We start from the raw sequence: 137,037 nt of genomic DNA, 5'->3' as shown, positions 1-137,037 counted from the left end.
TATAGCAAAGACGGGACTCAGAGACAGGAACAGCAGATGACAAATAAGAATTCTTTGACTTGTGTCTGTCACATATCCACTTATCTTGTAGTGTGTTTGATGCTTTGCTAAGCACATAATTCAAGAAATTAATGACCTCACCTTCCTTCCAAAGATGATACACCGTCTTTTTTTTCCCCTTAATTCATCCAGAAGCTCATTGCCCATCCAGGCTGGCCGTCTGCCCCAGTGTCTCATCTTCCAGCATGTTGACAGCCTGTTCCTGCGCCTTCGAGAGTTCTTCCTTGAAGCAGGTCCAGTCCTCCTGGACTCCTTTGTTTTTAAGGGCTGTTTCCCAAGATACCTTCTGAGTTAGTTCCTTGAGTAACCTGAAGTCTGCCCTCTGGAAGTCCAGAGTAGAGGTTTTGCTGCTGCCCCTCTTAGCTTGACTGCATATTGAAAACTCAATTATTTCATGGTTTCTGGACCTCAGACAGTGTGACCAGTTGAGGCTGTCCCCTTAAGAAAGGGAATATGGTGGACGGATGTTGGTAAACGAAAGAAGGATCTAAACTAATTTCATTGGTAGATTGGGAGGAAGCACCTTCTGAACTGGGAGTGCAGGAGGGTATCCTGGGCATTCTGGCACTTTTATCTTCAGTCTTCCTTCCACTCATCCTTAGGGCAGCAGCTTTCTGTTCTGGGCTTTCAGCCAAGGCTTGACCTTGAAGAACTGATAAACTGCAAGGCCTGTATTAACTGCTTTCCAATTAACACATAACTCCTTCTAACTTTTTCTCTCTTCTCTCTCTTTCTAACCCGCTCTGGGGAAAGGGGGAGAGAGGGGGAGAGCAGAGGTGGGGAACCCCCTCAGCAGAGGGGGGAACTCTCATTTCTGCGCTACTTTATTGTATATCTTTGTATATATTGTAAATATTGTAAATTTGCATATATTTCCCTGTGTTACCCTGCTTTGTAAATATACAGCACCTATTGCTTTGATAATTCAGCTGTGAGTTTTTTTCCCTTTCCCTTCAATTTTTCCTTCCCTTTACTTTACAGGGGGGAGGGAGGAGTCTTTTTGGCCTTACCCTTCCAACCCTACAACAGACAACCTCCAACCACCACATCTCCCACCAGCCCTTCTCTGTTTATAAAAAGAAGGTCAAGCACAGCCTTACCCCTCCTAGGCTTACACAGCAGCTGTGATAGGAAGCTATCCTACATACACTTCTAGACTGCCTCCTCTCTGCTGTGTTAAGTTCCCAGCAGATATTAGGCAGGTTAAAATCGCCCATAAGAACAAGGTCTGGTGATCTGGAGACAGCCTCTAGCTGCCTATAGAATACTTCATCAACTTCTTCATCCTGGTTGGGTGGTCTATAACAGACTCCAGCCAGGATGTCTGCCTTGTTGGCCTTCCTCTTGCCTGTCTCTCCTGAAGAGCCTGTATCCATCAATTATAGTGCTCCAGTCATGTGAGTCATCCCACCATGTTTCTGTGATGGCAACTACACCATAACTTTCCTTCTGTAACAAGTCTTCCAGCTCCTCTTTGTTACCCATGCTGCATGCATTAGTGTACATGCACTTGTACAGTGGGCTGCTGATATCACCCCTGACTCCAGCTTATCACCCCCAGACTCCAGTCTGGGGGGACTGGTTTCAGCCCCTTCCCCCTTTGAATCTAGTTTAAAGCCCTGTCAATGAGACCTGCCAACTCCCTTCCTAGAACCTTTTTCTCTTTGGGATAGGCCATTCTCATGCTCTAAGATCTTTCTCCCCCCCTGGGACAGATGTACTCCATCTGTTGCTAGCTGACCTGGTGCCACAGAAAGTTCCCCAAGATTGAAAAACCCAAAATTCTTTTGGTGACACCAGGCTACTTGTTAATTACGCCTGCTGACCTGTTCCTTTCAGTATTCCTTCTTGCAACTAAGGGTATTGATGAAAAAATTACCTGTGCCCCTGACCCCTCAACCAGTTCTCCCAGAGCCTTGAAGTCCTTTTTTGATTGCTTTGGGACCTCTGGTTTCAAGATCATCACTCCCTAACTGCATAACTATCAAGGGATAGTAATCAGAGGGCTATACCAGACTCGGCAGCTTTCTGGTAACATCCCTGACCCCAGGGAGGCAGCAGACTTCCCTGTGGGAAGGATCCGGACGACATGTGGGGCCCTCTGTGCTCCTCAGGAGGGAATCACCAATAACAATTACCCTCCTCTTTTTTTTTGAAGGAACAAGTCCTGATGTGGGGGGCAGGCTTATTTGCCTTAGGCAACTTTGAATCCCTATGGTATGTTAGTGAAATGCATGTTCACTGAGGTGATTGCAACATGTACAGTGTTACTAGAGGGAGTCATCAATGGCTTTTTATTCCATGTGATAAAGTCCAAAATGCCTCTAAACCCTCCTTTTTACACTGCATGCTTATTAACTTCCCTTGAAATTTAGGTATTTTTAGCCACATTACAAGAATGACAACTAATCTGCATATTATGCAACAGGTTTAAATTTAGCATGGCATGTTGTGAGGCATAAATTTTCCACAGACCCATGCAGCTCTGTACCTGCCAAACTGACACTAATAGCTGCCAATTAATGCATGAAGAGATGTTACTTGATTAAAAAATAATAAATTGTTGTAAAAAGTTAGGGTGAGATCCCAGACCCACTGACAGCGGTGGGAGTTTTGCTGCTGAGCAAACCTGCTGCTACCCTTCTATCAATTTTGAACATAATTAAACAGATACGATATTTATCTACCAAGATTTAATGTCAAATGCTTGGAGTTGTGCTTTTTCAGTAGATTAAGTATTTTCTACTTTTAACTGGCTTACTTGAAAAAACACAGCAAAATCTGTTTTATATTAAACGTGTTCACTTTTCATAACTTAGAAAGGAGAGAACAAAGAGAGAAAAATCAATATAAGGCCATGGAAGCTCAAAAGCTTATAAAAATGACACCGCCTCAGATGAATTGCTCCCTTATCTCCAAGAGTGTTTTTGCCCATTTTAAAAATAGATTTTATTTGATTTTTTTCATACTGTGGATAAAATCATAGAATGGTTTGGGTTGGAAGGGACCTCCAAATGTCATCTAGTCCAACCTCCCCACCCTCTCCTCCCCCCCACCTCCCCACCCCTGCAGTCAGCATGGACATCCTTCACTAGATCAGGTTTCTCAGAGCCTTGTAAAGCCTCACCTTGAGTACCTCCAGGGATGGGACCTCAACTACCTCCCTGGGCAACCTGTTCCAGTGCTCAAATACCCTCATGGTAAAGACCTTGTTCCTAACATCTAATCTAAATGTGCTCTGCTCTAGTTTGAAGCCAATGCCCCTCATCCTGTCACTGCAGCCCTGTGCATACAGTTTTTCTCCATCCTTGCCCATTCAGGTACTGGAAGGCTGCTGTTAGGTCTCCCTGGAGCATACTCTTCTCCAAGCTGAACAGCCCCAGCTCCCTCAGCCTCACAGCAGAGGTGTTCCAACCACCTGATCATCTTTGTGGCCCTCCTCTGAACCTGCTCCATTAGGTCCATGTCCTTCCTGTGTTGAGGGCTCCAGAGCTGGATGCAGTACTCGAGGTGAGGTCTCACCAGAGTAAAATTGCAGAATCACCTCTCTGGATCTAATGGCAATGCATCTTTTGCTGCAGCCCAGAAGGCAAGTCACATCCAGGGCTGCCTGATCATGTAAAACATCTCCAAGTCCTTGTCTTCAGGGCTTCTCTCAGCTTCATCATCACCCAGCCTGTATTGATATGTAGGATTACCCTGACCTAGATGCAGGACCTTATAGTTTGTTGTATTGAACCTCATGAAGTTTACCTGGGCCACCTCTCCAGCTCCAGGTCCTTCTGGATGACAGCTCTTCCCTCTAACATATCAACTGCACCACTCAGCTGAGTGTCATCTGCAAACTCCCTGAGGGTGCACTCAACCTTGCTCTCAATATCATTGATGATCAATACCATTGATGGTCCCAGTACCAACCCCTGAGGGATACCATCTGGATGCCACTGACTGCTACCCTTTGGATGACATTATGTGACCAATTCCTTATCCACTCTACAGTCCATCCATCAAATCTGTGTTTTTCAAATGTGTGAATAGATGGCAGCTGTTGGTCTTCCCTTGTCCGCTGATACAGTTGCAACATTGTAGAAAGCCACTAGGTTGGTCAGTGTACTGGAGATAATTCTCCCCAGAGCATCTTCTGTAGTGCTGTGTTTTGCAGTGCTGTAGCTGAGTGTTGATAACACAGCAGTGTTTTGGCTTCTGCTGATCCTAGCACTAAGGCTGTGCTTTTCCATCATCTCTCCCCCAAGAGTAGCCTGAGGGATGTGCAAGATATTGGGAGGGAATAAAGCTGGGCCAGCTGACCCAAACTGACCAAGGGGTATTCCATGCCATATGACATCAGCTCAGATACAAAAGCTAAGTGAAAGGAGGAATTATGGGGACATTCGCTGATGGCATCTGTCTTCTGGAGCAACCACTGTGTGTATTGGAACCCTGCTTACTGGGAGTGACTGGGCACCCTCTGCTGCTGGGAAGTAGAAAATAACATCTTCCTTTGCTCTTGCTTCCTTGCACAGCTGTTTCTTTGTTTTTTCAGCCTATTAAATTGTTTCTATCTTGACTTGCAGACCCTTGGTTATCTTTTCCTTCTCCCCATCCATCTAAGAAGGGGAGTGATAGTCCAGCTTTGGTGGGCATCTGGCCCCCAGCCAGGCCCAAACCACCACAACCAAGCAGGGCATACTCTTGGTGAAGCCATGCTGGCTGTCTCAAATCATCGCCTTGTCCTCCATGTGTTCCAGTATAGCTTCCAGGAAGAGGATCTGTTCCATGGTCTTGCCAGGCACAGAGGTGAGGTTGACAGGTTGGCAGTTCCCAGGGTCCTCCTTTCCGCCCTTGTTAACACTGGCTGGGATGTTTCCTTTCTTCCAGTCCCCAGAGACTTCACTTGACTGCCAGGACTGTTCAGATATCACAGAGTGGCCATGCAATTACATCAGCCTATTCCTTCACAGCTTTGGGATGTATCTTGTTGGGTCCCATAGGTTTATGTGTGTTGAGGTTGCTCAGATGGTCCTGAATATGATCATGCTGGTAAAACTGATAAAATTCTCAGTGCATTCCAACCTGCTGGCATTATCATACCATTATTTGTAATATTGCACTTGCTGTATTATGCACTAACTGGAACCACTGGTTTAATTAAACCCAGTAAGCATATATTGATATAGGTGAAAGACTACAAATTTGAAGGTCTGGCATTTGGTTTCTACAAAATGAAAATATTCTTGAATAGGAAAATGTTGATAGGCTGAAACAGAATTTTTTCACTGCCAGTCTGTCTGCCTGAAGTGCAGCAGTAGTACACTCTGTAAAGGCATGTGCCTCCTCTTTTCTCTAGCCTGGCGTCTCTCTTGGTACAAAAACAAGGCAGCATTTTTGTGGGGGAGAGCCCCCCAACCCTTCTTTGCTTGCCCCCTTCCCCTTACAGGTTTGATGGGGAAAAGCAGAATGGCACAAAAGGAGCCAAAAGGTTGGGGTCTGGCGGCTGCACACGTAGCTTACCCCTATGCCATGGGATTTCCCGCACTGTGAATCCCACACTGGGATCTTCCATGTTGATTCCCACTCAGTATTTATGCCAATGGACACATTTGCCTAGAGGTATTAAATCAGAGCGATGAGAGAGTGGGAATGCACTGCTCCACAATTGCTTCTACCTGGACCCTGTCTCCTCTGTGCCAGAGAAGTGGCCACAGTGCCAGCTGTTGCTGTTGGCCGGGAGTGGAGCTGTGCTGCAAACCTGCAGCGCCCTTAGGGTCAGAGGGCTGGGGCACTCGCAGAAAGCCATTTCCCTTGGTTCAGTGCCATGGCACTTGGCAGATTATTTTGCAGTTTCTGGAAGCTGTTTCCCAGACCACAAAACCCATGAGAACTCTCCCCTGTAACAGCACTGGTTTCATGAGTAGATTCAGCTCTTTTGCCTTCACTTCCAGGACTCCTGATTAAGTAATCACACTTTACACCTCTGCTTAAGGCTAAGAATATTTCTGAATGGGCTACTGGATGTGTTTGGTAAAAACTGGTGTGGGGTATATGTAACATCTGATTTGAAAATATGCCAGCTGTCCAGGCAGTTGGGTGCCAGGTGTATTAATGACATAAAAATCTCTGGTTTATAAATGCCATGCTGAGTACTGAATCCTCTCTGAGCAGGTTCCTAGGCTCTTCAGTAGCCTGCAGATAGGGATTGGAGGCTGACTTGCAAAACCCGTTTAGGCAACTAGCCTGTAGGGCCGCCATTATTCAACCTATCCCTGCCACAGGAGCAGTGTGGCCTTCTTAGATCAAGAAATGCTCCCAGGTTCAATCTCTCAGCCTGGGTTACTTGCATCTCATCTATGAATGCATTATGGGGATAAAATAGGGAGAAGAGTATCCTTAATAAGGTAATTCATTCTCATCTTGAGTAAACATTCATAAACAGTCTTGAAGCACTGACAGCAATCTGGAATGAAAATAATCTTCTCTGAGTTTTGTGCTTTCTCATAGTTGTGGAGCCTAAAGCAAGGTTTATTTGAGCTCTTTCACCAATAGCTCTCTGGCATGATTTTTGAATACTTAACTGTTGACTCATTTGCATCTCTAAGGTACTTCTTCAGAGAAAAAAAAATAATAAAAATTACCCAGTACATAATATGGCCTCTATCTGACTTGGTGTTCCTGGTACCACCATGATTCATGGCTAATTCATACAAATGAAATTGGGTTATATATTACTATTAGGAGATTAACATTTCATGAATTTAATAACACTTGCCTGACTACTTTGAAATCTAATACTGTAGCCTAAAATGTCACCAATGTCTGCTTGTTTTAGGTAAACCAATTTATTCCAGTTTAGTAGTGCTGGAGGAATATGTTGGCTGAGATTCATTTTGAGCGGAGTCACTGCCCTTTTCTTTCACCCTCTGTCCCCTCCTTTCCACAAATCTGAAATGCTGTAATGTCAGAATGATGCAGGAAAAAAGCCTGTTGCCTGACCTCATGCAAGAGAGCCTGACAGCAGTTTGCATCATTAGGGTTGGAAATGTCAATGAGATATAAATGAAAAGTTAATTTAAGGTATTATGTATAGCCATTGCTCATATACTAATAACTTAAGCATATGATCACTGTGCTGCTCTCCATGCCATAACATGATTTTCATACAGGCCCTCAGCACTCTTCACTGCAGAGTTAGAATGGCTTAGAGTTAGAGGCTTTATTCCATTGTGTTAAATAGAAATATATAATATGATTTTCTCTCTGATTCCAAGGTGCTCATTTTACAGATAAGACAATGATGTCTTCCTGTATTTGTGTATAAAGCTGTTTTGTCTTATTTTTAATCCTCCCCCACCCCCATCAACATCAAAAGGATTCTGCAACCTGTGCTCAATCTGAACTAAGATCCACTCTGTGCCCTGACTCCACAGCCTACCCCTAAAAAAATTTAGTAGTCATGGTAAAAGCACCCCTGTGGATCATCTTCTTCTTCGTCTGTCTCTGGAACAGTTAATTTACTTATTATTTCCCTTTCTCCCCAGCCCCTCCACTCTTCCCAGACTCCAAGCAGAAAGGAGCAGTAGGAATAAGGAGGAGGGAGAGGGCTGATTCTCAAAGGCCTGTACTTTGGTGCCTGGAGCACTCATGGAGGGTCCAGTTGACTGAATCTTGTTCAGACCACGGAGATGGATGAGTCTTGGCTGGAACTGAACTTAGATCAGAAATCTAGTTTATTAACTGTTACTTAAAAGAAAAATAGAGTAAATAATGGAATTTTAATTAAAAAACTAAAAAGAAAGAGAGAAAGAAAAAAGAAGAGGGAAATCCTTATTTATTGAAATACCAAATGTCAGGAAAGAGCCAGCTGAGCTCAGAAAGAAATTCAAAGCCCTGAGGAGAATCTGCTGTATATAAACTGCTCATAATGGTGAAACCTAAAAGCCTGGTCAAGTGTTGGCCTTGTAAAAATGCTTTAAAACTGTTAGCTCTGGGTGATGGAGCCAAGTCACAGTCCAGCTCTTTCACTTTGCTATGCATCTCAGACCTTTTCACCATTCACCAGCTCTAGCACCAGAAGTTGTTCCTTTGTGTTTTGCTCCTCTAGTTCCTGCTTCCCCAGCAGTACAAGAAAGCTGGGAGAAGCAGCCAGATTGATCCATAGAACAGCCTGACCCTGACCAGGAGATCATAAATCTGCAAACATTGCTTTCTGGTCTGCATTTACAAAGATGACTTTCTTCAGTTATTACAAAAAGAGGGAGCATCATAATTTTCCTGGTGTACCAAAGCTTCCAGTTCCTCTTGTTTGTTGCCCATACTCCATGCATTGGTGTACCTGCACTTCAGCTGGGCTGGTGATTTCACCACTGACTCTAGTTTGCCTATCCCTCCTCTCTGCAGAGTCTGGTTTCATCACCCTCCCCCTTCGAACCCAGTTTAAAGCCCTCTCAATGAGCCCTGCCAACTCTTGTGCCAGAGTCCCTTTGCCCTTTCTAGCTAGATTCAGCCCGTGTAGGTCCAGCAGTTCAGGTGCAATGAGAGTTACCCCTTGCTCGTAGAACCCAAAATTCCATTACTGGCACCAGCCCTTGAGCCATTCATTACTAACATGGTTCTCCTGTTCCTTTCAGTGTACACCCCTGCCACTGGGGGAACTGAACAGAACGCCACTTGAGCTCCTGCCCCATCGATCGATTGACCCAGAGCCTCGAATTCCTGAATGATGCCTGACTTCTTCTAGAAAATACTCACATTTTCTTTGTAATCCATTCCTAGTTCTTGCTTGAATGAAGTTAGATACTTCTGTGTTTTTTGGAGAGAATATCCACTCTTCTAAAGCAGGCTTGAATGTTATTGAATATTTAAAGGTATGTTTAATCTTTCAGCTGGCAAGGGATTTTGTCCTGTTGACCAAAAATCTTGAAATCTGCAGAAAGTCTGCTGCAAAAGCTGGGAAGGAGAAATCAAAACCATCTTTAAAACCCCTGTTAATTGTTTTTCTGCAGCATATTTCAGCCTATAGCTTGTTCTGTCTCAGAGATTTAACAGCATGGGAAGCCTTTTCATTAAGTAGCCCTAGGAGACTCTGAATTCTCTCCAAAACTCAGAACCATGGAAGAAACATTTGTCTGTATCCTTGACTGACCTGCAGTGCTGTTCAGTTATTATATACCTCTGTTAAATGTGCACAGTTCAAGGCAAGGTTACTCCCTGCTAAGAAAGAAATGCAGGCTCTCTGTGGGTATATGAATATTTATGTCTGCAATTTCTTTACACATGCTGCTTAAGATTGACTGTGGTGCAAAAAACCCATGACTTCCTCAATATCTGGGTTTTGCTAGGGGACATATTTATCAATGTGCTAATTTCTACCTCCTCAGCATGTTCTAGCTTTTGCCACTGCCCTTTGGCAGCTTCTTACTCTCCTTTCTTAAAAAAACAGCTGTGTTAATGTTTTATTGTCTGTTTTCTGTACTGAAAGCAACACTGGCAACATTACCCATGCTAGCATCTTTCATTTGGCATTTGAGCTGCTGTTTCTGAGTGACTGCAAGTCTCTTAACTTCTTTCCTTACAGCCAAACTAACATCTCAGTTCTCATTGGTTTGAAGTGGGTCAGATGATGGTTGTTATGGATAACCTTGGACTTCTGGAAGAGTGTCTGGCTCATCTGCTGTTCTGCCACCTCATATCTATTTTTTATTAAAATTATACAATGTTTTGGCTACTGATTGCATCTTTCTCCAACAAAGTTCACAAGATGTATTAGATATAATAATGTTGGGGGATTTTCTGCATGGCCATTATACACTCAGGTTGTGAACTGTATCTGGCAGTTTCCCTGTATTGCCTGGGCACAGAAGCATCCTGTTTCATAGGGTGCTTCTTGCTGTCCAGGTCCTGTGAACCTCACCTCGCTCTACTGCTGGCAGCTCCTGCCCATTTCCAGTCCCTCCAGTTCTGGGATCATCCTTACTGTGCCTTGCTCAGGTTTGGGTACTCAGCAGGGACTCCAACCTGGGTGATGTGCTGGGTCAGAGATGTGAGGTGCTATACCTGAGACCAAAGGCCTCACCAGACAGGAGCCCAGATACCCCAAGTCCAGCACTGTGACTCTTCTTTGTAAGCACTGGATCAAGACCTTAGACACTATCTCCTTAGACTTCTCTCAGCAATTATCATCCCTAATGTGTCCATCATAATGTGTCAAATTAGTTAATTAACTTACCCCCGAGCATGAACTCAGAGTTCTGCATTAGACATTCTTTACATGCAATGCATGTTTAAATGCTGCCTCTGATTATGTCTATTAGCTTATTATCTATCTGCTCATCAGTCATATTCTCAAACTCTCCATTACTGCTGTTGCACAACTAGTAGAATTAAATGCAACATTTTTTTCAGGTCTGCAGCACATGGCTAAGAAAAAAGGCTTAATCTTAAAGACATTCCCCCCCCCTAGATTTCTCTTGTAAGAGTCCTTGCATAGTCATTGACTCAGTTAATTAACTAAGTTTAATATTTAATCTATTTTCAGTGAAGATGCAATATTATGAGCATTTTTTTTTTAGAACTGAGAACATTTTACATCTGTGGAACAACTCCAAAGAAATCTGTACTCTTGACTTTTCTGTTACGGTGAGATGAAAAGCCTGGAAGAAAAGTAGTTTAGTTGCTCTTATATGTAAAGTCCCAAAAAACTGAAACCAAAACCAACCATACCCTGTGGTGGTTTAGGCTGGGTGCCAGCCCCTGGTGCCACTGCACAGGCCACACCTGGGATGTGCCAAAGGGGGCCCAGCTCAGTGGGTGATCACAGGAAGCCAGGTATTTTATCCCCTAATGCCCTGCTCCCCTATAAAACATCAGCGGGGGGTCCTCACTTCCTCTTTCTTCCCTTGCCGCTGACTAGAGAATGGGGTGAGCCATCTCCCTTGCGCCTGATTAGGCCCAAAGCTGGCTTGGGGTGGGGGAGAAAGAGCCCTGGGGGGGGGTTGGGTGTACCCCCAGGTGAGGGTGGGACATTCTTGGGTATGCTCTGGGATCTCTCTCTCTTTGTCACAGTGCCTGTGGCTCTCTGTAAAACGTTCATTGTGGTTTTTTTTCCATTTAAACTTACCACCATTTTTGCAATCCATTTTGTCTTGAGTCTTTCTTTTGCCTGTGGTGGGAGAATTGGTCTCTCAACCTATTACATACCCAAAGCATCCAATTTAAAAGAAAAAGCTAAACAGAAACATGAGATTTTTAGTTCTTTTTTAAGTCATGTACATATATCTATAAATACGTGCCTTGGCTATATATACACATGTCACAGAATCACAGGAACATTCAGGTTGGAAAAGACCTTCAGGATCACCAAGTCCAACCCAGAACTCTACTCTACAAGGGTCACCCCTAAACCATATCCCCAAGCACCACATCCAAACTACCTTTAAACACATCCAGGTGGCTCAACCAGCTCCCTGGGCAGCTCATTCCACTGCCTGACCACTCTTTCTGTGAAAAATGTTTCTTACTGTCCAGACTAAACCTACCCAGTCACAGCTTGAGGCCACTCCCTCTTGTTCTATCACCTGTAAGATGAGACCAGCACCAGCCTCTCCACAATGTTCTTTCAGAGAGTTGTAGAAAGCAATGAGGTCTTCCCTCAGTCTCCTCTTTCAAACTAACCATCCCCAGCTCCTTCAGTTGCTCTTCATAAGATTTATTTTCCAGGCCCTTCCCCAGCTTCATTGCCCTCCTCTGCACTGGCTCCAGCACCTTTCTTGTATTGAGATGCCCAAAACTGGACACAATACTCAAGGTGTGGCCTCACCAGAGCCTCCAATACAGTCAGTTCTTGAGATCTTCCCCTATTCAAATTTTAATCTGATACACAGGTACTAGGACCAGAGAATGTGGCAATGCCAGCGACGAGCAGTGTGAGCAATCTGGCAGTGCAGGCCTAGAGCCTGACATGATGGCAGGCCATGCTCAGCATAAGGGCAGAGCCAGCTAGCAGTGTGGCAAAACAGTGCTGTGCCTGCAGCATGTAACTAAAACAGGGCACTGGTAGCTATAAACATGGACAGTTATCTTGGGACAACAGGACATGCACCTGCATCAACAACCTCGTTGTGTCCTTAGTAGTTGGACCAATAATCTGTAATAGTGCAATGTGTGGTCACTCAGAGGGAACCAATGGAGCTATGCCAACAAGGCACTCCGAGTTTATACAAGTTGTAGCAGTTGCCTTGCTGCGCACTTCTGCCTTTCCTGTCTCCTGTTTCTTCTACGCTTTACTGTGCTATACTTGCACTACAGGCCTGCTCCATAGGCCTGCACCTCAGGCCTGCACCATCAGCCTGCAACACTGGAACAATAAAGGAACAATACTCGATCATATTGGTCAGCTGTATTGATTCCAATCTCCGTCGCCCCGTTAAAAGAACCTCTCATGGTAGACCAGTGCAGCTCTCCTGCTGGAAGAATGCTCTCTTCTTTACTTTTCTTTGTAACTCATGCACTTGTGCATGTAGATCAAAGAGTTTCCATCTTGTACTCATAGTCTCCATATTCACACAGGAGAGCCCACAGGGTTCATTGTGGCGTGGACTTTTCCTGTTTAGCTATAGGAGAGTTCAGCTCTGCTAGCTAAACCCATTGGCTCATCTTCAGCCCAGGAGGGTCCTGGCTTCACACAGCCTGCTCTCAGAAGCAAGTCTCCTCCCCCACTACAGATGGACAGGAAAACAGCCCCCAGAAAAACCCTCCAGGTTGAGATCAAGAGTTTACTGAGATGATAGCTATACAATTACCTTAGCAGAAGGTGTGGTTTGGGATTTTTTGTGTTTATTGAGCTTAATATTGGCCTATCAAAATCACATCTGGGTTTGTCAATAAATTATGTAACATTAAAGAGGAGTGGAATATCCTGAAAGTAGCCATATTAAGCATCTAGCAATCACTAAAAGTCAATAAGTCATATTTGAATATTATTTTAATATCTATTATTTCTCAATAACACTGATTTCACAGTCTGCCCCTTTTCCATCCCACCTGCCCCATTTTCCCCCTTTTGCCCCTCAAATCCCAGAGCACCTGCAACAACCTTTGCAGAGATATCATTGGGTTGTGCTTCCACAAGGAATGAAAAATAGTCCTACAATTTATCAGTGGTATGTAGCAAAAATTCTCAGTCCTGTTTGAGAGACATTTCCTGATGTTCTGATATATCATTACATGGATGACATCCTAGTGGCAGCACAAAGCCCCGAGCTCATGGAGAAAGCTGTAGCCCTTGCTGTATCCACTGTGACTCAAGTGGTTTTTTGTATAGCATCTGAGAAAATTCAGAATGTTGGAAATATTTAGAGTGGAGAATTCGGACCCAAACAATTGTTCCACAGCCTTTACAGATCAATGTACATGTGAAAACACTTCATGATGTTCAGAAATTGCTGGGAGCCATAAACTGGGTTCGTCCTTTTTTTGGAATTTCCAATGCAGATTTAAGTCCATTATTTGAACTCCTAAAGGGTGACACTAATCTGAGTTCTCCTCAAGTTTTGAATTCTGAAGCACTTCAGTCTTCACAGAGTGTGACCATGGCTATTGCTTTGAGGCAGACTCATCGATGTGCACCTGAACTACCTTTTTTATTAATGCTGTTGAATCCTTCTTGACAGCCAAATGCCCTGATTTTTCAGTGGGATACAGGTAAAACAGACCCATTGCTTTTAATTGAGTGGGTTTTTCTTCCTAACCAGCCTGTTAAGACAATTTCTGTACAGCATGAAATGTTTGCCTTTTTTATTATTAAGGCTAGACAGAGACTATTAACTTTAGCAGCAAGAGATTTTGATTGTATCTATGTTCCTGTTAAAGAGATTTACTTGCAGTGGCTTTTTCAGCAATCAGATGTTTTTGTTATGTCTTTAACAGCCTATGCAGGTTGACTCTCTATGCACCTGCCTTCACATCAATGGTTTCATCTTGACATTTCTTTATCCCCTTTACCTCGTAGGAGCAAACAACCACTGTCTGCCCGTACTGTTTTCACAGATGGATCAGGGAAGACTCACAAGTCTGTCATTGTTTAGTGGAATGATCAGTCCTTAACATGGGAGTCAGATATTGCTGTAGTCTCTGCTTCGCCTCAGATAGTAGAATTAGCTGCAGAAGTACGAGCTTTTCAGAAATGGTCAGAGCCTTTTAATCTAGTTACAGACTCTGCTTATGTAGCAGGTATTGTTCAGAGAGCTGAGGCTGCAGTATTGAAGGAGGTGAATAATTCTCAATTGTTTGACCTGTCACAGAAGCTGGTCTTTTTTCTAGATTCAAGGAAACATCCTTATTTTGTCATGCATGTTAGATCTCATACTACTTTACCAGGATTTATTGCAGAAGGAAATCATCAAGCAGGTTTTATGACATTAGCGGTGCAGGTATTGCCAGATCGCATTGCACAAGCTAGGCTTAGTCATTCCTTTATCCATCAGAACGCAGGAGGACTGAAATGGCAGTTTGGTCTGTCCTCACTGCAAGCTGCTAACATCATAGCTGTATGTCCTGACTGCCAGAAACACTCTTCTCCTTCTGTTGCCAGTGGAGTTAACCGAAGAGGATTGCAGAGTGTGACCAGTTGACACTGTCCCCTTAAGAAAGGGAATATGGTGGACGGAAGTTGGTATACGAAAAGAACGATCTAAACTAATTTCATTGGTAAAGTGGGAGGAAGCACCTTCTGAACTGGGAGTGCAGGAGGGTATCCTGGGCATTCCGGCACTTTATCTTCAGTCTTGCTTCTGCTCCTCCACAGGGCAGCAGCTCTCTGTGCTGGGCTTTCGGCCAAGGCTTTGGCCTTCAAACTGATAAACCTGATAAGGCCTGTATTAACTGCTTTCCAATTAACACAAAACTGCTTCTAACTTTTGTTTCCCTCTTTCTCTCTCTTTCTAACCCGCTCTGGGGAAAAGGGGGAGAGAGGGGGAGAGCGGAGGTGGGGAACCCCCTCAGCAGAGGGGGGAACTCTCATTTCTGCGCTACTTTATTGTATATCTTTGTATATATTGTAAATATTGTAAATTTGCATATATTCCCCTGCATATCCTACATTGCTTTGTAAATATACAGCTCCACTGCTTTGCTAATTCAGCTGTGAGGTTTTTTTTCCCTTTCCCTTCAATTTTCTTTCCCTTCACTTTACAGGGGGGAGGGAGGAGGCTTCTTGGCCTTATCCTTCCAACCCTCGGCACAGAGTTTACAATTGTGGCAAACAGATGTTACCCACTTTTCTGAATCTGGTAATCTTAAACATACTCACTCTTGTATTGACACCTTTTCTGGAGCCTTGTATGCTTCTTGTCATACAGGGGAAAAGTCACAAGATGCTCGCAGACATTTTGTGCGAGGCTTTGCCACATTAGGTATTCCTGTTCAGATAAAAACAGATAATGGACCAGTATACGTCTCTGCAATGCTTAAAGTGAAGAAGCATGTGGTAGATAGCAGCATAGCATTCATGTTTCGGCCTTCCAGCACATCCTTCTGACACAGGGAAAATCTGATGTAGAGCTGAGGGAGCAACCCTGGACTGCTTTACTTTGTGTTTATCAAAATGCCAATCAACAAAAGTCTCCAGTCTCTGTTGAAAATGAAATTACATTTGAAGGAGTAATATGGGCTACCTCCTTGGGCATGGCAAATTTCTTATATTCAGATTGTCCAGCTTTGCAAGAAGAGTTTATTGGATTATCTATTTTCACAGAATGTGTCCCATTTAATTTCATTACAAATAATTAAAGAGCAGGTACCTGAAGTCCTGGTGCCAAGGAATGGGAGTTTAAATTTGTTCATCTGGCTATGATGCACACTGAACAGTTCTATATATTGCAGTAGTAACACTTCAGTCAGCATTAAAACCAGGAGAGGCAAGTGGCAGGCATTTAAAATTAAGGATTAACTTGTGGTTGAGACAGAGGAGTAGGACTCTGGAGACCTGATTTCTGTTCTTTGATCAGTCATACAAACCCTGCATGACACTGGGCAAGCCAAAAAATAGCTGTCTCTGTTCTTCAGCAAAAAATGAGGGGGGTTTTGTTTCACTTTTCCCCTTTTTCCATGGCCAACTCTGCTAATTGTTTTGTATTGATTGGTACAGTGCTTCTCAGTGTTTCCAAAGTACAAAAGAAAAAATGCTTTTACATTTTCAGGATCTGTTTTTACAGGAATACTGGCCAAGTTATCTTCTATTTAAATTTCACCTAGGGATTTCATCACTGTTTTTCATTATTAGAATTTGCTCATACTTACCTGGCAGTGGTTGTAAGCCTCAGAAAACAGCTGAGAAAACAGCAGTGCTCAGTCTGGGAATTCTGAAACACCTACCCTGTCCTACCCTTTTCCTGCTCCACAAAATTGTCAGCATCTGTGCTGAAATACCAGTGAGTGGGCAGATGCCAGCCTCCTTCAAACACTGCATCTGTGTGCATAACATTAATATATGAATGGCTATTATAGTGGCCAGAAGAAGAGTTTGTTCTTATCTCCCATGCCAACACCATAGCTGACAGCTCAGTACTTGAGTTAGAGTGATGGACTGTGACTGTACCACAGTTTCCTTTCAAACTTGCTTGTAGCAGCTGCTGATTATTTGGACAGCTCAGAAGCAGAGAGGAATAATTTACTGCTGTGCTCACTATACTTCAAAGTAACTGCCTACAGGAGAGAATGATTGTTGAAGTTGCAGGACACCAACTTGTACTTGGGCTGTATCAATAGTTGAATAGAACCACAGAGTTGTTAGGGTTGGAAGGGACCTCAAGGATCATCCAGTTCCAACCCCCCTGCCATGGGCAGGGACACTTCACACTACATCAGGTTCCTCAGAGCCACATCCAACCTCCAGGGATGAGGCTTCCACCATCTCCCTGGGCAACCTCTTCCAGTGTCTCACCACCCTCATGGTGAAGAATTTCTTCCTAACATCCAATCTGAATCTCCCCATTTCTATTTTTTTTTCCATTCCCCCAAGTCCTTATCATTACCTGACACCCAGGCATAACAACACAAGAGGCATAAGAAGTTCTATTTTTCAGTCTTAGGAAAAATCCTTAATACAGAAGGACATCAAACAACAACATTCACTTGTTCCTCATTTGCTTGAGATGGAAATAACCCAACTATAGATTTCTATCTGCAGTCATGAAGTTGCTCAGATTATTTTATCTGCACACCTGGCCTCTGTTAGGATGAGACATCACAGCCCATTTGATGTTCTTTCCAAAAGTGTTTCAGAGACACAAGCCATCTACAGAGTGTTTTTTCTAATGCAAAAGAAACCAAGACATTACTAATTGGAGTGAACTTGTGGCTACTCTTCATGGTTAGACTTCAGCTTAATTTGACAATGACCTTTTGCCTGATTCTTTCTCTCCTAACTTTATTTCTTCTTCATGTTTTGATGTAACCACAAAAATTCTGATTTTTGAAACAGAAAGACTCCACGGTCTGCAAAATTCCTTCATGGTTATGAAGTCTTCATAACTATTGATGATACCAAGCTTGGCTGAAACACCTGAAGGCTGTGCAGCCATTCAGAGACTTGGACAGACTGAGAGCTGGGCAGAGAGGAACCTGATGAGGTTCTGTAGTGGTTTGAGCCTTAGCTGAGAGTTAAAAGCTCAAATGGGAAAAGGCTGAGAATCTCTTCCCCACTCCCCCCCACCTCCTCCCTCCAAACAGGGAGAGGAGGAAAAAAAAGGGGTAAGGAGCAAATCCACTAAACAACAATCTGGAGTCAGCTTGGAAGTAGAGAGGCAAATAATTTTTTTTTCTTCAAATTATATATATATATAACAATAACAGGGAAAAACAAGGTTCACAAGGGCAAGGAACAAGAATGGATGGGAGTGGGACAGAAAAAAAATAATACAAAACCAGTCTTTCTCTGAGGAGGTGCAGAGGCAGCAGGGAAAAGGATCAGGTCCGGCCACGTGGCTGAGGAGCAGGAGGGCAGCTGCAGTAGCTCTCATCCAGCAGAGGCAGGAGCCAAAAAGGAGACCCAACAGCTATGATGTCCTGCTTTTTATACCCTAGCTGGGCAGGGAGGGGGAAGTGGAACAGACTCAGCTTTCCCAGGGGGAAAACGCCCTTCAGGGAGTGTAAGGTACCCGCAAGCCCTCCACCCTGCTTTCTTCTTTTGTTTTCAGAAGGAGGCGTTAACCCACCACAGGTTCAACAAGGGTAAGTGCAGAGTCCTGCACCTGGGAAGGAACAATAACCTACACCAGAAGAGGTTGGGAGGGGATCTGCTGCAGAGCAGCCCTGGGGAGAAGGACCTGGGAGTGCTGGTGGGCAGCAAGTTCTGCATGGGCAAGCAATATACCCTGGGGGCCAAGAAGGCCAATGGGACCCTGGGGTGCATCAAGAGTGTGTCCAGCAGATCCAGGCAGGTTCTCCTCCCCCTCTACTCTGCCCTAGAGAGACCTCACCTGGAATATTGCATCCAGCTGTGGGTTCCCCAGTCCAGAGGGACAGGGATCTGCTGGAGAGAGCCCAAGGGAGGGCTACAAGGATAATGAAGGGACTGGAGCACTGCCTGATGACGAGAGGCTGAGAGACCTTGGGCTGCTTAGTCTGGAGAAGACTGAGAGGGGATTTAATAATTTGTTTCTAAATATCTGAGGGCTGTGTGTCAGCTCTGTTCAGTTGCACCTTGTGATAGGACAAGGGGCAATGGATATAAACTACAGCACAGGAGGTTCCACCTCAAAGTGAGGAGGAACTTCTTCACTGTGAGGGCCCCAGAGCACTGGAGCAGGCTGCCCAGAGAGGTTGCAGAGTCTTCTCTGGAGACTTTCCAGCCCCACCTGGATGTATTCCTGTGTGACCTGCACTGGGTTCTATGGTCCTGCTCTGGCAGGGGATTGGACTTGATGCTATTTAGAGGTCAACTCCAACACCTAACGTCCTGCCATCCTGTGTTTCCTGAGAAGCCCCTGTTGTATTGTCACTGACAAAATTCAGAAAGAGTAGTCTGTAAAAAGATTACTAAATGAAGACATCATGTGCAGAACAAATGGCATTGTGTGGCTCCGTAGCCCATGCTGTCAGCCAGGACTGAACTGTCACAAGCAGTGCTGGGCATGCACAAGATCTTTAGCCACCAGAAAGGTCCAAGATGATCTTCACCACTAGATTTCGTGGCACTATCGCTGAAACAGAGAGTGTGGGGTGTATTGCTCATTAAGGATTCATTTGTGTGCACTCTTTAATGCACTGCAATCTAGCCTGATGCTCAAGCAAATGCATTTCACAAGAGTGCTTCATAAGCAATCTGTACACACACTACATGGGGAAAATGCAATGGTTTTGATACTGGGGCACTTTCATACTACGTTATCATTGTCAGATATGCTTTAAATTTGACAATGCCAAAAGTAGAGAGTTCTCTCATTTACGTTCTTCATGTGGGAAAAATGAGTTATTGGAGATTGTCTTTTAAGTAAGATCAGCTTTTGTCTATTTTCTAGACTATGGAGTAGTTTTTTTGTACTACCCCTAAGAGCTGTGTTGCTCCTCAGAAAAGCAGCAAGAGATCTGAATTTGCTGGGAATTTTATTAGACCAGTTATGTTGGTGCTACCCTGAAATGTTTCAGTTGCCCAACTAGTTTTCTCACTCTAACTACTTCTAAAGTTTAAAAAAAAAAAAAAAAAAAAAGATAAAATGGCAAAGCTGATTGATGTAGGCACCAGCTTATTTAACAAATATTTTGTTATTTCAGAATCCTGGTTCCCTACAGCAATTGAACAAGTACCTCAAACATTGTGAGTGAAGGGAGCTAACTGGAGCACACTGCAAGAAAGAAAATAATAAAGCTTGAACAGTAACCTTGAGCTGTACTCCTCCAATCTGCTCCAGTTCTCATCCCAAATGCATTTGCAAACATCTCATATCTATATGGCAATTTTATTGAATATTTTCAATAATGAAATTCTTAAATATTTATAGGAAAGCAGCAGATCTAGAGAGTATTGCAATCTTCCAGTTTTCCAGTAATCTGGATATTGTCTTGAAATTTAGAAAATTACGTTAGATTAAAGGTGGCTAAAGATCTGCAAACTGGGCATGGAAATAGAGCTTTGTCCTTCAAGAACTGTGTTACATGACAAAGGTAAGTTAGTATTGAAACGTCCACCATAAAAACATTCAGGTGTCAACTGTGGAAGCATTTTGAGTGTCTTAACTATGCTTACTGCAGCAAGTAATAATGATGCCAAGCTTGGAGCAAAATTTCAGCAATTGTTGCTGGCACCTATGGTTCTGGGCCTTGCCTACACTACTGCTATGGCCCATTATTGATTTTGTGGGTTTTGGGTTCTCCATGGAAGGTCTTAACTTTATTGTACAGTTCTGGAGGGCGTTTTGTGACTTCTGTTGCCTTCAGAGGCACTGTAGAGTGTGTGTTTATTACATGGTCATTAGTGAAGGAAGAAACTGGAGCTGCTAACACAGCATATATTGCCAGCCCTATTTCTAGATACCCTAGGCAATGACAGTGTTTGTAAATCCTTCCCACAGATATTATGAACAGAAGAAAACTCACTTAAATCCCTTTTACTGACCATCAGGTACTTTCAGAGTTAGTGTTGCCAGTACAACAAACATTCATTATGTACAATAGAGTATAGACATATGAATGCTCTTGTACAAGAAAAGCAATATCAAGAAAAATTCATGAACATAGACAGTTACATGTGGTAATCTCAACCTCTCAGGTTAGCTGCATCTTAAATGGCTTAACAATTTTTTTGGGGGTGTGTACATGGGGTTTCTAGTTAAATAGCACAACACCATTTTGTGTTTGTTAGCTATGATTTCTTTATTTGTATTTGATTTCAAGTATTACAGCAGTCACAAGACAGACAAAATAAGAAGGTATTTCTGTAACTGATCAATGCCCTATACGCCATCTACCCCATTACCTTATGTGATGGGGAAAGGCACAAGAAATCCTGATTACTGAACAACTGAAGTTCTCTCAGTTTCAAGACAAGACAATAAAAGCATTTCTAGGCTGAACTGACTATCAGGTGCAAGCACGTGACAAACACAGCAACCAAAACAGGTCAAGATGAAGAGCTAAAAAAAAGAAAAAAAGACATGAGTTCAAAGGGGGAAATGGGTGAAATTGACATCAAGAGTCATCAAAACAGGAATCAGAACAACAGGGTAGGAAATGAGTGGATAGAGCAAAAGCAGAATACTGGGAGTAAAGACTCTGGATGCATTGCCACTTAATTGGTGACTGACAGTGAGATCCACACCAGCACAGGGTGTGCCTTCCCAGGGAAGATTTTTTTGGGGTACAGTGCTTTATGGTGCAACCTCCCCAAGAAGCCCAGTGACTTATTGAAATAGAAAACTTGAGAAGCTTTTGTAAGGTGCATCCTCCTGGGGAATATTTTTGGGGTACAAGCAGTGATTTTTATAGTGTGACCTCCCCATGATGCCCGGTGCCCTACTGAAAAAGGAAAAAAGGTTGGCAACTGAGATGCTTTTGGAAAGAAAGAAAATTGCTCTGACTGAGCAGCAAACAACTTTGCAAAACTCTGGTCTCTCTCTGTACCATCTGCTTACCAGTACTGTGCATTTCTGGGCTTGTGATTCTTGTTTAAACTCTACTGCTGAAGATTCTGGTCACCAAGGCCAAGGTTCCTTGATGAGTTGTCAGAAGGGGATTTGTCTTATAACAATATAAAAGACCTCCGAAGTTTCAAAGGCTGACACTCCTTGGAAGAAATTTCCTTACAGCATTATCACATCCATGAAATCACAAAAGATAAATTTCAAGGACCGCCCTCCCTTTGTATCATTGAGCTCAGTAGAAATCAGATCCACAAGGAAGCTTTTCCTAAGTTTCAGTGAACTCACTTCAGTTCTAACTGAAGGATTGGGTGGACAGACCTAGAAGGGTTGGGACATGGACTTGGTCTGCAGGCTTCTAGGAAGACCATGGGTGAAATGAATTTTGTTCTATTTGTTATGTGGTTTGGCATCGGTACTCTTTTTGCCTTGTATAATTCCCAGTTTTAGAGAGTTGATTCAACATGCAGTGTCTAACATGCACTTTGTATCCACTGCTTTACCTGATGGTGAAAAGCAGATTCATGCCATTAGATGACTACTGTAAAAGTTGCATAAAACTCCCTTATCTTTCTGCAAATCTTTTTCGTTTTTTCCTCTCTTTCTCTCTCTCTTTTATTTGTTAAAGCCATTGGGTGGTGTGAGAATACTCTCCTGAACATGAAAATCACCTTGTGAATGTAATGATTATATTAAGAACATGATAAGTGTCTCCACAAAGATAAGATTGTGGTGAACAACCTCCTGATGTGCCAGCTCTGCCCACCGAGATAGCAATTGTCGGGAGCGGGGGAGGGGGGGGTGGGGGGTGTTGGGCTGGTCACTCATCATTGACCACTGTAAGCCCACTGGGAGGCACCTGGAAATCACATTTGCACTGTAATGTGACAAGGGCGTGGGCCAGGTGGAGCTATGAGAATGAACCAGGAACAGTATAAAAACCCTTTGTTATGCCAGTTTAGGGGAAGAATATTTTAGTCTGAAGGCAATAGCCCAGGAACATCTTCCCCCTTGCCACTGAAGAAGGACCCCGGGGTAGTAACTATCTCTTCTGCTCTCCCTCCCTCTCTTTCCCTCTCTCTTTCCCCCTCTCTCTCCCCCTCCCTCTCCCCCTCCCTCTCCCCCTCCCTCTCCTCCTCTCCCCCTCCATTTCCTTCTTTTTCTGTTTTTCTGTAAGCAATAAATAGTCTCATTTTGATATATGACCTCATTTGTGTCTTCACTTAACTCATGAGAATGTTCCAAAGGACTGCATCTCCTTCCTGACTTCTGAAATGAGACACTAAGATATCCTCATCAGGCCACATTTTGCTGTACAGTATCCCTGGAGAAATTTCACTGAGTCTAGTGGCATTATTAATTTTCTTCAGAAGACTTCTCCATTCTTTATACCCGAGAGTCCTGTCAGAGCCGTATTTGGCAGGGACATAGATGCCACAGGAGAGTCACATGCTGTACCATCCTGTTCCATCATAGGACATAGATCATAAAGTGCTTATGTTAACTGCAGCACTCTTCCCCCATTTTCCTTGCCTTTTTGCCATCTTTCTGCACCTTCTTCCTGGTTTTATACACCCTGATCTTTATTATGATTTTTTTTTCTACAGTAAATCTTGTTCCAGATGATGCCTGTCGAGGGAAATAGACTGAATACTGAGAAGCTACAAACATTTTTGGGTAAGCTCACAGACTTGTCTCCCCTTCCTCCCACTTGTTCAGTGGGATGTTTAGATTACTGCTATTTATTTCAATTAAGATTATCTTACTAAAGACTAGAGCATTTGAGTCTGCTGAAAAGTGTCACAGGTAAGCACAGGTAGAGCTCTACAGAAAATATCCAGAAGCTTTTCTTAAACATCCCACAGCTTTGTCCTTCCCTGTCATGGCCCACTGTGGAAAACACCTGTGTTTATGAGCCATTCACTCAAATATTTTCCCTTTCTGCATTCATGGCAGAGAGGATTCTGGGGACAGTGAATGTTCCTGCAGCTACTGTGCAAATAGCAACTAATATACAAGTCTGCCAGGATTGGGGTATATTGCAGCTTTGAAGTTTCTTGATGGGTTAGTTTGTATATTTACATTTTTAGATGCACATTTATTGCCTAGAAGCCTGCATAGACACTTCACTGGAAAATAATCTCAAGATGTCCTTGTGGCAACCCTTATATGAGATGAGTTCAGAGTTTGTAGATTAGTTGTTCCTCTGATGAAACACCAGATATGGCAGGCAGGACTTTGACCCAGCTAAAAGGCTCTCCTCTTCATGGACGTCAGTCATAGTCATGACCTAGGTAATGCTAAGAAGGTAGCAGCTGTTCAAGGATGGTTTGATTTCCAGCCTGAAGCTGTTCTAATTTTCACTCTGATCCAGTAGCTCCTCTGAACTTACAGCAGCACAGGGCTGACAAGACTCCTGGCCTGGTTTATCTCCTATGGAGAGTCTGTGGCTGTAAGCACTATATATGACTCTTTAAGCTCCTGCTTTCATTAGTATTTCTGGAGATTATTTTGAACTAACACCTGCAATGAAGTAGAATGGCTGGGGAGTGGAGGGAAGTGCTGCTTCCTATTACTGATGATGACTGTACTTTCAGGAGTTGAATTAATGAAATTACTAAAATCCATTATTAATGAAGGTACACTTCTCTTTTTGTGCCCAAAATCTTCTGCCAGTGGATCAGAAATGATGACCCATAATGACTGTTGAATACAGAGATTTCTTGCCAGCATTGTACAAGTGGATGTCTTGTGTTACATGACCTAGCTTTAAAAAAGGATAGCAAGAAAGCACAGGGTGCCAAAGAAATTATTCATTACAACTGTACCTTCTTAGTCTCCTGTTCTCCTTGCTGTTGAATCAGCTGTAGCCAGCAGCAGTACCTGTGGTGAAGCATTTTGAAACACAAAAATGTGGGCACCTCATGCTGTGTTTCCACAGGTCTTAAAGAAATTGTCCTTATTCTCGGGAGATGAACACAGGACAGCAGCACTGAATAGTTGAAATGGGGACACGTGCAAGATGGATTTCATTGTTAGGGTTGTTTGATCTGATTTGAACTGGCATTTCTGTCAAAGAAGTTTCTTAAAGCACTGTTTACACTACTTGGAGTCTTCTTGTCAGGTACTTTAAAAAATTAGGTTAAAAATACATAAATAACAGAAAGACCAAGGAATACTTTAACATACATAAGAAATCTGGTCCAGTGAAACAGAATTCACATGAAAACATCACAATAGTCTATAAGACTAAGAATAAGACCACCTTGTTTTTCCTAAGACATCTTACTAAAGCTGGCCACCAACCTGAATTATGTATTGCTGCTGGAGCTAAACATGTGAGTGGAAAGAAAGACCCACAGGATAACCTGCTATGCACTGTATTTGCTAAAATGTCTATCTCATAGCATCCAAGCAAACTGAATCCCAAAATATCCATGTTTTGTGGACCTGCATCGCAAATCTCTGGTCATAACTTTGACTCAAAGTGGTAAGATGAGGCTTTGCAACGAAAGGTACAAATACAAGGGTTAAAACACCTCCTCCCAGAAATACAGATCTAAAACATTTTGTATGGTTCAGGTGGGGTTTCTGGAGTAGTTGTTGATCATTCATTTACATGGGTCAAGTCAGATACCAGCGGCACTGTGATTAAGACCTTTTGTGTTGTTTCAGGCCTGGGGATACTGAATACGCAGCTGGGGCATAGCACAGTGGACTGTCATGTACTGCTGGCTCTTTATGGGGCACTGTGGTTTCCTCCTGGAAGTGTATATTGGAGTTTCTGGAGAAGTCTTGCAATGCAAGTTTTAAAGCTTTACTTGATCCAGGTGACAATGGTTAGCAGCTTAAAAGATGGCTCAAAGCAGCAATTTTATTTCTCTGGACTTCAGGGGAAAATTTAATAGTTCGTGGCTTGCAGTGAAAAAGGAGCTTGTGCTGTAAATATATTTCAAATGCCAAGATAAATCAGATGTGTTCTTATAAACAGTCTTATACAGGTAGGTAGTCTATTCTCCATTATATATGAGGCTTCCTTGGCCCCACAACTCAGGAGATATGGTTAGTAGTTTCAAATGTGAACATCCAGAACTGACATAGCAGATATTTATAGGTTGCACACCTATTATTTTAAAAATTATTTTACACTTTCATTTATTTTTTTCTGTCAATATAAAACTACAACTTGCTCTCTCTTCTTTCTTATTTTAAGAGCTAGATTTTAAAGACCAGACAGAAGGCCAACAGCTAAAACTCTGAAGACCACCTAAGGTTGCACAGAAGTGCCAAATAGAGATTCCCAAACTACCCTAACTATTTGATGTCTAATGCCCATTACTTCTCAAAGGGAATTAGCCCCAGATCCTGCACTGGCTTTTTTTTTTGGTAAATGCTATTCAATGCCTGTTTGCATCCTTAACTATCCAAATACCTTTGCAAATCTGGATTCAAACTCTTAAATTCTATCTCAGCACTTAGTAAAAATATTAAGGAGAGTTTTGCCTAAGAAAGTATTTCACTATTCAGCTTTGGAAATAATCAGACATGAACTGGGAAAGGTTAGGTACTAGATAAACTTTACAAAAATTAGTGTCTAAACATGCTCTAACACAAAAGCATCTTTCCAACATCTCAGTTGTTTCCTATTTAAATAAAGGGCAACAGATCAATGGAAGGCTAAGCCAGCCAAAAATCTAATGTCAAAATTTGTTTAATTGGCCTGAAGTTTCTGGCAAGATCTCCATGTAAACATGCTTACATGAGAAACACTTCTATGACTTCTTGCTGATTTTTACAGAAACAAATAAAGCCCAGAATTTTCTTTTGATTTGTCAGGTATGGAAGAAGTGCCAGACAGGTAGCCTGTATATAATATCAACATGCCTAATGACAGAGATATCTAAAATTAGCCATCATGTCAGGAACTTCAGTCCAATTAAATTTCCCTTCAGAACTTCACATACTTTCATCCTGTGTCACATGCTCTAATGTGTAGTCTAGCCTGCTAATAAATCACAACAGCCTGTGAAGAGAAACAGATCTAATCATTGTGGTAGTGGTGATAATCTCTAAGTAAAATGGATTAATAATCCCTTTTTACCAAACCACAAGAAACCAGGAACAAAATTAAGTATCATGCAAGAAGGCAGGACCCTAGCTGTGCCCAGTTGAATTTGCGTGGTTACAGTGAGCAACAGATAGCTGTGTGAATTATTTTTTCATAGCAAACTAAAGTGGATTTAACTTTTTACTATTACTCCAGCTAAAGAATATTTTGATAGCACACTTAGAGTTTTGAGTCTGTGCAACTGAAATGTCATGTAACTAGATGGTTGCATTAATTAAGTTCACTTACAGACCAAGTCTTCTTACAGATTTAAATCTATGTATTTTAACTCAAGCCCAAATACCATTGACAGTCACTCAAGATCATCTAATCATATATGCCTACAAATTGGCTCTTTGCATGAAGGTCTCTCCCCAGTGCACTCTGGGAAGAACAACAGACCTTTCATAAGAGAATGCAAAGCATCACCACAAAATGACATTTAATAGGAAATAAAAAAATTCAGCAGCTTAAATAAAAAAACTTTTTACTGGCCAGAAGCCAGATCAATTTGCAGTGCATAGGATTAAATCAGAGAAGTCTGGACGCTAGTCTCTGAGAAACTTGAGGAAGAAATTAAAAATCCAAGTTGATCAGCAGCTGCCTGTTGTAACAAAAACAGAATTTTGACCATTGTGGCATGAATTCAATCAAAACTAGAGAAGTACTTACATGTACTTATAATGTGAAAGTGTCTGTTTCTTAACTAGTAGTCTACTAGACCCATGAAGGATAGTTTCCCCCCCATGCCCAACGCACCCCCTGCTGCCTGTTGTAGGCACACAACCTTTTTGGTTTGTTTTCTCTTTTCCTCTTCAGACTCTCAAAAGACCTAATGTTCAATATTTAAATATAAAAATCTTGCTTGTTTCAGTCAGCGTTAACAATCTCATTTTTTATCTTGTCTGCTAATGGACTAGAACTTCTAGCGTGTGCCACAATAGAGATAATCTTTCTTCTTTGTGAAATGAGCAACATTAATTTGATCATTTTCTGAATTAGCAAAGGTTTTCACCGGGGCATGATTTTTAAGTGCCATTACCAGAATTACTCAGGAGAGCTTAGCTTAAATTAGTGATGTTTAAATTAATTAAAGAGAATGGCCTGTGAATTTTCCTGTCTGAGTTAAGATTCAAGATCTTATTTGCAGAGATTGTTTGTTTCCAGCAACAGCAAATTTGAAGAAAATCTGATTTCAGTGTTGTCTGCTGCATAGGAAATTACATTAACATTTCAATTAAAAATTACATGCAGACAATTGCTCATTTGTCCTGAGGTGCCATATACCTTAGTTTTGGGTAACTCAATACAGACCAGCTGCAATCAGTGACATTGCAATAACTTGTATGGGCAAGATCCTAGCCCTGATATATTTGGTAGTGAGGAAAAGGCCATGGGAAGCTAGGAAATGTGCCTTCTTTTTTTGGGTACTGCCCTCAATGTGCTGTGCATCTGTGGAATAGAGCAGTAGGAGATGCACTTCATGGAAAAAATGCATGAGTGATGAGTCATTTGAAAGTGCATGAGCTAATTTAGCTTCCACTGGCTTCAGCTGGATGGATTAAATGTAAGAATGTAAAGTACTGCATCTATTTCAAACCGTTAATTCATTTATCTAAAGCTGTCTGCTGTGTCTGGGTACAACAGAGATCACCATTGTTTCATTCTCTGGCTGGTGAAGGACTTCTAGTGGGGTAGTGGGCAAAAGCTTAGAGTCCTCACTGCAGTGTTGTTGCTGGGTAACAAAGACTTCCTCCTGTTCTTTTTGCTATGTTAAGAAAAAAATCTGATTCCAACAAGAATAGCTATGTAGACTCCACAGAGCCCAGGATTTGAGAGTGAGCATAATCCTACTGAGCCCTGTTACTCCTGTTCAGCAGGATGGGCACTAAGGCACACATAGGTTCTTCTCCAAAGAGCTTTGGAGTTTGGGCTGAGCTATGTTAGCAGGAGTTTAAGCTGTGGATGCTGCACAAGGGAAGTTTGCAGCTCAGACAGAGACTCCTTATCCAAATCCCTGCTTAGAGACCATGGCAGACTACTACTAAACTGCTAGAAAAACAAAGCATAAAATATACCTGAGATAAATTGTCTTTCAAAAGCAATAACTCATCAAGAGTTTAGAATAAGACCCATGCCACACCCTTTCATAGTAGCATTTACGTTGCTGGACAGGCACAAGATCAAATGGACTTTCAGTCAGGAGCAGTGTATTGGGTTTGGCTGAGCTGCAGTTAATTACCCCCCGAGCATCTTCCGTAGTGTTGTGTTTTGCAGTGCTGTAGCTGAGTCTTGATAACTCAGCAGTGTTTTGGCTACTGCTGAGCCAAGCACCAAGGCTGTGCTTTTCCAACATTACCCTGCCCCAAGAGTACAGTGAGGTGTGGGCTAGATCTGGGGGGAGAGGGGACAGCCAAGCCAAGTGACCCAAACTGACCAAGGGGTATTCCATGCCATATGACATCAGCTCAAATATAAAAGCTAAGTGAAAGAAGGAAGTGTAGGGATATTCACTGATGGCATCTGTCCTCCGGAGCAACCACTACGCGTATTGGAGCCCTGCGTCCTGGGAGTGAACCTACACTGTCTGCTTGATGGGAAAGAATAACATCTTTCTTTGCTTTTGCTTCAGCACACAGCCTTTTCTTTGGTTTTGCATTTTAGTAAATTTCTTCTATCTTGACTACTGTGCTTTTGTTATATTTTCCCTCTCTCCAGTCCATCTAAGAAGGGGAGTGATATAGCAGCTTTGGTGGGCATCTGGCATCTAGCCAGGGTTAAACCACCACACACAGCTAAAGAGGGACATGACTACAGGTGAACTATGAGTTGTGAGGGATAGCGTGAAAGTTTTTGAGGAAGTATTTGCAGACGTGAGCTCATGAATTTAGGTTCTGAAATTTGCAAAGTGGCTTTCTGAGAAGAATCATGTCTGTGGTATAAGCCAAGTCATCTGGAGCTGACATTTATTTAAATATCATGAGTAGCTGTATCTTTTCTCTCTCTTTTTCTTAATAATCAAGTCCCTTGAAAAGCAACAGCGGGATTAAAAATGTACATTAGGGAAACTTGGATTGACAGAGCCTACACACTAAAATTAATTTAACAGAGGTCCCCAAAGCTTTCCTGACTGAAAATAATGACAAGCTCTTCCTGAGGAAAGGTGTGGGACTCCTGTCATGGATGTACAGATAGTAAACATTTCCATTCATAAGAAACCATTCCTCTTGAAGACATTGGGTTTTTTTTTGCTTTCTGACTGACATAATGATCTTTATTAATATAGGTGGTGCAAACACCTAGAAACTAATAGAGGAATGTTGAACATGTTTGGATAGGATGATAAACTAGAAATGAAGTGATTCTGTTTTATCCAATCACACTGATCCTTTGCAAGGCAATTAGATTTCTGACTGCAACTGTTTTAATAGTAAGATGCTGTCAGTTTTCAACCTCAGGATTTTGTGTCCTCTTATATAAGAAAACCAGAGTGAAGAGGGCATACTATCTGTAGAAGTGAAAAAAAAAACCCACCCTCCAACCATTATAGGTAGGCTTATTCCTTTGACATTTCTTTCAGGAGCTTGGCACCTATGATAAATAAGAAAGGCAAATTAAACATCTATCTCCACTTTTAACTCTTCAGTGCATCCAATTTAGCATTGTCAGAATCTGGAGGAATGTGCATGCAAGATGAAGTTAGAGCATTTGTTTCGTGACAGCTCAGGTGTGGTGGCAGCAACATAAGGCTCAGAAAAAAGGAGAAGGCACTGTAGTTCCTCCTCACTGATCTGAAGCCTGCAAACAGGTATCATTTCAGACATAAATACTCCAAGCAGCATGGTTTCCTGGGAGGCTGTTGCAAGAGTGAAGCATACTGATGCCTTCTCTGAAGGTTTGTGCTTCATGTCCCCATTTTGATTGCTGTTTGTTTCTAACAGTCACTCTCAGCAAAGATTCTCACTCAGAGAACCTATTTATATTATGAATGGGAGGTTTGGGGAGGGATTAAAACCTAAATTTATCTCCTTATTCTTACAGATTGGAAAAAAAGAGAAAAGTTTGATGCCTGAACTGCTACTGAGTTATTACATTTTACATGTATAAGCAAGATAAACCCCATTTGATATGCACTTTTTTTTTCCCTTTCAGGTTATTAAGATATTTTGCTTCACCTCTGTAAGTATTTTTACTCTATCTGAAAATATACCAAATGTTTTACAAAATTAGCACAGGCTTAGCATCAGCACATGAATTCTGACAGTTCTGACAGGATGACTTTTGGGGGCTTTTCCTTGTCAATTATTATTTCTAAGATAGATGTAAGGAAAAAGTACCTGATAGCCCTGAAAAAAACAAGTCCTCACAGTCCTGCACAAGTAAGATAGAACACTGGATTTTAATTCTGTGCTTTAAGTACATATTACAAAATTTATTCTATATTTGAGAGTATATTATAAAATATGCTGTCTATATTCTTTAAACAATTACTCATCCTCATCATGCCTCTTTTAAAAGAAAATGTTTTGTGCAATAATTTACTGGACATAGAGAATGAAGCTGACAGCCACCAATATTAGGGATTAATATACCTCCTAAAATACTATCAGGCAACTTGCCTTATATTGGTGTTTAAAAATTCACAATCATGTCACCAGTAGGAAGTAGTGATCTTGAAAGCTCAGTATTAGAAGCCCCCAAAATGTCTTCCTTCACCCCCTCCTCTCCGCAGTCCCCTTTTTATTGTGATAGAAATGCAAGGTCAGTATCGCAAATATGCAAGCTGTGTTTATGCTTTTTAATGTCACTATTTATAACAGGACACTGATGCAGCAAAAAGTAGAAAGTTGTCTTTGTCATGAGTACATGGTTTAATGGACTAAGGTTGTTGCTAGTTGGTTTGGATTTAGGGAATGAATCTGTTTCTTCAACTCCTGGGCCAAGGCTAGCTCATAGATGCAGTTAGTAGGCAGGAGACAACAATTGCTGGATACCAGGCACCTTGCCATGCAGCTGCCTATGTGCTAGCACATCTCTCCACACCATAGGTTTCCTGCCAGATGATTCAGTTTGGACCACTGCAGATAGAGACAGAGAGTCTACTAAATAGCAGCTGGGTTTCTTTTCCCATTATGCAGTCCTCATTCTTTCTCCTAATCATGTAGGATTATTATTTGGATTCAGAATTTCAAAACACATTCCTACAAGTTCAGATTCAGAAACAGGTCAAAACACCTATCCCAACATCAGTAATAAAAAGCAGGGTAAGCACAGAAGAAAGCCACACATAAATGGACATCCTGCACCCTGCCTTGCCTTAACCACAAGGGGTAAAGTGGGCACAGAGCAGTACGCTTCAAACATTAACAAAGCTCACAGTTGAGAACAAGATATAAACCCACTACAGAGGATTTCAGCCTGCACCGCCTTTGTGAAGAGTACACTGAGTCTCTGCTGGTCTCCCCAGGGCTACTAGGACATGGAACTGAAGGGTAATTCTCAAATCCCAGACTGTTTAGGGCATACTATGATGAAGCTGAACCCATGAAACTCATCAGGAAGCTACTGGAAACCAACACTGATTCTGGAGCATTGGTATAATGTATTTTCAATTTCTGCTTCATGTAAGAAAAGGGCTAAGTGTTGCTTCTGCTACACTGGCAGTCTCTGGACTTGGGGTTGATGGGTGGCACTGGTGACTAATAATAAATGGCTATTCTGTTTGCTATGAGATTAAGCAAAAGAATCTTTTTGAGCAACAATTCTATACCCTAGTCTGCTTCTTAATACCAATGATAATAGTAATATTATCACTGGAAAATTATTAGCTACTATTCCCAGGTGTTATATTGAACACTCATTTACTCCTAGACTGGTTTAACATAATCGTAATAAAAACAGATTTATTGGTTTGTTTCTCCTTCTAGACCTTTAAGTAAAAATCAGTATTTTATAGGATATTGAGGACACTGAAGCAGATGCCGAATAATAATGGCTAATCTCTGTTCATTGTGGTATATCCCAGAACAGCTGCAAATAATGCCCAAGCTGTTATTGTTCTGGATAGCGTGAAAATTAAGGATTTCTTCCAAGAACCTCCTCTGCATTACAGACCTATTTTGATTTCCTAGTTAGTTCTCTTCTCTCATATGAACAAAATGCTATGAATTTCCACAGATGCAGGACAGCTATTCCTCACCCTATGCTCAACTAAGAGGAAAAGACTGTCTGAACTATTCCAGCATAGCTTATATCAGGGCCAAAACAGACTAAGGTTGCCACAGATAACTTTGAGTGTTCCTTCACTTGTGCTGATACTGAAATGTAGGTTTTGAAGATATGATACATACAAAACCAATATTAATGATCAGCCTACTTTTGGGAATATCTATGAAACCATGTTTATAATTATGAAGAAGTCTGTGGTGATTTGAGCCTTAACTGGGAGTTAAGAGCTCAGATGGGGGCAAGGCTGAGAATCTCTCCCCCACTCCCCCCCTCCTGCCTCCCAACAGAGAGGAAAAAAAAAAGGAATGGGAAGGAGCAAATCCACCAAGCAATAATTTGGAGTCAGCCTGGAAGTAGAGAGGTAAAGAGTTTTCTTTAAACAATATATATATAACAATAACAGGTAAGGTTCACAAGGGCAACGAACAAGGATGGATGGGAGGGGGAAAAAAGAAAGAAGAGAGAAGAGAAGAGAAGAGAAGAGAAGAGAAGAGAAGAGAAGAGAAGAGAAGAGAAGAGAAGAGAAGAGAAGAGAAGAGAAGAGAAGAGAAGAGAAGAGAAGAGAAGAGAAGAGAAGAGAAGAGAAGAGAAGAGAAGAGAAGAGAAGAGAAGAGAAGAGAAGAGAAGAGAAGAGAAGAGAAGAGAAGAGAAGAGAAGAGAAAGAGAAGAGAGAAGAGAAGAGAGAAGAGAGAAGAGAAAAGGAAAGAAAAAAGAAAAGGAAAAGAAAGAAAAGAAAAGAAAAGAAAAGAAAAGAAAAGAAAAGAAAAGAAAAGAAAAGAAAAGAAAAGAAAAGAAAAGAAAAGAAAAGAAAAGAAAAGAAAAGAAAAGAAAAGAAAAGAAAAGAAAAGAAAAGAAAAGAAAAGAAAAGAAAAGAAAAGGAAAAGGGAAAAAAAAAACCAACAAAAAAACCCCACGTGGCAGAGGAGCAGGAAAGCAGCTGCAGTAGCTCTTGTCCAGGAGAGGCAGGAGCCAAAAAAGCCAGGCCTAATGACTGCAATGTCCTACTTTTTATACCCTAGCTGGTCAGGGAGTGGGGAGTGGAACAGACTCAGTTTCCCAGGGGGAAAATACCCTGCCCTCCACCCTGTTTTGTTTTGTTTTTTCAGAATGGGCATTAAGCCACCACAAAGTCCACAGGAAGCACAACACTTTGCGTGCCCATTACAGGGAGTCTCCAACCCTGTAAGAGAAATAGCCAAATGTGGTGCCATGTCACACTCCTTCAGCAGGCCTTTTGGGCTTCATGTCATAGAAGACATTACAGCACTAGCTATTGCTTCCCAGGTCGTACACTTGTGCAGAGAAGTGTACCACAGAGCACACATTTCTCAAATTTTCCACCTGCTGCCCAACAGTGTCTTTTTCTTGTTCTACCATTCCCAAGAAACTGAAATAAGCATAGCTTAAGAGGCTACATTTTATGGGAATCAGTACATGGGAAAGTCTCAAAGATGACAACACCCATCTCACATGCAGTAAAGAAGTAAGCCATGGCAACTCAAGCATTGTTTTTCAAGGAAGTAACACACTAGTCCTGCTTTTTTCCATTCCTTGCTGCTTTTTGAAATGTGTTAAACAACTCTAAAAATAGGTACAAATATAATTTCCAGAGCCTGTTTGTGAATGACAAAGAGATTTGAAGGTAGATATATTTTGAAAAAGTTGAGCTGGATTAGTTCCTTTTCCTTCACCCCAAGTTTTTTGGGGAATGTGAGAAAAGAGCACATGTCCATGCATGGTGCAGTACAGCCCTGCCAGCAATCTGCAGCAAAAGGGACTACAATGTATGGAACCAGCAGAAATTGTGCTGTTTCATGAAACATATGCCACTTTGTTTCAACACAGAATTTCCTTCTAAAACACAAATGCAGAGTTTTTGTGCAAAAGTGAAAAAGCTCACCACTGTTTCTACTTTTCCCCTGTATACTCTCAGCGTTTCCTGAGTAAGTGGAATGTGTCCAGCTCTTTAAGCTTCCCATCTTGACTTGTGCTTGACTTACAAAATACCTGGATCTTCTCCAATATTTTCTCACCTTTAATGTGCAGGCACCAGAACTGTGCTTGATAGTCTGGAAATAAGCAAGACTTTGCTGAGTGCTTTCCACAGCACTGCCCTGATGTTAGGGTTGATTATTTAGGGTGCCCGTTTTTTATCATTCCCAAGTCTCTGCTTTCTGAGACAGTATCCATTCCTATAAGCTTGTGGTTTCCTGAGGTATTCATTTGCATTTGACTGTACTAAAATGAATGTAGCATGCTGCTTGTTGGATCATTTAGCCAAATCAAATCACTGCAGAAGTAATATCTCTTCTTTATGTATTGTGCTGAAATACATTGTGTCATATGGACCCCTGTAAAGAAATGGTTATATCTCATGGTATTAGGTGAAGTCTGTTTCTGATTCTGTTGGGAAAGCTTCCCACATTGAATGAAACTTCCTGACTGTCTCAGTCCGGAAGTTGTGAAAGAGACTCTGTGTGTGAAATTAAGGCACAAACGAGGTCAAATATCAAAGTGAAGCTATTTATTAAAGGATATAGTAAACGAAACAGAGGAAGGGAGAAAAGGGAGAGAGAAAGGGAAAATGGAGAAAGAGAGAGAGCAGGAGAGAAATTATATTACCACCCCAAGGTGCTTTTCTGCCTATGGCCGGAGGAGGGGAGGGAGAGAGGGAGACGTCCCAGTGTCCATGTCCTTTTCGGCTTGTGCTGTCTTCGGCTGGAAGAGAGGAGGAGAGGTCCGAGCAAGTTCCCTGGTGTTCTTCCCTCCTCTAAGCAGGCTCCGGCGTTTTCAGTGGAGCAGGTGTAGCCTGGGGCTTTTATAGAGTTTATTTATCACATCTCCTCCTGGCCCCTCACCCTAGTCACATTATAATGCATATGTGACTTTTGGGTCTTACCCCGGAGGGGCTTTTCTGGGTGCTTGCAGGTGTTGGTGCCAGAGAGGCCTCCATCCCTCTTTGCCTCCCACCTGTTCACCCAGACTCCCCTGGGCTTATCAGGCCAGTTTGTGCTTGTCTTTGTGGCACATTCCAGGGGGTCTTTCCACCCCCACCCCCAGGCAGCTGCTGTCTCGGGGGAGAAGGGGGAAGCAGGGGAGGGAGCAGAGATGCCACATCTTATCTTTGTTGAGACATTCTTCAGTTCTTGATGTAATCACCACCATCACAAGGTGATTTACATTCAGGAGACAATTCCTACACAGTTCTTAATCCATGTAATGGGTGACCTGTTAATTCCATGTAATGCAAAACTTGAAATCAAAATGTCATGTGATATTAAGCTAACTGCCTTGCAGAAATCCAAGCACCTTTACAGCTCCTTTCTCAGGCAGATCTGTAACCTTATAAATAAATCTTCTACGTAGACAAATATTCCACAGTGTTAGTGGCCACTAACCTGTTTTGACAAGCACTAAATACATTTATTTTCCAGTTACTTTTTCTCACATTTATGTATTCCAGAAATGCATGCTATTTTGTAAGCAGCCCCAAACACCAATTTCATGTAATGGATGGCACACAGTAGAATAATATACCTCCCTAGTTATGTTTTTCTCTGAATCAGAGCTAGGTGGAGTACAAGCTGAACTAGCTGAGCTTTTTTGCAACAGGAGTTTGTCTTTCAGAGCTAATGAATTATTGAGAATCTAAGGACTTTCTGTTATTTAAAACTGATTCTCTCTTCTATAATACAGTGCAACACTTTGCTATGCAAAACCAGTAAGATCTTTTGAAATGACAGAACATGCCAAATACAGGAAAACAGCAGCTACAAGCTACAGTTATTTCTTTAAAGAGAGTGTTTCAGGCCCAGTCCTCAAACCCTTGTGAGAGTAGCAGTACTTAGAAATCGAGATGCACATTGATGACACAGGAACTAAGCGATACAAGGGAGTTGTACTGGCCCTCAGCAAAGATGGCTTTTCTCCATTATTAGTCTTCTTGAAGCAAAATGGAACACTGGAACAGGCTCCCCAGAGAGGCTGTGGAGTCTCCTCTGGAGACTTTCAAGACCCATCTAGATGCATTCATGTGTGACCTGCAATGGCAGGGGGGTTGGACTCGATGATCTCTGGAGGTCCCTTCCAACCTCTAACATCCCGTGAGCCTGTGATCCTATGAAAACCTCATCAACTCTACATGCAGAGGCAGTATCTACTTGCTGAGAGGAACATGACTGTTGGCAGCATCTAGCCTAGAGAGACATCAGAAGCACATATACAAGTTAGGAATATGGCTATAGTGTAAACACTGTAGTTTGTGTTGCTTTTGGTATTCACAGGGTGCAAAATCACATGTTTTTTGCTGCTCTTGTGGCTCAAAAGGTCTACTGCTCTGGGCCCTGCATGTGTCTTCCCTTTGAGCATGGAGTAAGCCCAAGGAGAATGTGCTGCTGACCCATCTTTGCACTGTCATAGTATCATAGTATCAGTCAGGGTTGGAAGGGAGCACAAGGATCATCTAGTTCCAAGCCCCCTGCCATGGGCAGGGACACCCCACACTAGATCAGGCTGGACAGAGCCTCAGCCAGCCTGCTCTTAAACACCCCCAGGGACGGGGCCTCGACCACCTCCCTGGACAACCCATTCCAGGGTTTCACCACTCTCATGGTGAAGAACTTCCTCCTCACATCCAGCCTGAATCTCCCCACCTCCAGCTTCATTCCATTCCCTCTAGTCCTATCACTACCTGATATCCTGAGAAGTCCTTCCCCAGCCTTCCTGTAGGCCCCCTTCAGATACTGGAAGGCCACAATTAGGTCTCCTCGGAGCCTTCTCTTCTGCAGACTGTACAGCCCCAACTCCTTCAGTCTGTCCTCACAGGAGAGGTGCTCCAGCCCTCTGATCATCCTTGTGGCCCTTCTCTGGACACCTTCCAGCACCTCCACATCCCTCTTGTAATAGGGGCTCCAGAACTGGACACAGTACTCCAGGTGGGGTCTCACCAGGGCTGAGTAGAGGGGGAGGATCACCTCCCTCGACCTGCTGGCCACACTTCTCCTGATGCAGCCCAGGATCTGATTGGCTTTGCGGGCTGCAAGTGCACACTGAGAGCTCATGTTGAGCTTTTCGTCCACCAGCACCCCCAAGTCTCTCTCCTCAGGGCTGCTTTCCAGCCAGTCACTGCCCAGCCTGTATTTGTGCCTGGGATTGCCTCGACCCAGATGCAGGACCCTGCACTTGCTCTTATTGAACTTCATGAGGTTGGCTTGTGCCCACCTCTCCAGCCTGTCAAGGTCCCTCTGGATGGCCTCCCTTCCCTCCAGCCTGTCTGCTGCACCACACAGCTTGGTGTCACCAGCAAACTTGCTGAGGGTGCACTCAATGCCACTGTCCATGGCACCCACAAAGATGTTGAACAAGACAGGTCCCAGGACTGATCCCTGAGGGACTCCGCTTGTCACTGGCCTCCACTGGGACATGGAGCCATTGACAGCCACTCTTTGGGTGCGGCCATCAAGCCACTTCCTTATCCATCTAGTGGTCCACCCATCAAACCCATGTGTCACCAGTTTGGAGACCAGGATGTGGTGCGGGACAGTGTCGAAGGCTTTGCTCAGGTCCAGGTAAATGACATCAGTTGCTTGCCCCTCATCTATTAATTTTGTCACCTGCTCATAGAAGGCCACCAGGTTGGTCAGGCAGGATTTGCCCTTGGTGAAGCCATGCTGACTGTTCCAAATCACCTCTTCACTATTCTTCTGAGCCAGTAGTGACTCCAGGAGGATCTGTTCCATGATCTTTCCAGGCACAGAGGTGAGACTGACTGGCCTGTAGTTCCCTGGTTCCTCCTTCTTACCCTTTTTGAAAATGGGGGTGATGTTTCCCCTTTTCCAGTCTGTGGGGACTGCCCCAGACTGCCATGACATTTGAAATATAATAGAGAGGGGTTTAGCAACCTCATCTGCCAGTTCTCTCAGTACCCATGGGTGTAACCCGTCGGGTCCCATGGACTTGAACACTTTCAGGTTCTTCAGGTGATCACGAACCTGATCTGCACTTACAATGGGCAGTTCTTCCTCCCCGTCCCTGGCATTGTCTTCCATAACATCAGGAGTGTGGCTAGAGGCCCTTGCAGTGAAGACTGAGTTAAAGAAGTTATTGAGTACCTCAGCCTTTTCCTCATCACTTGTGACCACGTCACCATTTTCCTTTCTGAGGGGGCCTTTCTGAGGGGGTCTTCTTCTTCCCATTAATATACCTGTAGAAGTTCTTCGTGTTCCCTTTAACCTTCCTGGCTACAGAGTATCTTCCACATGCTTTCTATCCATTAGCACTCAGTTCAAAGTATCTGCGTCTAGCAGAGCAAGCGCTGACGCATAGAAAGATTATAATATTGCTGTATACAGCCAGAAGCCGCCCGCGTCCTGCCGAGTCGCCATCTAGTGGCCAAGCGGTGGATCTGCACCCTTCGTTACATATATATAGAAATCGTCTGTAGATAGTTAAGTTCTAAACGTAACACTAAGCCACTTATGGAATGTATTTCACGAACGTGCACTAGAACGTGTATATAAGTTAGTGATTAATCGGTTATTAATAATGTGATAATTAAAATAATATTTTAATAATTCACATTTCATATTCATAAAATGAATAACCTTTTCACAACACCCTATCCCTGGAGATATTCAAGGTGAGGCTGGACAGGACTCCGGGCAACCTCATCTAGTGGAGGATGTTCCTGCTGACTGCATGGAAGTTGGACTGGATGACCTTTAGAGGTCCCTTCCAACTTAGGTGATTCTATGACATTTGCTAGTGGGGTTGTTCATGGAACTAAGGTTCTTCCACCTATAATAATATTACATACTTTCTACTGCAGAGACATCCAGCTGAGGGGGCACATGACATGAGCCATATTTCAGCTCTTAAAAATCTGTCACAATTTTAACAGCAAGTAGCTGTGCATCCCTTCACAGTCATTTTCCCCAGAAAAATACTTTCTTCTCCTTTTCAAATATATACTAAACCCCATCCGACTGAGGATATAGATGCTTAGCTTGCCCAGGTGAAAGTCTTTGAATACAACCCTGCAAACCAGTTACTCATGTGCAGCTAGTCAAAAAACATTTCATAATTTGCAATTTCAACAAAACTCCAAGTACTGCTATGTTTTCTGAAGTTCTTTTTTCCTTAACACAAGCAATCACACTTAAATCAATAGGATGATAACATCATAGATAATGCAGTTAAATTATGCAAGCTGAGATCAGTCTTCCCTTATATTATGATATTTAACTATGAAAATGGTTCATTCCACAAAGTAGAGAGTTTGGTTTTAAAGGGAAACTACTACATGGAAGACATCTAACCAAACTACTTATTTTATCACTGTTGAGACAAATGAAAAGCAGATCTGCTAATGTTTTTCATTTAAAAGTATTTAATGGAAATAAGTCACTTCAAGGAGATTTGCAATGCCTCAGGAGTATTAGCATTGTTGGTATGACCAACCAAGCACGTCCATCCCAGGTCTACATACCTAGTTGTCAGATGCCTATAAACTGAACAGCAAACATATAAACACAAGCCAAATTTGAAGAAATGATACATCAGATTTTAGGTTCTTAGCAATTATTAATATTCATCCATTGCCTTAAAATGAATATGAGTAATTTTGAGTTAAAGGAATGAGGCTTACATAACCTGAATATAAGTCTGGCAGTCCTATCACAGCTTCTTCTGGTCAGTGACTTGACACAGTCCAACACATTTGTAAACAGAAATGCATGCTCATGTGCTAAGTTGCTGGGCTGAATATGAGGAATGTGTAGGGAACAGATAACACCGATTTTCATTAAGTTTTTTCATATTTTGTATTTCTTCTTATAAGTATGTAAAATGATAGGCCTACATTGGAGTATTCATGAGCCAATTTCCAAATATTTTTAGGAGCAAACCAGCAGGTTTTCCTCTAATACAACAGCCTCACCCGACATTACCTTGCTAATATGATTCAGACCGGTTACATGGGGAAGTAAGTACATACTTGGGTATAGACTGAAGTTTAATGATGGAAAATGAGATCTAGCCCTGTACTGCATGTTTTTCCTTCGTTCCCTCTGGAAAAGACCACTTCTCTGTGTTCATACCAGAAGTCCTTCTGACCCAGCAGTTTCTTTTTAACAATTATCTATATGGAGATAAAACAGGTTTGTGCAGTTAAGAGGCAAAAACAGCACAGAGGAAACCCAAGCAAATTAATTTTCTGTTCCATGTAGCATCTTAGGCAACTTTCAATTTAAAGCAAACCAGCTACCAGATGAATCTTCCTAAAACCCTTTTACCTAGGTGGTCTCAACTGAGACAGACAACAGAGTCCTTTGTTTTAGTGCATGAGGTCAACAAAAAGTGAGCAGAGTTCAGCCTGGGATCAAGGGAATCTTTGGGCATGTCTACTCAGAATCATTTTGATAGTGGTGGAAGATAGGGAGGTTAGAGTAGCTGCAGAAATGCAGCTCTCTAGGATCAAGCAGAGACCATCCATTCTACCCTCTACTGGGTAAGTTTTCATATGGGATTCTTGAGGAAGGCAATTGAATTCAGTGTCCAGGTTTGGAGCTCTCAACACAGGCAGGACCTGGACCTGATGGAGCAGGTCCAGAGGAGGGCCACGAAAAATGATCAGGGGGTTGGAGCACCTCTGCAACAAGGACAGGCTTGAGGGAGCTGGGGGTGTTCAGCCTGGAGAAGACTCCAGGGAGACCTAACAGCAGCCTTCCAGTACCTGAAGGGGGCTACAACAAGGATGAACAGAGGCTATATTTACAAAGGCCTGCAGAGATAGGATGAGGGCTAGCTAGAGAAGGGGAGATTTAGATTGAATGTTAGAAACAAGTTCTGCACCATGAGGGTGGTGGAACACTGGAACAGGTTGCCCAGGGAGGTGGTTGAGGCCCCAGCCCTGGAGATATTCAAGCTGAGGCTCAACAGGGATCTGGGCAACCTGATCTGGTTGAGGATGCTCCTGCTGAATGCAGAGGGAGTTGGCCTGGATGACCTGGCACTTGGTGCCATGGTCTAGTCATGGGGTCTGTGCTGATAGGTTGGACTCGATGATCCTCGAGGTCTCTTCCAACCTTAGTTATACTGTGACACTGTGATACTTTGCAGAACCAGAGTAGGAAAGTTCACAACAGAAAATGCATGTTGAGGGAAAGAGGAAACCAACTGGTGGTGGTCTTTCATGCCTGTTTTTGACAGTCCATCTAACTGCTGCACGCTTGTCACAGAACTACCTCTTAGAGAAGAAAGTCACCCTGGCAAGAACCACGGTAAACCCAAGACAGGGTCCAACTAGTTCTACACATGGCCAGTTAGGTCGGGTGCACAGCATTGTCGCAAAAACTGTCCAGCAGCAAATTTGCAAAGGCAAGTGTGCTACTCTCACAATAACAGCCTTTCATTTAGACGGACAAAACGATTAACCTTATTCATGATTTGCTGGAGAGTCTGCAAGGCAACGGGGGCAGTAGAATCACTCGACGCCGTGGCGCTGCCTGCCCACCATGGCTCCAACGAGGCCCCGCCGCGGCGGCTGCGCACCCCGCGAGAGAGCCGCGCCCCGCGCACCAGTTCCCGACTCAGTCCCTAGACCCCGAGAGTGAGAGCCAATCAGCCCCAGCGGGGCAGCTCGCCGTTCGGCTTTGCGAGCGACAGGGGAGTCTCCTCCTTTCGTCCTTTCCTCCCCGCTTTCCTCTTCCTGCCTGCCTGCCTGCCTGCCTGCCTCCACCCGCTGCGCAAGGGGTAGGAGGTAACGGCGGAGCGGCAAACACAGCCGCCCAGTAAGCGTCCAACGGAGGCGGCGGGCGGCCAGACGGGTGGTGGCCGCGGCCAGGCCTGGCCGCGCCGCCGGCAGGCTCCGCCCGTCTCTTCCATGGCGGCTCCGTGCCAGGTGAGTCTGCGCTGCCTGTTGCGCCGCTGGTGCGCTGACCGAGCCGAGCCGTGCCGGGCCGAGCCGAGCCGAACTGAGGTGCTGAGGGCGGCACGCCGCGAAGTTTGCGGGAAGGCGGCGCTCTGTGATGTGAGTTGAAGGGCCTCGGGGTTGCGCTCGGGGGAGAAAGGGAGGGGAACAGTAGAGGCGGGAGGAAACTCAACGGGGAGAGAGGGAGGTGGGCAGCGCTGCTGCTTCCCAGAGGCTACTGCCGCGCCGCCTTCCTTAGAACAGATCAGTGAGGACCCGCGGAGATACTCCTTCCCACGGCCCATGCTGGAAAGACCTCGGCTCCCGTGAGTGCAGGGGGGGGCGACGGGGTCGAGGCTCTGCCGAGGCAGTAATAGGGTGGGAAGGGAATCAAGAGGCGTAGGCTGCAGGGAGGGGGCTGTCACCCTCTGCTTGGGAGAAAGAGCAAAGAGGAGGATTTGAGAATCCCGGCCCCCAATCCTGTACCAGAGAAACAGCAGAAAAGGAGGAGGGGGAAAAGGAGGAAAAAAACCCACAACCAACCAACCAACCAAAAAAGGCGCACCTGGCCGCTGCACTCCCAGGCTGTATGCGGGGCGGGCTGTCGGAGGTCGCTCTGATCAGCATGCAAGCGGCGGCCGGGGCGCGGAACGGGGCGCGGGGCTGGAGGGTAAGGGGGAGGCGGGGAGTGGTGGGAAGACGCCATGTGTGTTGCCGTGGGATTTTTCCACTTTGAAACCTACCACGACCGGTTGCTACGGAGCTGGCAGTACTGGCAGTGATGAGAGGGCAGCTCCCTCTGAACGCGAGCAACAAATGGCAATGAGCGGCAGCCGGACTGCAGGGGCAGTGGTGGTGCCGGTGTCTGCTGCCACCAGGTGAGCTGCCCCGTCTTAGGCCGCCCCCGTTGCCCGATAAGGCACCGGGCGGGACCGTAGCGGGGGGCGCTGGGGTTCCCTGGGTGGCAGGTGCAGCCTTCCAGAGGCGAGCTGGGCGGGCGCAGCCGTGGCGGGGGTTCCGCAGCGACGCCGAGACCTTAGAGCCCGCGCAGAAATGCCACGATCGCTTGCAGTGATCGTGTACTGGGTATTCTTCTGTGTGTGTGATTTTTGAGCTCTGGAAGCTGCAGGCTTTTCTCTCGCCGTCCTGGCGATATACGCGTCCAGAATTTCCTCTCAAAAAATGTGGAAAATGTCTCGGATATGCCAGTGGGAATTCTTCTTTCTTTCTTTGATCGTGTCTTTAAAGATTAGAAAATTTTAGAGTATTGATTAGAAAATTGTGAAGTGCTTCAGGCTGCAATTTACCGCTTAGTCTTTCTGAATGTCTCTAGACAGAAGTGATGTGATGACAGAATGAAACTAGCCAAGTAACTTGAAAAGCCTGAATAAACCAATTACTCAAAGAGAATGACAACAAAGCAAACAATATTTAGTGCTCCTTTCAAAGAAGTAAGCCAGAGATATTTGCATATATATGAAAATGGAAAAATAAGCCAATACTTTTGTAATGGTTCTTAACTATTAAAAAAACCCAACACAGTAACTGTGAGAGAATGTTACAGGTTTTGCATGGAAAGGTAAAGGAATATTCTCTGAGCTGAGAACTCTGACTGGGATAGCCTTTTGTGAATGTTGAAAAATAACTGGTGGCAATTTACTTTTGTAGCAATTTAACTTGTACATTTAAATTGCAAGGTATGTGTTGCGCTCTGCTGAAGGTGGTGGCTTGAAGGCTTTGATACAGAGCATTATAATGTTTGTATGGCTTACCTCCTGGCGTTGTTCTTAGTAATTTAATTTAAAAGGATAGGTATACAATGGGCTTCTATTTTGATTTAGACGAAAAATATTTAAGCAGTAGACTGAATTAATTTGCATAACCTTTGCTCTGTTCAGAAACTTTCTAGTTTAGTTTCTGCAGAGTTGCATATGTTCCTGTGGGATTGCTCCCACTCAGGATAGCAGGATTTGGCCTGTTGTCCGATGTTTCCAGCATAGAGCACTATGTGGGGATGTGCCCATAGGTGCATTTGTTTAGCTATTGCTGGTTGGGTCACTGAGGCCTGACCTTGCTTTTTCTGAGGTCTGTTGTAAAATCTATGCCAACTTCAGCCCAACTAAGATGAGCTCCTATGGGTAGTTGCAGTTTTCCATTGCCTTAGGGCAAGATACTGAAGTTGCTCAGTATCTTGGAGGTCAGGGCCTGAGTGAATGAGAGGGAGGACTGTATCTGCAACTGTCAAGAATCAATGCGTTTTGCCTCAAATGAGAGAGTAATCAAACAAGAAGTATCATGTAGTAAGCATATAGATTCATGCTCTGGATCCAGTCCTGTGCTAATGAAGTCCATGAGAGTTTTGCCAAAGATTATCAGAACATCAAGATTTCATTTAAGGATGCTTTTCTGATTTGTGTCTTCAGTATGCATTATGGTGTCCTTATTTCAAATCATTTGGAAGACAGAAAACTCTTACTGCTCATGCTGAAGCTAAGAGTGACTTCAGAACAAATGCATGATACATCAGCTCGAGAAATAAACTCCAAGCAGTAGAACTGAAATTTATAACATTCAGCTTACTCAAAAGTGCTGCCTTGGCCATCGAAGTACAGAGAAAATTAATTTCTTTATTACAAAATCACCTTTAGATGTTCAGTGAAATAGTGAGGTACTTCTGAATCTTGATTCTTAATCCTTATTTCCTGTCACTTCGTTGGAATATAGATGAAAATAACACAAGGGTTATGTGGCTCACTGTTGGGAAGATTTTTAAGCTTTTAAATGAAATGAATAATTTAAGCAAGCAGGAATGTGTGTAAAAATACTTGTAGTTACCATTTCAGTTAATCAGAAGATAGATTAAGGAAGGCGCTTTTCCTCAGAGTAGAATATTGCTTTTACAAAGACTTAGAAGATTTGCATGTAACTACTGTCCTTGTTGTCATTTGTATGCATGGTCTTTGAATCAGCCCTTACTTGAGAATGCAGATTAAATCAGTGTTTTATGGCTAGTAAGAATAGTTTCTTTATAATTTTGCTTCATCTCCGAAAATTTGCTTGCAAATTTAGAGAACATTCTGGTGGAGCTATGAAATTAAAAAACAATGCTAAATGAAACCTTACTTTATTGTGATGATATTTTGAGCCAAGAATAAATTATTCAAGTTCATAGAATATGTAGCATTTACCTTGGCTTGCTAGGACAAGCGTTTTTAAATGTTACTTTATTTACTGTAAACCAAATTTCAATATGTCAGCAGACACTGCAAGCAGTAAGGATACAGGAATTTCTCAGCATGTTCAATAAGTATTTTTTAATTTAGGATTACAGTCTGTAAGTGAACAATGTGTGCCTTCTACTCTTAAATCTGATGTATTGTGGGTGACATAGTATCAAATTTAGAGGTTTTTCTTTCCTGATGAATTTGTCTCTGATAGTTTTAATCCATCTCTTTTCATAAAATGATTTCTGTGCTGCTTCATCCACATGCGTTCTGTTAGTCTCAATGCACAATGGACACGTGGGTACAGTAAGCTGTGGTGTTGGTTTTTCTTCCTGCCAAACCCACTGCAGAACAGGATCTCATTATTTCACAACGATTAAAGATGTATGCTCCTGGTTCATAAAGATTTCTCTGGGTGATTGGTGTCTGTGTCCATACTTGCCTTTGATGACTTGCATTGTTTACCCTTGTAGATTAAGCAGCATTTGTAGCTGATCTGGCTACATGGTGACTGAAGAACAAACACAATACTTACTGCTACTAAACAAGAAAGTAACTTTTATTCCTCTTCCTCTGGATATTTAGATGCTTTATTGAGTACCTTCAGCAAGCAGATTTTTTTTTTTTAATTAGCTTCTTTCTGCACTGACTTCCAACACTGGACATAGGAAAAGGCTTTTACTGTAAGGATCAGCAGAGTTGTGCTTTCCATCAGCAAGGAAAATCTAGTAGTGGCTGAATTAAAATGAGGTTGGTTTCTCTGGAAGGAACAAATTTTTAGAAGAATGATTAAAAAAAGGTAAATGGAAACAAAGGGCAAAAGTAAAAGAAAGTAAGTAGTGGCTGAACTGGGTACTTTGCCTTTGTGAAGGATGGGGAAGGCAGTGGGTTTGCACCAATGTATTTTGGTTGATTTCACTGGAACTAGAAGCCTTGCAGTGGGGTTGAACTTGGGTTTTGATGTCTCAGCTTCACAGACAGAAAGAAGAAAAAATGCCTCTCATGTAAATGAGGGTGGTAAAAGGCCTTTTCAGAGATAGCTTGAGCTGAATAATTGCAATTTTTACTTACAGATGAAAATTAGTAGCGGAGATTAAGATTTGCTTCTGCTTTTCAAGGTCAGTTCAACTAGTGTGTGTGTCTTAATTTTGTCCTCCATAAATAACAGTTTCATAGAGCTGCTAACAGGCTTTGAGAAGAAGAAAAAGGTTGATCTGTGCCTGCCAAATAGTACTATAAAGGTATGACAACATAATAACGTGAAAGGTGATAGAAACAAGTGATACCACATTAAAGGTTGCTACTCTGGCTTGGAAGCAGGAAAGCAAATGGAGACAATGTAATTATTTAAGGAACAATAAAAGTGTGATTATAAAGTGACATTAAAAGGAGAGATGGAATTTAAAGTAACTTGGGAAGGGGAAACAATGCATAAAGGGAATAGAAGGTGGACAGGGGGGATTAAAGGGGCAAGTAAGGGATTTAAAATTTCCATGAAGTTTTCCGTTGGAAAGTGTTGTCTGTATTAAATCCATCTATTGCACTGCTTACATAACAACCTGTATTTTACTCAAATCATGGAAGTCTGATATGGAGTGTTCCTCTGGGGGGTCACTTCATGTTCCTGTTTCATCCTTTGGATGTAAAGCCTCAGTTAATAGGGCATATGTTTTTAAAGGTGACATGCCTTAGTGACAGACTTTCTTAAGAGGTGTATTTTGAGAATGCTGTTAGATTTAGTGACATTACAATGCTCTTCTCTATCAAAGTTGCAGTAAAAGTTACTTCTTTCTCCAACAAATAATAGCATTGATTTTAAAGAGTGGTTTTTTTCAGTTTATCAAAACTCTGTTACATTATTTTGCAGCTGTATTAACTAAAGGTATTTTGTATGTAAAGATCATGGGTATTCAGCATTTTGTTAGGTTGGCTGAGCAACTGAGTATTTAATATACTTGTACTGGCAGTTACTGGGACATGTGAAAAGTATGTAGATTATAGATGTGTATCACTGGCAGAATTTGCCTCAAGCAGATTATTTTTGTACTTTTAGTTTTTATGTATGTTTTTATGTGCATGTGAATAATTTGCAGCAAAAGGATAAAGTCTTCTGACATTTAGACAAATCTATATAGTTTGCAATTGTAAAAGTGTTAAAAACCAAAAGTGTTGGGTGTACAATGTTCAGTTAATGCAAGTACATCTTCTTTAAGAACAGAGGCAAGTACTTCTTTCTCTTAGAACTACATAGAAATTTTAGATGAAATTGCTTGCTAGTTCCTATGTGGTTAGTCGAGCAGTGGTGGTTATATATCTCATTTGAGGAAACTTCAGCTTGTGAGCATCAAAAGCAGTATAAGTTCAAGCTATCAGTGTTTTAATTTTGAGTTTTTAACCCATTTTTATTTTGTTGTGGGTAATGAAAATTTCCACAGTCAATTTAGATATCCATTTCCAAACCAACACTTGCATTCTTTTCATGCACTTCTAAAAACAGATTCTGTGATGCTTTTTTGAAGTCTGAAGTTTTATTTTGAAATAGCGGTGTTCTGTTATACTTTCCTTCATTTGGCAAAATTATTTTTACCAAGAACAAAAGTCTTGAATCAATATGTGCAAATGTAGGAGCTTCAGAAGAGGGAAAATACTCAAAGACAGGAGACGGTTCACAAGATTGAGAGTCGTACATCCAGTATGTACGTCAGTCTTTGTAGCAAGCCTGGCTAGGACTCAGTGGGTTTTTCTCCTAGGTATACTGCAAATGGTCTCTTAAGATTTATCTTTATTATTCTGTATTATTAAATGCAATTTGTTGCTATTAATTTTGAAAGTGAGAATGTGCCTTAGTTTTTTTTTTTTCTCCTGAAATTAAGTTAACAGAGTACAACTGCCATCACAACCTTCAAATAGTGTTTCCTTTTCACCTTTGTTTTCAACTTTGTTGATACCTAGTCATTTAGATGAGAATTGGCAGTTTTTGAACGATCTATTTTTAACAAAGTTTGTAACAGAGTATTGCTGTTCATGCATACATGCTAGTCCTGGTCTGCACAAGTGCTAGAAGGGAAGGCATGATCAGAGGAGACTTGGTTGAGGTACTCATCATATTCAGATATTGCTGGATTTGAATGTATGTTGTCCTGTTCTGTAGATCGATCTTCACCCTGCTGCTGCAAGGTTATCTCCTCTTTTTTAAAGCTTAGAGATTCCAAACTGAAAATGGTTTACATACATTACAAAATGGGATATGAATGGGAAATTGTTATTTTCTGGCATCTTCAAACTTAGAGTGAAGCAATTCAAAAAATATCAGATCACAGTATTTTTCAGACCTTCAGTTGTCATTTGTCACACACTGCAAATAACTGAAGCACGCAATAGAATAAGAACATCTCAGCCTCGACCTAAAAGAAGCATGTGGATGATAGCATGCAGAAAATAGGCAATCCTTTCCCTTTAAGTATATATTAAGGCTGCAAAGCTGTGATGCTATGTCCTTATAGATTAGATTTCTGATCCCATTGTTGGTTTTAAGTAGGTATTATCATGTAAGAGTTACTAATTTCTGTTAAGAAAATGTTTTGGTCATTCTCTGTCTCCAGAATTGTTCATAGTTTTCACCCTTAGAAGATGTATATGTATTCTTCTCATTTTCATCAGCTACATGGTGTGCTTATTGGCAGTTCTCATGTAAATACTTTTTTTGCTAGAGTACGGGACTACAGGATGGGTAAGAAACTGAAGTCCTTGGCTCGGAAAAAAATCTCGATGGATACAATTGTATTTCAATAACTTTTGATCCAAAAACTTTCCTTGCAAAGCGACATGACTGTTGTTCTTGCCAGTCACAGCAGGTGCTCCGTCTGTACAAATACTGCCTCATTTGAACCAGTCAAGCTTAAAGTTTTGGGATTTTTTTTCCCCCCCTCACTATCTGCCACATTTTCAACAAATTTTCTAAGTTCTTTCAACAAGTGTGAGACAGCAGTGTGGAACAAAATGGACAGAGGCCAAGCAATTTTTTAATTATAGCAGATATTTTTTTAGCACATTGAACAACAACAGTAAACTGCAGTGTCAGTAGGACTGCAACTTCCCTTGGTTGTGAGCAAAGAAAACAGATTTGCATGCATCTGTGAAAAATTGAGTGCATGCTTTTTTATTGTCTAATATCATCTCAGCCCTTCTCATTGTCATGCTGTGTGAACAACTATGAATGTATCAGCTGTGTGCAGTTCTTTTGATCTGGTTTGTGCAGCAGTAATTGATGTATCCTCTTGTATTCAGTCTTTGTTGTCTGAGAAGAGCTCCTCCTCACAAGCTTGACATAGGGGTATTTGCTGTTACACCATTGCCCCTGATTTTGGCTCACAAATTCTATATTTTACATACAAAAAGCTGTAGTGCTGGGAATCTTTCTTGAGATGAAATCAGACTGCAGGTAAGATCCAATAAAATATAATTTGCATTAATTTCAGAATTAGTTTCTATAACAGTACGATTCCAGTTTGGATTTCTTGTGTGGCTCTATCACCACATCACAAACATACTTCCACAGACTGTCATTTCTCCCAAGCAAAAGCCTGAGAGAAACTCTCTCCATGTTGTGTCAGCTCAGTGCCCTGTCATCTTAGTATTTTTTTCACTGTGGCGTGCATGAGTAGGCAAACAATGCTTTCATGATAAGTAAATTGCTTTAAAAAGTTTATGGATGTTTGAATTAGCTGAGTAATCATCTCCATCATGTTTTTCTAATGAAGACACTACAGGTTGTACAGGTCCTTTATTTTCCTCTTGCTGTGGAGTTGCAGAGCACATAATCTCTGGCTTTCTGTGGGCTCACCAAAATGAGTGGAATTACTGATTCTTGTTTGCTGTCTTACTGACGGTATTTTAATCATGTGAGCTAAAATTGCTAGTTTTAAATTCTAGTTCCAGGAACTGGAATGCAGTTTTGAATCCTGAGTAATCACTTGGGCTTCAGGCTTGCAGAGTAGTGATTCATTAAAGCAAAGTGGTGGGAAAGCAGTGGCTGATTCTGTGCCCACAGGTGTTCTTCTGTTCACTCGGTTGCTCCAAGTAGGCTTTTCAATTTCCTAGTCATCCACAGTTTCCTCAAATTATTACTACTTTTCTTTAAAAAATACTTAAGAAGTTAAAAAGTTAAAACGACTGTTGAATTTAATAAATACCTGTGTTGTTGCAGGAGGACATTTTTGTGACTGCAGATGTGTGTATGCAGGAGGTAATAGGGCTTTGAAAGCATTACCAAATGCTCAGCCCCTCTGGTTTGTTTTTTTTTCCATTTTTGATCAGTCAGTTACAGGTAAAGGACACTGACAAGGTAACCTTTTCATAACGTAAATACCACAGCTGACAGAGAAACATCTGATTTCTAAGGATCAGCTGTCAGAAAAGTACATTTCACTATTGCAATCCAGGGGGGAAAAAAAAGGCATGTTTGTTTTTAATTTCAGTTGCTGAGCTTCGTTTAGTCGGTTGATCTGAGTAGAGGTAGGCTGGCTGTAGAGATGGAAAGTTTGTGGTAGTGAAAATTTGAGATTTATGAGAGGTGGACTTGCTGTTTTCACCTGTGTATCTTGATGGTTCTTGGCATTACCTAGCAGCATCCTGGATAGAAGGGTTGGTCCTGGAAACAATGACCTTTTGGTCTGAGAACTTAACTATAAACTTCTCCAATACAACTAGACAATTTTATTTGATAATTTAAAAATTGTACCTAAGCTGCCCCTGAAAATAGTTTGCATTTGAATTTTATTAGTCTTGAATACATTACTTCTTCAAAAGAATCTTTATAGTTCCTACTAAATAAAGAATAAACCTGGAAAGATAAACAATTAAAAGTGAGTGCTTTATGTCTTCACTTCAAAAACAAATTCAGTATAAAAAAAAACCCTGTAATTATACTATCTTTTCTAATTTTCACACCAGAATAGAGGGGAAAAGCACTCATCTGTGTAAACCTTGAGACCTGCTTCCTGTGCCATAGCGTATACTTTTTCAGGTTGAGAGGAACATGCATTCCTCACATGCATTAAGGAGAATATTACTATTCAATGACTGATAACAAGCAAACACTGAGCTGAATGTTGGGTGCCCTGCTGCCACAGGGCAGCAGCAGTGCTGGCATCTTGATGTCAGTGTTGTAACTGAAATCGGGTGTTTGCAGGCTCCTTGTGAGCCTCCTCACAGTGAAGGCAGAGTGCACATGTAATCTCATCATACTATAGCTTTGAGGCACACATCTGTGTAAGGCACTCTGTGGGATGTTGTGAAGTTCACCTTGCAATCATCAGACTGTGTGGCAGTTCTGTTGATGAAAGCATGAAAGCCTTTGATTTTTCACTAAGCATTTGACCCTGGATATATTTGAAAGGAACCTTGTTTTCCATGCCCTTCCAGAAAAAAAAAAATCACCACTACCACTATGAAAACCCCAAACAAAAGTAGCTGGCCTCTGTCAGCAATAGTTCTTTAGATGGGATGGGGTTGGTATTCCTCAGTTTTGGCTTGCATATATTAAGTTTGGGACAGCATGAGAGGGAAGTGACCTCTATAAGGAGTTGACAGGGATGTACCAGATAAAGTACCTGCATCATAAGACTCATCTGAAAAGATGAAAAGCAGAAAGATCAGGACTCGCTGAAATATTTTGTGTAAGATTTGTGTCTTCAGTGAGAGGTAAAACATTCCTCTAATGCTAAGCATATTCTCACTAACCCCATAATTATTTCCTGATGTGCAAATGCAGGAACTTCAGCCCTGATGGAGGTGTTTTCCTGGGCCCATGGAAATGGGCATTTTGAGTGTGAAAAGGGCATGGGGATTTATAAGGGCTGAGGCACAAACGCTGGTACAGAGGGCAAGTCATGGAGCTCCTAATCCAACCAGGGAAGCATGTCAGACAGGAGCTCATCTCTGGGCAACTGTGTGAAGGGCTAACAGCTACCAGCAGTAATGGGGTTTGTTCAGAAACTGTCATCTTAAAAGTCTGTTCAAGGACTGAGCTTTTCTGCAAAATGTTGGTGGGTTTTGGTTTTGTTTTTTTTTAATAGGAGGAGTGGCTGGTCCAGGGTGTAAGAAGAATAATAAGTTTTTAGTACCTACTTCTACCAAACTACTAATGTTTGCTGTACTCTAAAATGCTGCCATTTGAGTTTTTAACATTGTCAGTGTGTGTCACAGATGTTTTTTATTGCCAAGGTTTATATAAGGCCTTCAAGGTTGTGATTCAGGATTTCAGGAGGTCTCCTCCAGAACCTTACTGAGAAAAAGTGCTCAATTATTTTCCCTTAGTCAGTGGCATGCTTTAGGTGGGTGGAGGCATGGTTTAGTGGCATAGGTAAGTGAGATTTCAATTCTCAGAAGTGGAAGAGTCCTATGTGGCGTTTTGCAGTGTGAATTTGAAGTCTCTAACTCACCAAACAACCATTTCCTTTTGTTGTTTTTGTTTTTTAATTTCCTTTCCTCAGAACATTTAAAACATTGTTCTATTTTTTTCTATGAGCCAAAGTGATGTTTAAAAAATAAAGTACAGTAGAAATGTTGGCACAACAAAGGAAAAGAGTTTAGAAGATGCAAGTTAGCTTAGGAGGTCTAAAATGGCAGGTGGATAGGACTTTCATTTCTTAGGATAAAATGCTCATTCTGAACAAGGTGGTGAGGTGTTCACCAAGAGCATAAAAGTCTGCAAATGACTTAAACAAGTACAGCATGTCTGCATTTCCCAGCCAAGAATGGGGAAATGTTTTATTCTAGCCTAGCAGTTTAGCAAGATAATAAAAAGTAGATTTTGTTTAATTTTCCTTGCAAATATTTGGGTACTAATGAGAATGTTTACAGTCCTTACATTTTTTGCTGTTTACTTTGTACCTTTCTGTCTCTATTTCCTTTTCATATGACAGTGTTTTTCCCCTCTCTTAGAGCGGTTAGCTGCAGAGGACTCTTTCTATGTACTGATAGTATGCAGTGGGTTACACTGATCAAGGTAGCAAAAGACTTTAAAATGCAACTGCCTGGAGCTGGTCCTCCTGTACTCTTGGAGCTGCTGGATGGATCAGCTGGGGATTGATCTGGGCTCTTTCAAGAAGAGGGTGCCAAGAGAATGTGTGTATGTACATATATAAGACCAGGGTTGTACAGGCATGTTTCCATTGGTGATTAGGTTGCTATCTGTCTTGGAAACATCAGTGTTATGGGGAGTGTTTTTCTGTGAAAATCACTCACATTTAAAGTCTTGAGGTAAACATGCATCAATCTAAGCTTGCTGAAGTTGCTTTGATTAAGGTGGATGTAAGCCAGACTAGATTTACATCCATAATGCACATTCTGTCTCCATTTGTTATAGACCTGTGCAGTACCATAATTCATACTGAATTATACAGAACCGTTATTAATACTGATTTGAACACAGCATGGGTCCAAATGGGAAGTAGGGAATTAGATTTGATTTTAAAAATACTTGAGACAACTATTTATGTGACTTAAGTATTATCTATTGAATTCATATCTACCCTTGTTATCTGACAGACTACTAAAACAAGATTCTGCTCAAAATGATAGAATTGACAGTCGTACAATGCATTTAATGTTTTCATTCCTGCTGAGCCCTGTTATATAGTCAGGGAGATTGCATTCTTGCTTCAGTCATTCAAGGAAAGGAAAGCATTTGCAGAATTTATGCCCATAAATCAAAGCATTTGCAGAATTTATGCCCATAAATCACCTGCAAGTGTGGTACAATTTCCTTTGCCATCCTACTGATCTGTGTTGGAGGAACAACATTTCTGACTTATTGCTTGTTTCCTCTTTTGCAAACTCCAGTGGTTGCATTGTGCTTGCTACGAATTCCTCCTCCACTGCCGCAGGCTATGCTTTCCCTCCCTCTGCCTCTGTGCCCTGTCAGTATTTGAGTCCTCACAGCTGGCCATGAATAGAAGAAACCGTGTACTCAAACTCTGCCCCTAGCTATGCTTGTGAAAACCTGTGGCGTCATACAATTGGCTTGGAAAGACTTAAGAAATCCCATGGGATCCGCTCCACTGAAGATTGCTCTGCAAATGTTAGACAGGGCTGTTGTTTTTGTGCTAGTACATTTTATTTTAAAGATGTACCTAGACTGCAGTGGGTGATACTGTTCCATAACGTTGACATAGAAGGACAGATTTGAAATATGAGAGGTGCTGTCATGCCAGTGGAGTTTGGTACTAAAACTGTTTTAGCTGGGCACTCAGCAGTGTCTGTGATGCAAGTCAGACGTCCCTGGTGGGCTTTGGTTTCTGACAGCGTTCAAACCACTGGTCACAATGTGACTGTCCTCCATGGCCTGATACCTTTTGGGAAGGAACCAGGCCCATCTGCTGGCATGGCTGGGCAGCAGAGGTGCCCAGAGTCCTGGGCCCACCTTGGTGGACTCTGACCTTGTGGCACAGTGAGTTCCAGGCAGCAGATGTTGTCCTTCCCAGGCCAAGAACCCTGGGTTTAGGTTTGACATACTCCAGGCAGCATCCAGTATGAAGTAGAGAGCTGAACAGCATAAAGGGAAAGTTCTTGCACCGCCTTGGTCTCCAGGCAGTGGAGTGAAACTGGGGACTGGGCCATGGTGGTGTAGCTGACTGCCCTGCCATTTGTGACATAGCATACATGGAGATGTATGTTACTGCATGGAAAGGCCCATGTCACCTTTTTGTTTCATGTTTAATGCAGAATCACAGGAAATAATGTTCAGAATGTAGACAGATAAAGTATTGATGACTCATACTGATCTCTGCAAGCGTGGTGGATGCTTCAAACAGCAAGGCCACAAATAACTGAAGAGCTTGAATAGCATTATAATTCCTCTTTAAAAGAGTACTGCAGTGATAGACCTGAACAAATTGAAATTACAGTCAAAAAGCCCTGCCCTAAGCCGTTTGCTTTTCTTGTTTTCTATGTGTTGTGATCCTACTGTGACAAGAAAGCAAATTATGAGAAGTGAGGAAATAATTCAGAAGATCACAGAAAACATCCAATTGGAAGAGATTCAAAGATCATCCAGTCCAACCCTCAACCCAGTCCTGAAGGTAAACCATGTCCCTGAGTGCCAGGTTCACACACTGCTTACACACCTCCAGGGATGGTGACTCCACTGACCTCAGCAGACCATTCTAATGTTTGATAACCTTCTCTGTGAAGAAATATTTCCTAACACCCAGGCTGAATCTCCCCTAGCACAATGATTACCCCTAGTAATCATTTTGTCTAGTGCTGTCACTTGCCACCAAGAAGAAGAGGCTCTCCCCTCCTTGCTGCAATCTCCCTCAGGTAGCTGTAGAGAGCCATGAGATCTCCCCTCAGCTTCCTCATCTCCAGATGAAACAACCCCAACTCCTGCAGATGCTCCTTGTAGATCATGTGGTGCAGATACAATGGGATGTATTATACACATCTCCAGTACTGCTTTTAGACATTTTTACATGCTTCTATTTTTAAGAAAATTTTCCCAAAGGTGAGTTTTGTGTATTTTAGGTTTTTCCCAAACCAAATGAAAATTTTGTGATTGCTTAATGTAGAAACAGTGTTGGAAATATTAAAGTCAGGTGTGAATTACTTACATCTCCAGTTTGCTGTTGTGAGTGGAGAAGCAGGCTTTTTAAAAGGCCTTAATGACTATAAATTTTATTGTACTGACTGCTCTTGTAGCTTCAGGCTTTGTAGTCTCTGGAGGTAACCTGGTGCTGTGCAGTCTAAGGGCACTTTGGGGAGGGAGGTGGAAATGTCTTCATCTAGATGTTTCATCCTGTTACTGGAGAGTAGTGGTGTTTTCTTTTCCCATCAAAGCCTAAAGATGAACAGATGTTTCTTCAGGTACATCCAGAAAAGTAAAGAGAATAGAACAGAAGTTGCTATGCTGTAGTACAGCCATCTCCACATTTCTTTTTCTGAGCTTCCTATAGTTAAGAGATTTCCTATTAAGAAAAGAAACATCTGCAATAACAACTCCTATTTATGTTAATCTTTTGCAATCAGCATGCAGTCTGAAATAATTACAATGAATGCACTCTCTGCGCCAAACACTCGCAACTTGGATTTATTTCAGACTTCTTTGCCTCAGAAGTCTGGAAAAATAATCCCTCATTCTGCTCTGCTTCATCTCCTTTGCATTAATTTATTCAACAGTTCTTTTGTGACCTTCATTAACAATGGTCATAAATCACATAAAGAGAGAAGTTTTTTAATTAAAGAGGTTAACAAAAAATGCCAGAACATAATAAATGTAATTAAGTAACATTTTCCTGTAATAAATTTGCATATATGGTGTGTAATGAAGTTGGTTGGTATAAAATCCATGATCTGAAGGTTTTTTTAGCCTTCATAGTTTTACTAATTTGATCTGCAACAAAAAAAAATTAATTTTTTTAAAAAATTGCTTTTTAATGGTGCCAAACATACCTTGTTGTACAAGGAACTATGTGCAAAATCAGAAAAACAGTAGCTATTGACTTAGGCTATGTCTGGCTCAGTGAAGACAGGTCTTCCAGGCTTTCCTTCGGTTTCTTTCAGAGCTGCTTGCCCAAGTCAGGATCATTTGTTGTAGGATGGCAGTGGACATTTGTGGTCAAATTGACCAATGGATAAAGAGCACATTCAGAGCTGTGTCTCCATGATGGTGCTGTGCACATTTATCTGGGCTGCTTGCTCTCACAAAAAGAAAAGTAAGGTCAGTCTTTGCTCACATGTGAGTTACCATAGAGTGACTCCTTGGGTGTCCTCTGCATCTGCCAGCACCTGCCTTTGCTTTCTTTGTCCTGAACTTGTGTCCAGGCACACTAAGATTGCTGTGCAACCCTGCCTCCTAACCTCTTCCATGGCACAGCCAGACTGCTTTCAATTTGGCAATGTTCCCATCCAAGGGATTTGTTCTGAAAAGGAGAGCTTTGATTTTCCTTTATGTACGGGATATGCAGCTTCATGACAGTGAATGGTGCTCTGATTTTTGATGGTAACACTATAAAGGAATTAAACAAAACCGATGGAAGAGGATACAGAAACTGAATCTCTACAGTTGTGGACATTGGTTTGTGTTTTTCCCAGATGTCTCTGCAGAGTCGGAGCAGTGCAAAGGGAGTATGCATGTACATGGTGCATCACCAAAGCAAAACTGATGTAGAGTCAGGATAATGTCTTGTAATTCTTTTTCACAGGTGCAAATGGCTGTGTATTGAATGCTATGAAAAATAATAACCAATATTTGTTATCTCTGTGAAGCATATTTTCCTTTTGCTACTTGTGGTGGTGAGAGAAAGTTCAGTTCTCCCCCACACACAAAGAAACCATGGCTAACTCAGTCGGAGAAGCAAAAATATGGATAAGCTATATTTACAAGCAGGATGAAATGCAGTGTATACACACACAACATACAGTATTTACAATATATACAGAAATATACAGCAAAGAACGTAATACAGAAACCCTTTCCCTCCTCCAGAGAGGAGGGGTCCCCACAACCCCCCTTCCTCCCTTTTTTGCCAAAAAGGGTTAGAAAGAGAAAAGGTAATTATTAAGGAGGAAATTCTGTTAGCTCAAAGCATATGCAAGAATTAGTTTCTTATCTGGTTAGTTGAAGGTCAGCACCCACCAGCATGGACAGAGAACAGCTGTTGCTCAAGGAGACTGAAACACACAGTCTGAACTGACTGAGATTCAAACTGAACTAAAGCTAAAATTTAAAGTTGTGTTCTACCAATCTACCAATGAAATTCGTTTAGAATATCTTTGTTTTCAGTATTACTGCAAAACATTCAGCCAGAGTGTTCCAGTAACCATCCCTTTCTTAAAGGCACAGCCTAAAATGGTCACACTACTTTATCTTAGGGTTGATTTAGAGAGGCAGGAGTGTTTTCAGCAGCATCAGTTTATGATTTGGGGTGGGGTTCTGGTTTGGGTTGGTTTTGGTTGGGTTTTTTTTTGTTGTTGTTTGTTTGGGGGGTTGGGGTTTGTTTTTAGTGCCTCTTCCCATTATTCTACATGCCATCAAATTTTGGCACTAGGGAATAGGAATTTTGGACATTCTGTGGAAAAAAATGTAGCACCAGCTCATTTGATTTGAGTGTGCAAAAAGTGTGGGTTGAGGGGTGAGAAAAAGGCATGTAATGAGAGAAATAAGGGAAAGGGAGAGACGTGGGTCAGATTGTAGTGTCATTGACAGGGCTGTCAGCTGCCCCCTCATCTTAGATCACTGCAGTGCTAGCTCAAGAGGATCTGTTGCATTTTGATAATGGCTCTGCCAATAATTTTTCTTTCTGCAAGATCTATGTAGTATTCAATCAGGTGAGGTAAGTTCTGAGGATGAAATGACAGCTTATCTGAGATATCCAAAAATTCACCAGAAAGGTCACAAACCTGTGAGCAGGTGAATCACTTGCAGTTCTCTGACACACAGACTACAGTTAATTGTCCACCAGAAGACATTATGAAGCACTTCAGTATACCCAGATATATACGTTCAGTATACCCATAGACCTCTCACTCTCACTGCCTTTTTACATCAGAAGACAAGCAACTGTAATTCTAGAGAAGGCAGGTAGGCATAAAGTTGAAGTAGCTGTAATCCTAGAAAAGATAGGAGGGCATAAAGTTTATATAGCAGAAGCATATATATTTTATAGAAAATGTCCCACGTAAGTTTTAGGATTCTGACTGAACAATTGCCATACAGTACTCCCAGAGACTTGTAGAGTGTTGCATAGATATCATTGCTGTAGTCCTTTGCAAAATTTGAGGTAACTTGTAGATCCACCGAGTATGTTGAAGAGGAGAGTCAAGTGGACCTTACTGAGTACGTTTGGAAATCCCATGTGAAGTACCTTAGGGTAAATGGGAAGACATTGGCTCTTATAGTGATCCAAGTTAGATGTCTAAGGCAGAGGATTATTTTTTTTAATTGTAACTGGAAAAGAAGATACAAGAAATTAGGGGTTTGACACATTATTTTTGGAATTACACAATGTGTCATCAATCAGTTTTGTTCCAGGGGAACACATCATCTGCCTTGGAAGTGAGGTTTCCAAAGGGCTGAAAAGCAAGGAAAATGTGAAGCCAAACCAGAAATTGTCAAATGGAGAGGGAAGTCACTGATTGTGCTATTTAAACTTTAATGGTGGTATATCCTACGTCTTCTGATAGCGTTGTGTGTTTAGGCCGTTAGGTCTGTTTTCCATTTTCAGTCTGTTTCAGGACAATAGATTTTACTTCAACCTGTAATGCCAGTCATATCCTTTTACAAAGCAGTGACTTCCCAGGGAGCAAAACCATAAATCTTTGCTGTTGCCATGAGGTACATGGTGTGCCTTACAGATCAGTTTTTTAACTCACGAAAATATGTTCTGGAGGATGTTGCTGGGCTCTGAAAATATTTGAGCTGCAATTTTAAATATTGGATTCTTCTGCTTCTAGAATTTTAATAGTTTAGAAAGAAAATGCACAGTTAGCATCGGCAGTCTGAAACTTCCTTTTCAGAAAATATTTGGTTTTGACATTCCTGTATGGAAGAGGAGCTGTCTTTTCTAAGACACCCAGTATGAGCATGAAAATATTCAAAGAGCTGACAATGAACAGTTACTATTCACTGCTGCTGCTTTGCTTCTAGTGCAGTGAACATATTTTTTTGAGTGGAATTAAGTCCAAGTCTCTCCAGGGGCTACTGGTATTTTGCTGATGCTAAATTAAACTGTGCTATGTGTGGTGTGCACTAGGGGTGGTCAGTAGTGGTTTGACAGAGTTTAATTGTATATGTGGTAGGGGTGCTCTGGGTCACTGTGTGGTAGGTGTGATACAGCCGGAATCTACTGGGAAAGCAGTCTTTCACAGCCCTTTGTTTTTTCGTAAAGCGAAGGAGACAATTGCAAGCTGCTTTCATCCTGTCCATCGGCATTCTTCAAGTGGCCTCTGATTTTTTTTTCAAGGCTAGGTAGGTATGTTTATGAGTTGTCATTTTAGACTGCTTTCTCCGGAGGTGTAGTTTAGAGACTAGTATTTTGTTCATTCCTGTGCTTACCTTGGTCTGAATCTATGAGCCTATTGTTCAGTTTGCAGGCTGACGACTCATTCCCTTTGCTTCACTGGGTAGCTGCACGTATCTTATCCTGCTCTTAGGTGAGCTTTGGGAGCAAGCTAACAAATGTTTACAGCATTCAGGGTAGATCACTATTTGACAGAGAAATTAATTGAAAAAAGGAAAAAATACTGGTTATTGTAACTAAACTATTTATTTATTTATTTAAATCACCTACCTGTTTTACTATGCCTCTGTTGGGCCCCACAGTATATGCAAAGAAAGTAAGACACTCTCCATCCCTTTCTAGAGTGCATGAGGTATGCAGAAGCAGAGTGATGGTTCCACTCAGGAACAGGGTGTAGCATGTACATAAAGAAATCCTAGTGGGATGTGCACGGTATTTGCAGGAGTTTTCTATGTAGGAGCAGTGTCCTGCGTGCCATGTCCCCACATGACTTGCCAGCATCCTGTAGGTGTGAATGCCTGACTGAAAAGCTGAATATGCAGAAGATGAAAAGATGGGTGGTGGTGGGAGACATGATGACTAACCCTTGACTCCTGGAAATGCGCCCACAGCATGGAGGACAGCATTATATATGTCCCAGATAGGCTCCTCACACTGTGTCACTACTGGGGATTAAACCATTTTCCTCATGGATGCTATACTTGGCAGAAGGCTCTGCAGTAAGGATTACTGTGCATTCAGATTAAAACATACATAGAGATCAGCTCTTGCATAATAGGGTAATTCCACCCATTTCTTCTATTCTGTGAGATGGGTTTCAAATAGTGCACAAGGTGGTTTTTCTCGTCGTGCCTTGTGATCTTAACTAGATGGTGAAGGAAGGGCATTGAGATGAATTATTTTATCTTCCGGACTTTATCAGTTTTCCAATAAAAACTTCCTCCCCTCTCCCCCCACTGCTCATTTATTTTCTGATATTTAATTTAAAAAGAAATGAGAATTTGAGTTTAGTTTGTTACTTTGAAACTGGTTGTTCCTGTTCACTACTGAAAGATACATTAATGAATGGCAACTGAAAGAATGACCAGGATATAGTTTTGTGGATGTGTGTTTGTTGTTGTTTTCATATTAGGGGAGGGGTTAGGAATTTGCTTGTATTAATTTTTCTGTTTTGCAAGGTCTGAAGACCACAAGGTTTAATTTATCTAGGTAATTCTAACTTGTTTGTTTTCCAAGTTTTTATCTGCTGGCTCTGAGTGGTAAGGGGGAATTTGAAGTGAAGACTTGTACTGTGCAGAGTGCAACAAGCAAGTGATACTAAGCAATATTTTTGTCATTATCTGCTTGTGAGTGATGCCCTTATGATACAGGCAATATAAAAGGTTTGCAGTGGGCATGATCAACCTGTCTTCCAAATGCCTTTCTTGCTAGCCACCTGGGACCTGCCATTGCCTAGTAGACACTTCCTGTGGCCATTTGGAGGGTCTGCAAACCGTAGTTTGGAAAACTTGGCTTCAGCCATGCTGCCAAGCTGTCTTTGCACAATTTAGAAACTGGGTGGTGTGGGTCAGAACTGAGATTTCTCTAAGGTCAGTTTATTAGGTTCCTTCAGAGCACAAGAAAAACAACCTCCCATACAACTATATGGTCAAGTATCACTTAAAAATACTTGCCTTCTCAGTGTGACTGCTTTAAGATTTTGCAGCTGTGAAGTCAGTTGGATTCTTGCGTGCTAGGTTCTGTGGAAAAAATTTTGGCCAATGGTGACTAAGCAGCACAGGTTAATTCTTCTTAACAGCTTGTGCAAAGTATATGTAGGAGTGTAAGGAAGAAACTGTCACTATTGAATCTCAGAAGAACTAAGTGTAAGAAAAATGTTTAGAATTTAGGGAGGAAGGAGAAAATGGGTCACATAGATTGAATGTGAAGCATCAAATCCCCGTTCAAAAATGAAAGCTATCAAGATGTGGATTTGGAAATTTGGGTAGTTTCCGAGAGTATACTCTGTTGTATCTTGCTACTGATAAACAATTGAGGTTTTGGTATCTCTCAGTAGTTTTACAACATGCCCTTGCAACTTGCTTACTAGGGTAGTTTGTACAGAAGATGAGTGTTCTCATAGAATAAGCACAAAGAGGTTGGGTGATTCTATCCCTCACCTGTTGAGAGCAAAAACATTCATTACAAACTACTTTTTGGAAACATTTAATTGATTTTGTGTTAAAATAACAATCTTTGTGTTATTTTATGTGAAGCGGATCAAAAAAAGCACAGGAGTTTACAAACAATGGCTAAAACAAGGCTTTGAAAAAAGTACAGTGTTGGCTTCTGTCATTGTAGCAAAATACTAAGTGAGTGACTTTTGTTTGAGTGTGCAAATATTGGAACGGAAAATATTTTTACACTTCATTTCGTTTCATTACCATAATGTTGAATCTTGCTTACTTTTTGTAATACACTATATATTTATGAGTTATCTGGACATTTGAATTTCTTACGCATTAAAAAATGCTGCTTGAAAAAATGGTTTCAGATAAGACTCAAAGATCAAAGTAACTTGTTGTCTCCTTCACATACTCTGTATTTTTTTGCCTTAACATACACACATAAATTCCCTCTGTTTTGTGGCTTTCTGATATTATTTCCTCTGGCATTCTTATCAAGGTTATTTTTTTCTGTGTACTATTTCACTGCAAGATAATGATTAACATGTAGAAACAGAAAAATTATCTAGGAAATAGGTTTTTAAATTTTGGTGCCAAAATCATGTAAAGCTTTATTCTTTCTTTTTTTTTTTTTTTTTAAGAACAGTGTTCTTAAAACAACTTGTATGAAAGGAGGCATCCACATTAGTGTTTTATGCATTGAAATCAGTTAATCACTTGAGTGATTCATTAGGTACTTACAAATTTAAATAACATGACCAAAGTTTCAGTAAATAAAAATCTCCTTTTAAGAGTTTCCAAATGAGTTTATGGATATTTATTGCCAGTGTTGTCATGCTGTCAATTCAGTAATTCAACTCATTGGCTTCAGTGCAGTTACACAAGTCAGTAAGTATTTGCAGTTTTGTTCCGGTATGATGCTGATATGATTAATAAAAGCACTATTTTAATTTAGAGTGTAATGTTTCAGGGCAATACAGTAATTGTGTCTCTTGAAAGATTATTTGCTAATATAGCCATTTCTCAGGAAGCACTGTTGTTGTGGAAACCAGTATAAATTTAAATAATGTTTTACACCATGTGCCTTACAATTAACATTTTAAAAATGGAGCATCTCTAATTGAACATGCTTACCTACCCTAGTTGTAGTGGAAACTGTACTCAGTGCTAAATATACTCATAAACTTAAGTGACAGAAAGCATTTACAGCCAAATTCTGGGTTTGGGTTATGTGTTTATAAGTCCATGTTGCAAATGAAGCACCCTATGAAGTTCATCTCTCCTTTACAGACAACAAATATTTTACAACCATGGGTAAGATAAACAGGAAATGAAAGTGTGCTTCAGTAGGACGTGATGGTAGGCCTTGCAAGACAACAATTATTTCTGTCTTAAGTTTTACCACTTTTAAGTATTTTTTTTTCTTGAATTGTAGTTCTGTCAGGTGTTTTGTTTAACTTGCTTGGAAATAATCACAGAGTAGCTGAGGCTGGAAGGCACCTCTGAAGATTGCTTGTCCCCATCCTCCGGTCAAAGCAGGGTCACCGGAAGCAGGTTGACAGGGCCTTGTCAAAGAGGTTTTCGAGTATCTTCAAAGGCAGAAACACCACAGCCTATCTGGGTAACCCGTTGCAGGTTTGACCACCCTTACAATAGGGGAAAATAGTATTGTCTTACTTTCAGATGGAATTCCCTGTGTGTCAATTTGTGCCCATTGCCTCTTGTCCTTCTGCTGAGTGCCACCAAAAAGAGTCTGGTTCTGTCTTCATCATCTCTTCCCATCTGTTACTGGTACACATTGATGAAACCCCACTGAATCTTTCACAGGCTGAACAGTCCTATTTCTCAGCCTTTTCTCATGTATCAGATCCTCCAGTTCCTTAATCACCTTTGCAGCCCTTTGCTGGACTTAACATCCAGCAGGAAGATCAGAAGAAAGATCAGAAATAGACTCAATTCCATAGATGTGTCTCACCAACGCTGAGAGAGGAGAAAGATCACCTCCCTTACCCTGCTGCAGGTGCTTTTTCTAATGCAGCCCATGACACTGTTACTTACCCTTGTTGCAAGGCTACATTTCAGGCTTATGTTGAACTCGTTGTCTGCCAGGACCCTGTTTTCCAGTCAGTCCCCAGCAGGTACTGCTGCATGGAATTGCCCCTCTCCAGGTGTGGGACTCAGACCCCTTTGTTGAACTTTATGAGTTCTCATCAGCCCATATTTCCATCCTGTCCAGGTCTGTCCAGAAGGCAGAGCTACTGGTGTCTCAACTTCACTCAGTTTTGCATCATCAGTGAATTTGCTGAGACCTCTGTACCATCATCAAGGTCATTATTGAAAATGGTAAATGAATTTGGCCCCACTACCGATACATGGGGTACTCCATTAGCGACTGGCCTTCATCTGGACTTTGTGCTGCTCTCCACAACATTTTGAGCTGAGCAGTTCAGCCAGTTTTCTGTCCACTTCAATATTTACTTTAGTCCGTACTTCATCAGTCTGTCAATAAGAATGTTGTAGGACACAGCATCAAAAGCTTTGTTGAAGTCAAGATAAGTCACATCCACTTCTCTCTTATTTCCATTAGATGAGCCAAGCATCTCACTGCAGAAAGCTATCAGGTTGATTAGATGTGAGAGATACTGAGGTACTGGAGTGAGTGCAGAGGAGAGAACAAAGCTGGTAAAGGGCCTGTAGAATAAATCTTATGAAGAGCAACTGAAGGAGCTGGGGATGGTTACTGTGAAGAAGAGGAGGCTTAGGGGAGACCTCATCACTCTGCACCTACCTGAAAGGATGTTGTAGAGAGATTGGTGCTGGTCTCTTCTCACAGGTGATAGAACAAGAAGGAACTGCCTCTAGCTGCAACAAGCTGCAGACTGGACATTAGGAAAAAAAATTTCACCGAAAAAGTAATCAAAACATTGAAATAGGCTGCCCAAGGAAGTGGTTGAGTCACCATCCCTGGATGTATTTAAAGGTAATTTAGATGTGGTGCTTGGGGATATGGCTTAGGGATAAACTTTGTAGAGTAGTGTGACAGTTTTAGGCTGTGCCTTTAGGAAAAGACACTTACTGAACACTCTGGCTGAATGTTTTGGTGTAAAAAGGAAAACAGAGATAATTCTAAACAAATTTCATTGGTTGACCAGTAGGAATGTAACTTTAAGGTTTTACTCTGAGTTCTGTTTCAGTCTCAGTCTGGACAGCTGCTGTCTTTCTTCTGTTCCTGGCAGTTCTGACCTTGGACTAATGAGATAAGAAACTAATTTCTTTTCTTCCCTTAACAACAGCTTTGAACTAACAAAACTTCCCTTAATACCCATTTTCTCTCTAACCCTTTTCGGGAAAAAAGGAGGAAGGGGGAGAAGGGAGTTTTGGGGGGAACCCTCCTCCCAAAGGAGGGAGTTTTCTGTGTTACGTTCTCTCCTGTATATTTTTACATATACTGTAAATACTGTATATTGTGTATATATTCATTACATCTCATTCTGCTTGTAAAAATATAGCCTTTTTCATGCGCTTCTCTGACTGAGTTAGCTGTGGTTTGTGGGTGGGGGGGAGAATTGAACTTTTCTCACCACCACGAGTAGGGTCAATGGTTGCACCATGTCTTGATCCAAAGGTTGAGAATGAGATGTGGTTCCTTATTGACCATTCCTAGGAGTGAAATTAAGGCACACGAGGTCATATGTGGCAATGCCAGCGACGAGCAGTGTGAGCAATCTGGCAGTGCAGGCCTAGAGCCTGACATGATGGTAGGCCATGCTCAGCATAAATGCAGAGCCAGCTAGCAGTGTGGCAAAACAGTGCTGTGCCTGCAGCATGTAACTAAAACAAGGCACTGGTAGCTATAAACATGGACAGTTATCTTGGGACAACAGGACATGCACCTGCATCAACAACCTCGTTGTGTCCTTAGTAGTTGGACCAATAATCTGTAATAGTGCAATGTGTGGTCACTCAGAGGGAACCAATGGAGCTATGCCAACAAGGCACTCCGAGTTTATACAAGTTGTAGCAGTTGCCTTGCTACGCACTTCTGCCTTTCCTGTCTCCTGTTTCTTCTACACTTTACTGTGCTATACTTGCACTACAGGCCTGCTCCATAGGCCTGCACCTCAGGCCTGCACCATAGGCCTGCAACACTGGAACAATAAAGGAACAATACTCGATCACATTGGTCAGCCATATTGATTCCTATCTCCGTCGTCCGGTAGTCATATATCAAGACGAGACTATTAAAGAGAGACGGAGAGTGGAGCAAACAAAATAGAGAAAGAAAGAATGAAAAGGGAGAGAGAGAATAGAAAAAGAGCAGGAGCGGTGGCGAGAGGCCCTATGAGAGACCCTGAAGTCTTCATTGCTCCACACTCCATTGCTTGCAGGGGCCTGGGATAAAATATTGAAGGAAGAAATCTCTTTTCACTTGATTTCCTTTTTACTGGTAATAATTGTCCCTTTAGCCATCAGAGATACATTTAATGCACTTTAAATGCAAGCCAGTTCTTTGTAGAGTATCTGTAAAAGTCCGCTAATAGTTTATCTTTAAATATAGGTCTATTAGTATATTTACATGATTAGACTGAAAAAGAAACATTCTAGTGCCAAAGGATTATGAATCTACCAAAAAGGTGAGAGGTTTTTCTGTGTATTTCTCTTCTGTGTTGGCCTGGCTGAGTGCTGGCTGTGCAGACATGTGTAACAGGAGTGATGACAGTCAGTGCAGAGATTTCAGAGATGGTTTTCATGTGTCAGAACATCAAAGTGGATTCACATTGCCATCAAGAGCTGTTGCCTGTGCCTGAGAGAGGTTGTTCAAAGCTTGCATGGGTGTAACAGTCCCAGTCTACATGGGTTTCTGTGCAGTTGTAAAATGGGTAAAAGGAGGTAGAAGGAACAAAAAGTGAAGATGCTATTTCCAGCTCAGAGGAACCTGACAGCTTCAAAGCTCAGCAGGACCTAGGCACTGTGAGCCTCTTTGCCTCGCAGGGTAGTACAGGTGCAGCTATAGGTGGGAGGCAGGATTCTGGCTCCTGGCTTATTCTGAGCTTCAAGCCCAGCAGCATCTTGGGAATCCCACTGCTTATGGGGGTGCAAAACACAGATTGTCACTTTCCTGCTAAGTGTCTGCGCCTAGTCAGCTCTGTCTTCCAAAGAGAAATTGGACATCGCCAATAAGTGGAGCCACCCATCTTTAACAGTGTTCATCTACTCTTGCAGCTCCATCAGCTTTAAGTAATAATAACTTTTAGAAAGCCCTTCTGTTTCTTAGGCTTTCTGAAACAACCAACAACTCTCAGAGAGCTCACAGTAGTGAGGACTCCACCTAGCATCACTTGAAGGCCTGCCACTGTAGCTTCTCAGTCTGCAAACAAGTGAGAGGGGGTCTATGTGGGAATCGTGACACTGCCTCAAAACTAATGGGAAACTGCAGACATTGGAGTAATTATTCCCAAGAGGCTTTTTTATGCTAGCAGTGTTACAAAAGAAAGGTTGTGTCCTTTTCTCAGCATATGTACTGTTATTGACACATCATGTTAAGTCAGGGTGGCAACGTGTGTTTTGTTCATGGCAGACTGTTCATAATGTACCCTGTATTAGGGATGTGATCTTACAAATGCGTCGTATAATCTCACCACAACTATCTGAGCTTCCGCTTCAAGTTGCTACTGAGATCTTGTGTGCAAGCCCAGCCAAGCAGCATCCAACAGTACAGAATTGTTCATCTTTTCATAAGAGGCTGTAGCCATTAGCACACTAAAGAGACAACTTCTCCTCATTTAGAAGATGATTGACTGAAAGCTCCAGGTGGAAGAACCACTAAAGCAAAAAATACAGTCTTTTTTAGTAAGACAGAAAAATGCCCATGTTATTTAAATTTTGTATTTTGGTTGAAACTTTTCATAATGTGTAATATTTTATAGAAATCTTGCTCAGGGATTTTAAAAGGTTTTATTCTGGAGTTTTTTTAAAGGCAGTATTTCATTAAAATTACTTTCATAAAATTCAATATAAAGCGTGGATACTCTAATAACATTTTAAAAATGCTTGAAAGTGTCAATAACACCTTCAATAGAGACTACGAAAAATGCAGCAGAAATAATTAACTGAAAGAATACCACTGTAAAGGGAAAGATGTCAAATGTTTTGAGCCATGAGCACATTTTAATGAATAAAGGAAGAATGTGGAATTTTGCCTGAAGAACATTTAATAACTGAAAATAATTTTTATCAGGTTATAGGCTATTTTTGCCTCACACTACTAACAATGATTCTTAGAGAAGCCTAATATTTCTTTGTTATAACTAAATGAACAGAATATTAAGACAGCTATTGAAATCACTGAGAGAGTACTGATCACTGCAACCATAAAAGTAACTTCATAGACCTCATCGCTTTCTACAACTACCTGAAAGGACATTGTGCTGAGGTTGGTGCCGGTCTCTTCTCACAGGTAATTAGTGATACAACAAGAGAGAACAGCCTCAGGCTGCAGCAGGGTAGGTTTAGAGTGGACATTAGGAAGAATTTTTTCACAGAAAGAGTGGCCAGGCATTGGAATGTGCTGCCCAGGGTGGTGGTGGAGCTGCCAACCCTGGGTGTGTTTAAAGGTAATTTTACATGTGGTGCTTGGAAATAGGGTTTAGGGGTGAACCTTGTCGAGTAGGGTTATTGGTTGGACTTGGTGGTCCGGAGGGTCTTTTGCAACCTGAATGATTCTGTGATAGTACGAAATGATGATCTAGTATGTGAATGTTGATGAAGTTGTAATAACTCCCTGGTGGCAGCTGGTTGACTTTCCATCTTCTCCCTATTTGCAGAGATGTTTGCATCTATGTAAGTACATTTGAGTGTTGCAGCTTCCAAGAGTTGTTAGAATGGTTGTTTGCAAGGTGGTGGGTTTTTTGATGGAAAGAGAACGGAAAAGTTTTATATCCCAATGAACAGAAAGCAGGTGAAGTGACCTATCATAATAACTTTTTAGGATTTGTTGAGAGACTGCCCTGAGTAACCACATGCTTGCCAGCATGCAATCTCCTGATGCCACAGTGCAGCTGTGCCACGGCCAATAGCACACATTCTCTGCATCCTCTGTGGTGACTGAAAGTTAGATTACCTCTGCATGCTCATGAGGCTGAGGTCTGTTGCAACTCAGAACAGAATAGAATAGAATAGACCAGGTTGGAAGAGACCTTCGAGATCATCGCATCCAACCCATCATCCAACACCACCTAATCAACAAGGTCTCTTCCAACCTGGTTTATTCTATTCTAAAGTCTGCTATTCTAAACCATGGCACCAAGCACCCCATCAGGTCTCCTCCTAAACGCCTCCAGGGATGGCGACTCCACCACCTTCCTGGGAAGCACATTCCAATGGCCAATCACTCTCTCTTTGAAGTCTAAACCACCCCTGGTGCAGCTTGAAACTGTGTCCTCTTGTTCTGGTGCTGGTTGCTTGGGAGAAGAGACCTGCTCCACCTGTCTACAACCTCCCTTCAGGTAGTTGTAGACAACAATAAGGTCTCCTCTGAGCCTCCTCTTCTCCAGGCTAAGCAACCCCAGCTCCCTCAGCCCTTCCTCATAGGGCTTGTGCTCCAGTGCTGAGTACAGGGGTAGAATGACTCTCTGCTCCTGCTGGCCACACTATTCCTGATGCAGGCCAGGATGCCATTGGCCTTCTTGGCCACCTGGGCACACTGCTGGCTCATGGTTTGGCAGCTGTCAATCAGCACCCCCAGGTCCCTCTCTGCCTGGCTGCTCTCCAGCCACTCTGACCCCAGCCTGTAGCACTGCATGGGGTTGTTGTGGCCAATATATAGAACCTGGCACTTGGATGTGCTAAATAGAATAGAATAGAATAAACCAGGCTGGAAGAGACCTTCAAGATCATCACGTCCAACCTATCACCCAACACCACCTAATCAACTAACCCATGTAACCAAGCACCCTGTCAATCTTATACCTTTGGACTCTGCCCATCTGTCCAGCCTGGCAAGGTCACTCTACAGAGCTCTCCTACCTTCTAACAGATCAACTCCTGCCCCCAGCTTGGTGTCATCTGCAAATTTGCTGATGGTGGATTCAATGCCCTCATCCAGATCATCGATAAAGATATTAAAGAGCATGGGGCCCAGCACTGATCCCTGGGGGACACCACTAGTGACTGGCCGCCAGCTGGATGTGGCATCATTCACCACCACTCTCTGGGCTCGGCCCTCCAGCCAGTTCCTAACCCAATGCAGAGTGCTCCTGTCCAAACCATGGGCTGACAGCTTGGCCAGGAGTTTGCTGTGGGGGACAGTGTCAAAGGCCTTGCTGAAGTCCAGGCAGACTACATCCACAGGCCTCCCCACATCCACCAGGCAGGTCACCTGATCATAGAAGGAGATCAGGTTGGTCAGGCAGGATCTGCCCTTCCTAAATCCATGCTGGCTAGGCCTGATCCCTTGGCCATCCTTCAAGTGCTGTGTGATTGCACTCAAGATGACCTGTTCCATGATCTTGCCTGGCACTGAGGTCAGGCTGACAGGCTGGCTTGGCCAGCTCATCTGCCAGCTCCCTTAGCACCCTAGAATGGATCCCGTCCAGTCCCATGGACTTGTGGGGATCCAAGTGGCTAAGGAGATCTCTAACTACTTTCTCCTGGATCACAGGGGAACTACGCTGCTCCCTGCCTCCATCTTCCAGCTCAGGAGGCAACTTGTCTGGAAGACAACCTGTCCTGCTATTAAAATTTGAGGCAAAGAGTGTGTTAAGTACCTCTGCCTTTTCCTCATCTTTTGTTACCCTGTTTCCACCTGTGCCCACCAAGGAGTGGAGGTTGTCCTTGCCCCTCCTCTTGCTATTAATATATTTATAGAAGGATTTTTTGTTGTCCTTCACAGCAGAGGCCAGGCTAAGCTCCAAATGGCCTTTTGCCTCCCTAATTTTTTTTTCCTACATGACCTAGCAACATCCTTAAACATTCTATGGGTTACCTCCCCTTTCTTCCAAAGATGATACACCCTCTTTTTTTTCCTTAATTCCTTTAGAAGCTTATTGCCTATCCAGGCTGTTCCTCAGGCTAGCAAGATTGAAATGCAGGTGTGCAGTGGTGGGCACCTATTTGTAGGAAAGTCTGACGTTTCCAGGAAACATCTTTTTGAGATGCAGGCAAATTTTGCCTGAACCAGAACATGAGTGGCCCTGAAAATATATATGTCCCCTCCATACTGTGGCCTTCCATTTTAGTTTAGTCCATTTTATTGTGCATAAGCTGGTCTGTTAACTTCACTATCTAGTAAGGAAGGGCAGGGGGGAGCTGGAAGGTACCTTAGGCTGACGGAAAGCGAAGGGAAGGAGTCAGGAGTGCGCAGGAGATACTAAAATGTGAACCAGCTTAGATTGGACTAGCATTGCTGCAGCATTGTGGCACTGCATCTGAGTCAACTAAGAGAAGGAGAATGAACTCTGTAATGTTTTCTGTGATGGGCAGTGTGAAGGAAATGAGATTTGAAAATGCTACTCTCAAGCGATACGTTTGCCTTACTATTAGTTTGCCTTAGACTTCATAATGGTGTTGCCTAGCCCATTTGGGCATGTTTGGATATCCTGAACTGTTGACTTGTGTGGTATTTGAATGCGTGAAAGAGGTAGAGATACCTTTGAAATTATTTGCCTCTTAAAAACAGGGAGAGTAGGGTGCTTTTTATTACTCTTAGTGAAAATGTGTAATAGACAAAGGGTCAAACTGTACCCCTTTATGGGTTACTTACTGTGTCAGTGCATCTTTCTGACATAATAATCAGTGGTGCTGCTGGTGGTGGGCTGATTCATGGCCTGTTACGGTTTTCTGGAAAGACTGTTATTTATAAAACTTGCTAATGGTTGGCCCTTTCACTAGGCTTCAGGTTGTGAAGGGTTCACCCACTGGCTTGTGGGCCAGTGTGGCCTTTCATGTGAAATTCCCATGTCTGGTTTCCTCCCTCTGTGGTGAGAGCACAGAGATGAGAGCAGTTTCTGGTTCTCATTCTTTCCTCTTCCTGCTTCCACAGGCTTTCCTTGAACGTTCCTGTAGGTATCAATACTCTCCTACCCTCTGTCTTTTTGTCCTTGAATTAATAATCCTGCCAGTGAGATGAAGACTTTCCTTGTAGCTGGGTCATTCTTAAAAAGAGCCCCTAAATTATAATTTTTTTGTTTCTGACAGAGCTTTAAAAAGCAGGTGGGTGGCTTTGAAGTAATTGCTTTTATCTGGGGGGACAGGGGAGAGGGGAACAAATAAAGGCTGAGCAAGTGAAGAAAAAAAAAAAAAAAGCCAATGCATAAAAATAAACCTTAATTTCACAAGAAAAATACTGGTCTTGTTTTACCTACTACCACTGAGACCATTTTGGGGCAGCATATGGCCACAAGTGACAAGTACTGGCAGACAAAGCCACCACCATAGTTGTGCTCAGCGCACCACACTGAGAGCAGCTGCTGTTTCAGAAACCATAGGAGAAGGAGGGTGTATGTGTGCCACATATCAGGGACAGATTGCCTTTGCTCTGATGTGACTTTAGATACATCTTGTTAGAAATTAGTGGGTTAGTGTCTGGGCAGGGATCACAGGTGGCACGGCTAGTGGGGCCTAGCATGCCAAAGAAAGGCCTCATGGGCTCTTGTACTGAGTAAGAAAATGCAGGTTTATGGCTCTCCATGAACCAGACCAAAATGATACTGGTAGTAAACAACTTCTGTGCTAATAGCAGGCTGCCATAACATGCAAGTGGTTTGGAATAGAAGCAAGTGCTTTTAAGCATTGTTTTATGGTGATTTGCATTTCAGACTGAAAAATGGCCACAAGTTTTATTACTTTAATATTTAACACCTTTTCATTACTCTCTTGTCTCCTGGAAACTGCTGCATTCATCCATTCTTATTTTCCCCCCTTGCCATTTTTCAGAGAATGAGGAGGGAGGCAAATGGGTGGCAGGAGGGACAGTTGAGGACATAATGGCACTACATCTGTTGCCAAATGAAGCTTATACCCAGGTGGCTGCCAGGTAACCTGTTGAGGTAAGTTGCAAAACCCTCAATGATAAAAGCCTCCCTCCTGCCATGGCTGCCACTTCCTAGTCACCTGCAAGGGGACTGTACTTCAGGTGAGGGCTTGTCCCTCTAGGGTTTTCCATCCTTCCTCCTTCTTGATGATGGAGGCTTTGCAGCTCAGTATTTACCCCATCCCAGCACTGGTAAACAGGATTTTCCACTGCATTTGCTGCTGAGGGCTATGTGTCAGGATGTTTTGAACCTGGGAAGCACGAATTAGTGACTTACAGGACCCAATTTTCATTGCTGCTCTTTCCTATTCTAAATATGTCACATTAAGTTTGTTTTAGTCTCAGTACTAACTGTGATGAGGTAAATTAGGCTTTCTTGTATCTTTTGTCTTCAAATTTCATTATTCTTCCCTAGCTGTATTTATTATAAATTATTTCCACCTGAGCTTCTTTGGCTGTGAACTTGCAGCCTTGAGTTTCTTGGTCATTGGATCATTGCCCAGCTAATCAAGACATTTTTTTTCTTCACATCTCCTGCTTTTTCTATTACCTGACTCCACCAAAGTCAGTTTGGCTATATAACCTCCATGGGGACACACAGAGAGCTGGTGTATTCTTGCTTTTAAAATAAAGGGTTTATTGAACTGAGTTTTGGTCTCTTCCTATTGTGTTCTGGTGCTCCTAACAAAGATCTCTTTTCCCTTAGAATAAATGTAACCTCAACAATTTGTTCTCATCTTGGAGACAGCCATTGCAGCACTTTCTCTTGGCATGCACTTGCTTTCTTTTCTGCTTTGGAAAAATGACTGGCTGAAAAATCTCAGCTCCCTCCATATGGAGCAGCTGTGTCTTGGGGGTGTTTGTTTGTTTGTTTGTTTGTTTGCTTTGTTTTTTTGTTTTAATCACAGCTAGATTTCATGTTGTGATCCTTTTTTCCTTTAGAGCTGCTCCTATTATTTAGCAATCATTGATAAAAAACTTGTATTTCAACCTCCAAACTTTGAAAGCTTGCTTCTCTCCAAGCTGCTGAGTTGCAACTAGGTTAAATATTTTTTGCTGAGTAAGGATCAGAGAATCCTTAAAGGATTTTGGCCTTCTACATCAAGTTGTAATAACAACTTGCTATGATCATATGTCCTCAGAATAAAAACTTATACAGTGGGGTTTTTATGACTTTTGAAAAGCACTGCATGATTTAAAAAAAAAAATTAAAAAAATACATAAAATACATATATATTAAAAAATTATTTTACCTGACTTCCGGGAATGCCTTGGCAATGCTCCAGAGCAGTCATTTAAAAATGCTGATTGTTGCTTAGGTGGCACACACGTAATTTACAAAGTCCTTTAATGGCAGCTGAGGGCCTGATGTAACCCACTGGCAGATGAGGTTGCTAAACCCCTCTCTATTATATTTCAAAAGTCATGGCAGTCTGGGGCAGTCCCCACAGACTGGAAAAGGGGAAACATTGCCCCCATCTTCAAAAAGGGTAAGGAGGAACCAGGGAACTACAGGCCAGTCAGTCTCACCTCTGTGCCTGGAAAGATCATGGAGCAGATCCTCCTGGAGTCACTACTCGCTCAAAAGAATAGTGAAGAGGTGATTGGGAACAGTCAGCATGGCTTTGCCAAGGGCAAATCCTGCCTGACCAACCTGGTGGCCTTCTATGAGCAGGTGACAAAATTAATAGCTGAGGGGCGAGCAACTGATGTCATTTACCTGGACCTGAGCAAAGCCTTCGACACTGTCCCACACCACATCCTGGTCTCCAAACTGGTGACACATGGGTGTGATGGGTGACCACTGGATGGATAAGGAACTGGCTTGATGGCCCCACCCAAAGAGTGGCTGTCAATGGCTCCATGTCCCAGGGAGAGGCCAGTGACAAGCGGAGTCCCTCAGGGATCAGTCCTGGGACCTGTCTTGTTCAACATCTTTGTGGGTGCCATGGACAGTGGCATTGAGTGCACCCTCAGCAAGTTTGCTGGTGACACCAAGCTGTGTGGTGCAGCAGACATGCTGGAGGGAAGGGAGACCATCCAGAGGGACCTTGACAGGCTGGAGAGGTGGGCACAAGCCAACCTCATGAAGTTCAACAAGAGCAAGTGCAGGGTCCTGCATCTGGGTCGAGGCAATCCCAGGCACAAATCCAGGCTGGGCAGTGACTGGCTGGAAAGTAGCCCTGAGGAGAGAGACTTGGGGGTGCTGGTGGACAAAAAGCTCAACATGAGCTCTCAATGTGCACTTGCAGCCCGCAAAGCCAATCAGATCCTGGGCTGCATCAGGAGAAGTGTGGCCAGCAGGTCGAGGGAGGTGATCCTCCCCCTCTACTCAGCCCTGGTGAGACCCCACCTGGAGTACTGTGTCCAGTTCTGGAGCCCCTATTACAAGAGGGATGTGGAGGTGCTGGAGCATGTCCAGAGAAGGGCCACGAGGATGATCAGAGGGCTGGAGCACCTCTCCTATGAGGACAGACTGAAGGAGTTGGGGCTGTTCAGTCTGGAGAAGTGAAGGCTCCGAGGTGACCTAATTGTGGCCTTCCAGTATCTGAAGGGGGCCTACAGGAAGGCTGGGGAAGGACTTCTCAGGATCTCAGGTAGTGATAGGACTAGGGGGAATGGAATGAAGCTGGAGGTGGGGAGATTCAGGCTAGATGTGAGGAGGAGGTTCTTCACCCTGAGAGTGGTGAAACCCTGAAATGGGTTGTCCAGGGAGGTGGTTGAGGCCCCGTCCCTGGGGGTGTTTAAGCCCAGGCTGGCTGAGGCTCTGGCCAGCCTGATCTAGTGTGGGGTGTCCCTGCTCATGGCAGGGGGGTTGGAACTAGATGATCCTTGTGGTCCCTTCCAACCCTGACTGATACTATGATACTATGACTAGATTCTAGTGTTCTTCTCTCTCTAGTGTTCCTCCCAACCCCAACTTTCAGAGTTTTTAGTACAGAGTAACTCTTCTGAAACTATGTTCTTTTCCTTTGTAGTTTCATCTTGTGGATTTTAATCAGATTGTTTCATTTTAGGAGTAGCTGATAGTGCCCTGGCTTCTTCCCTTGCAAATTCCTTGGGTTGTAGATTGTTGCTCCATGTTTATGTCACTGTGCAGTTGTGCATAGAGAGAAGCAGCCTTGGGTTCATATGGCTTAACAGAACAGGGTTATCTGGATCCCCATTAAATGCAAGAGTACGTGAAACTGAATGCTGAACTGCCACTGTGACACTACCTCTGTTTGCATCTTGAGTTTTCAGTATGCAGTCAAGCTAAGAGGGGCAGCAAGAAAACCTCCACTGTGGACTTCTGGAGAGCAGACTTCAGGTTACTCAAGGAACTTACTCAGAAGGTGCCTTGAGAAACAGCTCTTAAAGGGGCCCAGAAGTGCTGGACCTGCTTCAAGAAAGAACTCTTGAAGGCACAGGGACAGGCTGTGTCAGTGTGCTGGAAGATGAGCCACCGGGGCAGACGGCCAGCCTGGATGGACAATGAGCTTCTAAAGGAATTAAGGGGAAAAAAAGAGAGTGTATCATCTTTGGAAGAAAGGTGAGGTAACCCATAGAATGTTTAAGGATGTTGCTAGGTCATGTAGGAAAAAAATTAGAGAGGCAAAAGCATATTTAGAGCTTAGCCTGGCCTCTGCTGTGAAGAACAACAAAAAATCCTCTTATAAATATATTAATAGCAAGAGGAGGGGCAAGGACAACCTCCACTCCTTGGTAGACACAGATGGAAACATGACAACAAAAGATGAGGAAAAAACAGAGGTACTTAACACCTTCATTGCCTCGAATTTTAATAGCAGGACAGGTTGTCTTCCAGATAACTGGCTTCCTGAGCTGGCAGATGGAAGGAGGGAGCAGTGTAGTTCCCCTGTGATCCAGGAGAAAGTAGTTAGAGATCTCCTTAGCCACTTAGATCCCCACAAATCCATGGGATGTAGTCTACCTGGACTTCAGCAAGGCCTTTGACACTGTCCCCCATAGCAAACTCCTGGCCAAGCTATCAGCCCATGGCTTGGACAGGAGCACTCTGCATTGGGTTAGGAACTGGCTGGGGGGCTGAGCCCAGAGAGTGGTGGTAAACGGTGCCACATCCAGCTGGCGGCCAGTCACTAGTGGTGTCCCCCAGGGATCAGTGCTGGGCCCCATGCTCTTTAATATCTTTATTGATGATCTGGATGAGGGCATTGAGTCCATCATCAGTAAATTTGCAGATGACACCAAGCTGGGGGCAGGAGTTGATCTGTTAGAGGGTAGGAGTGCTCTGTAGAGCGACCTTGACCATCTGGGCAGATGAGCAGAGTCCAACGGCATGAGATTTAACACATCCAAGTGCCAGGTGCTACACATTGGCCACAACAACCCCATGCAGTGCTACAGGCTGGGGTCAGAGTGGCTGGAGAGCAGCCAGGCAGAGAGGGACCTGGGGGTGCTGATTGATAGTAGGCTGAACATGAGCCAGCAGTGTGCCCAGGCAACCAGGAAGGCAAATGGCATTCTGGCTTATATCAGGAACAGTGTGGCCAGCAGGAGCTGCGAGGTCATTCTACCCCTGTACTCAGCACTGGTTAGGCCACATCTCGAGTACTGTGTCCAGTTCTGGGCTCTTCAGTTTAGGAAAGATGTTGACTTGCTGGAAGGTGTCTAGAGAAGGGCAACAAACCTGGTGAGGGGTTTGGAACACAAGCCCTATGAGGAGTGGCTGAGGGAGCTGGGGTTGCTTAGCCTGGAGAAGAGGAGGCTCAGAGGAGACCTTATTGTTCTCTACAACTCCCTGAAGGGAGGTTGTAGCCAGGTGGGGGTTGGTCTCTTCTCCCAGGCAGCCAGCACCAGAACAAGAGGACACAGTCTCAAGCTGCACCGGGGGAGGTTTAGGCTGGATGTTAGGGAGAAATTCTTCATAGAGAGAGTGATTGGCCATTGGAATGTGCTTCCCGGGGAGGTGGTGGAGTCGCCATCACTGGAGGTGTTTAGGAGGAGACTTGATGGGGTGGTTGGTACCATGATTCAGTTGATTAGATAGTGTTGGATGATGGTTTGGACATGATGATCTCGAAGGTCTCTTCCAACCTTGTCTGGTCTCTATTCTATTCCTATTCTATTCCTATTCTATTCTATTCTGTTGTATTCTTTTGTATTTGTATTTGTATTTCCTTTTGAAGCATCTAACCAAGAGATGGTCTTCTCTGCAGTGACCTGTTGTGGTTCCTGGGAACCTGCTCCATGGCAGGGGGTCATCTGGAGGAAGCAACTCTCAGCCTTGCTCTGCTTCATTCTCCTCCTCCTTTTTCTGTCTTACTTTGGAGTCTAACATTTTATTTCTTCTAGGACTCCCTTGTGCCAGAATATCTGCTGCCAACAGCTGTCTTGCAGGCTGCTTCATGCAAATGCTGTCCACTCTAGGAAGCCACTAGCATGTTCTTTGCTTAATGGTCCCTTCAGGTTTGCATGCTTATTTCTGCCTTGCTGACTTATCAGCACAACTTCCCCAGCCTAATTACAACTTCTCTCTTCCCACTGCCTAAATTGCAGAAGCATTTGGATTAACCTCAAGTGAGTTTGAAGAGAGCAGTATGCAAAACCAAATAAGCACCCTTAAAAGTGGAATAAGGGTCACTGAATGGTCTGAATATTGCTTATCTTTGTGAGGTGGTACCTTAAAGTCCTATTAGTTTATGATGACATGTTTTTTTTGTCACTGGGGTTAGATTAACAATTTGCAAAATAAGATCAAGACTTTTAGTTGCATGAAGGCACCATCTGCAGTCACCAGATGCATTTATCAAGATTAAATTGCAAAACTTGTCACTGATTATGCTGGTAAACATTGAGGTGATAAGTGGTCTGGGGAAATAAGTTGAATGAGCATTCATTATTAGCTGTTGAGTAGAGTCAGGCTGTGGCTTCAACCAAGCACTCATAAAATAATGTCAACAAAGTGAAAAAGATAATATGGGAGAAAAGTAGGTCAGCAAATATTGTGAAGTAGACCTTTTATGTTGAAAACATTTCCCACTGGATTCTATGAGATTTATTGAAAACCTGCTGTATTGCCTAATCTTGAAAGGCTCTTAGACATTGAGTTCATAAGTAGACATTAGAACAGACTTTAGTGTGAGTCTCTAGGGCAGGAAGACAAATGATTTTTACTTCAGGTTATTTTAAGCTTTCAGAGTATGTATTTTTTCTAATATAGATAAGATGGAGGATTGACTCAGCTGCTACTGGAAAGGGTTTTCTTGCCAAAAAGAATGGCTATTGATGCTGTCTCAGAAGATGTGATCAAGGCTTGGTAGAATATAATCCCAATCACTAAAAATATGTTTTACTGTAATGCACACTAATAATTAGTCTAGAAGCAAATTATATGGCTTCACAGAATTCTTTGCAGACAGTCATTTGTCTGTGTTGGAGCATTGCCCTTTGGAATATGTAATGTGTTTCTTAGAGTAGAAAAAAAATCCATGTAACAGGTATGTTTGCAAATCTGGCATATTTTGAGCCTTTGTTCATTCTCCTGTAGATTGTCAAGACAATTTCTTGCAAATATGTGATGCAAATAAATGATGTTCAAGAGATGATTAACAAGTGTCTCAGAGGCTGGTGCCACCAACAGAATTTTGGATTTTTTGATCTTGGGGAACTTTATGTGGCACCAGGTCTGCTGGCAACAGATGGAGTATATCTGTCTCAGAGATTGGAAAGGGTCCTGACACATGAGTTTGCAGGGCTTGTTGAAAGAACTTTAAACTGGGCTTGAAAGGGGAGGGGATTAAAACAAGGTGCACTGGAGATGAGCCTTCAGTCTGCCATTTCACTTGAGGTGGGAGGTAGTGACAACATCAAAATTGTCTGTGACAATTTTGGGTTGAAAGGATGGGATCACAGTAAGGGCTTCCAACCTGTTGCCCTGAAGCATGCTGTGAACAATGCAGCAAGGGCAAGGTCTGACAGAGCTAGGCCAGGGGCCTCTGAGGTAATAGGAGCCAAGAGGGTAGCTCCCATGAAGTGACTTGGGGGAGCGGTGGGGTGCCTCTGTCAGAAGGTGTCATGGCCTGCAGCCCAGCTGAAGTGTCTCTGCACCTGTGCGCACAGCATAGACAGCAAACAAGAGGAGCTGGAGCTGCTACAGGAAAGCTGCAACATGGCGGCAGTTACAGATCCTTGGTGCGGTGAATCCTGTAGCTGGAGTGTGACCATCAATGGCTACAAGCTGTTTAGAAGGTTCGGGAAAGGAAGAAGGGATGGAGGTGTTGCCCTCTATGTGAAGAAGTGGATAGAATGTGAAGAGTTATGGCTAAAGAATAGCCACAAGCAGGCCAAAAGCCTATGGGTAGGAATTAGGGATCTGGACAACAAAGGAAGCCTTGTGGCAGGAGTCTACTCCAGGTTGCCCTACCAAGTGGAGCCTATGGATGAAGCCTTCTTACTGCAGCTGGAGGAGGCATGGCCAGCACAGGTTGGGGGATTTTAACCACCCCCACAGCTGTTGGAACAGCATCACAGCTGGCTGTAGGCAATCCAGGAGGCTCCTGGATGACAACTTCTCAAGCAATGAACAGCTCTGCCCGAGGGGCTGTGTTGTTGGACCTGTTGGGTCACAAGTGCAGGGGAAGCCATCAGGGATGTCAGTGGGAGGCAGCCTGGGCTGCAGTGGTCATGCATTGCTGTTGCTCTTACAAGTGACTGTCTCGGTCCGGAGAGGGAAAGAGATTCAAGTTCTTTTGAATATTCCCCTGTTGTGAAATTAGAGGCACAAACGAGGCTGAAATATCAACAGCCAGACTATTTATTACAAAAAATAAAGTGGATGGATCTGAAGGGGAGAGAGAGAAGAGGAAAGGAATTATAAAGTGGAAATAAGAAGGGGAGAGGGAGAAAATAGAAAGGGAGAGAAAGAAGAGAAGAGAAAAGGAATTATATTACTACACCCCTCACCCCTCCCAAGACAGTTTGAGTCTGTGGAGGAAAGGTGCTGCAGGAGATGTTGGTTCTGTAGATAAACGGTGCTGAGGCTTTGGCTGTAGAAGAGATGTGGTCCTCTGGGCAGCCTGGGTCTGTAGAGAAAGGGTGCTGAGGCTTTGGCTGGAGAAGAGATGTGGTCCTCTGGGCAGCCTGGGTCTGTAGAGAAAGGGTGCTGAGGCTTTGGCTGGAGAAGAGATGTGGTCCTCTGGGCAGCCTTTTCAGCTCCATGAGTTGCAGCTGGTGGAACTTAGGACACGGAGAGAGGGTTCAGTCTGCTTCTTCCAGGCTCCACAGCCTCTTTTCTCCGGAGCAGCCTTGTCCTGGGCTTTTCCTTCTCAGCGGCATTGTCCTTTTCCTGTGTTTTCCTTCATCTCCATTTTCCTTCTGAATTTTTCTTCTGCTAAGCCAGTAGTTGCTTGTGGTAATGGTTGCAATAAGCAATGTGAGCAATCTGGCAGTGTAGGCCTAGAGCCTGACATGGTAGTAGGCCGTGCCCAGCATGAGTGTGGAAGTGGCTAGCAGTATAGCAGAATAGTGCTGTGCCCGCACTGTGTAACCAAAGCAGGGCACTGGTAGCCATAAACACAGAGAGTTATCTTGGAATAACAGGACGCACACGTATATCAATAATCCCGCGTGTTAACCAGTAATTCATAGTAGTACAGTGTGTGGTCACTTGTGAGGGGCCAATGAAGCCATGCCAGCAATGCCCCCCGAGTTTATATAAGTTGTAAAGTTTTTCTTAATACGCACTTCTTCTGCGCACTTTTGACTAGCCTGTCAGCTCTACTGTCTGCTCTGTACTATGCTTGCTTTATAACGGAACAATGCTGAAGCAATAAAGGAACAATACTAGATCATATTGATCAGCCGTATTGATTCCCATCTCCGTCGTCCACAACTGGCGCCCGAACTCCTGATTTGGGATCCTCGGCCTACAATGCTGATCAATTCAGCATAAAGAGGTGTGTCCAAGCAATACGGAAAGCCGGTCGAAACTAGCACTGCCCTGGTGCTGAAAAAATTAGCAGCGCGTGCTCGAAAAAGAAGTGAATCTCACTAGGATCTGGTGAGTAGCCAGGGGAGGGCATGGGGTCAGCACTTAGCAAAGAAGAAGAGGCTGTGCTAAAAGTCCTCCAAGATATTCTCTCTACAAGAGGTATTACTTATGATTCTGGGACTTTAAAAGGGCTATTAGCCTGGGCCTGGGGTCACGGTCTAATCCCCACAGTACATGAAGCTTTTACTTCCGAAGCATGGGACAAAATTGGAGCCCGGCTGTGGGATGAAGTGTCTCAGGGCTCGAAAAGGGCTTTTCGCTATGGCACCTTGTGGAGAACTGTTACAGACACACTGCAATTGCTGAAAGCAGAAAAATCTGCTCTCGATTGGACTGCAGTGGCATTAGTTGAAGCCGGGACGAAAAAGGGAGACGCGGAACGCTCCCCACCCCCCCTCCCTACATCGTCTGCCACCCCGACAGCCTCCTTGCCACAATCGCAAGCAAAATTACCGGCTACTCCTTCTCCTGCACAACTTGTGACCCCTTTATTACCGGACTTTTGCAAATAAAGGTCTTTTACTGCTGCGTCAGTAGCGACAGGAACCTGGGAAGGTCCAGTAGAACTTTTAACAATGGGTCGTGGTTGCACTTGTGTTCTAACAGATGGTGGTAGCCAGTGGATCCCCAGCAAGTGGACTCGACCATGGAAGGAGGAATTGCCAGATGCACCTCACACCTCTGCCACTTGAGTGCAATTATAGTATTAGTTGGTTCAAATTAATTTTTCCCTTTTTATGTCTGTGTGGATTGATGTTTGGCTAATTTAGGCTGATTCATTAAGTATTAAGATAATGACCTTAGGTCTCCCAAAGATTTTCCTTTGGCTTATGGTTTTCTTTTCCTTTATAGTCCTTTTCTGCGCGCCATGGCATTTTAGGAGATCTCCATAGAACATAGAACATAGATGAATATTGTGTTAAATTTTTTTTTTTCATTTTAAGAAGTATTTTTTTTTAGTTAGCCTACCATTCCTTTTATTGTCCTTTTAGGTATTGAAGTTTTAAGGATTTTTGGTAGTAGCATAAGTTAAGAGGTTAATATAAGGATGTTATAGAATGTAAGTGTTCTTTTGTGCTCATAGTAGTTAAAAAATAAGGATTACTAAGTATTATTTAAAAAACAACAAAGAAAAACAAGAATTACCAACAAACTAAGAGTTATTAACAGACATGTAAGGATTAGTAATATAAGAAATGTAGTTAACCGTAAGGATTATTAACAAACATAGATAAGATTGTTAAGATAGGTATGATTAAGTAAAATATAACATAGATAAGGATTGTTAGGATAAGTATGACTAAGTAGAATACAAAATAGAAAAATAAGAATAACAAATAATATACAAAAAAATTTGAAAAAATAAAGAAAAATTAACAAAAAATAAAGAAAAAATTAACAAAAATAGATAGAGAAATTAACAAAGCATGTATATAGTAAAGCTGACAACAAAATGTATAGTGAAGTTTAGAAATGGAGAAACACATATGATAAAAAATACAAACAAAACAATAACGACAAAATGAATAGCAAATAACATAGAAAATCTAATGAAGAAACATGACACAAACAAGCAGTTACAAAAATTGAAATAATAACCAATTAAATAATACCAATGAAAATAACTAAATAACAAGATTATAATGAAACAAAACACATAAAACAACAAATATGCAACAGACAAGCACGAAACCTTAACAGAGCCAGTAACAAAATCAACTGCAAACTAAGTTCGAACACGAGAAATTTAAAAAAAAAAAAAAGGGGGGGAAAGAGAGAATACCCCATAGCAAAAAAAAGATTTTGATGGTAACCCTAGAAATGCTCTAACTCTAGAAACATCAACTCTCTCACCACAAGACAGCATGAACACAGCACAACTGTCATGAAAATGACAAGCAGCAAACCTACCTAGCACTGACCTCAACAACTCTCACAATAATCGAAGATGTCAGCAGGAAGCATCTAGCTTAGAATTGAGTGTAACACATAAGAGATTCATATCATCAGGATGAGTAGAAAGGCATCATTGTGGTTAGTTCAGTTTAAAATAATGAGTACTCAGAATGTCATCTACGACCCACTAATGGAGCCTTTTTCGCTCTCACTGCTTGCCTGCAAAGCAGTTTCCCCTATCTGTGGAGAAGGAGTCTGGCCAGCTTCATCTTCGTGGATTGAGGAGAGTCTTGCTAACCCTAAACAGCTTGTGACCCTCAAGCATCTTGGAAAAATAAAGATGTGACTTGCCCATAGAGTAGATTGCAGAGGATCGTGCTGAGGATTAACTTGCTGTATTTGTGAACCATTTGTGCCTTGATCTTTGTACACAACGTGCTCAGACCTGACTGGGTCTTTACTGCTGATGTTTCTTTTGTTTTCATTGCTTTTGTGCCTTATAGCTGACAATGCTGGTAATGCTGTTCCCTTTAATGTACACGATGATTGACTTATGCTGTATGGGATGGGAATAGTTCCCGTGACCAGATTACTCCCAAAAATAAAAAGGGGGATTTGTGGTAATGGTTGCAATAAGCAGTGTGAACAATCTGGCAGTGTAGGCCTAGAGCCTGACATGGTAGTAGGCTGTTCCCAGGGTGAGTGCGGAAGTGGCTAGCAGTATAGCAGAATAGTGCTGTGCCCACACTATGTAACCAAAGCAGGGCACTGGTAGCCATAAACACAGAGAGTTATCTTGGAATAACAGGACGCACACGTATATCAATAATCCCGCGTGTTAACCAGTAATTCATAGTAGTACAGTGTGTGGTCACTTGTGAGGGGCCAATGAAGCCATGCCAGCAATGCCCCCCGAGTTTATATAAGTTGTAAAGTTTTTCTTAATACGCACTTCTTCTGCGCACTTTTGACTAGCCTGTCAGCTCTACTGTCTGCTCTGTACTATGCTTGCTTTATAATGGAACAATGCTGAAGCAATAAAGGAACAATACTAGATCGTATTGATCAGCCGTATTGATTCCCATCTCCGTCGTCCACAGTTGCTCATGTCTTTTATACAGTTTTTAGTCCTTAGGTATGTGTCCAAGTATTGTCCCTCAGGAATTCCGGGGCCAGGAAATCATCCTTAGGTATCATTCCCCAGGAAATCTTTCTGTGCATTCCTGTGTGTTTGGGCAGAGGTCTGGATGGAGGCGGGGGGCCTCTGCCTCCTCCTTCTCCATCTACTTGCCCACACACTCCTTACACATCAGGAAACAGGTGGTGAGTCCATTGTCTCACCATCCTCCCTTCCTGGGGTATCTGATGGCTGGAAAATTATCTTGTCTTGATGGCTGGGTCCTTGGTCCATTTTTGTAGGCCAGCTGCAGTCCAGTTATCATGATGTTATCTTTGCACCTTCCAAGAGTCGTTCCAGTGGCTCTGCTGAACACATATCAGCTATTGTCTGGGAAAGCAGCAAGTGATTTTATCTTTGTTGAATCACATCAGAAGAGACAAACTTTTAGTCTCTCACAGTGACGGACAGAAGCAACATACACACATTTGTGGTTATAAGCAGAGTTCTTTATTCCTTCAAACAGCACATATTTATATGTTTATTATGCCAGCGTGGCTGCTTCTAATTGGCTAACAAGATGTTTTTAAGATTCTTATTGATTACTGCTATATTGCCATAGTTATTGCTAAATTAGTCTGAGTTTCTTCTCTTGCAGTTGTTCTGTCTCAAACTTGAGATTTCTCTGTCTCAAGCAGGTTACACAATGGTCTGTCACAAGCAGCTGCAAGCTATCTATATTTTCAGCTCTGGCACTTTCCAGGTATTCAAGGGTACACAACAGTTTGTTCAAGGTCAGTCTTTTCTTGGCCCACCAAGGGGTCACAGATTCATCACAGTTCCCCACAACTCCCCCTTTTTGTATTTGTGCCAAAAATGTTGTCCTAACTGCCTGCTGCAGGGCCCTTTGCAGCAGGGTAACCAGGCAAGGCAACGTTAGCAGCACCAAAACCACAATCACCAAAATTAACAACCTAGTCTTAATAATTGAAAGAAGCCATCCCGTAACTCCCCATCCTCTAAACAATCCTTGAAATCATCCCTCATTGTCTATTCACAAATGCATTACTCCCTGTTCCAGTTCCTGTATTCATTTATGTATAGACACTGAATGATCTGACAGATCCATACAACACAATCCTTCAAACTCTTGACAACCATGACCCTGAGCTAGCAATAAAAGAATCTATTGCTGCTCTATTCTGCAAAGTAGCATGTTGAACAGAATCCACATCTAGCAATAGTTCCTAGAGAGCCAGGGAGGAAGCGTTACTGTTTTGCCAACCAGCATCCCATTCTATTTAGAGTGTCCAGTGCTTTATCTGCTGCCACTCCTGGAGAGAGGAGAGAGGCTATCACAATTTGTTCCCTCCTCTAAAAAAATGATGTTATCATCACAATCTTTCTCAAAGGCATGAATGTTGCACTTTTGCCTTTTTCTAAGGTGATTAAACATTCCAGACATGTTTGGTGTTAACGTGGTTAATCAACCAAGACTACAAGGTCCTCCCATCATCCATGAGGGCAAGGCTGGCCAGGCCCTATCCCCACAAATAAGGAAAACACCTGGAGGCAGATGATGAGGGCAAGAACGCTTCATCACTGTTATAAACTCAGTTTGGTTAAACCAGGCACTATAGTTTCTGTACTCCTCCCTTGTCGGGGTGACATCCTGAACATTCGTGGCTCTGTCCAATGTAAAATTAGGCATAACACAATAATCCATTTTTACTAATCCCAACATACTAATTTCCTGAGGCTCTAATTCAGCCAAAGGAAGGCATTGGGTCCAATTGTTCCAACCCTTGAACATATATTCTAATGTTAAATTAGTCTTTTCAAATCCCTCCTAACTAAAACCATAAAAACGTTTAAGTCCTCCATATGTTTTGTTAAAATACATCAAAATGATCTTTTTTAATTTTGAAGGTTCAATCTTCCCTTTGATGTCATTTCAACCATTCACCGGAATGCCCACCAGGCAGGTGCTGAAAGGATTGGTGGGTGTTGATACCGAGAGGCACAGCGTGTCTGGTTTCAGGGCATTGACAAGCATCATCCACACATTTTTCTGTGGTTGCTTCAGAATCTGTGTGGCTGCTGCGGCAGTCAGCACCCAGAGGATGATGAAAACACTGGTCGGACCCATCTTGCTGGGACCTGATGTGGTCCAGAATCTGTTGAGACATAAGCATATCCTTATCCCCAAGTAATTAGATAACAGGGATCAGACCACTGACCTGTTTGTAGATCCCTAAACCTGACTTTAGCTCCTGAGGACACCCCACTGGTGGTGGCTAATGAGCCAAAATGACATATTGTGATGAAGAGGTTATCAATATATGAGTATGAAATCTGAATTATGAAAATATTATTTTTATTTAAAAAATTATTAATAATGACGAATAAATAATTTATATACATGTTCTAGTGCACGTTCTTGAAATACATCCCATAAGTGGTTTAGTATTGTAATTAGAACTCAATTGGAATATTTACAGAACCACTTTCTATATTTATATAATGAAAGGGTGCAGTTCTGCCGCTTGGCCACTAGATGGCGACTCGACTTGGCTTGGGCAGCTATTAACTATACACAGTGAATATTTCTATGCGTCAGAGGTTACTGCTAGACACAGATGCTTTGAACTGAATGCTAGTGATTGGAAAGCACGTGGAAGATACTTTGTAGCTGTTGTTTGTGGCAAGATTGGGTTCTGGCAGACTACTGTCACTGGACTGGTTTGTAGGCTGGTCTGGGCAGCGGCGCTGGATGACTCTCTTCGTGGCAGTGGAAAGGAGATGGAACCTAGGCTTAGCTGGTAAGCAGGTTCCCCTGCAGGGCTCGTCAGGTTCCCTCCAGACAATAGGGAGCAGTCCTGCGGGGTCAGCCCAGCAGGGCCATCAGGGCTGGTAGGCCTGGTGCTGGAACGGGGTCAGCCCTCAGAGCCAGTCCTCACTGTCGGCTCGCACGACAGGGTGGGGCGGCGGTTCCCGGTAGGCAGGCTTGGAGGCTTCCGATCTGACGCACAGGGTCAGGCTGTTGCTTAAGGCTAAATCCTTTTCCCCAAAAGTTGGGCAGTTCTTACCCTTGGGGGTCCAGGCCTCCAGAGGTACAGTGGGCTCTCCCGGTCGGTATGACTGGCTGTAACAACGCTGGGCTTCTTGGACTCAGTGAAGGTCCCTCCTCTGGAGATAATTCTCAGGGCTAAGGCTCAACGGGCCTGCCTGGACATGGGCCTCTTCTCGTCGTGCAGAGGCTTCTAGTATACCTGCATGTATGAGAGAGAAGACTTAATAGCAGTGAGCTCAATGGCAGAGGCTATGGCACGAGCATTGTCCTCTCGAGCAAGGAGAGAGACAAAGTGAAAGAGGGGGCAACTTGTTTACCAACTGGGGTAATACTTACAGGTTCCTTGAGGCTGGATTTGACCAGTGGGCACTCTTGTATATAACTGGCTTCAGCCTACAGGATGTGTGATGCTAGAATTATGCCCATACTTAATATTTGCACGAGCATCCCATGCGATGGGTGCGTGCAGGGGTCCGTGCTGGCCTGGCTAATGCCTTGGCCTTTGCTTCCCTCATGAAGAGGGGGAACTTTTCCACATGCTGGGACAAGATTCATTATCTAGGAATAATGTGCCTTCACCACACATATTATCGGGGGTTCCCATGAATCACCAGAAATCTGAAACAATTTGAACATACATGGCTTTGTTCAGTCGAGCTTCTGGAGAACCCCCTGCCAAAGCCCCTTTGTAAAAGCTATTTCAATGTGCCATGTGCATGTTCAACAACACCTTGTCCAGTGGGGAGAATCAGGGATACCAGTAACATGAGTCACACCCCACAATTGTAAAAACAAATTAACCTTTCCAGATACATGTGCTGGACCATTGTCCGTTTTTATCTGATGTGGGACTCCAGCAGTAGAAAAAGCGTGCTGCCAGTGGCAAATCACATCTTTGGCAGTTTCTCCTGTGTGAGCAGTAGCAGTGATGACCAAGGAGAATGTATCGATAGATACACGAACAAACTTTAATCTGCCAAATTCAGCAATATGAGTAACATCTGTTTGCAGATCTGGAGGGCCTGCAGCCCCTTAGGGTTGGTCGCATGGTGATGAGGGACATGCTGGCCCCTTCAGTCAGGACATGCAGCAAAAACAGCATGAGTTTTGGCATCAGACAAAGGGAATTACCATTTTAGAGCATGATAGCCTTGATGAAAAAAATTATGGGAAGCTATGGCCTGTTGTTTGATATTTGGAGTAGGTCCCATTGTTACACCTGATACAAGTGCATCTGCTTTTGCATTCCCTTCCACCAAAAAAAACCAGGTAAGGTCATGTGACTCTTAATATGCAAAACATAATGAGGGGCATGTTGCTTTTGAATTTCAGTCCATAACAGTTTTAAAATCCCCAAAAGTTTCTCCTGATTAACATGACCAAGGACAGCTTTGTCTAAACATTGCACTAATCCAGCCACATAGGCCAAATCAGTAACAACATTAACAGGACAAGAAAATTGTTGAAATGCCATAGCCATGGCACTCAATTCAACAGCCTAAGGAGAGTCTTCTTGGTATTCCACTCTGTTCTGCCACTGATGCCCATCATACCAGACAATGGCAGCCTTCCCAAGCCATCAGTGAACACGCTGGGACCAAGCACAGGATTAGATTGACTTAACTTTGTCCACCCATTTTTATTAATGGATGGGAGGGCAGGTGATAACCAGTTTGGCCTGTATAATTTGTCACTGCCGCTTGTAGCACTGAACTGTTAGCAAGGCACCATTCAAAATATTCACTTTGAACCAGTATCATGGTTTTTTCTGGATCTCTTGCCTGTCTAAAGACCAGGGGCAGTTTTCTTGGTTTTAAAAGGCAAGAAGGCCTATTCTAAAACATGTAGAGGATCTTGCCAATTAGAATACCACTGTGCAAGCTTTGCAAAAGATATCAGATCATCTACCAAAGCAAACACCTGAAGTGATACAGCCAAATCAATTTTCTATACAGGCTTTTTGTAGATGGCTTGTTCTACCTCCTCAATTACTTGTTCTGCTTCTGAAGTTAGAACTCATGGTGCTAAAATGCTCTCTACGACTACCTGAAGGGAAGTTGTAGACAGGCGGATGTTGGTCTCTTCTCTCAGGCAGCCAGCACCAGAACAAGAGGACACAGTCTCAGGCTGTGCCAGGGGAAGTTTAGGCTGGATGTTAGGAAGAAGTTCTATACAGAGAGACTGATTGCCCAGTGGAATGGGCTGCCCAGGGAGGTGGTGGAGTCACCGTTATTGGAGGTGTTCAGGAGGAGACTTGATGGAGTGCTTGGTGCCATGGGTTAGTTGATTAGGTGGGTTGGATTGGTTGATGGGTTGGACGCGATGATCTTGAAGGTCTCTTCCAACCTGGTTGTTGTTTATTATTATTATTATTATTATTATTATTATTATTATTATTATTATTATTATTATTATTATTATTATTATAAATGTCTGAGTTCCCTGTTAATAGTTCCAAAAGCAGATGCAATTTGGAAGATGTCAACCCTAGATAAGGTTGCACCCAGTTAACCATTCCTGCTAATTTTAGAACATCATTCAAGGTTTTTACGTCTGTCTGCAACTGAATTGGTTGTGGCATTACTGTTTGGTCTAACACTTTCATGCCCAGGTACAGCCATGGCTGTTGACATTATACCTTTTCTGGGGCAGTTACCAATCCATAATTCTGTAGTGATTTTTGTGCTTCAATTTCCATTTCAGCTAGCATTGCCTGTGAAGGAGAAGCTAGTAAGATGTCTTCCATGTAGTGGTAGCAGTATCCTAGTGGAAATGCAGCTCGAACAGGACTCAATGCTTTTGCCACAAATCACCAACAAATAGTGGGCAAGTTTTTCATACCTTGTAGTAAAACTTTCCAATGATACCTTCTGGCTGGTTTACTATTGTTCACTGAGAGTACTGTGAATGCAAATTTCTCCATGTCTACACTGGAAGGTTTTTGGAAACAAAATGTCAACTGTCATTCTCAGTCCTATCTTAGAGGAGATAATTATAGTTTGAGTACATGTGATGTTTCATTAGGCAGTGAATGTAATTGGAATCCAGGCTCACAGTGATGAATTATGACATTTCAGTTATTCATTGATTCAATGATCTTTTGCACCCACCTCATTTGCTCTTGGCTTCTATCAGTTTCTCTTCTTCCTGCTTCAGAATTTCATCTTGCTGTGTTATGAGATCCTGAAAATCTTCCACTTTCATCAGGGAATTTAAATCACCTGGCGCCTTACAAGCATCTCTTGGCATCTCTCTGGTTTGGTGCCTGATAGCATTTTAACTGCCTCCCTTCAAGGTATCTGTGCTGTAAAGCAGCCAGGCAGCCATGTGTTTGAGGAGTGCCAAGGAAAGATGCATGAAAGAAAGAGATTGTGCTGAGACTCGAGAGCAGCTTCTTGTTTCATCTGCTAAACTTAAATTTCCTGATGGTGTCCCAGAGCCACAGAGAAGGCTGAGCTGCCCAGCTTGGAGTCTGCCTGTGCAACTGGTGAGATTGCCCTTAGCTGTGACATGCTATGGTATCTTTCCCTCTGACAGTACACAGGCAGCGTTCTTCTAAAGGATTGTGTTTCCCTGGAGAAATTAACTTGGTGCCCATGAAATTTGTTGTTCTTTAGCACACAGACAGCACAGATCAGAAGTAGCTGCTGTGTTCTTTGAGTCCTGCTACTCCCACTCAGCTCCAGCTTGCAGGTATCTTCACTTTCCAGCTCATCACCCACTCAGTCAGTCATGCTGTTGTAGTGTAGTTTTATCATAGGTCCACAGGGAAGTGTACATAAATATTTCTTTTTTTCCCTCTTTTTTTGTTTTGTTTTGTTCATAATTAATGTTATTTTGATACTGTCACTTCTCAGCCATCATTTAAATGCCATAACAGATTTAGAATATGGTGAACAGGGAGACATGGCATTTTTACATCAATCTTCATGTGTTTTTTCATGGCTGTGGTCAGGTGTTGCCTGCCGGAGGAGCCAGACAGGGTTTCATGGAGGTTTTTACCCCAATGTGCTCCAGAGGCTTGCCTCTCTCAAACACAGTACATAGATGCACAGGCAACCCAATCTGTTGCTTACCGGAAGGTCTGTGCTAATTGCTAGTATAAGATTAATTAAGGATAGGATGTGTAGAAATAGTTCCTCCCATGGTTATATTCTGTGTTTTGATTATTCATAAATATGCCATCTGTAGTTGTTTGGGAGTAGTGGCGGCAAATCTCTTTCTTTGGTGTAGGTAACATTGTACTGTCTTCAGTCCTTTGGCAAACTGGACTTGCCACATGGACTAACCACCTGTGAATTTTAGCCTTTAATCTCCATCTTATTGCTGTCTTGTCAATACTAATTGCAAGGTACTATATTTAGAAATAAACTAGTACATGTCATGTTATGACAGTTGGGGGCAGGAAGGGAAAAGAGTTCAAAGACATAAACTATAGGTCTTTATGGACCTGGACAGCAAAACAGATCTCTCTGTGTGCTGTAACAGACTGGCATGTCAGGGAGAAGAGTTCAAGGGAAGCAGTTCATTAATAAGCAAAATATTTTCTGTTTCAGTGGATAATTTGCTAAGCATGATTTAAAACAAAAGTAATCAATATGACAAAATGAAGTCTATTTTAATAAAAAGTAGGAGGCTAGATGTATCACTGTCTTTTTTCTGTAACGCCAACACAGTCAATGCCTTCGAGAGGGGTGCAAAAAAATTATAATGATGTCAGGTCTTAAAAAAATTATAAACCATCTCAGTAATTGTCCAGAAGTCAGATAAAATAATCATATTTTTTACAGTATTCACTTTCAATGGAATTTTAATTACTAAATTTTAATATTTATTCAAAGTGCAAGTTTACTCTAGATGAATTCTGAAAAAAGATCCCCGTAGGAGTCCTTATTGCTTGAGCTTTTCCTAACTCTGTATCAAGCTTTTGATGTTGGTATGCAAGAAGGCTGTTACTCTAAAAGGTAGGACTTAGGACTGGGCTTGAAAAGTTGATCTGTATTTTTAAGAATCTGTTGAAAGCCTATTGGGAGCTTGAGAGTTTCATCTGAAGGCAGCAGAGCTGCATACACAAATATGGAATATGGAGGGCTAGCAATTGCTCACAGGTACATCTTTGATATTCACTGCAAAAATAATTATGTTTGTGGTGGACTTCGTAATTCCAAGGAGTATGGAGTCCTGCATTGCCAGTTGGGACCTATTTTTAAATGAAGGCTTCTCAAGGTATGGAATAGAATTAACCAGGTTGGAAAAGACCTTTGAGATCATCGAGTCCAACCTATCACCCAACACCGTCTGATGAACTAAGCCATGGCACCAAGCACCCCATCCAGTCTCTGTACTGTTCTTAAAATTAATAGTAAAGTAACTGAAATTTTTGAGCTGTACATCATTTGAAGCGTGGTATAGCTAGCTGTGTGCATTATGCAGCAAATCTTGCGGGCATCATTGTGGGAAGCTGGGTTGTACATAATTTTTTATTTTTTTTTCTTTTTCCTAGAGGTTGAAAAGTGACAGACCAGACAGATTGAATGATTGAATGTAGTCATGATGCAGCTAACAGGCCACTTTCTGTGGCTGATCTGCTGGCTTCTTCCTTTTAACTCGTCCTGGTCTTCCTTGCTTCTTCGAGCACATATGCTGCAGTAAAAAGAAACTCCTTTCTAATCATGCAGTTGCCCTTAGCATCTTTTGCTTTTGGGGACAGTTCTGCATTCACTCTTTATCTGCTGGGCACCTCGCATACTTCTGCCATTTGGCTTTTTGCAACTCGTTTTGTGTCATGGGTTTGTAATCCCATGGAATCTGTGAACCTAGCCAGGGGGACTAAAACTTCTTGTGAAGGTGAGACTGTGCTCTGCCCATTGGTAGTGCTGCACTCTTCAGTTCATGTGGTTAGGCTCCAACAGGGCAGATAGTACTGACTGACCTGATCAGCTAGATACTGACTACATCCAATAGGTGTAATCAGCCCAGAGTGGGAAGAGGGAAAAGACAGGGAGCACTGTGTAGCAGGGACATGATGGGAAGAAGCAGGCCCAGATGAACCCAGATGATTAATCCAGTGCTCAAAAGGAGATACACTTCAGCTGCAGCTTGATACCACAGAACCTTCAGTCTGTTTTCCTCAGCATCCCATGACATCACATCTCAAAGAAAGAATATCTTCCAAAATACCTGCAATATTTATCCAATTCTTTCTGCTAGAAGAGTGCATTCTACACAGTGTCTGTGCTGGTGAACTTGGGGAAAAAGAGTGGCTTTTAGAGTCATATCTTTCTTCATTTTTTTCTTGTTTGCAAATGACAACAACCACAGAAATTAAAAGTCCTCCCCTGTCTCTCGTCACTGAAGAGTCCTAACAACCTCTGATCCCGTGAAGGTCACTATGGTACTGACAGCAGAAAGCAGCTGCTGATTCTTCCCATCAGTATTTGACCACAAGCAAGGCAGGCGATGCTTGTGTGCATCTGGGGGTCTTACGCTGGCATGGACTTGTGTGATCCTGTTCTACAGACTTAATTTTTGTGATTTAAGATAGGAATCATCTTATAAAAGACATTTATATTAAATGCATTGAGTCATTTTTTTTGTCTTTGTCATGTGAGATCTTGCTCGATGAATAACCATTAGTAAGAAGGGGACATTCTCATTCGCTCAGCAGCAGAAATATTTGGGAATTCACCTGGAAATGTCTGAGAATTCAGGTGAAATTCCAAGCAAAAGCAGCGTGATATTGGAGCAACTTGAACAAAGATACTTGGTTGACACAGGTAATTTTTGTAGTGCCAGAAAAGTAATCTTTGAAGCACCCTAGTAATCTAGATGCACAGTACATGGAGAAGTCATCTGATGAACAAGCATGGAGTAAATCTGCATCTCCTGTCTGGAAGATACAAACTTCCAGGAAGAGTGTCATCAACAAGTGGCACTGGTGAGTTGATCTTGGTGGAGATGCAAACTGATCCTGCTGTTTGAAGGTGTTGTGTACTTGTTTAAAATACTATAGGCACAATACCTCATAAGGGTGATTTCAGTCTCTCCTTTTGAGTCTTCTGTGACCAGTGTCTGGCCTTCAAGTGCATGGGATTGGTAGCTGTTCCATTCTCAGTTTTTATGAAGCAATAGCTGTGTCAAGGGCCAGTGAGGAACTACTCACATGTGTGCGAGCAGTTCAGTAATAACTGAAGAGCTGTTATGTGGACTCTACACCTCAGCAAAAACCACTTTCACTTCCCTTTGCCCTCACCTTTCTCTTTAAGTCAGACATCTTTTACTTTATGTATAATTGACTCTTTTTTTATATAATTGACTTTTTTAAAATACACATTTTGTTCTCTTAGCCTTGTCCTTTACAAGAAGTCTCTGTGTCATTTCTGTCCTGTTCTGTGTGGTGGTTATAGATTTTCTGTTCTCCTGTGGTTTACTGTGAAGACACAACAACATAAATTGGTATTCTAAGCAGTCTTGTCATGGACTTTCTGTGAGGCTACATTGGGTTGAATCTGCAGGACTTTTTTTCTGGGAAGATAGTTGAACACACTAATACTTCTTTACATCATGGATTTTTGTGGGGAGGATTTGTGAATCAGATACCTAATGTGGCAGTGTTGTATTCAGATGGTAAGATACCATTCTTTGCACCTTGCTTGCTGGAAAGGGAAAACCTGCAAATACCTGACAGCTGCAGCTCAGTGGAAATCTCACTGGGTATTAAAAACAAATGTGCTTTCCTTGGGGATTTCAGGGTTTGTGTAGCTTCCTGCAGCGTTGGATGTTTTTACTGAGAAAACTGTCTTAAGGGAGCACGAGGAGGAAAGCTTGAAAATCAGTTGAAATTGCAAGACCATGAAGAATTCTTTCATGCAATTCTTCCTCTCCTTTTTTTTTTTCCCTGCAATGTTAAACTTGTACGTTAGGGTTCCTGTGTCCTGTATCTTACAAGTGTACACAAAAATAGATTTATTATAGCATGCTGTTACCTGTGCTTATAGCATTGCTGTTATTTCTCTGTGTCTTCATTTTCTTGTGTTCCAGTGAGCCCGTTTCAATGAGGAATTAATTATGTGTACCACAGGTGCCAATAGGGACGGCTTTATTTACTACAAAGGCGGACGACGCTGCACCGTAGCACTGCAAGGCAGGAACCCCAAAGCCAGGTAGGACCCTGTAAGTTACACACAAAACCCAAAAGCAGAGCCCAATCCCAAGTAAAGTGCGGCATAACCTGGAAACTCCAGGCCTATCAGCCTGGCCTCAGTGCCAGGGAAAATGATGGAGCAGATTATCTTGGCGGCAATAACTGCGCACCTGAAGGATGGCCAAGGGCTTGGGTCCAGCCAACATGGATTTAGGAAGGGCAGATCCTGCCTCTCCAACCTGATCTCCTTCAATGATCAGGTGACCCTCCTGGTGGACGTGGGGAGGCCTGTGGATGTGGTCTACCTGGACTTCAGCAAGGCTTTTGACACCATCCCCCACAGCAAACTGCTGGCTAAGCTGTCAGCTCGTGGCTTGGATAGCAGCATTCTATACTGGGTTAGGAACTGGCTGGAGGGCCATGCCCAGAGAGTGGAGGTGAATGGTGCCACAGCCAGCTGGCGGCCAGTCACCAGTGGTGTCCCCCAGGGATCAGTGCTGGGTCCCATGCTCTTTAATATATTCATTTATGATTCGGATGAGGGCATTGAGTCAGTCATGAGCACATTTGCAGATGACACCAAGCTGGGGACAGGTGTTGATCTGTTAGAAAGTAGAAGGGCTCTGCAGAGGGACCTTTGGACAGATGGGCAGAGTCCAACAGGATGGCATTCAACAAATCCAAGTGCCGGGTGCTGCACTTTGGCCGCAACAACCCCATGCAGAGCTACAGGCTGGGGTAAGAGTGGCTGGAGAGCAGCCAAACAGAAAGGGACCTGGGGGTGCTGATTGACAGCTGCCTAAACATGAGCCAGCAGTGTGCCCAGGTGGCCAAGAAGGCCAATGGCATCCTGGGCTGCATCAAGAATAGTGTGGCCAGCAGAAGCAGGGAAGTCATTGTGCGTGTGTACTCTGCACTGGTTAGGCCACACCTTGAGTACTGTGCCCAGTTCTGGGCTCCTCAGCTTAAGAAGGACATTGAGACACTTGAACATGCCCAGAGAAGGGCAACGAGGCTGAGGAGAGGCCTTGAGCACAGCCCTGTGAGGAGAGGCTGGGGGAGCTGGGGTTGTTTAGCCTGGAGAAGAGGAGGCTTAGGGGAGACCTTATTGCTGTCTACAACTACCTAAAGGGAGGTTGTGGCCAGGAGGGGGTTGGTCTCTTCTCCCAGGCAACCAGCACCAGAACAAGAGGACACAGTCTCCAGCTGTGCCAGGGGAAGTTTAGGCTGGAGGTGAGGAGAAAGTTCTTCACTGAGAGAGTTGTTTGTCATTGGAATGTGCTGCCCAGGGAGGTGGTGGAGTCACTGTCCCTGGAGGTGTTCAAGAGGGGATTGGATGTAGCACTTGGTGCCATGGTCTAGTCATGAGGTCTGTGGTGACAGGTTGGACTTAATGATCTTTGAGGTCTCTTCTAACCTTGGTGATTCTGTGATAACCCTGCAGGCTACCAAGCAAACTCAAAAGCAGAGCCCAATCCCCAACTAAGCACTGCTATCTTACCCTAAGCACCCTTTAAGAAACACGATGGTGCTGAAGATGGCGCAGTGGCAGAGCTGACCATCTCCTATCCAAGCAGGCATCCCCTTGAGATCAAATCTTGTCTTGTTGGATCAGAATAGTAGCAGCCTCCCAGTATTTTTAGAATAAAGAACCTTTATTTTAGAATAAACCAAACCAGGTTGGAAGAGACCTTCAAGATCATTGCGTCCAACCCATCAACCAATCCAACCCACCCAAACAGCTAACCCATGGCACCAAGTACCCCATCAAGTCTCCTCCTGAACACCTCCAATGACAGCGACTCCACCACCTCCCCAGGCAGCCCATTCCAATGGGCAATCACTCTCTCTGTATAGAACTTTTTCCTAACATCCAACCTGAACCTCCCCTGGCGCAGCCTGAGACTGTGTCCTCTTGTTCTGGTACTGGCTGCCTGGGAGAAGAGACCATCATCTGCTTGTCTACAATCCCCCTTCAGGTAGTTGTAGAAAGTGATAAGGTCACCCCTGAGTCTCCTCTTCTCCGGGCTGAGCAATCCCAGCTCCCTCAGTCTCTCCTTATAGGGCTGTGTTCCAAACCCCTCACCACCTTCATTGTCCTTCTCTGGACTCGTTCCAGCAAGTCAACCTCCTTCCTAAACTGAGGGGCCCAGAACTGGACACAGTACTCGAGGTGTGGCCTAACCAGTGCAGTGTACAGGGGGAGAATGACCTCCCTGCTCCTAGTGGCCACACTCTTCCTGATGCAGGCCAGGATGCTGTTGGCCCTCTTGGCTGCCTGGGCACACTGCAGGCTCATGTTAAGCCTACCATCGACCAATACCCCCAGGTCCCTCTCTGCCTGGCCACTCTCCAGCCACTCTGACCCCAGCCTGTAGCACTGCATGGGGTTGTTGTGGCCGATGTGGAGAACCCGGCACTTGGATGTGTTCAATCTCATGCCGTTGGACTCTGCCCATCTGTCCAGCCTGTCGAGGTCTCTCTACAAATCCTCTCTACCCTCCAGCAGATCAACTCCTGCCCCCAGCTTGGTGTCGTCAGCAAATTTACTGATGATGGACTCAATGCCCTCATTCAGATCATCAATAAAGATATTAAAGAGCATGGGGCCCATCACTGATCCTTGGGGCACACACTAGTGACTAGCCGCCAGCTGGCTGTGGCACCATTCACCACCACTCTCTGGGCTCAGCCTCCTCTGGGCAACCACCTCCTCATGGAACACAGGGAAACTGCAGCTCCCTGGCTCCTTCTGCCAGCTCTGCAGGCCAGCTGTCAGGAAGATGTTCTGTCCTTCTAGTAATGATCTAGTAGTGATCATTAGGTTTTTTTAAGGGTCCTGTTTCCTGTACCATGTGGCCAGGGCACCACAGGAGGCTGGGTCTTGGAGCGAAAGCCCCACCCATATTTTGCCATCATGTTATGTAACTTCTTACCTACTGCTCATGCACACCGCCCGCTCAGGCGGTGGCACACCCCATGCCCAGCAATTGCCTTCCTCATCTTCATCTCTTGCAGAGCTATTAGTGGTCAAGCAAGAGCTTGAAGGTCTTTCATAGTCATCCCAGTATGTCAACACATTCCTATCCCCCTTCAGTTTCATAAACAAAGGGGCCTACAGGCACATGTTATCTGTTACTCTTATCATGCACCTGGGAGCTTCTGGGTTCCCACTAACCGTTCCCAGACACCCGGGGCAGCTGGGCACAAATACCAATTATTCCCAGGCAGCCCTTGGTAGCTGGCTATTTCTAATCAAATCCCAATTAATTCTCCCCTGCTACAACTTGTTAGTTAATTTTTCATCTTTATTTGCAGATATATAATAATAAATTCCGTACCTTCTATCCATTTCTCTGTAGTCTTTAGTGTTTCTGTCGGGTGCGTATGTGTGTACATATATATATACCTAGTGTTCTAAGCAGAGAAAATTAGATAGTTGCTCAAGAAACCGAACATCCATTTGGTATTATAAATGTGCAGATCCTGGTTCTCTCCTCTTTTTGTTTTTGCAGTCACTAGGATGCCTGTGAGTCAAGAAAAATCCTTGCTGTAAGTTTGTTGATGAAACCCAAACCTGAGGTATCCCTTGGATCAAATAGTCTGATTACAGAAGTAAACAAAGCTTTGTTTTCCCTGACTGATGCCCAGTCACATCAGGTTATTCTAGTTAATTTACTGAGATTTTGCTGAACTTTATTCTTGCTCAGCTAACTTTTGTAACTACATTGTTAATTAGAGATTCGAACTTGTATTTATTCTTTCCAGCAACTTAAAACATTGGGAGTTTTTCTCCCTCTTCATCCATTTTCTTAGTTATTTCTTTTGAAGAGGCATTACTTCATTAAACATTTTCCTGATTAGTCTGCTATGATCTTACTTCTTCCACTCTAAACACACTAATATATTAAAGAGCTTTATTTGTCTTCAGAGGGATGAATATATTCCACATTGTCTTTGAAGATTGGGACCTCCTGTCACAGGATCTTTGCTGGTGTAGCTGCTCTGTGGAAGTCTCCGCAAGGTCCATGGTTTAATTCTGTGTTGGCAAGAGTTTTTTAGCCTGTAATGAAGCAAATGTGAGATTTCATTCTCACACTCTGTTGCAAACAGTGTGATTTTTATGCTTATGCAAAATTGCATCTGAGATTGCTTGAGATCTTTGCTCTGATACCCCAGTTCATTCTTGTGGGAAAGCCAATACATACAAATAGTGAATGATGATATGATGCTAATTCTGTGGCAATAAGATGGACCACTCGTCTATGCTTTTGATGCAGCACAGTAGTGAGACACATAAACATGAAGGGAAAATACAATAGGTGGCTGTTTTTCCCTGGGGACAAGGCTTTTTATGCCAGCACCCAGGACTGTAGGAAGCCGGAGCACATTGCCAGATTAGAGATGCCAGGGGGAGAAGCTGCCAGCTCCAGCTTGGCCTCTGGGCTGCACATTTTAGCAGGTACTTAGCACTTTTGGGCAGGGTGGAAGAAAACTTCCCGGGCTTGTCTCCTTTTGTAGTAGGTTTCTGTCTGATCTTAAGACCAAGCACTGCAGTGACCAAAGAGCAATAGGGAGATATGGCAATGATGTACCTCGTGTAATAGGTTCCTTTCATATAAATGCTGTTTCTTACACAGAACAGCTGCAGTACTCCACTGATGGTGGAGGTGCTACTGACTTAGAGAAAGACAAGAGACTCAGTAAATTTCTTGTATTCTGCTTCTATTTTCAGTGCTGGACACAAGTTGGATACCTCCAAAAGACTTGTATACCTTCAGAGAGTTTTGTGCAGGCTTATATACAAAAAGTTATCCATCTAAAATGACAGTGGCATGTTAATATTTCATAGAAAAGCCCAGATGTTTTCTATCTATACAAAGGTTATCTATCTAAGAACAACAGAAGTATACAAAATGTCCAGATGTCTTCTATCTATACAAAAGATTATCTGTCTAAGACTAACGGAAGTATACTACAGACAAATCCTGTTATTTCTTATCTATGCAAATGCTATCTGTCTAATTGGCAGGTCTCATTGATAGGGCTTTAAACTAGATTCAAAGTGGGAAGGGGCTGAAACCAGTCCCCCCAGGCAGGAGTCTGGGGGTGATAAACTAGAAGCAGAGGTGAAACCAGCAGCCCAGCTGAAGTGTGTGTACACTAATGCACAAAGTACGGGCAACAAACGAGGAGCTGGAAGCCTTGTTACAGCAGGAAAGTTATGATGTAGTTGCAATCACAGAGATGTGGTGGGATGACTCACATGACTGGAGTGCTGCAGTTAATGGCTACAGGCTCTTCAGGAGAGACAGGCAAGGAAGAAGGGGTGGACAGGGGTGGCCCTGTACAACAGGGAGGCACTAGATGCCACTGAGCTGGAAATCAGGGATGATCGGGTTGAGTGCTTGTGGGTAAGAATTAGAGGGAAGGCCAACAGGGCTGACATCCTGGTTGGAGTCTGTTGTAGACCACCCAACCAGGATGAAGATGTTGATGAGTCATTCTATAGACAGCTTAAGGCTGTCCCAAGATCGTCTGACCTTGTTCTCATGGGCGACTTCAACCTGCCTGACATCTGCTGGGATCTCAACACAGCAGAGAGGAGACAGTCTAGGAGGTTCTTAGAGTGCATGGAGGACAGCTTCTTATCCCAGGTGCTGTGAGAGCCTACCAGGGCCAAGGCTATGCTTGACCTCCTCTTCACCAACAGGGAAGGGCTGGTGGGTGATGTGGTGGTCGGAGGGTGTTTAGGGGCCAGTGACCATGAGATAATTGAATTTTCAGTATTTGGTCAAGCGAAGAGGGGCAGCAAGAAGACCTCCACTCTGGATTTCTAGAAGGCAGACTTCAGGTTACTCAAGGAACTAACTCAGAAGGTTCCTTGGGAAACAGCCCTTAAAAACAAAGGAGTCCAGGAGAGCTGGACCTGCTTCAAGGATGAACTCTGGAAGGTGCAGGAACAGGCTGTGCCAATGTGCTGGAAGATAACCTGCCGGGGCAGATGGCCAGCATGGATGGGCAATGAGCTTCTAAAAGAACTAAGGGAAAAAAAGAGAGTGTATCATCTTTGGAAGAAAGGGGAGGCAACCCACGGAATGTTTAAGGATGTTGCTAGGTCTTGTAGGAAGAAAATTAGGGAGGCAAAAGCACATTTAGAGCTTAGCCTGGCCTCTGCTGTGAAGGACAACAAAAAGTCCTTCTATAAATATATTAATAGCAAGAGGAAGGGCAAGGACAACCTCCACTCCTTGGTGGACATGGAGGGGAACGCTGTAACAAGGGATGAGGTAAAGGCAGAGATACTTAACACCTTCTTTGCCTCAATTTTTACTAGCAGGACAGAATGTCTTCCTGACAGCTGGCCTGCAGAGCTGGCAGAAGGAGCTGGGGAGCAGCATAGTTTCACTCTGTTCTAGGAGCAGGTAGTTGGAGCTCTGCTCAGCCGCTTGGATCCCCACAAGTCCATGGGACCAGATGGGATCCATCCTAGGGTGCTGAGAGAGCTGGCAGATGAGCTGGCCAAGCCACTCTCCATCATTTTTCAGCAGTCCTGGCTCACTGGAGAGATCCCAGAAGACTGGAAGCTGGCCAACATGGTGCCCATCCACAAGAAGGGCCAGTTGGATGAGCCAGGGAATTATAGGCCTGTCAGCCTGACCTCAGTGCCAGGCAAGATTATGGAATAGGTCATCCTGAGTGCAATCACACAGCACTTACAGGATGGCCAAGGGATCAGGCCTAGCATGGATTTAGGAAGGGCAGGTCCTGCCTGAGCAACCTGATCTCCTTCTATGATCAGGTGACCCGCCTGGTGCATGTGGGGAGGCCTGTGGATGTAGTCTACCTGGACCTCAGCAAGGCCTTTGACACTGCCCCCCACAGCAAACTCCTGGCCAAGCTGTCAGCCCATGGCTTGGACAGCAGCACTCTGAGCTGGGTTAGGAACTGGCTGGAGGGCCGAGCCCAGAGAGTGGTGGTGAATGGTGCCACATCCAGCTGGCGGCCAGTCACTAGTGGTGTGCCCCAGGGATCAGTGCTGGGCCCCATGCTCTTTAATATCTTTATTGATTATCTGGATGAGGATATGGAGTCAATCATCAGTAAATTTGCTGACGACACCAAGCTGGGGGCAGGAGTTGATCTGCTGGAGGGTAGAGAGGATCTGCAGAGAGACCTCAACAGGCTGGACAGATGGGCAGAGTCCAAGGGCAGGAGATTGAACACATCCAAGTGCCAGGTTCTACACATTGGCCACAACAACCCCAGGCAGTGCTACAGGCTAGGGTCAGAGTGGCTGGAGAGCAGCCAGGCAGAGAGGGACCTGGGGGTGCTGGTTTATGGTAGGCTTAACATGAGCCTGCAGTGTGCCCAGGCAGCAAAGAGTGCCAATGGCATCCTGGCCTGTATCAGGAACAGTGTGGCCAGCAGGAGCAGGGAGGTGATTATGCCGCTATACGCTGCACTGGTTAGGCCACACCTTGAGTACTGTGTCCAGTTCTGGGCCCCTCAGTTTAGGAAGGAGGTTGACTTGCTGGAAGGTGTCCAGAGAAGGGCAACAAACCTGGTGAGGGGTTTGGAACACAAGCCCTATGAGGAGAGACTGAGGGAGCTGGGGTTGCTTAGCCTGGAGAAGAGGAGGCTCAGGGGTGACCTTATTGCTCTCTACAGCTACCTGAAGGGGGGTTGTAGACAGGCGGAGGTTGGTCTCTTCTCCCAGGCAGCCAGCACCAGAACAAGAGGACACAGTCTCAGGCTGCGCCAGGGGAGGTTTAGGCTGGATGTTAGGAAGAAGTTCTATACAGAGAGAGTGATTGCCCATTGGAATGGGCTGCCCGGGGAGGTGGTGGAGTCACCATCTTTGGAGGTGTTCAGGAGGAGGCTTGATAGGGTGCTTGGTTGCCTGGTTGCCTGGTTTAATTGATTAGGTAGGTTGGAATAGTTGATAGGTTGGACACGATGATCTTGAGGGTCTCTTCCAACCTGGTCTGGTCTGGTCTGGTCTGGTCTGGTCTATTCTATTCTATTCTATTCTATTCTATTCTATTCCATTCCATTCCATTCCATTCCATTCCATTCCATTCCATTCCATTCATCGTCTCCCCCTTCCTGCATTCCAGCTAACAATGGGGAGTTCCTTATCAGCTCTGTTAAACTAGATAAGAAATTTAAAAGAATTTTCTGTTCATCACTACCTCACATCTTTGTCTTCAAAGGGAGCTTTACGTGCTCCTCTTGCTTCTGTTCTTAATGGCTTCATACTTCCAGGGTTAACATCGCAATTTTTCATTGCTAACAATTTCCATTATTTTTATTTTAGATTTGAAGTTTTATGGAGTCCAAGTGCAAGGTTTCTGTTCAGGTTCTTGGGTGATCTGTCTCTTCATCAATAAATAAGTTGAAGAGGAGTGGTGATACACTACTTTCTGTAGTGCAGTTGTAGTTTTTACAGTGAGTGCTAAGCTTTTGCCATTGCCAAGCCATAGCAATGGAAGATCACACATAATGTGCATGCTATTGGATTGTAGCATGTGTTCTTCTGGTTTCTGTGAGGTTACTGGCATATTAAACCTCAGCAAAAGGGTTAAATAAAACTTGAGCTATGAGTTTGAAATTCTGTGTGACACATCTGATCTATATCACCACAATATGCCAGAAACTGCTATTAGTATGTGAGATCTGCAGGCAAAAATTTCTACAGTGCAATTTCATCTTTTTCGTGTAAAATCACACACATAGATTTGGGGAAAACCAAACAAAACCCCAAACAAACCAAAACCAAGTTCCTTTATATGTAAATGCAACCTGAAGGCTGAAAATACCCAAGCTGCTACAAAGACAGAGGGCATGTACATGGAAACTAATGGCCCTGTTGTGGTTAGAAATTCAGTTTACCACAACAGAAGCAAAAATAAATGAGGTTGTCTTTGAAACCTTACAGGTCAGCATATCAGAATTCTGTATATGTGCTCCAATTAAAGGAGAAAATGGAAAAGCTTCTTCATATTTACTGTTTTGAAACAAACTTGTGAGCAGAATCAATGTTTTTCATATGTTCTATTAGCAAATTACATGCCATGAAGATTTATTCTGTTTGACTAGTGCATAGGTTTGTGTGAGTTTTACTTGGTTTGGGGGTGGGAAGTGTGTTTTTGGTACATGTTACACTTCTTCTTTCTCTCTGTGTTACATGAAAATAAAATTTTCAGGAAAACCAGAAGTAATGTTGGCTTCTGTGAGTCTCACAATGTGCTGGGAGATACAGAAAACCTAGCATTCAAAAGCAGAAGAGTAGGCAAACAAGGTGGACATTTGTTGTGTCTTGGAGCAGCATTTGGTTTACTTAATTTGTTTCTTATATTAAAAATATTTTCTTGCTGAAGTATTTTCATTTGGACTTAAAATAGCATAAATTTATTTTGAGAGACATTAACCATCACAAGTTTTTCACTTTCCTGTCACTGTTGGAGATACAAACCTTAGCTCCTACTGACTTTTAATTTAGCAAGGGAAAGTGTAGTTTAGTTTTATAACTGTTTTACAAAAGTCTATGAGAAAAATAAGCAAGTGCCTCCTCTAATAAGTATTAAAGTTCAAACCTGTGCAACCTGTAGTCTATCTTCTTAAAAATGTCCTGGGGAGTTAGGTACTGAATTCAGGTTAATGCCAATAGGAGTTATATAAATAATTGCTCTGGTGCACTGAGAGGATAATAGATCATTTATTTAGTACTGCATTTCACTTTCACTTAATTTTATTTCTGGATTTTTTTTCTTTATGAAAACAAAATTTGGATTGCAGTTTATGGTATAAGGAACTTTTTTTCTTTCCTCTTTGTAGGTGTGCCTCTAAGAAGAGGAAGCCCACATGTTAGTCAGTTTTAACTAATCCCGCTGAAGGAAATGAAGCCGCGTTTCAGCTTTACCAATCCTTTTCTCAGCACTCTTGTCTGAAAGAGAAATGGTCGTGTGATTATGCTGACACCCCAGCATGCATTTTGTAGACCTGTGGTTAACTCGTTCCCTATCCATGTGTCTGCTTTTACAAAGTTTTGTCCTCATGATACTGTGCTTTCATTCTGCCAGTATGTGCCCAAAAGGCTGCCTCTGTTCCCATTCTGGAGGTCTGAATGTCAGCTGTAGCAATGCAAACCTCAAGGAAATACCCAGAGATCTCCCTCCAGAAACAGTCCTGCTTTATTTGGACTCCAATCAGATAACATCTATTCCAAATGAAATTTTCAAGGACCTGCACCAACTGAGAGTACTCAATTTATCAAAAAATGGAATTGAGTTTATAGATGAGCATGCCTTTAAAGGGGTGGCAGAAACCTTGCAGACTCTGGATTTGTCTGACAACAGGATTCAAAGCGTGCACAAAAATGCTTTCAACAACTTGAAGGCCAGGGCTAGAATTGCAAACAATCCCTGGCACTGCGACTGCACGCTGCAGCAGGTGTTGAGAAGCATGGCCTCTAACCATGAGACAGCCAACAATGTTATCTGCAAGACTTCTGTGCTGGATGAGCATGCGGGGAGGCCGTTCCTCAATGCTGCCAACGATGCTGACCTCTGCAACCTTCCTAAAAAGACTACTGATTATGCCATGCTGGTCACCATGTTTGGCTGGTTCACCATGGTGATCTCATATGTGGTTTATTATGTTCGACAAAATCAGGAGGATGCAAGGAGGCACCTTGAGTACTTGAAATCCCTGCCAAGCAGGCAAAAGAAACCCGATGAAGCTGATGACGTTAGCACTGTGGTATAGTATTCTGAATGTAATGGCTGCCTTTGTGATGGAAACTGGATTTGAATGACGCTAAAACCAGAGGTTTACTTCCAGTGTTCATTGTAAACCTGAAAACTTTGGAGGCTTTTTTCCATTTTAACTGAATTACACCACTGTTGTTCTTTCTAAGAGAAAGTTTTGTCTGGGTGGTATACTTTAATTATTTCTCTGGTAGAATCCTAAAGCAAGTGAATTAATGTATAAAAATTAGTTTAAACCCATTTCACTATTTAATAATGAAATTTATTTTTTTAATTTAGAAAAGAAATAAAACTAAACCCTTAATTTCTAACCATGTAAACCATGTTTAACCATGTAGTTTACAAGTTTAACCATGTAATTTATAGATCGGAAACCTGTGCAGTGACAGAGCTCACCTGTTTGGTCAATGTTCATGAAGTAGAAGAGAGGAGTGATAACAAAATGGGCTTTGAGAAGTCCAGGAGCAGAGGATCCCAAAGGGCCACTTCTCTCCCTGGGGTGCAAGGTAAAGAGCTGGTGAACAGTTAGCCCATTTTTGGCACTGCTTGCTGTAATGGCAGAGGGGTGCAGTGTGTGGAGAGCAGAATATCCTGACTCAGGTTGTAAGAGACCAGTGCTTGGGTAAACTCCCAGAGGCTGTTGTAGCAGCACTGAGGGGGAGCCGACACAACTAAGCTGCATTGCAGGACATTGAAGAGGGATAAGTGAGGGAATGCAGTGGGTTTTCTTACATCCACTTACTGCCTCCTATGAGCTTCAGGCTGGTGACTCCAGCTGCAGGGAGGATAGCACAAGGCAGGAGTAATGTTCAAACTAGAGTACCACTAATGATAAAAGAAAAAGTTACATAGAATTAGTCTTTTAAATCTGTATATTGGTTTGTAATTAAAAGTGGCTTTATTTTTTAGGGTGCATCCTTTTTTAAAAAGGTGAAATAAATGAATATTCAGGCTGGATATATTCCGTTGTGTTACAGAGTATTTTTGTATCATTTTATGGATAAATGCTTGGAAGACTATAATGCCCATGCAGTTAAATTGCTCGGATATGAAATGGGTATTTTCATAGAATCAGAATGTATTGGGTTGGAAGGGACCTTGGAAGGTTATCTTGTCCAACCCAGTTTGAAGGGTTTAAAGCTCTGTTGTTTTTAAAAATGGGATGTTTTTCTTTTTTCACAGATAAAGTTTTCAAAAGGAACAAATTCACATGAATGTTATTCTCTTGTCCTTTATTACTATCATAAAATGGTACTTGTCTCTGGGTCTCTGTAGATCCTGCCTAACTGACATTGAAGTATGGATTGCAGAAGTGTGGACTAAAAAATGTATCAAATGCTGCTTTGCAAAACCAAGTGTTAATGAACAGTCTTACATTTTTTAAAAATTCCACAATCTCCTGTTAGGTTATCTGTTATTTTTTACAAATACACTTTTTTATATTTTAGAGTGCACAAGCTTGTTTGTCTTCTTCTTTTAGAACATTGTGAAAAGGACATACAAAGTTAGTTTCAAAGCAGATGAGAGAACAGGAAATAAAATACTTCCATGTTTGTTTTTAAAATGCATGTAAAGTCAACTTTTAATGTCATCTTTGTGGGCTGAATCCTTGCTGAGTAGCTGTTCTTGTGACCAACTTAGCTGTTCGCATAGTTTTATCTTGAGGATCAGGTTTTGGCCTAATAAGAGAATGCTAATATTTGTAAAGGGCACAGACTGTCCAAAAAAACATCTGCTCTGTGATTTTTCTGCATCCCCTTTCCCCCTCCATTAAGTACAAATTTTGTTTTCTGAGGAGAGGAGGCTGTTGATTACACATCCTATTTAGTTTGCACCTTCCTTTTTTCAAGCTTTATCTTGCTGAACTTTGCAGTATTACCAAAGTGTTGCTGCCAGCCTGCCAAACCCTGTATGGCCTCATGCAGTGGGGCTAAATACATGTGAATTTGAGGAGAGAAGATTAAACGTTACACTGCACTGGCAATATATAAGAAACCCCACTGAACTGGATGGGTAGTGCCTCTGTCTAGACTGAGCCAAGTTCATTCTTGATATAACTCCCCTAATGTCTCTAAAATGTCCTTTAGGGTATAATTTGTCTTGTTTCTATCACTGTGTTCCCCAGGTGATATTTTGGATCCCAGCTTCCATGCTGCTTTTGGAAAAAGCAAGTGGACTAGCTAAAAGAAGAGACTGAGCTGGAGGTACTAACATAATGAAGAATTCAGTGCTGTTCACTCACAAGTAAATGTGGGCTTTTCTCCACAGAATTTGGACATTATTTAAGCAGCAACAAAAATTTGGACAGGCTTAAAACACTTTAAAACATTTGCAAGTTTTAAAAATTTGCTTCAAAGCAACATTTTTTGATGTAATTAAAAAAATAAATCTCCCAAATTGACTGATTAAACTATAAATAATTTGTTTTTTCAATTTTTTCACTTCATTGTTTGATCTATAAAACTGTTTCTGGAGCTGGTACATTTTTGTTCCAGCTGACTCTCTTTAAATCCTGCCCAAAACAAATTAAATCTCAGTTAAGCAGTACTTTATAAAAAAGCTTTGCAGGGATGGTTTCATATCAGTTCTCCAGGTGTAGTGATTTTCTTTTATCAATTCCCTATAAACATCTGTCCTCACAAAATTCTTCCTTTCTTCTTTTAAATCAAATACTGAAATCTGTGTTTAAAGTCTGAGAATCAAGGCAATGGTCTGAGACCAAACAGATGCAAACTTGTCTAGCCAAATTTAGCTGGCAAGAAAAATTAATTAAATGACTATTCCTCAGCTCTGTGGATTTGACAGGGTTAGTATTCCTGTCAACTCAAGTATCTGTTCCTTTGAAAAGAAACACAAAAGAAAAACAGAAATCTTTAGCATAAGAAGATATTTGGGTTTATGTGTACTGCACACCTTACTATCCAAAAATACTGTCTGTAGGAAGGCTTACACATTGCCTTTTGAAATCAGTGGCACAAATTTCTAAACTCTGATTGTGTAATCTTTAAAGGAATTATTTACAAAAATACTTTTGCTCAAAAAATGGTATATTTTTAGCTGTGATACCTTAGTGTAAAAATACAGATGAGAGGAAATGGGTATGCCTATCCATGTGCTATGCATGTCCATCCTTATTTTCTATACCACAGGACAGAAAATAAGGAGGGAAATGCATAACACAGCGTTGTAGTTCTTTTGTAAAATGAAGATGCAGTTTTCTAGTATTGTTATGCTATGTGGGTAAGATCTGTGATAGTGCCTTTGGGCTGTTCATTTTCAGGCTTATACTTTTATTCTTTTTGCAGTTTTGTACAGAATTAGATACTGATTACTTTCATCAGTAATGTGCCTTAAGTTTTTAAGTCTTCAGTAGCAAGGTTTTGCACCACAATTGCTGTGATTTTCAGAGGCCAAGTGTGATCAGAAGGGATGGTGGTGCAAGTTATGGTCTTCTCAGGGAGAAAAGATGGAGAATTCTGGTTTACTAAAGAGATGTCACTAGACAAGAACTACCTCAGTGTTTTCAGGTCAAAATGGGCACAACATAAGCATTAGGGAGCAAGCAAAAAGAGAAAGTACAGGAGCAACTGGAGACTAAAGTGCTTAATGGTATTATGGAGTGTTGCAGCATGTTTAGATGTGCAGTGAGGTCTCAGCGTGAATCTAAATTCTCATACCTGAAAAAAAGCTAGTGTTGCTTAGCAAATGAGATTTACTGTCTAAAAACTGAGTGAAATCTGAAGAAGGGACATAGAAGTGGGTGTAAATCCTAGTGGAGTTAGATCTAAAAATGTAATATGGCCAAATCAAATGGGAACAGTTTTTCCTAAGCAAATCAGAAAGAGGAAACCCACCTTAGCAAGTGCCAAGAGCCAACTGGACACTAAGGGAGCTCTGTGAATAGATTTGGCCATTGTTCTGAAAGACGTTAGGCCCGTGTATGAGAAAGAAAAAAAATCATCCTGCAAATTAGTTTCTAGTTAAAAGATAAGAAAAAAACAAAAGTAAGAAGAAATTGTTTTTCTTGAGGGAGACTGGTTAGGGAAATTTATGAGGAGGTGTTACACAGATCTCAGAATAGGACCAACACTGTACAATGTATTTCTGGGTGATGTGAAAAAAGGAGTTGATATAGATGATGTAGATGATAAACAGTTATTTGAAGGGAGTTCAAGCTACAGTTAACTCTGAAGAAATACAGAAGATCCTCACATTTCTAAGTTAGCAAATGATGATAAAATGAAGGTTGGATTTAGTATGAATAATTGCATAAGTACCGCAGATGGCACATCCTTAGCTATGAACGCAGTGATATTCCCTAAATTGGCTATAATCAAATGGATAAAAAATCCTGGAGGCACAGTGGGAAACTCTTCAATGACAAACACCAGAAATTATTAGGTAAGAAATAGACACCCGTAGAGCATGGTGGAATGATATGATAAACTACTGAATAAAATACAATGAAGTCACATTTGAAACATTGTACTCAGTTCAGTTTCTCCTCATCTTCAGAGAAGATGATCTGCAGTTTCTGAACTAAGATAATCAAGGATATCAAGTTGTTTCCATAGGAGAAGACATCAAACATCCCCAAACATAGGGACGAGATGCCAGAAGGAGACCTTGTAATAGCTGAAGCAATACACAAAATTAATTTGAGAAGGTCTGATCTGTGTTTCTTGCAACAGAAAATAGAGCCATTTTGATTAAACAATACCAGGCAGCAGGTGTTTGGTTTGGTTTTTTTAAAAACATTTTTGTGAAAAACTCTGCATTTAAATGACTCTATGATAAAGTACAAGAAAAAACAAAAAGGAAAAGAAAAAAAACAGATCTTCAAAGATATGGTTGCTCTAGAGATAAAATCCACATATTCAAAGACTCCACAAATGCATAGAAGTCACCCCATCTGTCCAGCCTGGCAAGGTCCCTATTCAGAATCCTCCTACCCTCTAACAGATCAACTCTTGCCCCCAGATTGGTGCTGTCTGCAAACACGGGAACACGAATGGTGTCTCTAAGAGATTCACAAGTCTCTGCTTCTCATTCATTCTAGTGTGTTACTGCAAGTATTTGTTGAAGAGACAGTGGGCTCAGCTTTTATGGCACTGATGCTCTCATGCATCCAGTGGGATGCAGATGGTGCTGCAGTGCCCTTGCTGTGAGGCAGAAGGGAGCATTTGTTGTGAGGACCAGGAGATTTCACATGCATGGTGTAGAAACTAAGCCTTGGAAAAGCAAGGCTCTTGGCATCTCCTTGCTATGAATTGCAGCACTAACAGCCATGCAGGAGTCAGGCTCTCCATGCTAAGTTCTGCCAAGACCTGTTACTCCGAGATCTTCCCTGACACATCAAGATGCTTTGGTACTACTCTTCAAGATGCTTTGGTACTACTCTTAGGGTTCATCTGGTGGTCCATCTAATAAGGATGAGTATTTCCCTCTAGATTTTTCATTAAAACAAAGCTAAGGCCTTGTTTTTGACAAAGAAATTACTTTATAATTTTCTGCTTCTTCAGTTAAAAGCTGGTGATGACTTAGACTTCGTGAAAGTATGGGCATTTCACGGTGTCATTTATGGTACCCAGGCATCTTTAGTTTTGGTTTGCCTGTGTGGGTTAGTTTGAGCAGAGAACCCAACCAACAAGCATTAAACAGTGTACATGCTGTACCACTGAAATATATGCAGAAGGTGGGTTATTTTTGTGTCAATACATACATGTGTATATATGCAAGTTGTCCATGCAGCTTTCAAATTCACTCCTGTTTCCCTGCAGCTAGTTGTATGCATTTCAGATTCGTGTGTACACATGCATGCAGATAAACTCCTTTGGATGCTGTGGTTTCCCCTATTTAATCATGAAACATGCTGCTTTGTTGCTTTGCATCCATGATTAACACCACTTCTGATCCAAGTATGCCTCTGTCCTCAGCCTTTCACAATGCCCCCCTGATCCCAGCACCATCTGTATGTGACATGAAAGAAAATGGGGTAACACTGGCACTGCTCATCCTCTTTCTGAGGCCCTTTGCCAAAACCATCAGTTACCATATAAAGCTGTTACACACCTTCATGAAGGACCTTTCATTTTCCTTGTGGCTCATAGAAAGCAATACCAATTTCTAGAGAGAAAAATAGATAGGTGGATGTAATGCCTTCTATCTCATAAGAAACAGTCCTCTTCATAAAAAGCAGTGCATATGTGACTAGTGTCCCTGTATCTGTTCTCTTCTGCAATTGGTAATGAGTAGATTCTTGGCATTACAGTGTGTTTGGCTGTGTTTATCTCCTAGGAGATAGTTGTGCCCCTTGGAAGGGATTTCTTGAGATGTTTGCGAGTCAGAGTACAGATTCTAAAGCTAAAAAAAGCTCCATAATGAAATATGAGATTGTTTCAAGCTTTCCCTGCTGCAGGGAAACTTGACAACCATTTAAGTATTTGGGAAACAAAACATCTGTATTGTTCTTAATGCTACTGTGAGGTTTCAGATGCATATTGTGAGCATCCAACTGGTTTGGTGAGGCAGTCTGCAAGCAGATTTCATAAAGATGCAACAATCTCCAAGGCCTATTAATGGCAAATTAAACTGGACATTGAGCGAAGGAAAACAAACACACAAACAAAACCCAACAATAACAAAAACCCAAACCCACAACAGAATAATAAAGGGCCATATGTTGAACAGTGTGGTTAGGTATCTTTATTCTTCAATTGTTAGGCTCTGCTTTGTCATCCAAGAGTTTGTGATCACTAAAATGTCATAGTTCCATCTTAATTTGGAAAAGTAGGTCTCTTTAAACACATCTGCCCTAACACTGGTGGTGTCTGACCTGACAGTACCTAGTATTTAAAAAGAGACTGAAGTTTAGCATACTAGCTAAACCTTGTTTGCACTGGCATCTATTCTTAAGTCTGCCTACATGTCTGGAAAAAAAAACAAAACAGCTTAGGTATATATATAAAATTACACATTCTCCTTACATAGGTGTGGCTGCAAAACCATCCTCTTTCAGCTGTACCTGAAAGTTTTTCATGAAGAAAGGCAAAATAAAAATTGGAAAGAGCAAAGCTAACTCCAGAACTTCCAGGTCCTCTTCATAAATCAAAGCTGGACAAAAAGGAGGAAAAAAATAATAGGAAAAAAATATTCTTTGAGGATTAGCTTTGTGCTCAATGCTGTGTTTCATGGTTTACCATGTTTCAATTTCTGTAGCTAAGATTAACATTCACTTTTAGCAAAATCTCATATAAATGGAATTTTCAGCAACAAAGAATACCGAAGCATATCATGTTCGCTGGAAAAAAAGATGAAACTGCAAAAAATAAGCTCTCTATGCAGTGTCTCTGTACCTTTTTAATTAACTTTAATGGCAAAGTAGAAGAGTTGTTGTTAGATCAAGGTAATGCTGGAGAGGTTTCAGATTCTCAGGCAGGTGCTTTTAAATTCTTCATGTGGCTGGACATGGAGCAACCAACACACCTTTTTGCCACCCTACTTCAGAAGCTGCTCTGGTTGCTATGACAGAACACAAACCCTCTTACCACTTTCTTCCTGAAGTCACTTAGGATGAGAGCTTTGGGAAATGTTGTACCCGGGAAATGCTACCCTGAGAGCAGTTTTCTTGGAGTCCCACCTCAACAGTGGCAGCCTTGTTGTTTTAGGCCATATTTCAAATGAGGGAAAGTGCTGTTTGAATGACATCTGTGAAGCTTCTGAAAGTGACTTGCTTACTACTGGCAGGTGCAGCACAGCTCAGGATCCGAGAGAGCTCATCCCTTAAAACCCTAGGGTGTTTTGCTTTGTTGTTGTGGTGTTCACTGGTTTGGGTTTTTGTTTGTTTGTTTTCTGATAGGCTATACTGACATCTTGATGTAGCCAAATCTGGAAAGCAAATTTCCACAGAATGAGACAAATTATCTTTGGGACATGAAATTCCCCAGTATTATAAACTGAAAAACAAAAGCACGGTTAATTTGGTTTTCAGGAATGCAGCTGTACTCAACATTTTTTTTGCTCTCTTTAGTCTTTTGTTGTTTATTCAACCACAAAAGTAATATTGACCTTCCTAGTTCTTTATACTGAATGTTCAGCAAGCTTGTTTTCACTTACCATTTTCCTATTGCTGTGAATGGTAGATGTCACTGGGAAATATGTGCATGGGTGGGCATAGATACAGTCTTTTCTCATGTTTTTTACAAGATTTGTGAACCAATAAATATACTGGACTTTTTTTACAAAGAAAATGAGACATGGTGATACAGTGTGTGTACTCTTTTTTTATTTCTTTTTTTTTAATGGCTGATAATAAACAATGGAATTTACTGTATTTTATCCAGAAGTTCTGGAACAGAAAAAGACTATTCATTTGGAAGGGATGGTTAATGTATAGAGGTATTCTTTCAAAGGGCAGGTTCTGTAGTACCTGAAACATTTATTTGTCTTCAAAAACTATGGTAACCCTGACATAATGTTTGGAATCATCATACAATAGACAGATTTTAATGCTGAAATTTGCTTATTTTTAGATAATAATAGAAAAACTCTGTCTTGGGTTTCACATTGTGATACACGAACATTCCTGAGTGAACTTGAATTTGCACTTTCTTAGTTGGCAGGCTTCTTTCCCAAACCCAGGAATGTGCTTTGGGCTGTATATAAAACAGAAGTGTTGCCATTGCCATGAGATCAGCATTGTTACTGACATGGAATGAACTGAATTAGTGTTCTGGCAATTGCTTTTGTATGGAAGGGTCATTGTGGGTTTAACCTCTAGACAGTAGCATCCCAATGCTGTGTAATGGTGCACCCTCAAAAGTCTGGAGTGGCAATGAGGAACGTGCCTTTCCTATGCTGGTGGCAAATAGCAATGACAGCTGTCTTGTGATTGTTTATATGATAAAAGAAATACAGTGTCTTTTTGAATTTTGGCTGTACACAGACCTCTCTGGAATCTCTGAGTATGTGTGTGTGAAGACAGGCTTCTTCAGTGTACAAAAACTATTCAAGTGGCTTGACTGCATGTTACTGGTTTTCAGTAATGTTCAGCCAACATCACCCACAATGTCAGTTTACAGTGAAATTGATGAAGGCTTCTGGAAAGTAACCACCATTGTTGTTTCAATGTTGTATTCCAGTATTTTTCAACAACTACCTTTGTTCTGCACCATTGTGTCCTCTGTGAGCACCACTGTGGAGGTGAGCAAAAAGTTGTCTTGTTATTTGCATGCTCTCCTGAGGGGTTGGAGTTATGCACATCTTGTGTGTGCACTTTCATGGGTATGGTAATGTTCAAATAAGCTAGATCTTGCGGGTGGGGGAGTGAGAATTTATATGCCAAACATTGGGCTTAGTGCCCATACAGGTCATGGGCTGCAATATCCCAGGGAAGCTGTTTCACAGGTTTGTTGGAGAGAGAGTGGAAGAGGGTCAGAGGGTGGTAGCCATGATCATGTGCTATTCCAGTACTGATATAAAAGGATCATGATGATTTTGTCTTCACTTCTCATGTGGTACCTTTAATGTAAAAATGAGGGCACAGTAATTGAATTATTAGTTACCATTGCCATAACAAAGAAGCACTTACTGCATGTTTTATGCCATATCAGAGCTTACCAGGTTGCTTTTATCTGTGGCTGCTTCCCCAGGGTAAGGAATCAGCCAAGTTCCCAGTGCATTCCTGCCCAACCATGGAGCATGTGCCTCTGAACAAAACACACCTCGTTTGCCTGGTAACTGTGTCTTTCAATGAAAACTGTCCAGGTGACTCGGATGTATGTTCACGTGGCACACTTCAGGCAGAGGGGCAGGCTGCAGGGTGATAGGAATCCACTTATTATGGGTTTAAGACCATAGAGATAAAAAAGTCTTCCAAAGGCTACACAGTGTAGGGAGTGGACACAGGATATTGTGATTTCTTGTTATTTCATCCCATCATCCCACAGTCTCTACATAAACAGACAGGACAGTCTGCTCTCCCTCATTCCTCCCTGCTGTTTGCTCCAGATGTCGTGGTTCTGTTGTCGCTGTAGTAGCATGGGGCAATTTTCAGCCTTCTGCAGCCCTGGGTGAGCTGATTTTTTGCTACAATTTCAGCCTAGTGTGAGGAGGAAGTGAGGCCTGGGTGTCATCCAGGCCTGATCAAGGTTTGGTGTGTCCAGCCTGGAGGTGGAATTGAGGCCTGATAGGACTGTCCTGTGTGGGGGCAGGGTGGCCTGCACCTGGCCCACTGAGGCTGTGGGGTGAGGTTTTGGAAGGCCCAGGTGAGCCTAATCTGTGTATATATTCCTTTTCCCTGAATACCTCTTGTATTTCTGTATATATTGGTAAATACCATTCACATTTAATCTCCAGTTCTATGTGAATGCTATTATTTTACTCCCTTGAGGGTAAAACACCTTCCTGTCTTTTTGGCTCAGAATGAGGACACTGCTCTGTGCTCCCAGGAGGAAAGCAGCAGCTGGTGTGGATGGAGCACCCAGTCTGGAGTAAGACATTACAAGAATGTCTGGAAAAGCTATTAAAATCCAGAAGCCCAGTAGTCTGTATATAAAAGAAGCCCCCTAAAGAGAGGGAAGAAAGAGGTGGGAGAGGCTGAATTAAGATGACTACATGAAGAGGATGCTCTGCATGAGGATATGCATTCGTTTGGGTGGCTGCTGTGGTGGGAGAGGGGGCTGCAGTGGCACACTCCCCGGTTCAGTCACCATGATGCTTACTGACACTGTGACTTATTTTCTGCCTCCGATAACACCGTTGATGCAGCTACCTGCTCTGGAAAGGCTGTTGGTAGCAAAGCTGAGCTGGAAGAAAAGTGTGTTAGGATGCTTATACATCTGATGAGTGTTTCTCCCTTGCCACCTGGAGCCTCTGAGGCCTCTGTGGAATGATGACATTGATTGGTAGGAGACATTCCACCACTGGCTCTGCTTGTGCTGCAAGGCTGGTTCCCACTGAGCAGGGTGGGGCAGAAAAAATGCCAGCCTCTCTGGTGGCTATTGAGTTGATCAACCACTGCCATACTGCAGTGTGATATCAATGAAAGGAGGGCTGCTCAACTTTTAGACAAATATGTCATGGTAAAGGTCACCTGTAAAGAAAAAGATCTATGGAGGATGACTAGAAAAGCTTTCAGAAAACACGTGGTTCAGATTTTTTTTTTCTCCCTTGCTTGTTTTTCACTTTTGAAATTGAAAGCTTACCAGGTGTGACAGTTTTAGGCTGTGCCTTTAAGGAAAAGGTCAGCTACTGAACACCCTAGCTAATTATGCTAATTATGCAATTATTCTGGCACACAGAATCGTGGCAAGAAATGATGGTGGAGCTCCTCCTACGGTTGGCCATTTCACTGATTAAATGAGACAATTGGAAGATAGTCTCACACGTGTTTGTTTGGTTTCAGCCATTGAAACTCTGTCTGGAAAAATTGAGAATTGCATGAAAGAGCTGAAAGATTCCATATCCCAACTGATACAAGGAAATAATTCCAATTCTTCCTCCAGATGGATGCAAGTTTCAGCTGTGAGGAATAGATGTCCTTCAAATAGGTCATTCCAAAACAGATCAAACCAAAACAGACCACAGAGGCAATCACGTGGGAGTATTTGGACAACTCTGTGTGATGAGTTTGGTGAGAACATGAACAGATGGGATGGTCAACCAACTTCTAATCTTTTCAGGAGACTGAGGGAACTGTAGAATGGCAGAACCCGAGGTAGCAATACCGGAAGGGTAGCTGTTACTTCCACAGTTTCCCAGGACAACTGCAATAGCTCCAACAGTGGCTCCAGTTATAACACTGTGCATGTTCCCCATAACTAGCGGTGCCCTGCCTCCCACAAGGGGGAGGAGAGGGATAATGGAGATAACAGAATCTGTTGGGATGTGTACATCCAGTGGCCTGGCACTTCACAGTTTCGGAAGTACAGGGCCTTGGTTGACACAGGAGCACAGTGCACCATAATGCCATCAAATTATCAGGGATCAGAGCCTGTAACTATTCTGGGAGTCACTGGTAGATCTCAAGAGTTAACTAAGGTAGAGGTTAATATAAGTTTAACTGGTAAACAGTGGAAGAAGCATACAGTTCTGACCGGACCTGATGCACCTTGTATTCTGGGAATTGATTTTCTGAGAGAAGGGCATTTCAAAGACCCTAGAGGTTATAAATGGGCTTTTGGAGTAGCTTCTGTAGAAATTGATGGACAAAAATTGAAGCTGTCTGTTAGACCTAAGCTTTCTGATGAATCTGCAGTTGTGGGACAACACAAGATGCAGGACATTAAATTGCCGGTTGCTTCTCAGACTGTGCATCACAGACAATACAGAACCAACCCTGACTCTTTGTTGCCCATTCAGAATCTGATTCGTCAGTTGGAGAGTCAGAAAGTCATCAGCAAAACTCATTCACCTTTCAACAGTCCAGTGTGGCCTGTGCGAAAGCAGAATGGAGACTAGCGTCTGAAAGTCGACTTCCATGCCCTGAATGAAGTAACTCCACCTATGAGTGCAGCAGTACCAGACATGATGGAACTCCAGTATGAGCTGGAATCCAAAGAGGCCAAATGGTATGCTACCATAGACATTGCTAATGTCTTCTTCTCTATTCTCATAGCAGAGGAATGCAGGCCTCAGTTTGCTTTCACCTGGAGAGGAATCCAGTACACTTTCAACAGGCTGCCAATGGGCTGGATCCACAGCTCAAGCATCTGTCATGCAGTAATCCATGGTGCTCTGGAGAAAGGTGGTGCTCCAGAACACATCCAGTTCATCGATGATATCATCATCTGGGGTAAAACTGCTGAGGAAGTCTTCAAGAAAGGTAACAAAATCATTGACATTCTTCTGAATGCAGGTTTTGCCATCAAGCGAGACAAGGTGAAAGGACCTACCACAGAGATTCAGTTTCTGGGAGTGAGGTGGCAGTATGGATGCCGACACATTCCAGTGGATGTGGTAAATAGAGTCTCTACCATGGCAAGTCCCACAAACAAGCAAGAGACCCTACGTTTCTTGGGGATAGTGGGATTTTGGAGACTGCACATTCCTGGATACAGTCAGATTGTGAAACCTCTGTATGATGTGACTCGAAAGAGAAACCATTTCCACTGGGGACCTGAACAACAAGCAGCCTTTGACCAGATAAAGCAAGAGGTAGATCAAGCAGTGGGTCTGGGACCTGTCCGAGATGGTCCAGACATTAAGAACATTTTGTAGACGGCTGCAAGTGACAATGGTCCAACCTGGTGCTTGTGGCAAAGAGCTCCAGGTGAGACACGTGGACGATCTCTTGGTTTCTGGAGTCGAGGTTACAGAGGTTCAGAGGCTAATTATACTCCAACAGAGAAAGAGACTCTAGCTGCCTATGAAGGAGTAAAAGCATCTTCTGAAGTGATTGGAACTGAATCACAACTTCTCTTAGCTCCCAGATTACCAGTTTTGAATTGGATGTTCAAAGGCACAACATGCCACATCATGCCACATCATGCCACAGATTCCACCTGGTCCAAGTGGATGGCTCTGATAACACAGAGAGCTCGAATGGGAAATCTTGAAAGGCCTGCTCTGGTGGAGGTGATCTCAAGTTGGCCTGAAGGTACCAACTGTGCTAAACCTCCAGAGGAGAAAGTGACTCGTGCTGAGGAAGCTCCTCCTTACAATGACCTTTCTGATGATGAAAAGAAATACGCTTTGTTCACAGACGGTTCCTGTCGTCTTGTTGGGAACAAGCGAAGGTGGAAGTCTGCAGTGTGGAGTCCAACACACCGAGTTGCAGAGGCGAAGGATGGAGAAGGAGAATCCAGTCAGTTTGCAGAGGTAAAAGCTGTCCAGCTAGCTCTCGATGTAGCTGAACGTGAGAGATGGCCAAAGCTTTATCTCTACACCGACCCATGGATGGTAGCCAATGCTCTATGGGGTTGGCTAAAGGACTGGAAGAAGAGTGGTTGGCAGAGGAAAGGAAAACCCATTTGGGCAGCTGAACTGTGGGAGGACATTGCTGATCGAGTTGAGAGAATTCCAGTGAAGGTGAGACACATTGATGCTCACATTCCTAAGAGCAAAGCTACTGAGGAACAGCAACACAACCATCAGGCAGATCTGGCTGCAAGAGTTTCTCAAGTAGACATGGACTCTAATCTTGATCTCGACTGGAAACACCGAGGTGAGATATTCTTAGCTCGGTGGGCTCATGATTCGTCAGGACATCAAGGCAGAGATGCGACATACCAATGGGCTCGAGACAGATCCATAGACATTTCCATGGATGCTATCACACAAGTCATCCATGACTGTGACATTTGTGCTGCTATTAAGCAGGCAAAACGACTTAAGCCCTTGTGGTATGGTGACAGATGGTCCAAGTACAAGTATGGTGAAGCTTGGCAGATTGACTACATCACTCTACCACGTTCTCGTTCTGGTAAGCAATACGTGCTTACTATGGTAGAGGCAAACACTGGATGGTTGGAAACTTATCCAGTTCCACATGCAACTGCACGCAACACCATTCTCGGTCTGGAGAGACAGATCCTGTGGAGACACGGAACTCCAGAGAGGATTGAGTCAGACAACGGAACTCATTTCAAGAACAACCTTGTCAAGAACTGGGCCAAAGAGCACGGCATTGAGTGGATATTCCACATTCCCTACTATGCACCAGCTTCAGGGAAGATTGAACGCTACAACGGTTTGTTGAAGACCACTCTTAAAGCCATGGGGGGTGGATCTTTGAAAAACTGGGAAAAACATTTAGCACAAGCAACCTGGCTGGTAAATAGTAGAGGTTCAGTGAACCGAGCTGGACCTGCACATTCAGATCTGCTACAGAAAGTAGAAGGTGATAGAGTTCCTGTTGTTAGAGAAAAGAATCTGTTAGGTAAAACTGTTTGGGTATTTTCCCCCTCAGGAGAGGCTAAACCTGTCCGAGGGGTGGTTTCAGCTGAAGGTCCGGGTCACACTTATTGGGTAATGCAAGAGAATGGTGAAATTCAGTGTATTCCACAAAGAAATTTAACTTTAACTGAGAGAGTTTAATTTCAGAGTGTTGTACAGCTACATCACTCCCAAAGGAAGAATCCATGAGGAATCTACGGTGCATGAACCCTGAGAACCCTGCAAGCCATGAGTCAACTGAGAGTCCCTGTGTCCCTGTTTCCCTTTTCTTCACTTTGTCTGCAAAGAGATAGACTGTTTTCCATTTTCTTGTTTCCTGATTTTCTTGGACTTCTGAATCACCTACATCTGAGGATAGCCAGAATGGACTATGAACTTTACTTACAAAGTATAAATATTGTTTTAGATTGGATGAACAGTACGAACAGCCTATGAAATAGTTTAGAAGGGGTGGACTGTGACCATTTTAGGCTGTGCCTTTAAGAAAGGGACATTTGCTGGAACACTCTGGCTGAATATTTTAAAAAACAAAGATAGGTCTAAATGAATTTCATTGGTAGATTGGTAGAATGCAACTTTAAGTTTTAGTTCCGTTTGAGTCTCACTCTGTTCCAGTCTGTTCTGCCTTTCCAGCCTGTCTGCTTCTGAGCAACTAGCCGGAGTTGACTTTGGGATAAGAAAACTAATCCCTGCATGTGCTTTTGAAGCCTAACAATATTTCATCCCCATTAATTACCTTTTCTCCCTCTCTAGCCCCTTTTGGGAAAAAGGGAGGTAGGGGGAGAGAGGGGGCTCAGGGGGGAACCCTCCTCTGTCCAGAGGAGGGAGTCTTGTTCTGCATTACTTGCTGTGTATTTCTGTATGTATTGTAAATACTATATATATTGTGTATATATTAACTGCATTTCATCTTGCTTGTAAATATAGCTTTGCTTCTCCGACTGAGTTAGCTGTGGTTTCTTTTTCTTTTGGGGGGGAGGGAAAGCTAGGCCTTCTCTCACCAACACAGAGGATTTAAGCACTCTCCCTGCTTGCAGCTAAGTCTAACACTTGAGCAAAGTTTTACTTCAAATGACCGCCTTCAGTGCCGGTCAGTGTGCCTTTTCTGACTAGTGTAGCATTCTGAATCCTCACCTGTACAATCTTATGATATGCTCCCCATGTTCCTTTCTGCCTTCTAGCTGGCTACCCAAGTCTGGGTAGAAAAACTCACTCAAGAATATAAAATCAAAAGTTTTAAAAGTCTAGAAGCAGATTATTTATACAGTTGAAACTGTTGTGTATGGAGGATGTCCCTGCTTGCTGTAGGGGTTTGAACTAGATGACCTTGGGAGTTCCTTCCAACCCCACCCATTCTGTGATTCCTTTTGGGGAGCTGCAGAGGGCAATGAGGTCTCCCTTCAGCCTCCTTTTCTCCAGACTAAACAGCCCAGCTCCCTCAGCTGCTCCTCAGCCCTGTTCTCCAGACCCTTCCCCATTATGAACAACATGATTTATGAGGAGAGTGTGGGAAGCAGTTTGTTGGCTAAAGAAGATGGAAATATCTTGTAGGACTGGGGATATAATCCCATGCTCCTTGGTGAAGTGTTTAAATTGTCCTTTAGTAAGTAGTATTTCAGTACTACTGAAATAAATGTTAGGTAGCCCATCTGAGCAGAAAGAGAGCTTTTGGTTGAAGCTGAGGGAGCCTGGATAGTGAAAACGTTTTACAGCTTTCAGGATAAAAGAAATCTTGAACTCGTCATGGAGCTCTTATGCTGACAGAGGATGTTGGGTTTGTGGGCCCTGGCAGCGACAGTTTTCCAAAGAGGAGCTGTAAGGCCAGCTACAAGGTTAGGTGTGGATTCTCCTGTGGTCTCACACAGAACGAGTCTCACGATTCAAGCAGTCTGATTTCACAGCTGCGTTTTCTTCTCTCTCTGTGGGTGACAGGATGACCTCACTAACAAAGAGAGAGACCTTATCAGAAGAGGAGACACAGTTTGACAGGCCTGGATCTGTGTTGGCCACCAGTGCTGTTGAGCAGCTGGGAATTATCCACAGGAGTATTAAACCAGAGAGCCTTCTGCTGGGTGCGAGGGTAAGGGGTGTGCATGTGAAGTGCCTATGGTTGAAACCCCCCAGTCTGCAGCTGAGGCCGTGCAGAGTGGTGCTCTCAGTAGCTCTGCAAGTCTGCCATGGGCTCAGGAGGCTGTGCAGCTGTTAAACCTTTTCTTTTGCTCAAGCACAATCTTTCTGAATTCTTTTCTTGGATTTTTTTTTCCCCAGGGTCATGTGAAACTGTCTGATTTTGGGCTAAGCACAGCTGTTCAGAAGGCTCAGAGACCTGAGCTCTGCAGGAACCTCACACACAACCCCCCAAGTGCCTTCTGTGAGTACAAGCTGTCCTTGTTCAACATGGAACTAGTTGAGAGCTGAAGCCAGACCACAGCATAATTCATTTCTGCCGTTGTAAACAAGATTGGTCAGGCTGATTGCATTTAATGGGGGACTGGGAATGCACCTTCCCTGCTGATGGAAGCTTTGAATGGGAAAGAAATTCTTCTTTGTCATGCTGGTGTGTTTTTGCTCACATGTACCTGGACACAAATAGAGTTTTGTGCTAATGTCAGTGAGGCTCCAGGAGCACTCGTTCAGCAGGGACATGGTTTTCATATGCTGACTTAGTGAGGGTGATGACCGTCTCCAGAAGCTTTTCATCAGAGGGAAGTTGCTCATCAGCTTGTCTGCAGGTGAGTGTTTTATAGAATAATAGAATCGTTTGGGTTGGAAAAGGCCTTTCAGATTCCGCAGTCCCAACAGCTCACAAACTGCCAAGTCTCATCCCAATCTCTTTGTCTCTTAAGCATCTGCAGGGATGGGGATTCAACCACTTCCCTGGGGAAACTATTCCAGTCTTTTGAGAAGCTTTCAGTGAAGAAGCTTCTTTAACAGGCAACCTAAACATCCTCTGATACAACTTGAGGCCATTTCCTCACATGGGGGGGGGGGACAATGAACACCAGAGTGAGCCCCCCCGATGCTGGGAGACCCCAAAATCTAAGATCCTGCAATTCCACTGAAGACACCAGATGAAGGGGGGACCATCAAAGGGTTTAAGTGAGGAGAGCAACAGACAGAAGAGATGGGTGATTGCCAGTGCTAAATGCGCTGACTGCAAAGTGGTCTCGGGGCTGTCAGCCCTGGGAGCCCTGCTCGGAGAGGCAGAGCTCTGTGTCTCCTGCGCGGCGGCGTTTGGATCAATACATCATTAATATTGTTATTGCCTCCCCGCCTCCTCCTTTGGCCGCAGGGGGCCAGGGTGCTGCTGGGACAGGACAGCTCCAAGGCAGGACAGCCCCAGGCGCGGCAGGGGGCCGGGGGCACAGCCGGGCGGGGGAGGCAGGGGCGGCCCTGCGGTGTGCCGAGCGGCTGCGAGAGCTCTGAGGGACGGGGAAGAGCGCTGGGGGGGCGGCTCGGAGCCGGGGCCGCTGTGAGCACCACGGCGGGGCCGGGGCCGGGGTCTGTGCGCCCCGGGGCTCCCCGCCCCAGCGCTCTGCCGCACCGCAGCGCTCGGCGCCGGCCGCTGCCCCTCCGGCCCGGGCTCGGTGCGAGACCTGCAAGGGGCAGAGGCGCTCGGCTCTGCCGCCAGAGCTCAACCCCAGCCTGCGGCCGCGGAGTGCGGAGGCGGCGCTGGGGCAGAGCTCCGGCGCTGAGCTCTGGCAAGCACCGCGGAGCGCCCTGAGGCAGGGCCCGGGCAGGTGCGGGAGAGGGAGCGGGGGGGGCTCGAGCAGGGGGGGCCTGGGGCGGCCGAGAGGGACGTTTTAAATTCCCTTCTGTAACTGTGAGGTCTCTCCTGGGCCGCTCAGAACACTACAGATGGAGATACAGTTCATAGAGGGAGCAGCAGGGGTGCCCGAAGGCTCTCTGGGGGGCGCGCCAGCGCCGGCGGAGGAGACTGAGCGTCCTGGGGCGCGGGGCGGGGTCTGGGCGGGGCTGCCTCACCTCCGTGCCTCGAGGGGCTGGCACGTGCCCCGGGCTCCTCCCAAGGAGTCGGCGCGGGAATTTGAGCGGCCAGAGGCGCCCGGCCCGGGCAGGACCAACCCCAGCCTGAGGCGCCGCTGAACTTGGCGGCCTTCGGAAGTCGCTCTTGGAGAGCATCTATGGCAGCGCTCCGGCTGATGGAGACCTGGCAGGCGCCCCAGAGAGGCTTTGGCGAATCCGCAAGGGAGAAGAGCCCAGGTGCGTGAGGGGACAGGGAGGGCCGAACCGGGGAGACCTGAGGGGGCTTAGAGGGATTTATTTCTGTATGAATACCTGAGGCGCTCTCCTGTGCAGCTTAAACCACCCGTCGGTGCAGATGTCCTTAGGGGAATGAACATTAGGCGTGGCTGCGGGCCCCAGCGCTACCCACGGAGCAGTCTGTGAGCGCCTGAGGGGGGCGGCGCGCACCGCTCGTCTCCGCCCCGGGCTGCCCCCAGGGCGTCCCTGAGGGGATTCCAAGGGCTGAGGGAATTCCGGCTCTGCGGGGAAGGCTGAGCCCGAGGTGTCGGTAGAGGCAAGGTGGCTCTTGAAGTCTGCTGGGACAGTGCTGAGGCTGCCGGAGAGCTGGGCAGGCAGCGCGGGGGGTGGCGGAGCCGTGAGGGCAGCGCCCAGGTGCGCGAGAGGGAACGGAGCTGGGCTGGGGCAGAGCTGCAGCAGCTGAAGGGAGGAGTTTAAAAGTAAAGGTCTGAGCTGCTTTCCGGAACAGCTTAGCACCTGGGCATGTTTAGGCTGTTTCTAATAATGTCAGGCGGAGGGATCCGAGTGGGGGCCGGGGGGAGGGCGCTGTGAGCACCCGGAGGGTCCCAGCGACACCTGTGCGCCCTTCCCGCCAGAGCGGCCGGCACGCGCCGCGCGCCTCGGGAGCTGCCGGGGCGGGAACGGGAAGCGGCCCGGGGCAGGGCCGGGCCGGGCCGCAGCCCGCAGCTGCGCTGTGTTTGGGGTCTGGGAGGATCCGCTCCTGGGGCAGAGCTGCGGATGCCGGAGGGCAGGACAGGCAGCGCAGGGGCTTGGGCAGGTTCGTGAGGGCGCAGGGTGAGACCGGCCGGGGGCAGGGGAATCAGCTCGGGGACAATTTCTGTTTCGTTAAAACCTGAGGCACTTCCCTCTGTAGCTCAGCACCTCCTGAGTGTGCCTCTGCTGTTTGCTCCTTCAGGCAGAACGAAGCTCTGCAGGGAGCAGACTCGGGGACAGAGAAGTGACGTTTGGGCACAGAGACTGAGAGGATCTGTGGGGCAGAAAATGCAAACAGAGAAAGCCCTGAGGTAAGCAAGAGCAGAGGTGACATCCTGGAGGGAAAACATGGAGGCAGTTTATACAGGATAAAAGCCAAAGCTTTCGGAGGGAAAAGCTGAGGCAATGTGCTGGGGGCAGAGCGGGCATGGAGGGAACCTGAGGCAACCCACAGGGAGAAGGTGAAAATTGTCCTGAGAAAACCTGAGCAAAGAAGAGGGGACACAGGAAGCAGCTTGGAGGGAAGACTTAAGGCAAATATCTGTGAGACAAGATACAGAAATGAACAGGAAAGTTAACCTATGGGAGACAAAAACGAGGATTTGAGAGGGAAAATCACAGCTTATTTAGGAGGGAGAGTGAGGGGGAGGAAAGGCATGGGAGGGAAGAGCTGAGGAAAGGTGGAGGGAGGAAAGGGGATGTTTGGGAGGGAAACAGAGGCGATTTTGGACGGGAGGAAGGGAAATTATGCCTGGAATTGAGAAGGAAATCTGTAGGGCAGAGGATGAAAATGTTGAAAATAGAAGCTATGATAATGCAAGGAGAGAAAGGACATTTTGAACAGAAAAAGCCTGTAGTGATTGAGGAGCAGTGATACCTTTTCCCCTTGGGCGGGGAGGAATTGGCACTGCTGAGGCCTAACTCTGTCCTCCTTCCTCAGAGGCAGCTGGCACAGAGCCCCACTATGGAGCGGCGAGGCAAGGTGTGGGGGGGCAAGAGGAGCTGAGAAGAGGAGGAGCACCGGGCTGAACAGCTGGACATGGGCAAGGCGCCCTGGGCAATGAGACCTCCCTCTCAATTTGGCTGTGGTAACACAAGATCTTTGCCAGCACCGTTAGGGTGCCCTGGTTGGCTTTGTGCTGGGCGACCTCCCTGTAAGCAGGGCTCGGTCTTTGCTTTTGCTGTTGTAGGCGTTTTGCCACCTAGCTCCTTGGCTGCACGGAGACTGGCAACCCTGTAAGGAGGGTCCGAGCCGGCGTCTCGGCCCGTATGGGGGGAAGTGTAGCTGCCTGGACCCCAGCCCCCCCTGTAAGCAGGGGAGGGCCCTTTAAACAGTTTCTCGGCTGCTGGCGGCCTGGCCAGCGTGACGCCCTGTACTTGGGGCATGTCACAACGATTGGCATCCTGAGGCCCCTCTACCTGCATGCATCCCCGGGGGGGCCAGGTCTGACCCTCTGCTCTCCTGCTCAGGGTTAAGGATGCCTGCCCCACCAGTGGCTGCCCAGAGCTTGCTCCCTCTCTTGGGAAGGGCTGTGTGTGTGGCCCCTCTTGCCTCTGTGTGCCTGAGTCTGCTTGTCCTTTAGGTCCCTTAGAAAAGGCTGTAGCTTAGCTTAGGCTTCCCAGGAGGGAAAGAGGGGCTCTGGGCGGTTCCACGGCAGTCTCCTTGGAGGCCTCGAGTGGGGTGGGAGCTCGGCTTGCCCCTCCTTTGATTGGACGGACACAGGGAAGCCGCTTAGTCGTCTTGCGGCAAGGTGACCCCCCTGTAGTTCAGGGCCTGGGTCTCTGCCTTCATGGCAGCCTGTTCCCTTGGCACCCTGTCAGCTTAACAGCCCTGTACTCGGGGCCTGTGTGACGAGTTATGGAGCCTTCTGTGCCGTTCTGTCCCCTTCTGTCCCCAGCAGCAGCCCCAGGTCCCTGTAAGCAGGGCTGGGGAGGCTGCTTTTGGCAGCTAACAGGAACAAACCCTTAGAGGGTTGAGGGCAGTCCCTGGGCTCCTGAAGAGGTGGTGTTGTGCTGCAGCCAGGAGGGCCGGCTGGGGGCATCCCTCTTTCCCTCGGGCAGGGAGGAATTGGCACTACCGAGGCCTTCTTTTGTCCTTTTGGCAATCCTTGTCAAGGCAGACAGAACGTAGCACTGCTGTGTATCATCACTTCTTGTCCTGCTCCTTCAGATATTCTTCATGTGGAAAGCACACTCAGACTAGCCTTCAGCTGCCACAAGCTGTATCAAAGGCCTGCCTCAGCTGATTTTTTTGCCTGTTTATGTCTCCTGGCATAATGAGCTGCAGTCCTGTTGTGCAAGAATCCCATCCTTCTTCCATGTGGATTGTCACTTGCACTAGTGCAAAATGGTTGAGGTACCACGCAGCTCTTACTGTGTCCGTTTGAAGTCCATTTTGCTTCGATTCTGGACAGCTTTTCTGTGCTCAGGGTGAACATGCCACAGGTGTAAGGGTGAATTTGTGTTCCCAGTGATCCTCTTCTTTGGGAGAGAATAATTTTTGTTCTGTTGCTCTTATGTGATGCCTCCGTGCTTTTAATGAGTTGGAAGGAAATTTTAAGTGGTATGGAAGCAGTATTCAGCAGGGACACTAAGGACCAGTTTTCAGTTAGTCCACGTGCCAGGCAATCAGGTGAGAGGGCAGACTCAAATCAAACTCTCCAAAGCTTCTCATCATGTCTTCACATGGAGCAACTGCTCCTTCCCTTGCAGGCATCCTGGCTTGTTTCTAGGCTTAAGCATCTGTTGTGGACGTTCTTTGCACTTTTTAACCCTCCTAAACACCGGGGGGATTCTTCAGGGAACAGTTTAGCTCAATCACAGCACTTATTTGTCTGTAAAATTTTGCCAGTGCTTCTGTAATAAAAAGGTTTTTATTTCTGCTGTAGCTTGCAAGCTGGTGACCACCGTGGGAGCACCGCTCTGTTGTTCACAGAGTGTTTTGTTGTTGCAAACTTGGGACAAATGTGAGATTTAGGTGAGTTACTTTCTTTAGAAGTGTCTGCTCAGCCATCCTCTTCCTGGATCTCTTGGACAGAAGAAAGGTTTGTCTCTCTCTGTTTGCAGTGCCCTGATGAGGACTTGTGCCAACACAGGCTCAGAAAGCTGAAACCACCGAAGGGTTTAGTGGATGAGAGCAAAGCTCAGCCAGTTGCTGAAGGTGGAAACCTTACCCAGAAGGCTGTCCCCAGCTCGGGGTGATAAAAAGAAGAGGAGCGTAGCCGCTCAGCTGTCTTTCCTTCTGTGATGCCACATGGGGGTGGTAAGGGTGCAGCAGAGGAGCAGTGAGGGAGGAGTGGGGGCAGTCTCCCACAAAGGCTGCTTGCAGACCTGAATGTTTGAAATGCCAGAACGTTCTTGGAGGGGAGGGAAAGCCCTGGGAAAGTGTGAGTGTGAGATGTTCCAGCAGAGGAAAAGCGGTGCTGTTTGCAGGACAGTGATTTGTATGCAGCAAGGCTTTGACCTGACTCCCCCTGGATCTCTGTTACCTTGAAATGCTTCCAGAATAGAAAAGCACAGCCTGAGCAGGCCACAGAGGGTTTGAACTGGAAATAGAAATATCAGCTGTGTCTCTCTCAATTAAAACTTTGTGTGTGCTTGTGGTGTGTTGTTTTTTCTTGGAATGGAAAAAGCCTGGAAGGGAGCTCAGCAAAGCTGCTCCCCAGGCAGAGGTGGAGGACCTCCCCAGACCTGCTGTGTTGGGAGTCTGTTACAGGGGTCTGCTGTTATCTAAAGTGGGCCTGGGGGGTATGAAAAGGGAATTTGGGGGTATCTGAATGGTTCTGAGGGCCTCTGCAGGGTCCTGATGGAGACTGGGGGGAGGTGGTGGGGTTTAGGGTCAGGCATCTCTGTGGGGTTCCAGGTTTTGGGGTCTTGCAGGAGCTGGGGAGGTCTCACTCTGGGTTTTAGTGTACCTGCAGCCCTGGGAGGCCCCAGCTTCGGCTCCCCCTGCCTCTAAAGGTAAGCTGGGTGCACCTCCAGGGCTTCAGATTGTGACAAAAGGGGTCTGGGGACATGTGAACGGGACTGGGGGTACCAAGGCGGTTCTGACCTCACCAAGGTGCTGGCTGGGCAGTTTGCTTTATTTTGTGACATTTTTGGGGGTGAATCAAAGGGAGTGGGGGGATTGTGGGTGGGCTGGTTTTGCCACGTGGGGCAGGAGGCTGCTGCAGCAGAGGAGCAGGTGAGCGAGGGCTGGGGGCACCCCCCTAAAGTGCTGAAAACTCTCAGAGGGGACCACGAAATCTTCAAAACTGTAAGCACGGGGGTGAGGCGAGGCAGAGCCAAACCTCTGGTTTGCAGCTGGAGAGGCAGGGGTTGGAGTGATGGTGCGTAAGAAAGCTTTGGAAACGACCCCTGTCTGCCCTTTTTAAAGGCTTAGAGAATTGAAAAACAGAAGCCACAGAGGGGCTTGAGCTATAAGCAGAGCCTGTGTCATGCAAATTCAAAACAGTGGGGTGTGCGCGTTGTGGTTTGTAATGTAAATAGAAAAGATTCTGAGCAGGGCCGAGCCGAGCTGCTGCCCACGCCCAGGGAAGTGCTCAATCCCGCCCCGCCTGTGTAATGACACTGCTGCAATGGGCACAGCGCCTGCGCCCTAGCCCGGCTCTGCTCGCGCCAGAGCGGTAGGGTCCCGGTGGTCGCTATGGATACGGCGCCTGCGCTCTAGCCCGGCTCTGCTCGCACCAGAGGGGCAGCGTCCCGGTGGTCGCTATGGATCCGGCGCCTGCGCCCTAGCCCGGCTCTGCTCGCGCCAGGGGGGGCAGCGTCCCGGTGGTCGCTATGGATACGGCGCCTGCGCCCTAGCCCGGCTCTGCTCGCGCCAGGGGGGCAGCGTCCCGGTGGTCGCTATGGATACGGCGCCTGCGCCGCAGCGGGTCCGGTCCCGCGCACGCGCCCTCCTCGCGGGCTTCGCCCCGCTTTTCTGGCCGGGAGGGCGGGCGCCGCGCAGAGCAGCTTTGGAGCCGGAGCGGTCGCCGAGAGCCCTGATTCGGCGCCTGACGCCGTTCTGTGCCCCAGGGTGCCTGCGAACCGCCGTCCTTTAGCGGGGCAAGGGGTCCTGGCGCATTCGGGGAGCTCGCAGTGCGGTTTCCGGTGTCGCTGCCGGCCCGGGACTCCCAGGTGTGTTCCTTCCGGCGTCTGAAGGTGGTCTGGGGCCATCGGCAGGGCTTTTGGGGGTGACGGAGGAGGTCTTGGGGACACCTAAAAGGGTCTGGGGATACGTAAAGTTCTCGTGGGGCCATCGGAAAGGGTCAAGGGTCGTGGGGAGGCAGCTGGGCACCTCCGACGGACCCTTTGGGAGGTCTCTGCAGGCTGCCGTGGGAGCTGGGGGTGTCTCGGGGTGGGTTTGGGTTTGGGTTTGTGCTGCAAACAGCGTTGATAATGACTTAGAGAAAGACACACAAGAGACTCAGTAAGTCTCTTGTATCGTGCTTCTATTCTGGCGCCTGACACAGGTAGGATCATTTCAAAAGAGCTGTGTGTCTTCAGAGAGGTTTGGGCAAACTTTTATACAAAAAGTTATCTGTCTATAATGACAGAGGTCCAGATGCTGCCTATCTATACAAAGCTTATCTATCTAAAAGAGCAGAAGTACACATATCATGCAGGTGTCCTTTGTCTTATCCAAAAGAGCATCTTGTCCAAGACTAACAGAAGTGAATCACTGACAAATCCTGTTATTCCTTCTCTATCCAAAGGCTGTCTGCCAGCCCCTCTCCCCCTCCCTGCGTCCCAGCATTTCAGCTAACAAGCGGAAAATTCTTATCAACTCTGTGGTTCTGTTAATGAGACTTTTCTGTTCATCAGTTCCCCCCTTTCTCACAGCCAACAGTATATTCCTATACTATATTTTCTTAAGGCAAACTTTGGACCCAGGCTTTCTGAGCTATCTTTCCCATGCTGACACTTGTGGAAGTTACTCTCAGATGTAGTCACCCAGTCTGATGCCCCCCAAGTCCAATTCATCGAGGCTTCCCCAAATAAAGGGGTCCTCATTTGGCCTCGAGGAAGTTCAGTGCATATCCAACAGTTAGAGAGATTAGTTTGCAAAGCCAATTCTTGCCTAACGTGTAAGTACATATTGCCTTCCCATCCCTCAATTTCCTTGCTGTGCTGCAAAGATTTTGAGAGGAATTTCTAGGTATTAACTACAGCCAGGGCAATCCTTCAAGTGCCCTAGGAATGCAGTGAAAACCTTTTGGGAATTGTTCCTGCTCTGGTACTCCTCAAGCTATGAGGAGCTCTTCAGGGCAGCTCCAAGGTTAGGTTTGGATTCTCCTGGAGTCTCACACAGAACGAGTCTCACGATTCCAGTGGTCTCATTTCATAGCTGCATTTTCTTCTCTCTGCCTAGGTGACAGGACGACCTCACTAATGAAGAGAGATAGCCTGAGCTCTACAGGAACCTTGAACCCAAGCAGCCAGTGCCTTCTGTGAGTACAAGCTGTCCTTGCTCAACGTGGAACTAGTTGAGAGCTGAAGCCAGACCATGCCTTAATTCCCTCAGCTTCCTCTTCTGCAGATTAAACAGTCCCAGTTCCTTCAGCCACTCCTCATAAGACTTGTTATCCAGACCCCTCACCAGCTTTGTGGCCCTTCTCTGGACTCACTCTCTCACAAGGGGTGTCCTGGGGAACACCACTTGTGCCCGGCCGGCCACCGGCTGGGTTTAACTCTGTTCCCCACCGCTCTTGGGGCCCAGCCATCCATCCTGTTCTGCTGTCCAGCAGTCCCTTTGAAAAACAATCCATCTGAAAAAAGAAGTAGCAGAGAAGGAAAGTTGAAGCTGCAAGGATTGCAGTCCCCTCAGTTCTGGTTGTAGCCGGGTGGGGGTTGGTCTCTTCTCCCAGGCAAGCAGCGCCAGAACAAGAGGACACAGTCTCAAGCTGTGCCAGGGGAGGTTTAGGCTGAATGTTAGGAAGTGGTTTACAGCTTGGCCAAAGACTCTTCTGATCCCTGTCTTCTGGTTGTGACCAGCAGCGTGCACGGGTGGCCAAGAAGGCCACTGGCAACCTGGCCAATATCAGGAACAGTGTGGCCAGCAGGAGCAGGGAGGTCACTCTGCCCCTGCACTTGGCACTGGTTAGGGCACACCTTGAGTCCCGTGTCCAGTTCTGGGCCCCTCCGTTTAAGCAAGACGTTGAGTTGCTGGAAGGAGTCCGGAGAAGGGCAACAAAGCTGGGGAGGGGTTTGGAGCACAGGCCTGTGAGGAGAGGCTGAGGGAGCTGGGGTTGCTTAGCCTGGAGAAGAGGAGGCTTAGGAGAGACCTTCTTGCTCTCTGCAACTCCCTGAAGGGAGGTTGTAGCCAGGTGGGGGTTGGTCTCTTCTTCCAGGCAAGCAGCACCAGAACAAGAGGACACAGTCTCAAGCTGTGCCAGGGGAGGTTTAGGCTGGATGTTAGGAAGAAGGTCTTCATAGAATAGAATAGAGCAGGTTGAAAGAGAGATTGGCCTTTGGAATGTGCTGCCCAGGGAGGTGGTGCCCAGGGAGTCACCATCACTGGAAGTGTTTAGAAAGAGACTGGATGAGGCACTCAGTGCCGTGGTTTAGTTGATTAGATGGTGTTGGAATGGAATGGAATGGAATGGAATGGAATGGAATGGAATAGACTAGACTGGGTTGGAAGAGACCTTCAAGATCGTCGTGTCCAACCTATCATCCAACACCACCTAATCAACTAAACCATGCAACCAAGCACCCTATCCAGTCTCCTCCTGAACACCTCCAAAGATGGTGACTCCACCACCTCCCTGGGCAGCCCATTCCAATGGGCCATCACGCTCTCTGTGCAGAACCTCTTCCTAACCTCTAGCCTAAACCTCCCCTGGTGCAGCCTGAGACTGTGTCCTCTTGCTGGGCCTGGTGATGATCAAAGTTCTTTTCCAAGCTGCTTACTCCTGTTTGGTTTTATTCTCCTGCATGAATTGTCAGTTCAAAGCACTCGAGAGAAATGGTGTGATGGCTGTGCTGCCAAGCATCAGACTGGGGACCGAAAGACAACCTCCTGTGGATCGATGTACCGGGATATTCCAGGAACCTCTGTGCTGCCACAGACCTGGACTTAAACTCGTTCCAGATGCCGCGGTGTGTTCCACATGACAATCGCACTCGGCACGTGAAGAGTGGCCAAGAGACTTCCCTTGTTTCCTTTGTGGAAGGCTTTTGTGTGTCCCCCGGCCCCGGGGGCCGTGTTCCTCTCGGGCAGCCTGAGGACGAGGCTGCCCTCGGCAGCAGGCGTGCCGCAAGCGGAGCGGCGAAGCTGTGTTCCTGGCAGTTCTCTCTCCGCCTGGATCAGGACAAAGGTGCCGGCCGACAAGGACTTGCACTGACACAGGGTCAGAGAGCTGAGAGCACCAAAGGGTTTAATTGGTGAGAGCAACAGACTTGGTTGCTGCCACCCGCTGCTACGGGGTCTGAGTGGCCCCCAAATGGGGTTTGGAGGCAGGTAAAGGTTTCTTTTGGCGTGTGAAGGGGTTTTGTGGGCATCTAGAAGGGGTGTGGAGCCCCCTGAAAGGGTCTGGGATAGTGTCAGGGAGTTCTGGGCTGGTCCACCAGCGGGTCTGGGGACATTAGAAGCGTCTGGGGGTACCTAAAACTGAGCTGTAAATATGTTAATGAATTGAATTCACTACAGGGCATAGGCTCAGAAGTTCACTTCAGACTCCTCACCTTTCCCAGACCGAGTCCATGCGAGTCCATCGTAGGATTTGCTACCACAACTTGAATCCAGTCTTTACAGATATTCTTGCAACAGGTCTAAAAGTGCTTTGGGTTCTTTGCCAAATAG

General features: G+C 43.9%; 1 protein-coding gene and 1 long non-coding RNA gene across 9 annotated transcripts; both read left to right on the top strand.

Moving 5' to 3' along the window:
• The first annotated feature begins 42,629 nt into the window (after positions 1-42,629).
• Positions 42,630-125,345, top strand: LRRC3B (leucine rich repeat containing 3B). 8 transcript variants are annotated; one of them, XR_010989044.1, is made up of 5 exons: positions 42,630-43,048; positions 97,506-97,627; positions 107,449-108,372; positions 108,747-108,886; positions 110,506-110,584. XR_010989044.1 is itself a non-coding variant. In XM_068152629.1 (5 exons), exons 3-4 carry the CDS (start codon positions 107,599-107,601, stop codon positions 110,575-110,577), a joined length of 846 nt encoding a protein of 281 aa, XP_068008730.1. In that variant the 5' UTR covers positions 42,630-43,048; positions 97,506-97,627; positions 107,449-107,598; the 3' UTR covers positions 110,578-110,584; positions 125,208-125,283. The 8 variants fall into 8 exon arrangements, 7 of the variants coding, with proteins under 7 accessions (XP_068008730.1, XP_068008732.1, XP_068008728.1 ...); XM_068152629.1 differs by lacking the exon at positions 108,747-108,886 and adding an exon at positions 125,208-125,283; XM_068152631.1 differs by lacking the exons at positions 108,747-108,886; positions 110,506-110,584 and adding an exon at positions 125,208-125,345.
• Positions 125,346-127,054: 1,709 nt separating this feature from the next.
• LOC137448295 (uncharacterized) lies at positions 127,055-129,517 on the top strand. Its single transcript, XR_010989045.1, has 3 exons — positions 127,055-127,496; positions 128,452-128,560; positions 129,190-129,517. It is a non-coding gene; the product is annotated as an uncharacterized lncRNA (long non-coding RNA).
• Positions 129,518-137,037: the final 7,520 nt, after the last annotated feature.

The sequence above is a fragment of the Melanerpes formicivorus genome, unplaced genomic scaffold (assembly GCF_026170545.1).
Source record: "Melanerpes formicivorus ecotype bairdi unplaced genomic scaffold, bMelFor1.0.p_v2 SCAF_24, whole genome shotgun sequence".
NCBI lineage: Eukaryota > Metazoa > Chordata > Aves > Piciformes > Picidae > Melanerpes > Melanerpes formicivorus.
The sequence above is the reverse complement of the archived record's forward strand: the minus strand, read 5'-3'. Positions and strand labels throughout refer to the sequence as shown.

Coding starts and splice junctions, on each gene's coding strand:
- LRRC3B (XM_068152629.1), top strand. CDS start 107,599: ATGCATTTTGTAGACCTGTGGTTAACTCGTTCCCTATCCATGTGTCTG. Junction 108,373..110,505: donor CTGATGACGTTAGCACTGTG/GTATAGTATTCT, acceptor TGTGTTCCCCAG/GTGATATTTTGGATCCCAGC.